Genomic DNA, 144179 nt, shown 5'->3' with positions numbered 1-144179 from the left:
GAAAAAGATGGAATTCAAATTTTTAATGCTCTTAGAAATGGAAACTTATACACTTTGCTTTTATGTGAATTGCATGATCAAAATGTTAAATGCTTTGTATCATCTAGTGATAATTATTGGCTTTGGCATAGAAGGCTTGGTCACACTAGCTTGGACTCTGTTTCAAAATTATCTAAGCTTGAGTTAGTTAAAGGCCTCCCAAAGACTAACTTTGTTAAAGATAAAACTTGTGGTGCTTGCTAAATAGGCAAACAAAACAAGTCTTCTTTCAAAAGGAAAAAGGATGTAACAACCTTTAGACCACTTGAGTTAATTCACATGGACTTATTTAGTCCGGAAAGAATTGCTAGTCTTGGTGGAAAGCGATATGCATATGTCATTGTCGATGATTTCTCTAGATTCACTTGGGTATTTTTTCTTACACACAAAAATGAAACCTTCTTAATCTTCTCTAGATTTTGTAGAAGAGTGGAAAATGAAAAGGAATGTAAGATCAAATGCATTAGAAGTGATAGAGGAAGAGAATTTGACAATCAAGGTGTTGAAAGGTTTTGTGATGAAAATGGATATGATCATAACCTTTCGGTACCTAGATCTCCTCAACAAAATGGTGTTATTGAAAGAAAGAGTAGATCTCTTCAAGAAATGGCTAGGACTATGCTTAATGAGCATTTGTCTATTAGATCTCTTTGGGCCGAAGCCGTTAACACTTCATGCTTTGTCATCAATAGGGTCATTGTTAGAAAAATTCTCAACAAAACTCCCTATGAGTTTTGGAATAATAAGAAGCCCAACATTGCCTATTTTAAAGTTTTTGGTTGTAAATGTTTTGTGCTTAACGATAAAGATAATTTAGGAAAGTTTGAACCAAAATCGGATGAAGGCATTTTTCTTGGTTACTCATCCAAAAGTCGAGCTTATAGAGTGTTCAACAAAAGAACACAAGTTGTGGTGGAGTCAATTCATGTAGTGTTTGATGAATCTAATTTTCCACGGCCAAGTATCCCATTGGATGATGATGATGAGAAGAATGACATAAACAAAAATGTTGACCACATTGATATTGAAAATCTCAAACTTGATGACCCTAAAAAGGGTTATGCAAGTGATAATCTCTCTATTGATGACTCTCCTAAGGAATGGAAGTTTGTCAATAATCATCCCATTAATCAAATAATTGGTGATCTATGAAAAGGGGTTGGCACAAGGTCACAACTTAAAAATCTTTGTAATTATGTAGCATTTGTTTCTCATCTTGAACCCAAGAACATTCATGAAGCTGAAAATGATGAGTTTTGGATTGTTGCCATGCAAGAAGAGCTAAATCAATTTGAAAGAAACAAAGTTTGGGAATTAGTGCCTAGACCTAAAGATAAGACTATCATTGGCACTAAATGGATTTTTAGAAACAAAAAGGATGAATCGGGTAATATAGTGAGAAACAAGGCACGACTTGTTGCTCAAGGTTACAATCAAGAAGAAGGCATTGATTATTAAGAAACCTTTGCTCCCGTAGCTCGACTTGAAGCTATTAGAATGCTCCTTGCATTTGCATCCTACAAAAACTTCAAGCTATTTCAAATGGATGTAAAAAGTGCATTCTTAAATGGCTTCATTGACGAAGAAGTGTTTGTTGAACAACCACCGGGTTTTGAAAGCTTTGATTGGCCCAATCATGTATTTAAATTATCCAAAGCTCTCTATGGCCTGAAACAAGCTCCAAGAGCTTGGTATGAAAGACTAAGTGGCTTCCTCCTTCAAAATGGTTTTATTAGAGGTAAAATAGATAATACTCTTTTCACCAAAACCATTAAAAATAACTTGTTAATCGTTCAAATTTATGTTGATGATATTATCTTTGGTTCAACTAATAGCTTACTATGTGAAGAATTTGCTTCTATCATGCAAAATGAGTTTGAAATGAGCATGATGGGAGAACTTAACTTTTTCTTAGGGTTACAAATCAAGCAAACACTTGATGGCATTTTCATATGCCAATCCAAGTACGTTAAGGATTTGCTAAAGAAATTTGGCTTGGAGGACGCCAAACATGCCAAAACTCCAATGAGTTCTTCCTTAAAGATTAATAAGGATGAAAAAGGCATTGAAGTAGATATTAAAAGGTATAGAGGAATGATTGGCAGCCTTTTATACTTAACGGCAAGTAGGCCGGACATTGTGTTTTGTGTTTGCTTATGTGCTAGATTTCAATCTTGTCCTAAAGAATCTCATTTAAGTGCTGTAAAACGTATTTTTATATATCTGTGTGGTACTATTAATCTTGGTTTATGGTATCCTAGACACACTTCATTTGAGCTAGTTGGTTACTCGGATGCGGATTTTGCCGGATGCAAAATTGATAGGAAAAGTACCAGTGGAACCTGTCATCTTCTTGGTCAATCTCTTGTTTCTTGGTTATGTAAAAAGCAAAATTCAGTAGCCTTATCAACAGCAGAGGCTGAATACGTAGCTGTAGGAAATTGTTGTGCTCAAACCCTCTACATTAAGCAACAACTTGAGGACTTTGGGCTTGTGTATGATCAGGTTCCTATTAAGTGTGACAACACCAGTGCTACTGAGTTTTAAAATGAGCTGACTCAGTAAATTAACTGAGCCGACTAAATCTTACGGGACAGAGCTTTTTTTTTAGGGTTCATCTTTCTCATCCTATTCATTTCCCCTCGCCATCTAAAGAGGTGCAACAGAGGCGTTACGATTCCACTTCTCTCCACTCAAAATCGGTAAGTTCTCTGCACCTTCTTCCCTCCATTCTTGATTTCTATATATATATATCTCATACACACTTGTCCAACTCATTTTTCATCACATCTATATCTCAAACCCTAACGCACTATGTCTGACGGCACACCTCTTCGCTGAAACCCTAAGAGAACTCGGCATACTCCCAACGATGATTCAGGCCATAACAACCCAATCCCTCCTTAACCCATCGAAACCCAAGGCCGCGGTATGCCCATCCCTTTCACTCGTCTCTTCAAAGGCCTAACCTACAAGGCTCCATATGAAACTAGCTTCGTGAATCGTAAGGTTGCCAAGGGTAAGTGTCTTACTGAAGAGATCTGTGATGCCTTTAACCTTAATACCAACAAGCTGTTCAAAGATATTGGACTGGAACAATTCGTGAAATTGGACATTCCTTACTATCCGCGTATTGTAAGGGTTTTCTACACGCATCTTGAAAGAGTTGGTAGAACTAGAAATATTCGTGCATTTCTAGGCTTTGCTTCATATACATTCGATGAAGAAGAAATTGGTGCTGCACTAGAAATTTTTCGAGGAGGAATTCAGCATTATTCCACTCACACTTGGTATGTTGCAGATGATTTTGATAAACACGAAGCTGTGCACCAGATTCGGTACAACAAATCCCTCACCAATATCTCCATAATTAGAACCAATCAACTCACCCTTGAGGCTCGGGTTCTTCACAATATCATTACATATAACTTCCTTCCCAAGTCCGGTAAACATGACAGTGTCACCAAGATGGAAGTCTTTCTAATATGGTGTGTATTAAATGGCAAACAGTTCAACTTTGCTTATGTCATGCTCAATCACATGCTCAAGTGCCAGAATAGAAAATCTAGATCTCTCTATTATGCTATGCCTCTAACTCTTCTATTCGCAAGATGGAAGTTTCCTCTCGACTTTGAAGAATCTGAAATGTTTGGGCTAAAAGATAAATTCAGTCCCTCTCAAATGAAACTCATGGGGCTTGAACAGGATGAGCAGGGCACCTGGTTCTACCCTAGGTAGAAAAGGTAGGAAGATGCCCTTGCGCGGGGAGAAGAACCAATTGATAAGGACAGTGAAGATACGGAGCCTCTCGGTACTGATAGTGAGGCTGATCATGAGGATGACCATGCACTCGTTGACACTGATATCCCATCTGATGCACCTTCCACATGGGATATCTTATTGGAGCAGCTTAGCATCTCTCGTCGCATGGAAACTAAGATGGATGCACTCACCCATCGGGTGGACACACTGGCTCTTCGCTATGACGACATGCAAGCCAACCTTGCTGAGATTCGTAGTGCTTTGGACCTCTCTCCTTTTTGATGTTGCCAAAGGGGGAGAAATAAGTTGTTGAGATGTGTTTCAGGAAGTCTTACTTTAGGCCGAGATATGTTTCAGGAAGTCTTACCTTAGGCCTAACTTAGGACATATTTTGTTGTCTAGGCTAGCTATTTTGTTTCAAGGACACCTTGATGTTTTGTGGTCTACTATTTTGCTTCAATATTCATCATGCACTGAATTCTACATGTTATAGATATATATGTGTTTTGTTTCAATGAAGCCTATATCTGCAAAATGACAGGGGGAGATAAAAATCTCTAAAATTTATACTGAATGAGTACAATTCATAATAAGCATGTGTTTTATAAAAATTTTAAATTAATGCCTACTGAGAGGGGGAGCACCCTTCTTATGTTTATAAAGAACACATCAATGATTTGTCATCATCAAAAAGGGAGAGATTGTTGACCCTATGGATTTCTCCTAAGGGCAATTCGGTACTTTTGATGATAACAAACCATTAACGATGTTCAGTGGACTAATGTTTTCATTGAAGTTCATTCCAGATCAAAAGGAACATTATAAGGTCACGAAGGAAGTATCTAATTCACTGGAGCTAAAATCACAATTGGAACATACCATCAAGATACAACTGGCTTCAAAGATCATAAAAGCTTACCTATGGGGTAGACAGATTGGTGAGTGGCTTAGGAGCAAAATGTAAAGAATCTGTGCTCAATTGAAGCTCTCTCTAAGGTTTTACATCATTTATTCATCACATACACATTCTAAGGTATCAAGTGCATCAAGATAATGCGCTAAGTTAACTCAGCAAGCTAAGTCTGAAATTTAGCCGCCTCAGTTAAGCCAAGACTCGTCAAAATCAAATTACAACTCAGCCGCCTTTCTTCTCAACTTAGCCGCCTTTCTTCTTAATTCAGCCGCCTTTCTTCTCAACTCAGCTGACTGAATTAGGCCGAGGCTCCATCACTTTCAGAATCTTGAAACTACTTAACTTAGCCGTCTCTATCACTAACCAAGCTGTCTCACTCTTGAACTGAGCCGACTCAGTTCTCAACTTAGGTGACTTAGTTTTTGGTCAAACAGATCTGACCTTGAAATCCTCCTTACTTCAACCCGTGCTTCTCTTTATGCTTTTACAGTTTGACTCACATGGGTTCACTGACATATTATGTGTCTTCTAGCTCTTGTCTTGATGTCAACAACCATTTTATCTATTAAAGGTTCATACACATGATTTCAAATCTCATCTGCCCTATGCACTGAACACTTCTGTCAAACAAGGATTCTCTGTCGTGGGAAGCTTCTCTACCAAATGTGCCATGACAAGTCGTAATCAAGAAAAGGACTTTCAACGGCTAAGTCAAGGGCTTACAATGGTTATGGTCTATGAAAGAGCTCTATATATGTCATGAGAAGCAAGCTGCAAATCAGCAGTCTACGAGCCCCATTTTCAGTAAGTGATTCATATCATCTTACTGAGAAAGAAAGTTTGGCTACCCTCTACTCTTTAATCCTCAAAGCTAAACTTCAGATTCTTCTTTCACACATACATCATTTCGAGAGAGTAAGCTTCATTTGTATCATTGGATTCTCTAGAAAGAGTGAACTGCAAATTGTGAGAGAAAGATTGTTGTAACACAGTTATTCATTTCCTTGTTAGAATAGGAGAAGAAATTCTCTTAGTCCAATTTCTGCAAGGGTTGGTTTGGTCCCTAAGACTTTGAGAGAGAGTTTCTCAGTAGGAAGAAACTGTTTCTTTCAAGGTTTGCTCTCTACCCGTAAGGAGGAGCCATATTGGATTGGGAAGTCTCAAGAGGGATCTTGAGCCGAGGAGTAGGAGCTTCCGAACCTCGCTAAAATCGCTATGTTTATGTTTGTAATATCTCTATCTCTCATCTTTACATTACTGCTTACATTTATATGCTGATTTATCTAACTTGATTCTGTTATCTCACTATTGCATATCAGCTCAAGTAGTTATTCTAAGAATTCTTCTTCAAATCTTTAAATTTGCTTTAGTTGGACAAGGACTCTATTCACCCCCCCTCTTTAGTCCATTCTTGGGCAACACAACTTTCTTGCCACCTTTTGTGATGGTATTGATGTTGTCCGTCATGACCGTGATGTCTTTGGTAGTATTCTTGTTTTTCGTCTGAATCTTATTGGAAGTCATAGAATCTGATGATGAGTTTGTTGAGGATTTGATATAGGAGAAAGAGATGAGAGGCAGAGGAAGTCCCACCGGGCGTGCCAGAAATTTGTACACACAAATTTTATAATCTGCAAATAAGAACAAAATATGGAGCAAATAATAATATTTTATTAATTTAAAAAAATTTGAGTACAATCATCTGTAATATTCTTTATAAAGAATAATGTCCTCTGATTCGATCTCCTTTTTTTTGGTTGGTTGGATCCAAGGGTTGCACAAGCTTGATCTTGAATCACCGTGGAATTTGGATAAAGAACGACACGTCTTTGGATGTGCTTGTTTTTCTTCATCTTCAGAGAGGAGAGAATTTGTTGAATTTGGTGAAGAATGACACGATTTTGTATGTGTTTAGTGTTCTTCACCTTTAGGTTTGCCCTCTAGATTTCTGATTCTCTCAATTTCTGGACCTTCTGGATTTCTGAGTCTTTGGATTTTTGGACTCTGAATTTGTGTACCTTCTTTTTTCCTCTAGGCCTCTATTTATAGGCTTCTTGGATCCATAGGATGATGACACGTGTCATCTCCTGATAAGGATAAAATCATAACTGGCCGGGCTGGGTATATTATGATAATTTTCCTTAAAATAATTTTCCTTAAAAACAATTATTCCAAATATATTTTATTAGGAATAATTATCTTTTTATTTAACCATCTAGTTTGGGCTAATTAAATAATTTAAGTGGACCAAACTTGGGCCAATTAAATAACTTAATTAAAGATTGACCCTATTTAATGGGTCCATTTGTCAAAACCAAAGCCCACTAAAATTTTAGTATCTACAAATTGCCCTTACTTTGAGTCCCAAGTTTGACTGGACTTGTCTGTGGGACTTGAAGTATCCAAACTTTTTTTTTTTTTTTTTTTTTTTTTTTTTTTTTTTTTTTTTTTTTTTTTTTTACAGAGTTCAACCACACTAAGAGAACCAGATTGCAAGGCAGTTTTAGAGAATCTTCACCTTGAAGGAGGAGGACCAACCCATAAACTTGAATCATGACTCAAGGAGGAAGAAATTTTACTCTGAATTGGAGTATGATTCTTTGTTTTCCTTGTGCCAGAAGAAACATGATTTTACAGTTTGTCCATGCTTTGCCAACAACAATTGCCTATGCTGTTTAACGTTACTTGATGTCCAGAGAGATTGGACTCTCGTGAACCTTGTGGCGGCGACTACAAGAGCCTTGGAAAGCTTTGACAATGGACAACACTCTACACTAGTTCCCATTGGATTTCCATGAGTGCTTCTCGCTTATATCTTTCATTTAGTCAAAAGATTCAGTTTCATAAGATCGGGAGAAAGCTAAAATTTTCTTTCAGTAACATCTCAACCTAAATTTTTTTTTTTCAGCAATACTTCAATGGTGAAACGATATTTTTTTTTTTAGCGACCTCAAGGGTGAGTAGATTTTTTTTCAACGACGTGGTAGGACAAAAGTTCCTTGGATCACAATCTCATGAATGATAAGAAACCCAGTTTGATGAGGACTCCAACACTTTTACAATTTAGATTTTGGGCTGCTACTTGCTTATTTTTTTGAAGCATATATTGGTTATCCTTTTGGCTACAAAGCTCTTTCAACTAGAGTCACTGGACCATTCCAATGTAGTTTGATGCATGACAACAAATTTATTTGCTGCTAGAAGATCGCACCAAGGAGTGTTATTTTTTTTCAGGCAGATAGTTTAAACTCATGTCAAGGAGTGTCATTTTTTTTTTCTTCAAGTTGACAGTTTATACTCGTATTAGGTAGTATTGTGATACCCCTCGAATCCAAGACACGGGTTGATCAGGCCAAAGACCAAACCCGAGGGAATATTAAATAATTAATACATAAACGAACAGAGAATATAAAAAGATTTAAGAATCGAATAATAAAGCTGAAAGAAATAATAACTATAAAATCCTCTTAAGTTAAAGATTTACAAAATCCAACTTTCCAAAACCTAGAAGAGTACAACTCGGGAATCCATCCAATGGACCCCTAATATCAAATCCCAACTGAACATAAAATAACTGAAAATAAAACCAAATCTAAAACATAGAACGAAATCCTACGTTGTCGGTAGAGTGAATGATAGTCTCTGCTCAGGACGATCAAGCTTAAGACTGGAACCGTCTGATATCTGAATAAGAGTGGGTCAGGCCTATGAACAAGTTCTAATATAACTGCAATCTATATAGTGACCCGATACGCAGATACATCCTTGATATCTCACAATATCTATATAGTCCATAAATACATATATATCCACACTAAGGGACATTCACTAGACTACAAAAGGGGTCTCAACCTGAATAGAGGGCAACATGCGAAAATGCACCCAAAGGTGGGTATGAGTACCTAGACCTAACAGGGTACATCTTAACTTATCATAGCCAGCTACACATCCACTGCATATACGCATCCTAACCAACGAGCCTGAGACTTAAGCTCATCTTGTGGTACCATAACCATATATATAAAGTCCGTCCGAAACTAGAGTATGTTATTCAATTATTCATTGATCTGACATACGATTTAAAATCCAGTTAAACACTCAACTTATTCAGTTGATATGACTTAACTACAAACAACAGTTAATCCATGTAGTCACTCAACTTACTCAGTTGAGCTGACTTAAATATAAGTATGATTCAATTTTTACAATCCATTCCCTTATTCCAATAGGGTAGGTCTTAGCATTTTTAAGCTAAATCATCCTAGTATACCACCGTCCCATACCGATACATACGATCCACAACATCCATATAAATTACAGAACCTAAATAAACAGTTCAGTAATTAAAGTCCAAAAACCAATATCTAGTTCAAAACCATAATCCAGGTAATTGTAGAATAGTGTATAATATTTCAGCAATTAAAGTTTGAAACCATTATCCCGTTAATTGCAGAATAGTGTATATTATTTCAACAATTAAACTCCAAAACCATAATCCAGTTCAAAACCATAATCCAGTTAATTGCAGAATAATGTATATTATTTCAGCAATTAAATCCAGTCCTTAACTCATGTAATTGCAGAAGAGAACTAATATTTCAACAATTTAAAATCTAAAGCATGCATAGGTCCAATTTGTTAAATAAAAGACCTTACAGTGCATCTAAAACAAGATTTAGAATCATGCTATAACTTATTAAATCGCCAAATTAAAACTAGGCAATTAATTTCCTTCCAACCGTTAACAGCATACAAAGTTGTTAAATTGCGCATTGTTAATTCCATTAATATAACGGGTAACTTATGCAATTAGAGACCTTGGTAACCCCTAAAGTTAATTATTAAACCCCCCTAGTAAAGTCCCAAAATTAATCGAAACGATCTAAACAATTCTGAAAAAAAATTCCAGAACGTGCAAACGGAGAGAGCCTGTTCTCTGGACTTGGGAGCAGGCTCCCTAATTCATGGAACCGGCTCCATGCCTTTTGGAGCCGGCTCTAAAGAGGTGGGAGCCGGGTCCCACTTCCATGGAGCCGGCTCTCTCCTTCTCTGAGAGCTTCCGGTCCAGTTCTACTCCATTTCGACCATCTGCTTTGTCTTTGGCATCTTCCAACCTTACTATTCTTCATTATTACTGATCTTAATAGTCTATTAGATATCTAGTATCATCCTAGTCCTTTGTTTATAATAGTGAGAATTAATACTACAATTAAAACAGTACAAATTTGTATGCTTTAAAACTGCCGACGAACACCAAAGTTGCAAAAATTATTTCAGACAAAAGAAACACATACAGATGATCAAGTTGACATAAAATAATCATGTAAGATTCAGTTAATGATCCATTAAAATCCTAGAGACTATCTAGGTGCACAGAACACAAGCCAACGGGATAGAGAAAGAAAAGAACTTTCCTGTGATTTCAGTTATGAAATCTCGGCGTCGTCTCTAAGTTTCCGGCAACACTGAATATTGTCAAGCCTCCTACTACTCCAGCTCTACTCCACAATCAACCTCCTTGGTCCTCCCTGATTTCCTCTCAAGCCGCTCTCTATTTCTCTCTGCCTCTAATACGTGAATAGGGTTCTTACAAAACCCTTGGCAGACCTCTATTGTTTTATTTATAGCCTTAAAAATAATCAACCCTAATTGTAATTTAATTGTAGAGACAGAAAACAAACAATTCCTTATATATCTAAGGCGGCTCTATTAAAACGTGACCTTAAAGAGAACAAAACCCTAATAACAATTGGAACAATTAAAACGAGTTTAATTAAACAAACCAATTAATGTAAACAAAATAAACAAGACAATTTATTCATCCAATAAAAAAAATAAAACACAATTAAATAAAACAATTAATCAACTAATTCAAATAATAAACACAAATAAATACTTAAACAAATATTAATCAATTAATTCAAATAATAATAACAAATAAACCATTAAACAAATAAAAATGCACTTAAATAATTTATTAAAATACCATGACTATTCTTTTAAAATTAGGGGTATTACAAGTATCATTGCTCGTATCTGGGAGCACTTCAACTTTACTTATTTTTCTACTTTGCAAGAATCAGATGGCAATCCAAACCTTTGCTGAAGGGCACAGACTATCTTGTTGTCACTTTGAGGATTTTCTTTTTGGTTTCCTTGACTTAATGCCCCATGTGATTTTGCACTTTCGGTTGAAGTCATTGTTATAGCATGGTGCTTTTCTTGATGCAAGTCTTTCGAGATGATACTTATAATGAACGATGAAGCTATTTCATCATTCGAGTTAGGAAGTATATTGTCTTCTTCTTCACACTCACTTTTCTCATTTTCTTGAAGGTTGTCGAATATATCAGGAACATCTTCTCTAGCATTATGATTTTTCATACTAAGCTCCATGTCGTGAGCTCGAGTAATAAGCTCTTCAAATGTGCGTGGCTTAATCCCTTGTAGGATGTAAAGAAGCTCCCAACGCATGCCTTGCATACATGCTTCAACTACAGAAATTTCAGACAAACGATCCTTGCAGTTAAGACTTAGAGCTCACCAACGGTTGATGTTGTTAACCACGGGTTCACCCTTCATCTGTTTTGTGTTTGTAAGCTCCAGCATACCTACAGTACGACGAGTGCTATAAAAACGGTTGAGAAATTCTCGTCCATCTGCTCCTAACTGTCAATACCTCTAGCTTTGAGGTCTGTGTACCAATCAAATGCATTCCCTTTGAGTGCAGGAACGAATTGCTCGCAAGTTTCTATAAAGTGTGTGACATGTTTCTTGGGATTGCCTTTTCCATCAAACTGTTGAAGCTTTGGAGGTTGATACCCAATCGATATTTTTAAGATGCCAATTCTTTCTGTGTAAGGCTTTGAGTATATACGAGCAATTTGAGAAATACCACTGTATTGTTCTCCTATGCAATTCACTATCATGTTTTGAAGTTATTGGACAGAAAGTGAGGTGAAAGAGGTAGCATCAACTGTTGGATTGGCGGACATGACATTTTGATCTTTAATTGGAATAATCTCTAGCATGGAATCAGAATGTGGAAAGCCTTTGGTTGACTTAACATTGTCGTCACGCAATTTTAACTTTTCTATCAGCGAGGCAATTTTCAGATCTTGCTCATTGAGAGAGTGTTGTAATCTTTCAATTGCATGGGCCATAGTTGTCAATTTCTCTTTGTACGAGGTAGTACTCATCATCATGACTGGCATAGTGATGGAGTCAGAAAAAATCTTTGGCCTTGGGTGGACCAGCCTTGAACTTGAACTTGTGACTGGAGTAACCTTTGAGGTTGCCGGAACCTTCCTTCTTGCCCCCAGCGAGGTGGAACTTGAACTTGTGACTGGAGCAACCTTTGGGGTTATAGTACCCTTCCTCTTTGCCCCCAGCGAGGTGAAGGCGGTATAAGTTTGAGTTGTTACTTTAATAGATTTAGCAGAATTGACTCTTATCGCATCGTGTTGTCTTTTGGCAGGAACGGATGATTTAACCATACTCCACATCATTGAACTTGCAGAGGTGTTTGTACCACATGACGAAGTTGTAACCTTCTTACCACCTTTTAAGGTATTGATGTTGTACGTCATGACTGCGATGTCTTTGGTAGTATTCTTATTTTTCGTCTGAATCTTATTGGAAGTCATAGAATCTGACGATGAATTTGTTGAGGATTTGATGTAGGAGAAAGAGATGAGAGGCAGAGGAGGTTCCACCGGGCATGCCAAAAATTTGTACATACAAATTTTATAATCTGCAAATAAGAACAAAATATGGAGCAAATAATAATATTTTATTAATTTGAAAAAATTTGAGTACAATCCTCTGTAATATTATTTACAAAGAATAAAGTCTTTGATTCGATCTCCTTTTTTTTGGTTGGTTGGATCCAAGGGTTGCACGAGCTTGATCTTGAATCACCGTGGAATTTGGATAAAGAACGGCACATCTTTAGATGTGCTTGTTCTTGATCACCGTGAAATTTGATAAAGAACGACACGATTTTATGTGCTTGGTGTTTTTCGTTTTTGGGTTTGGATGTTGGGGATGAGAGTTTTTGTATTTCTCTCTGGAATTCTGAATTTGTGTCTGAATTTCTAGACTTTTGAATTCTGAATTTGTGTCTTTTGTTGAATTTAAGGAAGAACGGCACGTCTTTGGATGTGCTTGTTGTTCTTCGTCTTCAGAAAAGAGAGAATTTATTGAATTTGGTGAAGAACGGCACGACTTTGGATGTGCTTGGTGTTCTTCGCCTTCAGGTTTGCCCTCTAGATTCTAGTCTTCTGGATTTCTGATTTTCTTAATTTCTAGACCTTCTGGATTTTCGAGTCTCTAGATTTCTGGACTCTGAATTTATGTACCCTCCTTCTTTCTTCAGGCCTCTATTTATAGGTTTCTTGGATCCGTATGATGATGACAGGTGTTATTTCCTAATAAGGATAAAATCATAACTGGGCCGGGTCGGGTATATTATGATAATTTTCCTTAAAAACAATTATTCAAAATATATTTTATTAGGAATAATTATCTTTTTATTTAACCAGCTGGGCTGGGCTAATTAAATAATTTAAGTGGATAAAACTTGGGCCAATTAAATAACTTAATTAAACATTGACCCATATTTAATGGGTCCATTTGTTAAAACCAAAACCCACTAAAATTTTAGTGTCTGCAACTATAATTAGGTTAAGCACGTATAATACATTCATTTATGCATATAGGCACACTAAATATTCAGCTTATAACATGGCAACAAAACCACATACTTATACAAATAGCAAACAATCTACATACGACATGCTCAGTCACTTAGCAAGTTGATATAAATCAAGACAAACATTGCAAGTAGCAACTAACATGCTCATTACCTAACACAAGTTTGACGTAAACACTTAACACTTAATCATGCTCAACAACTAGCATACATCATACGTCATGCTTAATACTTTAAAATCAAATCATGCTAGACAAATAGTAAGCACACATAGCATATATAAGTATCAACTAGCATGCTCTATTACAAAATGCACCTAATAATGCATGAAAACCAAAAAAATTAAGAAGCTTACATGCCTCTCTCACACTCTACTAATCTGTCTAAGTCAAAGACACAATGAGTGATGAGGAAGGATGATCAATCACTTTCAAGCACTCGTGACCACATGCAGCTCACCAAATGAATGTACCAACTGTGATAACGCCGGATTTTCGAATGCGGGTTCACCAGGCCCATGCTCGAATACCTGGGGATATAAAAAACAAATCGGTAATAAACGAACACAGAATACAAGAGGAGAAATAAGAATAGATAAAATGCTAAAAGGAAAACTAAATTGATAATCCAACAAGTAAATCCTCAGAATAAATTTTCATTAATTAATAAATCTTCTGATACAACTAATCCTCCAAAAATACAACTCGGGAATCTATACTGTGTGCATCCCTAGAAAATCCCAAACTCAAATATATAAATGCCTACATAAGAATACTGAAATTATAAGCTAGAATCCTATGTAGATAATTCAGAAGAATGATGATGACTGGTCTTTGCTCCGCGCGATCCAAAATTTATATAGACCTGAAAAATAAATAGTGGGTCAGGCCTACGAGCAAGTCCTTTCTACGACAACTCAAATAGAGACCTGAGAAACTATACATCTATAGCTAACTCATGCAATAGCTATATAGTCTGTATATATATATATATATACACACACACACACACACACACTAAAGGAACCTCACTAGACTATAGGGTTGTCTCAACCTGAATAGTAGGCAACATGCAAAACGTATATATAGTAGGAATGAGTACATAGACTTATCAGAGTACACAACTACACTATATCTAGCTACATATCCCTAACAATATACGCACCCTAACCACTGATCCTGAGACTCGAGCTCATATCATGGCACATATCCATACACATATATATATATATCCCTCATATCTATAACAGAAAAATAAACTATCAAACCATATTATTGCAATGGCATAACATCTAACTGATTCTGTTGACCTGACATAAATAAGTAAGACTTAACTCTATGGTTAATCCGTTTCCTTATGAATATAAGGAGGTAGGATTTAACTATTCCATTAATCCGTCCCTAATATGCCCCCATCCCATAATGGTACATCAATCCATAAATAAAGCCATATCCTAACAATGGCATCCATTGAATCAAATACTGACATTGGTTCTCAAACAACTCTCAACACATATATTTATCATGTCTCAAGATTATAAAACACAGATATGCAATTGATTATAATCATATTGTATTCTAACAACATATAACATAATATCATGTTATCAAATCATATGAACGACTTATAATTTATTTAAGCTTCTTATATCATATATCTCACATAAACTGAATCTTAAGTATGTTGATAATTTATTTTACAGTCAATTCGACATGTCCTAGTTTTTCCACCTACTTGATTTTGCATTCAATTCCAAGTTGTTAATCGTTGATTACTTGTAGCTTGTGATTTGGTGCATGAGGTTTCATTATGGTTTAGTACACTTGAGCTTGTATACTTGTATACAATGTATTTCGTTTCAATATTTCTTAGTATACTTGTGAATGTATACTTGTTTATATTGTGTATTTCATTTCAATATTATATAGTACTCTTGTGGATGTATACTTGTTTATATTATGTATTTTATTTTAATAGTATTTAGTATACTTATGGACGTATATTTGTTTATATTGTGTATTCCGTTTCAACATTGTTTAGTATACTTGTTTATATTGTGTAATCCGTTTCAATATTGCTTAGTACACTTGTGGATGTATGCTTGTATATTGTATATTTTGTTTCAATATTGTTTAGTATACTTAAGCATGTATACTTGTATATTGTGGTCTTCATTTCATTTGCTTGATATAGCTTGAAATGATCCCTTAGTTCACCTTGCAACTTAGACGTTAGGTGGAATGATCCCTTGTATGCGTCTATATTGAACTTGCAAGACACTTGAAACTTTAGGGTATACGCATGCTCTTCTTTATACAAGTAACTTTGGTTGCTGTTGGCTTGGTAGCATTAGCATATATTTTTATGTATTTTCCAAACATGCAAGTGTTAGCATGTCATGACTCTTTTGATATTGTAATAATTACTTAGATGTTTCTTCTTGATGTAATTAACATGTATGAAGTAAGGCCAAGGGCCACACACTTTTTGGTTCATGTTTATTAATTGAAATACCATGTTTTTGCCTTATAATGAAATTTTACGAACTTTAGAGGTTTGGTATGTGATTTTGAGTAAATGGAATGATATGAGGTCGTAGACTGGTAGCACGTCTACGTTTTCATTTTACGTTTGCGTGTATACTCACATTCGCACATAAATGCACGGTTTTAACTTTGGTCATGCCATGGGGGATTCAAAAGTCATTTAAATTGACTTAGTGCAGCATGTGTGTCTGTTACTGCATTTTTAGTGGTAGCCCAGGGTTCGGTCTGCCGAACTAGCTCTATCAGTCGATTGGTACCCTTGTTTTTCATTGAGTTGAAATTCCAGTAAGTTTGCTTTTCACGCAGGTCGTTTCGATCGGTTGAACATTGAGGTTCAGCCGACCGAACATTCATTTCGGTTGGCCGATTCTGCTGTAGCTTAGAAAAGCTGATCTGGGCTAGGTTTGGTTCCTGACTTCTATTCTTATGCTTCCATCTTGTGGTTTCAACCTTGTTTTAGGTTCTTTGCATTTTTTATGGTTCGTTCAAATCATTTCCAGCTTTTTTCATGCGCCGTAGGTGCTTAGGGCACCATTTGACCATTTTACCCTTGACGACTTAGGGTTTGGAGGTCTGTTTTCTGTTTTACGCTCTTAGGTTTGCATTTAGTTTCCATTTAGGCTTCTTGGGACTTGTTTGGCTTGTTGGTAACAAGTTTATTCCTTTTTGGTATCAATGGTGCCAAGAGGCACTATTTGACCTTTTGACCATAGCTTTCACTTTCGGTTTATTCTTTGAGTTCCGTGGCTTCGTAAAAGTCCATTTCGGGTCTTAAGGTTTGTGCTTATCCCTAGTGAGCATTTCATTTTCTTTGCTTCCGCATTTCGGATCCATTCTCGGATCAATTCATCGGGTTACTTGCTGACGCACCGGGTTTGTAAAACTTGGGAGTCATATAAAGTAGTTGGAAAAAGACGAGAGGAGGACGATAATTGACTGTGTTAGGTGTACCAAATTATATATATATATATATATATATATATATATATATACTCTTTTCAAAAAATCACAGTGCGATTGAAAATGGATTCTCCTTTGTTTTTCCTTTTTGACATGCCATTACTTTAACCTTTATGCTTCGTACAACAGTCATGTTTTAACTTTTTTGCTTTTTATTTAATGTCATATAGCCATACTGTAACTAGGGTCATTTGTCCCATATTGGATCCGGATGGGAAAGTGATTGGGTATAAATGGGTAGATATGTAGCACTACTCAATAACTTAAACTTTTGGGTAAATGGGCAAGCGCCCACCCGTTACATTTAGTATCAGAGTCAGATCATTCCTTGATCGGGTGTCACACCAAGCAATCGGACCAAAATGCGTCCAAGTGAGCACCCCGAGTAGGCAAGGTGGCTTGAGTCGCAACGATGGCGTTGTGAGTTTGGGTGGCGGAAAATGTATCAAGGGTTATTTATCCCACATCGGATCCGGATGGAAAAGTGATTGGGTATAAATGGGTAGGTATGCAGCACTACCCAACAACTTAAACTTTTGGGTGAATAGGCAAGCGCCCACCCGTTATACATACCATGATGAACTTTAAAGCATGATACTTCCCACAAATAGTCAAAATTTCCTCTCTTTACGAAATCAACTTTTTTTTTTTCTCTTTTTTTCTCTACAAATGTCAGTCTTCTCTTTCATCTCTTTAACTTTGAATTTGATTTTGAAAAATCTAATTAATGTCTCTATTTAAGGATAGAGACACCAACCTCATCTCTCAACCTCTGATCTAGCCCTACCATGATCCCATATAGTTTCAGATGCTATTTGAGACGGAAACCTATGGTCCTACAATTTTCTCACTGTCTTACTCTCTTCACTTGTTTAGTTGTAAATCTGAGTCATTAGTTGTAGATTTGTTTCAACAGTTTAATCGATTTTGCCAAATAAAATATTCATATTATGTGGCTTATATAATTTTAATAATGCAGGTTTTTTGTTTTGAAAAAGTAACATAAAGCCTCATTTGGATTGAGTAGTGTCGGAAAAGAAAAGGGTAAATTCTTGCAGCTTATTTTGCTTGTTCTACTAATAGTTTATCAATTAAAAAATATTAACATCTCATTTTGTTAGTATCTTACTTACAAGATTAATTTTGTACATACATTATTTTATACCATTGCTTAAAATTACGGGGAAAAAATATATACTTTTGATATTTAAGTAAATGTACTCATTTTTTTCATTAACTTGAAGAGTTTTTGTTATCAAATTATATACTTTTATGAAACTGTTATACTATTGATCAGTGCGTGTAGCATGGTTGCGAATGATTTTGGTTGGCTGATCTCCTAGTGTGTTGTATTTTAAGCTTGTCTCATATTATTTTTGACCTTTTTTTTATGAACTTGTAACAAAATTTTAAAGTGTTCAATCCAAATTAGGTTTTGTAAAATCTCTTCTAGATCTCATAATTTTACGATTCTATTATCCCAAATTGACAAATTGATCCCGATCCCATCTAAAATCTCTGGGAAGAAGAATCTTAATAGAATCTATAGAATTGGAAGTAGGATCGTAGAATCTAATAGGATCTTATGATTCCGATTCTACTAAATTGTGTTATTTTGTTATTCTTAATTTATTTGGGCCTATAATTAGTTTTGGACTAAAAAATGTAATCGTTTTAAATATAAAGTCCAACTCTTTAGCCTCATTACATTAAAAAATTAAAGTTAAAAAACAAAAACCAAAGAAACGAATGTCATATGTAGAGGCGATCAAACTTTGAATTTCAAAGGTATGGACTAAAATTTTAAAGAAATTCTTATTTTGTTTTATTCTTCTTAATTTATCTTGATTTAGAAAGTTAGTTTGAATTAATTTTCTAATAGTTTTATAGAATCTTATGATTCTCGATCCAATTCTACGATTCTGATCCTATGCTCAACGATCCTACTTGGAATTCCAATTCTAACAGCCTTGATTACCTCCGACCTTAGAGCCACATGATCACTTCAGGAAACCTATGAGCACGCACCGGAAGACTGGCTCTTCTTTTCAACCGCTAATGCATAAGCATCAGAAGAGGTCGAGTTTGAACTTAGTGTTCTTTGTACTCCCACCAAGGAATGATGGAAAAGCTTCTCCCAAGAATCAAGAGTCTCTTTTTGTAACAATTTCCATCGAATTTGAAACAACTTCAATAGCATTTTATGACAAATCTGATTTAATTTTCTGACAAAGAAAATCTATCTTAAGAACCTAAGCCATTAGAAAAGGCATTTCGGAGGGTTTATAGTTATGATTTCAAATCCTACACAGGTTCCCTATTGGTATCCTTACCCAAGAGTCAGTCCGCAAAATCAAATGGAAACCGCTACCCTCGCGCGACTCCCTTTACAACGGATTTTCACTTTCAAGGAACGGTTCCTACGCTCTTTCCCACTACTAAAGTCCCCCTGCCATCTAGTGTACCAACGCTCCTATCAATCCTCAGACCGCTATTCCCGAAGCTCATTCCGATGCTGCAGATGTTCCAAGCTTTCCACATTCAAAAGCTTCGAGTCCTAGGGATAAGTCAGACCCACCATTAGTCTGGTTAGGTCCACATCAAAGGCTCAGGAGTCGCAGAAAGCAAGGCCATGTAGCTACTATAGCTTCACTCGGACTGAAAGTGCAGATTTTTTCTTTAAGAATGGTTGAAAGGATGCAACAGAATCAACCTAAACAAGAACGAGCATTTCGACGCCAAAAACTATCATTAGTCAAAGAAGGGAGAATTCTGTGGTTTCAACCAGGGATTGGTTATCGCGAATCAAGGTGATTCCGGAATTAGATAAAATCATTTAAGTTCCTATTAATCACTCTTAAAGACAGTTGGTTTGCAATCAATTCCTTGGATATATTGGGTCCCGGTTTGACAGGTTGCTGTGACAATACAGTTTCTCTTCAGTACTGGTGCCAAACTTGGCTTGCTCTCAAAACTCAGATATCTTGGCCGCAATACAAACATATAAACTAAAATTTTCACATTTAGAATAAATAACAAAGTTGGATTTAAATTATAAATTCAAACTAGAAATAATTGTTTACAACAAACTCTTTGCCTTGCGCAATTAACAAAAGTATCATCGATTAACAATGTTATAAGAAACTCTTCCCTCCATATATAAGCCAGAATTTTACTTCTACAATGAAAATATCATCCACTAAGTAACCATTTGATGGATCACTGAAATCATCTAGCGTCACAAAAGTTATAAAGTCTGAACTATCGCCATGGCCAAACCATTTCTCAACTGCAGAAGAAAACACAAATAATTATATATCTAATGAAACAGAAAAGAAAAGTCTTAAATTAAAGTTGGATAAGTGCATGACAAGAATATTTACTTGATTTTTCCAAATGTTTGTCATGTACTTGGTCCTTTATGTATAGTTTGCATATTACGTGCACCTTGTTTCTTTCCATTGGGCTTGTATAAAACCATCTCTTAATTTTAGAATAGGTTTTCAATTCACTCATCTCAAGGGACAGACAGAGATATTTATCCTCAAATTTAGGTGAAAGTAATAACCTCCTGATATAAGGAAAATGATAAAATAATTTTCAGAGAAGTAAAAAAAAGAAAAAATCAAACAAATGTTAGTTTGAGCATATATATACTTGTAATTGTTAATTTAATTTAAATTGAACAATTTCAATTATACCTACCAGCTCCTTCCAGCAACACTGAAATATTTACCATAATGGATCTTGGAATCCAATTTTGAGTAAGCGAGCCTCCAAATGAAATCACTATCATGAAGATCAGGAACCAATACAGTTGTCAAACACTCCCCTTTGATTTTATTTTTCAAAACACAAACTTCAGCGCCAAAAGTACAAGAGTCTTTTACTAAATATCCATTTGAAGCATTGTTGAACGTAGTAATAGGGATGAATTGAGCGAAGCCATGTTCGGTTTTCAACTTATGAAATCGACATACTGTCTCACCGCCATCTAGAAGAGTTGCAACAATTAAAAGAGAGAAAATAATTAAACTAAATTTGTTTAAATGAAAATTATTATAGGACTATCAAGGTAATCATGAGAAAAAGGGCGTGAGCTACATTGGACAATCAAATATTTGTCTTCAATATGATTATATAGAAATAACTTAAATTCTATACTAATCTCTAATCCAGTAGGAAGTAAATCTCCATCTTCGAGTGCTAAATAAAGAGAAATATAACCATTTCCCTTTCTTTTCAAGTCTCCATTAGGATATATAGACAATTTCCTGCAAAATAAAATAATAAATATCACTTAATATTAATAATTATGTTATTCATTACTGACAAACACATAAATCAATTGCTTTTACAGTTTTGTTATATATATAAATATTTGTAGTTCTTTATCTTTAGTTGGTAAATTCCAATAAAAAAAATGAAACCACAAAAGTGAGAAAGTTATAAAATTGTAGAAAAACTAGCATGATATATAGAATATAAAGTGTATGTATGAACTCAAACAACGAGTTGTTTTGAATGCAACACAATAATCGCTAGAAGATTTGATTAACATACCATTTGTAACCACCAACTTCAAAGGCTCCTGATTGGTAATTTTGTACATCAGCATTAGAAAGTATTTCACACAAAAAAGAGAATGACTTTATTTTAAGTATGTAATCAGCTGGTGGAGCATCTCTTTTTCTTCTTATAATTCTTGTAAAATATTAAAAAACAAGAGAATAAAAAGTGAGGAAAACTCAATTATAAGATTAAGAACACACATGCATATCTCTACTTTTTCTATTGGAAGTTCATTTTATATATATATAGAGAGAGAGAGTCACCTCATCCCTCCCACCATGGCCACCACCATAGCCAATTGCTTATCCACATTACAGACTATAATTTAGAAAGAGATACACTTAATTGAAAATAAACCAAAGAATTAAAGACATATACATGCAAACAGATTGTTTTCACAACCCTCCCTTCATCTCTCTATATTTCTCCACCAATTTGTTTTCCTCTTCCTCGCGCTCATAAACATATCGTGGTGCTCTAATGGAAAGAAATATTAGATACCATTAAAGAAACAAACAGATTATATTCCATGGAATGAAAAGAAATTATCCAAGGCAAAAATAGTGAAGTATTGTGGTAATCATATGGAGTAATTCATTAATCCATCAATAGGAATTATCAATTGAGAGCTTTCTTATTAGTGTGCGTATTTACTCATACACGAATCTATTAGGTCACAGTTGTTTGTCCCCTCCCCACAGGCACCCAACACCAACACCAACACCGACCCAACACCTAATAATTGAGCCCCAAGTCAAATCCAAAAGCTTCGTTCTCACCGTCCATGCCTATCTCTATATCAATCACAATAACCCATCAGAGACATATAGAAGGAAATTCCGACAACGGCCTACACTAAATCAAACACTGATCGAAGGATGTAATCATCAACGGCGGCGGCGTGGAATCCAAACTGTATAAGCACACGGCGTCGATTGAGACGACAGTGGCAACGGAGAAGGAGGTGATGGATTTCTGCAGCGCAAGGGGATGGTGGTGGAAGGCGGAGGAGGAAAAATATTTTTTAATAAAAAAGCGATTGGCAAGTGGCCGGAATGGATGGCGATCAAAAACTAACAACTCCAATTGCAAGCCGAGACGGAGACAACAAGCATATAGCAAGTGGCCGGAATCACTATTGTTAAGTCACTATTGTTACCTCTCCATATTGAAGCTAAATATGGAGAGGTAATGACTTAATTTAGAAGAAATTTAAATAAATAATTTGACTAAAAAACATCTTACATTGAATTTTTTTGAAACCTAATAATGATAATAGATATGCCGTATAAACTTCAATAAACAATACAAGTTCGCCAAATTAACAAATATATGTGGATTTATATATATATATATATAAACTGTGATAGAGACAGAATACCAATAGTCATGTCGTGGTCGTCACTACCGTTATGGATGGGATAATTGTGGTTTATATCCATCCTTTCTTCCATATCAATTGAACAAATCTCTTTTAATCACTAGTATCTATGTGTATCTATTTATAGACTCGATCATATGTCAAATTGTCCTTGCGAAATAAGAATTAAGCATTGGTTTCTAAATACTAATCCTAGTTTAAATAAGACTTTCCAAAATAAAAAAAATAATAAAAAAAAAGAAAGCAAAATCCTTCTTAAATATGGATTTTAAACCAATAATTTGTTATTTTGTGGTCACTTGGCGGCCCAAGAAAAGGACTCAAATCCCTACCATTACCGGCCTAGAGTATTTTGTTTATGCCATTCTAATGGACCAGAAGGCCAGCGCACGGTTTGCAGTCACGATTGGATGGATAAAGTTGAATTTTTAATATTTTTTGATAAATTACATTTTTACTAAATTAATAAATAAAAATAAATATCATAAAATATGTTAGGTCTTTCAACAAGATAAGTTAAGCTTTCTTGGTTCAATGCAAAAAGAACAAAAGAAAAGAAAAAATTAATAATAATAATAATAATCATTGTGACGACCCTGGATTTTTCAACCTAGTGTGTCATCTGATTATCCGAAACGGATCCTAAAATGCGGAAGCAAAACATAAATAAGTTTATAGAGATTTACATTATCCCTAAGATACAAGAGTGGCCTTTCGAGGAGTCCTGTGACTCAGCAGAAGTAAGACCGAAGTTAGGGTTTCAAAACACTTCAAGGAATGGACCAAGGGCAAAATTCAACATTCATAGGTATTCATGGGTTTCAAATGAAGTTTGACCCTTGGTCACATATCATATCCATAGAATGAATGTCAAAAAGCGTGCTTAAGCACATAATACAAGTCAAAGGCAAAAATGACATTTTTGTCTTAACTATGCATTACAACTTTAAAAGTAAAATTCAAACATGCTAACACTTGCATATGAACAAGAATGCATTTAAATGAATTTCAAGAATACATTTTTCCGTACCTGAAAAATCACCCGATAACTTTGGGGTGAGTAAACAAGTTACTCATAGGGAATGAGTATGCATAGACTTAACTTTTTACAAGGTAATTACATTAACATGAAACAATTCAAAAGGATCAAGCCACCTAGCGTCTATGTTTCAAATGAGCCTAAGGAATCATCATAGGCTACATTAAAACAACAAAACACAAATCACAATATCGATACAATTTAACCAACATTGGAACTTCCAATACAACGCATAAAACATGATTTCTTAAAGTTAACATCTTGAAACTTAAAATAGGAAATCAAATAAGGAATAATAAGTTACAACATCATCTAGTTATCAACTTGAAATTTGAAATGCGAAATCAAACAAGGTGGATACTTGGACATCACACCGAATCAGACCGACAACGTGGTTATTTTAGGGTTACTAGCCCACGGGTAACCTCCTTATGTGTGCACTAGACTATAGGGGGACAATCTCCCGTACTAGAACCAGACCCTAGCCGTAGTCAAACAATGACATCCCAAGTTTTCAAAATCAACAAGTTGTGCAACAATGTATCTATCAACATGTATATACAAGATAATTAACTATCTACCACGCACAACTAAATTTAGAAACACATACAATACATGCTCTAAGTTCACAACTACTATGGTATGAAAGATGTCAAATACAAAGTGTGTAACTCATTACACAAGACAACAATATATTCAATGAAGAAAACATGTTCTCATGAATATAAATATAACAACTATGTTATCCAATGCTCAAAACGTAACTAAGTGAATATACTACAAGTCCAAGTCCATGATTTAAATATAGAAACAATTTCTAAAATACAATTAAATCCATGGAGCAATTAGATAGAATTTAATTAAACAAAAATAATTAAATTCTCAAGATTTCAAATCAATTCTGAATAACCTCAAATTAATATATGTTAAACAATATGGCATGGTCATTACATATATAAAATCAAAAGTGCAAAATGAGTAAGACATTATCATGTAGAATTTAATTAATTTAAATTAATTAAATCTCTAGATTTCAAAAGTTATTCAAATGATCCCAAATTAATATATAACAAGGATTAAGTCATGGTCATGCCATATATCAAGTCTAAAATGGAATACAAGTAAGGTACAATTAAGTAGAATTTAAATCAAATCAAATTAATTAAATCTCTAGATTTGAGAACTCATTTAAATCATCTTAGATTAATATATAACAAAGATCAAATCATGGCCATGCCATATATCAAGTCTAAAGTGAGTTATATGCAAATTATAATTAATCATTAATTCCTCAAATTAATATAAAATATACATACAACTTATATTTTATTACAAAAGTAAGTAAAACCCTTAGATAATAAACTAGAACACTCCCTACCTCACTAGAGAAGTGTCTCTCTAGAATCCAAGGCAAGCAAGCTCAAAATGGTAAACCATTCTAGGGTTATGAAAAGGAAGGTGAAACAAAACTTTTGTATTCCAAGCTTTATGGTCTAAGGTGAGTGAAATGGCCTCAAAAATCAATGTCGAAGCCTAAGCATCAAGCTTCACTAATGGTGGCTATGATTTGTATAGAGGAAGATGAAGAAGAAATGATGTGATAAGGTATGAGTAAAGGAGTTAGAAATCCTCCACTCACTATATGATCCTACACCATGGTCACACACATTACTCTTGGTCAATTGCAAAAAAACCCTTTTTTAACAACATAATCCCAAAGTAGCCCAAAAGTATTTGCAAGTAGGTCTGTCGTCTAAATATCTTGCAAACTTAATTGCAAAGTGGTCCTCAAGACAAAAATAATTACTTATAGTAATTACACAAATAACCCCAAAAGAAAGAAAAATTTCAAAGAAGTGTGCATCCGCACCCCTAAGGAAGAAAGTACACTACAAGCATGTATTTTTAAGAAAGTAAAAATACAAATTTCTAATAAATCATATACCATGAGTGCATGCAAAAGTGGACACAAATCCGAACACGAAAAGTGTGGTTGTGCCAACAAAGTGATAAACGGGAAAAAGACGAAAAGTGAATAATGTCAAAAAAATGAAAATGTGGAAATGACTCGGTTCTTAAAGGAAGTCGTCAATCCAAAGGAAAGAGTCTCGAAAACCATTTCTGAGCATTCACGACGACACCAAGAGACGAGAAACCAAACTCAGAAAGAAAAACATCAACGGAAAAAAAATTATCCGAAAAATTTGAGGAAAAAGGAAAGGAAGGAAAATAACCAGGTCATTACAACCTTCCCACCTTAAAGGGATTTCATCCTCAAAATCTAGTCCCAACAAAACAAAAGGCGAAACCAGGATAGCTACAGAGTACATCTCTGAGTATTCCACAGAACATGCTACAAATGCAATCCCAAAATTGAAGGAGAATCCATAAACCAATGTCATTTGTATCACGTGCTCATGACGACCACTCTCAAATGAATAATGACCACACGGCCACACGACAAGTCGAAACTCACACACGAAACCCAAGGTCAGATAAAAAGAACAGAAGACCACAACCGTACGTATCCCTCTTGACGAACCATCATACGAATCTAAAAACAACCACCAAAAGAACTCCAAGATAATCACATATCAGATCAAGGTACTGAATAAAGACGACGTGGTAGTACGAATAGGGACTAGAACTCGCCTCATAAGGCTTACTTTTTTAGCAAATAACACTCATTTATTTTACTTTGGATATGTAACTACTTCAAGAATTAAAAAATACTGTAAATAATGACTTTTTGGCTGTTATCGTTAATAATGCACCGTTAAAAAAACATGTGTCTAGCACATGATTGATTAAATTTAATAAAGTCCAAAACTATCATGTATTGATTCCCAAAACGTCATTCCTTGTTGCATATAAATCTAAAAAATAAAGGATATAATAGTAATTTTACATTAACTAAATTTTTATTTATTTTTAATTGTAGGAATGATATTTTAGTAATTTTATCACCCACTCCGCTAATTGAAGCAAGGCTCTTATTGGCCCCTACAATAAATGTGTGGTTTGAGAATCTATAAGCCTTTAAGGAGTTATATGAGCTATATATATATATACATGAGTTTTAAATGCTCGCGAGCCTATATTTAATACAAAAAATAAATATGCTGCACTTTTAAAGTGAATTGACATTATTCATCTAACTCATAAATAAAAGAAATCTATATTATTATGGAATTTTTTTTTCCCCCTACATATTGTGAATGTCTCGTCCATTTAGTGAATAAATTTACTAACTAATCAAATTTTAGAAAGAAAATAATAATCACATTATGTAGGAGGTCTGTATTTGGTGGCATTTATTCAACTTAGTTTTTGACTCATTTAAATCAAATCAATTTTAATTCCCAAATCATTCAGTTTTTAGCTTCAACAATTTTTATTTTTATTTTTCTCTCTCTTAAATTATTTGATGTATTGTTATATGCTTAATGATAGCGTGTCTGACACATTTGACCAAATTTATGTAAGTACTGGTCATCCCTATTCACATAACTCGGATTATTTATCATTATTCTTGTTATGTTAACACTCAAAAAAAAGAAAAAAAGAAAAACACGAGAGTTTAGCTGTTCGTTGATCACGAAATTGCGTATTTCAAGCTTTTTCTTTGATTCCCAATACCATCTCTGAAATGGGTTTTTGGAGTGAGACAAAGATGATCAACATATCTTATTCTCAACATTTGTTACTCTAATTGGCATATAGAGGAGATCAACATGAAGACGAGACTATGAATCAAAGACTCTTGGCAGGAGTACGATGTCGAAATAAAAGTAAGCCTTAACAAAAACGCAATGATGCTATTTTTAAGTTCCCATGGACCAATTCTACATTTGGTTGATACCATGAATGTTTGTTCTTGTGGTTTCAGCATCCTCTCTGGTGGGATGCAAATCATCAAAATTTTGCCACAAGAAGTTAGATCAGAAGCTCGTGGTTATGAAATTAAAATTTGGAACTCAGAATTGTTTGGGCTTTACCTAAGGGAGCCTTTCCAAAAATTCTCCGTGCCCGGGCAGAACCCAGGCCAAAGAGGGCAATAAAAAGGGATATAGTTTTCAACCAGCAATTGACGCGCCTCGATTTCGTTTCGAAACCTTCAGGCAAGTTCTTTTCTAACTCTCCTCTTAGGACCCATAAATTTATCACCTTGAGTATCAATGTTTAGATTAAATTTATTGTTTACAATCATAGTTAGATCGGAATAACTAAAAGGATAAATTATTATATTTTTATTTTTGGATTAGTAGATTTTAAATTGTATATATATGTGTTACTTATATTTTAAAAATCAAGTTATAGGTTGATCTTGGACCTATTAGGATTAATAAGGGATTCTAGAGTTTCTGGAATTTTTCGGTAATTTTAAGAATCTTCTAGATATTTTTCTGAATTTATTTTATATTTTTTTGAATTTTGTTATAATTATAAATGTGCATAAATAAAATATTTATACTGTTCTATGAATTAGAGGCTGCGGCGCATCAATAGGGTTTCTGATCCAGTGTGGTCGTTTGCACGGTAGGTTAATGCAACCCCTAATCTAAGCCATGGGTTTAACTTAATATATAATGGATTGATTCAGTGCTATGCGGCACATGATAAGATGATGCACATGGGGATCTGGTGGTTTAGATTAATTAATACAAGGGTGAGGGATTAGGTACATCACGGCACATGGAAAGATGGTGCGCCTGTACACGTGTACCGTGGATATAGAATGGTCAACAATAGATTGATCCAGTGTGGCTGCGTCTTGTAGCTACGGTGCGCCCAACTAATGAGGAGAGGCTAGCACACGCAGAGGGCAAATTAGGCGCGTGTACAGCGCGTGTAGGCGAGTGAGGACAGTTGCCACTGTGTATAAGCGCATGGAAGCGCGTGCGGTAAAACTAGGCACGTGGGGGCGCGTGGGGCACTGTTTAGGGTCTCATTAAGGTCCTGTGAGGTCCGGTGAATTTCCAGAATTGGTTTTAAGCCTGTTAGGGTTGAAAATAACTCCTAGAAGAGGTGTTCTTGGTGTCCGAAAAGCCATAGAGTGTTACTACAATGATTAATAGCATTTATTTTGCGTAAATAAAATAACTTATTATATTGTTATGGAATGTGGGGTATATATGTATATATATATATAATTATGTATATATCCTTCCTTCCATACTAATCACGCAAAATATATATATATATAGGATTTAAATAATCAAGGATTATTAGGGGAAGTTTATACACATATATATTATATAATATATGTGTATATATATGTCTGTTAATTAAGATTATTAGTATTTTTTTTTTTATCTGGTATATATGGATAGACTGGTTGTTAAATTAGGGATGTACTTATAGTCTACATGAGATATCTATGCATAAATTAGTTATCATTGAGCCTACAATTTGTACATGGATGAGTTGTCATAGGCGTAAATATATTGCCTAAGTATTTGTATGAATAAAAAATATACATCGGAAGCATGGATGAGTTGCTAGTTTATTAGTATAAATAAATATACTTAAGGAGGCAAAGTTGAGTTGCCAATATATAAATAAATATATTTTAAATGGCATGGTTGATTTGTCAATGTATAAATAAATATACATACATGGAGGCATGGATGAATTGCCAATATATAAACAAATATATTTATTATGGCATGATTGATTTGCCAAAGTGTAATTATATTGTTGTGTGTGTTAGATGATTAAAATGTATCATCTATGGTTATTGTTTGTGTAAGTTGGATTAGGATTAGATATTCTTAAAGTAGAATAGTCTAGTACCTACAGGTTGGTGTATTATTTTATACATATTAATAAAATAATACTGGTAGTGACATGGATGATTTGTCAAAGTCTAGATATTGACTGTGTGAGTTAAATACTTAAGATCATTATTGGTTTTAGAATTTAATATAATGTTCTTTTAATTATATTTTATGGTTTAAATTATTGAATTGCGGTCTAAGATGGAGTTAAGGCTAGAAGAGTTTCTTTAAAAGAAATTGTAGATTGGACTAGGTATGATTATTAGTTAATCATTGATAATGGTTTTGGAATTAATGAACTTGGTAATAGTTGTGATAATTATATTGTATATAATTATGTATATTAAAGATAAAGACTTTATTAGGTTTGGTTTTGATTAGAGATGATCCATTTATTGGTTTTCAGAGGTCTGGTAGAGAGAACTTGCTCGTAGGGTTTAACCCGCGATTTATTTTTCAGGTTATTAGAAGTTCAAGTCTCAAGATTGAGGATCCGCAGCTGAAGGACTTATCCATTCTTTCTTCTTATTTCAATGTAGGATATTTTCTAATTATTAGATACTGGATTTTATTTATAGATCATTGGATTATTGGTTTATGTTATCAGGGGTCCTTGATTTACGGGATTCCCGAGTTGTAACTTTTGGAGAATTATTAATGGAATTTTTATTTAATAGATTTTTCTTCAGCAAATTATTTATTCCTTATTATTCATTTTTGTACTCTGTGTTTGTTTGAAATACTTTAATTGTTTTAATATCCCCTGATTTTGTGCGTGGACTTGATCAATCCGTGTTCAGAAATTAGTGGGGTATTATAATAGGACATAACTTATGAAAGACTGAAATTTTTTAAAAAAATATATATCACAAAGATATTTATATTTTAATTACCGCATAAAAATTTAACTAATCAAGATTTGGTCCTTAAAATTTTTAGTTTAATAAAAAATAATACTTAATTCTCACCGATGATGACCTAAGTAAATATCACCTAACTTATTATGGTGATAGATTAAAAAAGGAGATTGATGAGGTTAAATCCCTACAATTCCGAGTTACAAACTTTTAATAAAACCCAAAAAAAAAAAAAAAAAAAAAAAAAAAAAGAGAAATCCCCAATATGAAGTAAAGTGTGTTTTTGCCTGAAGTGAGTGTTTTTCAAGTATATAGCAGGGGACAAAATATGTATGGCCTGTTTGTCCATATCATGTTTGCGTGTTTTTGCTTGAACAAATATCCAACTGAATTTCAGATAATTTTCTAAGGTAAATTATTCCAACTCAATTTCGAATAGGAAAAAAAAAACTCAATTTCAACTTTCTAAGGTAAATATATGCATTTTGTTTGTTTGTGCAACACTTTGAAATTAGAGGGGGTCAGTGCACTAAAGGCCCAGTATATAAAATGAAAAAGTATTAAAAAAATATATAGGGTCAATATTGTAGTTTGACATATTCAAATGTTTTATTATTTTTAACAAATAAAATAATCAGGAGTTTTTAGAGAAAGTCGGTATAATTTACTTTAGAGAGTTTTCCGAAATTGAGTTGGATTTTTGTCCAGATTGTTTCCAAATTTGAACTAAAACGGCTGTCCAAACACGCCCTAAAAAAGAGTTATAAAAAGGGGGCCCTCGAGTCTCAAGGAAAGTTAGGGTTTTACAAATTGGGGGGGTTTACGTAAAGGAGTCGAAATACCAAAGGAAAGCTCTTTCTTGAAACAGCGGTTGGTAAGCTTTAAAGGCCTGTCATCCCTCATATCTCTGAATAGCAAAAGTTAGGGTTACAAAATTGGGGTCTGGAGTAAGGAGTCGAAGTAACGAAACTGCGGCAGATTTCACGGTAAGCTATCTCCTCTTCTTCTCAGTCCAGTTTCTCTGTTTTTTTTTTTTTTTTTATATATATATATTGTGTGTTTGGAAATCAAAATCGAATTTGAGTGTGTTCACGCGGTTTTTGTTCCCTACGCCGGTCGATGGATTCTTCGCGGGCATGCCAGAGTATTTATACAAAATACCTAAAATATGTAATTGAACACCAGCCTATCCCTTTTTCCGATGGCTGACACTCAGGCGATTGTGTGGGAGAGAGACTAGTAAGAACTCCCAGCAAGGTTCTTTTATGCCTTGTTTGTAGCAAGGACTTTTTAGAGTGTCTAAAGAAATGCAACGGCTGATGAATGTTTGAATGGATGGAATGGCCGAGTGAAGACAGATGGCGAGAACTTAATCAATCGCCATCAGCCAAACACAATGGCAAGAATTTAATCGATCGCCACCAGCCAAACACAATGGCAAGAATTTAATCAATCGCCACTGAAACGTGATAGCAAGAATTTAATCAATTGCCATCAGCCAAGTAATGACAAGAATTTAATCAATTGTCACTACGATTCAATGGCAAGAATTTAATCAATTGCCATTGAATTGAAAGCCTAACTAAAATTGCGTAATTAAAATTGGCATAATTGAAATTGAAAGAAAGTAAATGGCTGAATCGAAATAGTTGACGAGGATCTAATCAATTGCCATTAAATTGAAATAAAGAAATTGATAGGAAAATGACGTAGAGTCAATTGAAAACATTTTTAGTTGAAATGCATGTTTTGTGGTGGTGCTGGACCCTTTAGAAATGGAATACAATACTTCTATTTATAGAAGTTCTAAAACCAACTAATTTCTAATTATTTCTTGCTAAAATCTCTCTTGCTTCAATCATTTTCTTTTGAAATTCAAACTGAGCTACGGCCCAACATTCCTCTCCTTCAATATCGATGCTCTAGTTTCAATGGGAAAGTCTTTAGTGAAATCTCTCTTTTCCTTGATTTGCTTTACTTTGTGTTCGCGCGGTTTTTGTTCCCTACACCGGTCGATGGACTCTTCGCGGGCGTGCCAGAGTATTTGTACAAAATACCCAAATATATAATTGAACACCAGCCTATCCCTTTTTTCGATGGCTGACTCTCAGGCGATTGTGTGGGAGAGAGACTAGTAAGAACTCCCAGCAAAGTTCTTTTATGCCTTGTTTGTAGCAAGGACTTTTTAGAGTGTCTAAAGAAATGCAACGGCTGATGAATGTTTGAATGGATGGAATGGCCAAGTGAAGACAGGCGGCAAGAACTTAATCGATCGCCGGCCGAACGTGATGGCGAGAACTTAATCAATCGCCATCAGCCAAACACAATGGCAAGAATTTAATCGATCGCCACTGAAACATAATAGCAAGAATTTAATCAATTGCTATTAGCCAAGTAATGACAAGAATTTAATCAATTGTCACTACGATTCAATGGCAAGAATTTAATCAATTGCCATTGAATTGAAAGCCTAACTAAAATTGCGTAATTAAAATTGGCATAATTGAAATTGAAAGAAAGTAAATGGCTGAATCGAAATAGTTGACGAGGATCTAATCAATTGCCATTAAATTGAAATAAAGAAATTGATAGGAAAATGACGTAGAGTCAATTGAAAACATTTTAGATGAAATGCATGTTTTGTGGTGGTGCTGGACGAATTGGAAATGGAATACAATACTTCTATTTATAGAAGTTCTATCTCAACTTATTTTCCTAATTAATTGCTAGAAAATCTCTTTGCTCCTTGGTTTTCTTCACTTTATTACTCAAACTAAACCACGTTCCAGTAGTCTTTTGCGTCTCTTCTCTTCTTGTTTCAATAGGAAAGTCCTTGTTGAAATCTTTCCTTGATCCAGTCAAATGCAAGTTGTCGAATTGTTGCTGAAAAGTTGCTAAAGAAGTTGCTGGAAAGTTGCTAATTTTTAGCAACTTCTTTCCTTATACTTGGTCACCGTTTCTTCCCTTAAATTGCCCAAAAGCCATTTATCGCTTTTATATTCATGACGCGGTTGCCTTTTGTATTTTTCCTTGTTCCATCCAACTAGAATTCCTATAAAATAGGAATTCAGTTGTCTGATTTCCTAAAACTTTAGTCTTTCCTTTCCTGATGATAACCCAACTTGAATAAAGTCAAATGTTTGTTGCTATATTTTAGCAACTGCCTTGTTAATGAAGTGGCTGAATAACTTTCTCCAATACTTGCTCCTGATATTTCTTAACTGGCTGATTCCCTTGACGCCATGTTAAAAATACTTATCAGCTTTTCATTGGTCCACATCATCGCTGAGATGGCTGCCAAGTTTTGGTGCCAACACATGCCCCCCAAATTTCAAATGTCTTATCAGCCACTCAGGCCGATTAGATTTTTGGAATTTTTATAACATGAAAGAAACTTGCAGCCAACGAGCTTCTAGACTTTATTTCTTCCGAACCACCTCTAAGTTGGTCTTTATTTTGCGTCAACCAGGACTGGCCGATCCTGGTTCTTCTATTACTCCCACAAAGATGGCTGATACCCCTCAAAATATTGGCCATTTATAAACCTATGATAGACCTCACCATTGAAGTTTCCCAACTCTACTGGCAAGGCATGATCGTGATAGATCAGGATTAGGTTGTTATGTAATGTCATTTGGGCCGATCTAACTGGCTTCTCTATTGAAAAAACAAAATTCTGCCAGTATGGAGCTTTTCTGATGGCTGATCCTCCTGAATTTTTATACTCCCATGGAGCTTCTGAAAGTACGTCATCCCAAGTTTTTGAATAGTCATCTTCTTTAATGACTTCAACTATATCTGCCGGAAATACCAAGAAAAGTATTTCTTTTATGGCCGATTTTTTTTTTTATTACATAAAGGTACACATGGTCAGCCATAAGTACTGGCTAACACTAATTTTCCCTTTCAAAGATTGCCGGTACATACTGCTTGAGGTACTTGCCATTAATGGGGTAGTCATGTAATCGGCCACTGAAATACTTCAGCCTATATGCTCCTCCACTTAAGGCTTAATGGACTAAGTATGGCCCTTCCCATTTTTGGGACCACTTCCCATATTTCCTATCGACTTTACCCACTAGCAAAACAACTCTCCAAACCAAATCTTCTTCAGCAAAAGACTTAGGTTTTACCCTCTTGTTGTAGATCCTCATCACCTTCTTCTTGTGAGCTATGATATGATCCAAGGCATCCCTTCTAACTTCATCCAAATCTTCCAATTCTACCAACATTGCTTGAGTATAATCAGCTGGAGTTAGATTATTTTGAAAAGCAACTCTGGCTGATTTAACCTTCATCTCCATAGGCAGAACAGCATCATAACCATAAGTTAACATGTATGGTGTAACTCCTGTGCCTTTTCTTTTTGAGTTCCTATAGGCCCATAAAGCTTCAGACAAAGTCTCATGCCACCTTCTTGGCTTATCTTTGATCATTTTTTCAATGATCTCTATTAAAATTTTGTTTGAAGATTCGGCTTGGCCATTTGCTTGAGCATAGTATGGCGTAGAGGCTGACATATGAATATTCATGTTGTGGCCGAATTGTAGTACATCAGTTGCCCTAAATACTGTTGCATTGTCTGAAACAAATGTTTCTGGAATCCCAAATCTGTGGATGATGTTTTGTTCCATGAAATTAATCACTGTTTGCTGATCAACCGCTTTGCAAGCCTTGGCCTCAACCCATTTAGTAAAATAATCTGTGGCAACAATCACCCAGTGATGGCCTTCGCTTGATGGTGGATTAATTTTACCAATAAGGTCAAGGCTCCAACCTCTGAATGGCCAAAGTTTGATTATTGGCTGTAATTCTTTTGCTGGTACATTTTGAATCGGCCCGTGTCTTTGACAAGCTTGACAACCTTTTGAGTAATCTATGCAATCTTTTCTCATTCTCGGCCAATAATATCCATACCTGCGAATCAGCCATCTCATTTTAATCCCAGCTTGGTGAGCCCCACAGCTGCCCTCATGTACCTCGGCCATAACCTGAAGTGATTCCTCCTTACTTATGCATTGTAGTAAGAGCCCATCTTCTAACCCTTTTCTGTATAGATCCCCATCTAGAAGCACAAAGTTGATCGCTTTTCTTTTAATACTTCTATCAGCCTTGATGTTTAGATTTCGAAGAAACATTATAAATGGTATCCTCCAGTCATCGTCGGCTAAATCTTCTACATCAATTGTCCAAGTATCAAACAACATAGTATTTCTCAATTCGGCCGATGGCAAAGATCTTCGTGTTATCTTTATTAACTGATCTTCTATTCCGGCTGGTACTCTTATTCCAGAGGCTGCTTGAGCCATGCTGTTGGCCTCTTTATTCTGCCCTCTCAGCCAGAACTTAAGTTGAACATTATCAAATTGATTAATTAATGAAGTGGCCAGAGAATGAAACGGCCTTAATTGCCAACTTAGGCACTTAAAATCTTCAGAAATTTGGCTAAGGACTAAGTTTGAATCTCCCAAAATCTTTACATCTCTAACAGCCATTTCAATTAAAATCTCCAGGCCGATTATAAGCGCTTCATATTCGGCCTGATTATTTGAACATTTAAAATCTAAAAAGAAAGAGAATGAAGCCTTTCTGCCAGCTGGCGAAATAATAACAATACCTGCTCCTGCTCCATCAGCCGTGCTTGATCCATCAAACATCAAGATCCAAGGAGTTAAGAATATAGCTGATGACTCCAATTCATCATAAACCCATGGATCAATATCAGTTGAAGGATGATCGGCCAAAAAATCAGCCAGAACCCTTCCTTTTACTGATTTTTGTGGGACGTAGATAAAATTGAATTCCATCAAAGCCAAAGCCCACTTACCTATTCGGCCAGTGATCAATGGCCTTGATAGCATATGCTTGATCACGTTAGTCTGACAAAGAATGTAAACATCAACAGGCCGCATGTATACTCTCAACTTCATGGCCGAATAGTACAAAGATAAACAAAGCTTCTCAATTGAGGAATATATGCATTCTACATCAGTTAGTACTCTACTCAGGTAGTAGACAGCCTGCTCCTTTCCATGTTCCTTGTCTTGTGCGAGCATACTACCAATTGATTCTTCTGCGGCCGATAAATAAAACTTTAATGGCCACTTCTTTCTTGGAGGCATTACAACCGGGGGGTTTGCCAAATACTCTTTTATTTTGTCAAAGGCCTTCTGATGGGATTCATCCCAATGAAATTTCTCATGTGACTTTAATTTTACTAAAGTCGAAAAGACATGCACTCGGCCAGCATGGTTAGAAATAAATCTTCTAAGAAAACCTACCTGGCCGAGGAACCTTTGCACTTGTTTTTTGTTGGCTGGGGCCCTAGCATTTATAATAGCTTTGACCTTGTTCTGATCAACTTCAATACCTCGTTTGTGTACCAAAAACCCCAAGAAATTCCCGGCTGAAACTCCAAATGCACACTTCAATGGGTTCATTTTCAATTTGTGAACCCTCATCCTTTCAAAGGCCCTTTTCAAGTGTTCCAAATGCTGTCTCTTGGCCGATGATTTCACAACTACATCATCTATATAAATTTCCATGAATCGGTCAATCATATCATGAAAGATAGAATTCATTGCCCTTTGATAAGTAGCCCCAGCATTTTTTAGGCCAAATGGCATCACAATCCACTCAAAAGTACCAATTGACCCAGGACATCTAAAAGCCGTTTTATGAACATCTTCCTCGGCTAAATAGATTTGATTATAACCTGAATGGCCGTCCATAAAAGACAATATTTCATGCTTAGTGGCCGAATCAATAAGTTGATCGGCCACAGGCATTGGATATTCATCTTTTGGAGTGGCATTATTTAAATTGCAAAAATCTACACAAACTCTAAGTTTGCCATTCTTCTTCATTACCGGAACAACATTAGACAGCCATTTAACATACCTAACTGTTCGAATAAATCCTGCCTTAAGAAGTCTCTCAATTTCTTCTTTAATTTTGAGCATTACTTCCGAAGACATCCTTCTTGGTGGTTGTTTATATGGTTGAAAATCTTTCTTGATCGGTAATCTATGTTCTACCAATTTTCTAGACAGGCCAGGCATCTCTTCATAACTCCAAGCAAAGCAATCCTTATATTCATTTAATAATTTAATCAAATCGGCCTGGAATTTAGGCTCAAGCAAAGCACTAACAAATAATGGCCGATTATCTTTTTTAGTACCAACATTTATTTCCAATAAAGGATCTTGCACCTCTGCTTTATTATCTTCCATCCTGGAAGGGGCTGACTCCAAATCTTCAAGTTGGATTGCATCCAGTTTTTCGAAACCTTCTTCAATTATATCGGCTGTTCTGGCCGATACCTCTTCATATAGCTGTTCTTCTCTGGCCAGTCTCTTCTCAGCCAGATATACTTTCAGTCTTATGCAAGCGGCCCTGAAAGCTTGCCGCTTCTTTTCTTCATTGGTTTTGTGATCCATCAGTAACATCTTCAATGTCCTTGATGGTCGACCTGAAAATATCAATTTTCGGCCGAGCTGCTTCTGACAATAATTCTTTAATATCAGCATTAATTAAATTCTTCTTCATTGTTGCCGCTGCTGGTCGTCCCATCCTGTTAATGCCAACAAATTTGATAGGTACAACAGTTTCATCATAAAGTGCAGCCTCAGCCGAATACACCCTAGCTCTAAAGGGTTTGTTATCGGCCTCAACAATTTTTACCTCATTTCCATCCCAAAAAATCAACATTTGATGCAAGGTTGATGGGATGCACATGTTAGGATGAATCCAATCTCGGCCTAAAAGGAGATTATAGGCCGCGGTTGAATCAATAATAAAGAAAGCCGTAAAGGATGTCTTACCGCCAATAGTAATTTCCAAAGGTAGAATACCTTTGGTGTTACTAGATCCTCCATTAAAACCACTGATGGCCACGTCGGTTGGAACTACATCGTCCATGGTTTTACCCAATTTCTTCAAAGTAGTTGCTGGAATGACATTCACCACCGAACCATTGTCAACCAAAACCCTATTGATTGGCTGACCCTCAACCCATACTTTAACATACAACGGCCTCAACTGCTGTGTCATAGACAAAGGTGGTTTTTCGAAAATGATTTTATTGGCCTTAGATGGCTAATCCTGAGAGATCAATCCTATCCCGGCCGATGAACTTGTCGAATCGTTCTTAATTTCTGAAGATTCAGCCTTTTCTTCCTGCTTGGCTGACTCAACATCCCTGTTCATCGTTGGTTCTATCCTTGCTTCAAACACAGAAGGCAAAACAAATACCATATTACAATTTACCTTATCCGGGAGGGAACCAAAACGAATTCTGTACTTGGCCGCATGCTTTGGATCCTGGTCGGGCTGATCATCTTTTTCTTCATAAAAGCATGCCTTATTCTCAAATGATGTAGCGACCTCCATGTCTTCAGCCACCACTGGTTCATTTTTCCTTTCTAGTTGATCATGGTCGATCTTGTCTTCTTTCCTTTTGAGTTCTGCATTTTTCCTTTGCATCCTCCTTTTTTGCGTACGTGTAGGAGGCTGCTTAGGAAACTTTGGGTGACTTACTCGAGTCCATCTGCCATGGTCAACCAAAGGAGGTCTAACCGTTCTTACACGGCTAGATTCTTCTCCTTTTTGAACCCATATTTCTGACTGAATTGTTGGTTTCCTTTCGAAACTAGGATAAAAATGTTGTTTTGGCAGGACTCTATCGGCCACCGATGACCGAATGATTCTCACTGCCCTCGGCCCATTTTCTCTAAATATTGATCGATTGATTTCTTCGTGATTCTGTCTAGGCTGATGGCCTAACCTTTCATGGACACTGCGCTTTCTGGTTGATTGGAAATAGCCCCTCTTGTCTGAGTCATTCCTTCGGTCTTTGCAATTTGGACAACAACCATGGTTGATGAGGGCAATTTGAGCTTCTCTTAACTGAATTTCCAAGTCCTTAACTTTCTGCTCATCATTACTGGCCGATGAACTACCAAGAACTTTTGGTAATCTTTCCTGTCTACCATTATCAACTGCTTTTTCAGTTGCCAGGCTGATTACATTGGTACTGACAATATTAGGAAATGGATCGCCATCGACCCCCATTACATCTGGCTTCTTTTCAGGGAATTTCAATACACCTTCATCGATAGATTTCTGCAATACATTTCTAAATACATAACAATTGTTAGTAGTATGATTCCATGAATTATGAAATTTGCAGAACTCTCTTCCTTTTAAATCATTGGTCGATGGTATATTGTGTCCTTTTGGCAAAACGATTTATTTGTCGGCCAACAAATGATAAAAAATTTGTTCTGTTTTGGCCAGATCAAACGTATAAACCTTACCAATATCAGCCGTACCTTTCTTGGCCGATGAAGTCGATGGCTGAGTACTACTGGTGGATACATTTGGTTTTGTTAAAGCGTCACATACATAAGGCTTCTTTAGAATGACTTCAGCTAAATTAGCTTCAAAATCTTCCTCTTCAACCACATCAGTTGAATAAACTTCATAGTTGGGGTCCCTATAGTACGTACCTTTAGAGGAATTTTTTCGTTCTTTCTCCTCTTTGAGAACCAACTCATACCTGGTAGCTTTCTCGGCCAGGTCATACATGTCACGAAATGGAACTCCTTCAAACCTCTTCCGAAGTTCAAAATCAAGGCCGTTTAAAGCCAAACGAATGTACTCCTGTTCTGGAAGAGGTACACGACATCTTAATCTTGCTCTCCTGAATCTTGCAATGAATGTCTCGACCGATTCACTAGGCAATTGACTTAGCCTGGATAAATCGGCCAGAGTAGGTTCTGTCTCCGTACGATAGAACTGATTGTGGAATAATTCCTCCATCTGTGGCCAATTAAAAACAGAGTTAGGAGGTAGACAAATATACCATGAAAAAGCTGCCCCTGTCAAAGAGTTAGGAAAAAGTCTCAATTTCAACCACGGGCTAACACTGGCCTCTCCACATTGAACCGTGAATCGGCCAATGTGTTCCACGGTCGATTGATTCCCCTCTCCACTAAAGGTTACAAAGTCAGGGACTTTATATCCTCTAGGGAACTCAACTTGGTCTACCACTTCTAGATAAAGAGTTCTATAAATTGGTCGGCCGACACCTCTAAGTTCCAGGCCATATTCTTCTGTGAGTAAATCAGCTAATTGTCTTCTATCTAACATGACTTGAGGTGGCTGATTTAATATTGGTGGTACCTGATTAAAAACCGGCGGCTGATTAGCCGCTGGTTGATAGCAATTCGGCCAATCATGTGGCTGATTAGCCATATTCTGCCCCCCAAGCCCTACCTGTGGCGGCACATGAGTATACAGTGGGTTCGGTGGCCTCCACCTGATCTGATTGCCCCCCGAGTTCAAAGGCATCCGAGGAGGGTTTGGTGGAATTACCTGTGGCTGCGAACCTGCTACTGGTGGCTGATTAAACCTGCCAACGTAGGCTGAGGATAGCTTTCTGCCCAGGTGAGTAGCGTATGAACCGGCTGACTTGATGTTGCACCTGGTTGGAGTGTCACTACTGGCGGCCATGGCTGTGATGTTTCAACGACCCTCTCTGGCCGAGCAGCTTGTGATAGATTAGGCTGAGAAGCCGATTCCTGATTGTTGGAGCTGCTAGCTTGAGTCGGCTTGTTCAAAATAAAGGCTGAGAGTTGGGACATATTTTCATGCAAGTCGTTGTAGCGTACTCCCATCCTTCCCATTGCATCTACCAAGGAGCTAACCTGTGCCTGAAGTACGGCTAACTCATCAGTAGAACCTGCTGCAGAGTTCTCAGCCTGTACTAGCTGATCGCCTTCCTCCAAATCTTCATCAATAGCCACGGCCTTAGAATTTTTTGTGGGCCGCGGCATATTTGCCTCTTTTATAACACTCTAGTAGTGGTCCCACCGGGCGTGCGAAAACGTGTTCGCGCGGTTTTTGTTCCCTACGCCGGTCAATGGACTCTTCGCGGGCGTGCCAGAGTATTTGTACAAAATACCCAAATATGTAATTGAACACCAGCCTTTCCCTTTTTTCGATGGCTGACTCTCAGGCGATTGTGTGGAAGAGAGACTAGTAAGAACTCCCAACAAGGTTCTTTTATGCCTTATTGGCAGCAATGACTTTTTAGAGTGTCTAAAGAAATGCAACGGCTAATGAATGTTTGAATGGATGGAATGGCCGAGTGAAGACAGGCGACAAGAACTTAATCGATCGCCGGCCGAACGTGATGGCGAGAACTTAATCAATCGTCATCAGCCAAACACAATGGCAAGAATTTAATCGATCGCCACTGAAACGTGATAGCAAGAATTTAATCAATTGCTATCAGCCAAGTAATGACAAGAATTTAATCAATTGTCACTACGATTCAATGGCAAGAATTTAATCAATTGCCATTGAATTGAAAGCCTAACTAAAATTGCGTAATTAAAATTGGCATAATTGAAATTGAAAGAAAGTAAATGGCTAAATCGAAATAGTTGACGAGAATCTAATCAATTGCCATTAAATTGAAATAAAGAAATTGATAGGAAAATGACGTAGAGTCAATTGAAAACATTTTAGATGAAATGCATGTTTTGTGGTGGTGCTGGACGAATTGGAAATGGAATACAATACTTCTATTTATAGAAGTTCTATCTCAACTTATTTTCCTAATTAATTGCTAGAAAATCTCTTTGCTCCTTGGTTTTCTTCACTTTATTACTCAAACTAAACCACGTTCCAGTAGTCTTTTGCGTCTCTTCTCTTCTTGTTTCAATAGGAAAGTCCTTGCTGAAATCTTTCCTTGATCCAGTCAAATGCAAGTTGTCGAATTGTTGCTGAAAAGTTGCTAAAGAAGTTGCTGGAAAGTTGCTAATTTTTAGCAACTTCTTTCCTTATACTTGGTCACCGTTTCTTCCCTTAAATTGCCCAAAAGCCATTTATCGCTTTTATATTCATGACGCGGCTGCCTTTTGTATTTTTCCTTGTTCCATCCAACTAGAATTCCTATAAAATAGGAATTCAGTTGTCTGATTTCCTTAAAACTTTAGTCTTTCCTTTCCTGATGATAACCCAACTTGAATAAAGTCAAATGTTTGTTGCTATATTTTAGCAACTGCCTTGTTAATGAAGTGGCTGAATAACTTTCTCCAATACTTGCTCCTGATATTTCTTAACTGGCTGATTCCCTTGACGCCATGTTAAAAATACTTATCAGCTTTTCATTGGTCCACATCATCGCTGAGATGGCTGCCAAGTTTTGGTGCCAACACTTTGTTGCTGAAAATAGGTCGTACTTCAGTAGTCTTTCACGTCTCTTCTCCTCTTGTTTCGTCTTGCTTCAAATAGAATACCTTTGTTGAAGAAAATATTGATTGCTAAGAAGTCGGTAGAAAGCTGCTGGAAGATTGCTAGTAAGTTGCTGATTTTTAACAACTTCTTTCTTCAAGCTTGACTAAAATATTTCCCTTAAATGGCTGGAAGACCATTTATAGCCTTGACCCATACACTCACGTGGCTGCCCCTTCCTTTTGAATTTCATTTCAATAAGGATTCAATTTCCTTTCTCATAACTAAATCCCTATTTTATAGGAACTTAATTATGTCACCTTAGCCAACTTCTCCCAATGTTCTATTTCTAATGAAATTTCCTTTTGAAATTAACACAAGTCTCGGTTGTTTAGTAACAACCCTTTTGGTGAGGTGGCTGAATATATAGATATCTTCCTAAATCTTCTCCTACTATTTCTCCATTGGCCGACCATTCTTGGACATGCTTAACACTTATCGGCTTCCCATTGGTCCACGTCGTTGCTGAAGTGGCTGCCAAGTTTTGGTGCCAACAGAGTGTAAATAAGTTTTTGGTCCATAAGGATTGTTGGTTTTATTTTATTTTTCTTAAATTTAAGAATTGAATTGACTTGTTAATGATGGGATGAAAGGATCTGATATGTGTATGTGTTTCTTTAATTATTGAAGAAAAAAGATAAAGATGTGGCCAGCAATTCCTAAGCCTGAGAAGCAAGAATACCCGGAGGGAATTGCAATTCCTAAGCCTGAGAAGCAAGATTTGCCGAAGGGATTTGCAATGGACTTTGAAAGGGGTTGTAATATTATTGGTGGAGATAGTCTCAAGCAAGAATACCCGGAGGGAATTGCAATTCTTAAGCCTGAGAAGCAAGAGTTGCCGGAGGGATTTGTAATTGACTTTGAGAGGGGTTGTAATATTATTGGTGGAGATAGTCTCAAGCAAGAATACCCGGAGGGAATTACAATTCCTAAACCTGAGAAGCAAGAAAGTTTCCATAGGAGACTCCACCGAGTGAAACAAGGTCTCAAGATAGAAAAATACCCGGAGGGAATTGCAATTCCTAAGCCTGAGAAGCAAGAAAGTTTCCATAGGAGACTCCACCGAGTGAAACAAGGTCTCAAGATAGAAAGGGCGAATTTAAAGAAGAATTTAACGACGGTTGCTACTTTTAGACAGTTGTTATCGAGTCTTCTTGACTCAACGGACTACGACCACTCATGGCTCTGTGCACCTACTAGACAGAAGTTATCGAGTCTTCTCGACACAATGGACTACGCCGAATCATTGCGTGGGATGGTACTGGGCACAAGTGAGAGTGGAGCGAGAAGGACTGCCGAGCACAAGTGAGTGGAGGGAGAAGGATGGGAATTAAGAATGATGCTTAGGTTGGTTAATTGGCTCATTCATTCCCCATGCAAAAATGTTTCTTTCAGTATTATATAAGACAAGTGTTGTGATTAAACAAACATGCCATTTGTTAAAGTTTTTAAATTTAATGAGAAAGAAGCTTGTCCTAAATTCTTTATATTGAAATTTAACTCTTGGTTTTTAATTGTTTTCAATGTTACTGAGTAGTCCATTTGTAAAAATACTACTACAATGGTGAATGGACTTCAATGTCATGGTCCCGCTTTTATCAAAGAAAACAAAGAGCTTTGTTTTGGTTGGGAGTGATATAACATGATTAAAAATATATATATATATTAAATTAATAAAAAAAAAATATTAAACACAATTTTCAAGTTCTGAACATGATATTTTGCCAGGGAAAAACAATAATACATTCATGAAAAATTGCCAAAACATGGGTTTCAGTGTTTTTCTTTTTTCTCCTTTTATTTTGGCGGAGGGAGAACTCGACACACCAGCTCAGGGTGTTTGCTATTGTAAATAGTAAAAACATAGGCACTGATTTTTTTTTTATTTCCTGCCTTTCTATTAGGGAAAATTTTAAAAAATTTACTTAATTATGCATATTTTCAAATATGCCAACTTTTTCAAACTTTAGGTTTGACTACTAATTTTATTAAACTAATTATAATAGTATACAAAAACACTACTTAGACTCTACAATGATCCAAAATGCCATTATCTTGTCCAAAAAACTCAACGTCCACCAAATTCCTAAACTCCATTTTTTCCGGCTATGAGGGACAAAACGGAGCAACTCAGATCAAACAAAAACTGTAGTCGGAAATAGTACCCATATATACATACGTGTGTGTGTGTGTGTGTGTGTGTGTGTGTGTGTGTATTGATGATCAATACATAACATATTTATGAATCATGAATAATTGTAAAATAACAAGAAATAAATTAATCAGTAGAAATAAAATTCCCAAAATTTAGTATGATTCACGTACTTTTCTTTCTTGCATAAATTATGGTGGTGGACACTTTAGTGCATCCTTTCCTTCATTCTTTACAAATTTTCATCCCTCAAAAAATGAAGATGGACGGGAGCGACGAGATGAGAGAAGAAAATTTAATTATTATAAAAGTTTAAATTAAATACTATTTTAAATTTCACGAATTTTAAATTATAGTACCACCTCTATACAATATAGTACTGTCATTCTATTAATTACAATATTATAAATATTCTCAAGCTCAATAATATTAAATTAATTAATTAAACGCAATAATTTTATAGATTTTCAAAAACTCCAAAAACCTGTTCAGCTTTTCCCATACATAACTAAAATTTCATGATGTGGGTGAATCTAAAGGAGTAGAAACAATGTAGGAAGAACCATTCTATGGAAACAAATTTTTGTGTGGACTATTGTTTTTTGTGCACCGCCACTCCAATGTGAAAAACTTCTTGCGCACCCCTACTCGAATGAAAAAAAAGTTCTAACGAAAAATTTTCTTGCCTCCGTTACATCCAACCGGTCATTACCATGACAGACGGTACGGACCGTTGCATGCTCAAGAAATTTTTTCTCCTACTCCAATTCAACAAGAAGGGAGGAGGAATTTCCATCACAATCTAATGCTCACAATAAAACATACAACAAGGAGTAGATCCTTTCAAATACTCCTATACGTAGTTTTTTTCCAAATCGATTACTCAGAAATATTGAAAACAATTAACAGTCAAGGGAGTTAAATTTCAATATACATAATTAATTGTCTCTATCAGTCAAATTAGAATCCCAAGCGTAATAAGATTGAATCATCTAATAATCTCCAATTCCATCCAGACTTCTTAGCAAAAAAGTCTGAAAATAATTAATTAAAGACACTATTGATTTGCTTCAAATATTTTTTGTATTTTTTTGGTGTTCGATTGTCGTAAAATATTAATAAAGAAAAAAATTAAATCTAAAAAAAATAATTTACTTATCAATTTTTGACACGTCCAGGGGCATAGCAGCGTTGACAGGAATTCGGAAGGTAAAATCTTTAAGGTCTCGCTTTCGAACCACACTGCTGACTTAAATGGTCCATGTGTTGTGGGGCCAATAAATGTACTCTTAGGGAAAAAAAAATATATCAATTTTCGACAAGCTATTTACACGCCAGATAGGCTCGACCTCAATCTCGACCTAAATCTTTGTCAAACAACAAAAAATAAAAATAAAAAATATATATTTTACCAGAAAAAATAAAATATTTTTTGGAAATAATATTTATGTCGTAACAAATAAAGCCTAAAATGATAATGCTTTTCTAATCCTTACTATGTCAATGATTGGAATATAAATATATAGTATGTGTGTTTCTCATCGACTAAAGAGGCCAAAAAAAAATACCTATTTTCCTTTTCACTCCTGTTGTTAATAACTAGGCATTTGGTCTCCTTCCTAGTACTACTCTTTACAGAAAAATGTTAGCATTCATTTTTCCTATAACTTTGGTCATAAAGACAGCCCTTTGACAATAATAATAATAGTAAGAAGCAAGAAGAAAGCTGTTAGAAATATCAGGACGACGACAAAGACGACCTTTTTTAATGCGATGTATGAAGTAAAACAAGCTCGAATTTTAGTCTCAGCTGGTACAAATCAGACCTAGATCACTAACACGCACCATAAAGCAGAAACCCCTTCCAATTTGAAAGCTAATCAAATCACATTTTCTTCGTGATTACATAGTCGAGACTACCAAGAACTGTATTAGACGAAATACATTTGCAACAAATTGGAACAGAAAGTCTTAGTATAAACCACTATTTCCGCATATTCTGTACATCCTAACTCATCACTACCGAATTACTAATACAACGTATGGAATGACATTCATGACAGCTTTGAATCAATCTCATATAACTTCCAATTTCAACAATCTTTCTAGTGTATATTCCTTCTAGTTTTAAAATTTGAAGTTAAAAGCAAAAAGCTAAATGAAGTCTTAGCAAGAACCAACTGGTACAATCAACTTCAACAGGTTTGAAGTTCACATTCCCCTAAATCCAATCCAATTGTTGATTTCGATACTTTAAATGCATTCCTCACATTAAATCGTAATACTAATCACTACTACTATTACTTCAGACCATATTAACCATAAAATCAAAGTCCGATATCAGATCAGAATCAACTACCATGGAATTTAATAATAAAGCAAAATTGTAAACCTAAAGTTCCACCATCAAATTATGACCTCACTTAATCACTGTCTCCTGTATAGGCTTCTAATGACTGCTTTCACCATCCATGTTGGCTCTTGACATCCTCATTGCTCATGGTATCCACACTTGGAAACAGGTTTTGGGGTCTGTAAGCCTCGCGCCTAGGCTTCAAAGGACCTCTAGTGCGTTGGGCTTTTAATAACACTGCAATCACTAAAGAGAACACCTGTAACAGTCTGACACAGTGCATAAGCTCTCCTGTTCATCTTCACATCAGCAATCTTAAAACGCAGAGAAATATTTCTCAAATCCAAATTGTTAGAACGAGATATCAAATATTCTTTATATGAATTCAATAATGACACGGCTTAAAATTTGTCAGCATCTTCCTCCATTACGGTGCTCATAGGGTCTGGATCATACCATACTTCTGTAGCTTGAGTAACACTCCTAAGAGTGGTGTATTCCAAAGCACACTGAACATTCTTGGCCTTTTCCTTTGTTTGATTTAACCTCAGGCTTCAGATACACAGAGAGAGAGGGTGTCTTAAGTTTCTTAGCTACATTAATAATCTCCCTCAACCGTGGAACACCTAGTGTGACATTCTTGGCACTAACACCAGCATAGTGGAACGTATTTAGAGTCATCTGCGTGGCGGGCTCACCAATAGATTGTGCAGCTTAATATTTTAGCTTGTCTTTTTTAATTTGTTAATATTTTAGCTTAAAATGAATTTTAAAAATAAGGGTAGATTTGTCTTTTCGCACGTTTTTTTTTACTGTGTTAGTAACGAAAAAGTAAAATTGGACCTAAGTGATAGTAATTTTCAAAAGTTGTTTCGGAATGATATTTGACCAAACCTGAGAGGGGTGTCAGTAAAATTAACCCAAAAGGAAAACAAAAGAATGCAAATAAATAAGGTTATGCACATGTTTGTAATTTATTATTTTTTATTTAGGGTACTAAGTTTAATAAAACAAATAAGGTCCCCCCACGTGATTATATATACATATATAAAAGGAGCTTTAAACGAGCTTTGTTTTGAACATTATCGAGCTTAAATGAGTTCACGTTCACGAATCTATACGAGTATAGTCTAATGTTATTCAGGTTCGGCTCGTTTACTAAACGAGCTTAGAAATTAGGCTCAAGTTCGACTCGTTTTCTTAACGAACAAGTCCAAATCGAACCCTTAACAAGCCGAGCCCGAGTTATTTATAAAGATCTCAATTCATTTGCAGTCCTAACGGTAAATAACTACTTCTAGGTTATTCTTATGTCTCCTTAACTTTAACAGGTGAAGGGCTAAGATGTGTTCATTATTAATGGATGAGATTCAATGTTATTTGAATTATGGGCTAATTATATATATATCTGTGGGCCTTATCAATGAAAAGGTGTTAGTTGGGCCAAACATTTTTGGGCTCTAAACTTTTTAAATACAGAATTGTATAATATGAGCTAAACATTTTAATTGTAGAATAGTATTATAAATGGGTTTTTATTTAATGAACTTGTTCGCGAGTCTAACGAGCCGAATTCTCAAGCTCGGCTCGTTTATTAAACAAGTTTGAAAATTGAACTCGAACTCGGCTCATTTACTAAATGAACGAGCCCGAGCTGTTCATGAACAGTTAGATTCATTTGCAACCCTCCCTATATACAGGTATGGTGCAATGAAGGACTATTTTACACTTTTCATTAAATTATTTTTATTATTTTTTTAGTTATTTAAATATCACTATACTATTTACTACAATTTTATAATTAGTATCAATTTATCATAAAACTAGAAAATATTTGATTTGTAATTACCATTTTCTTAAATGATTAACTTATTATCAAAACTTTATCATTTAGAATAATACTTATTATGCTCCTTTAAAACTTTTTTTACCATAAAAAGTATATTTTTTATACAATATATTCAAAAATATAATTAATTAATTAAATAAAAAATACATTCTTTGCCATGCAATATATGCATGCAAAATTAAGAAATTGCGTAAATTGTTTTGAAATTTTCTATTTAAAATTTTTATTTGAACAATTAATTTTAAAAATAAAGATAAAATTATGCAAATTTAATAGAGAATATGCCATCAATTAGTATAAATTTTTTTCTTGATTTATTTTAATAAGAAGGGTAAAGTACACCAACACTCCCTAAGGTTTGGCATAAGGACAGATAGATAAAAGTTGTCCTATTTTTAGACAATTATACCCCTCAAGTTTGATAAAATAGACAAAGACACCTGATAACGGTGAATTGACTTTTTTACCCTTTGATATAAAATTGACAAATACAATTGACTTAAATACCCTTGAATTAAATAAGTTTAAATGGGTTGTTGGGTAAAACCTATCTAATAAACCCAAATTTTCTCTATCCTTACATAAGTCACACAATCCTTCTCAGCGGGTATCGCTCTCACACTCCGAGCGCGCTCCCTCTCTGCTGCTCTCACGCTCCGCCTGTGTTCTGGCTCAAATTCTCACTATTATGACTCAATTTTGCTGTTCTCACGCTCCCACTCTCGCTTTATGTGACTTAGATCCTTACTCTCTTCTTCTCTTTCCCATCTCTCATACCCTAACCCAAACTACTAAATACTAATACACACATATATATATGTATATTGTCTGTATAGACGCACACGCAGATATATACCTGTCTTTTGACTGCTCAGCTTTAGAATCCAGAGCTTTGGAAGGGGGTCTTCAGTTCAGCATAGCCATTTACATTTGTGCAGTTCACATGTGGCCCTATTTAGAAAATTTATAACAATTCTACCATTGAATTTGAGATGGACTGACTTGGATTTAATCATTTAGACATTTCATTTTGAGGTTCGAGGACAAATTTGAGAGCCCATTTTCATTATATGAAATCCTTTCCATGAAGGTATTTTTCCCTGTCCAATACCAATGGTTAATCCTGTTATATATTTTGAAACTTTGTTTACCGGTCAATGGTTCAAACTAACCGCAATGATGAAGAAGGTAGTAGTGATGAAGATGTGGCTGAGATCTGTTGTGTGGTTGTGCGTGTATATATATATGTGTGTGTGTACATATATAGAGAGAGCGAAAGATGAAAAAGATAATTTAGTCATTTAAGTATTTTAATATTTTATAATTAAAATTAAAAAAATAGTGAAGGGTAAAATAGACTTTTCACATATTTTAAGGCTCTGTTTGGATAATAAATTTCACAAGGGTGTGTGATTGTCTAAAAATAAACAACCTTTTTTATTCTTAGCCTTACCCCAATTCTCAAGGGTGTTTCTGTACTTTACCCTAATAAAAATAATAATAGATTAAGTGTAATTTAATAAAAAAAAAAGTTATCTTTGTCATTTAATGAAAAATAACTTAAGAATTGAATAGTGTAGGGGATAATATACACAAAATATACTTCAATGGGTTATTTGTAAATTCAGACATAATTCAAGATTTTTTTTTTTTTTTTTTTGTAATTTACCCCATGTATACATACACTTACCGGGATTCCATAACTACCCAAGTGAAATATTATTTTTGTTTTTTTCTTAAATAATAGAGTAAATTATATAAACTGTTTATTATATTTTTCTCGGCACATCTTTTCACCAAATTTTATAAAATGCAATGTTGTTACTATTCTAACATCGGTGAGTATTGACTTTTCACGCCCAAAATCAATTTCTATGATCAGTTTGGAAGTAAATCCCCCCTCTGGCTTACTGTTTAGAGAGGGTCACGTGACATCATTTTGTTGCACAGGCACGTGCCTTGCGACTCAGATTTGAGCTCCTCAAACATGAAGAGGCCTCTATTCAATTCGAGGCCTCTTATTATGAAAATGAATTTGAGTTGCTCTTCTAATCCTTGTTACATCAAATGCTTAAAGAGGAGAAAAAATATATATATATATCTTAACAAGGACCAACTGATACAATCAACTTCAATAAGTTTGTAGTTCACATCCATCACATTAAATAATAATAACCACCACCACCACCACTACTACTACTTTGTCAGACCTTCGATAAGTTCAGCATATTAACCAAAAAGTGACAGCCAAGGGAATGTAACTTGGAGATGCAGGACGGTAGCTTGGTGAAGTGGGACTGTAACCGGGAGAGGTGGCCGGGGCTACAAGCCGGCGATGTTGGGCTGTAAGCGGGAGAGGTTGGGCTGTACGCTAGATGGGTAGGGCTATAAGTAGAGGCGAGTGTGTCTTTGATTCACAGTCTCGTCTTCAATTTCTCGAGCAACTGAACTCACGTTGTTGCAAATAACAATTTATACTTTGCAATTTACCCCTTGGGAACTAGGACCATTACCTTGAATTTTCAGTCATTGGATCAAAAATTGTCACAGATTACAAATTTAAAGTACGAAATTGGCACTTTAAAATTGGAAGTGAGAGTGATGGACCCTGGGCCATCTATTGACAATGACATTTAATGCATGATGCAATTTGGGTCAGCTCGGCCCATTTGAATGTATTACGCTACAAAAGCAGCACTCCTGACATGAAAAGTTTCCTCCTAGGACCAAAATATTTGAACCAGATCAATAATAGACTAGGACTTTTCTGCTGAGAAGTCTAAATGAAATGGGCGATTATGGATGATTCAAATTTATTATGCCTCGATTCTAAGTTGGTTGACCGACTTGTTAATGTAATTGGACTTGGTAACAGCTATGTAACATAAGTCCCACATCGAAAAAGTGTTAGAAGAAAAAAACACCATATAGAACTCCAATTCACAAGGACAGGCTTCTGATAGATTGGAAGTGGCGCGGATCAAGAACTAAGATACAACATAAATGGACAAGAAGCTCATACCAAAATACAGCTTGTAGATTATTACCTGTAAACCACAAAATACAACATAAAGAAAGGAATTAAAATTATATATTTATAATGACACGAAAAGAAATCTGTATTTGTGCTTTAACCAAAGAGAGAGTCTAAAACTTGTATCTAAAGCTTCACGTCTCAGTATCACAAAGGAGAAGTCGCTCAATGAGAATTCTTTTGCAATATTCTTGTTACTTCGACAATATTCTTGTTAGTACTAGCCTCTTTGAGATGTTTGAGGATGTTTAAGCATTTGAACAAAATAATCCATTCAAGGATAATTTTTCCTCCATATTAAGGATGTTTAAGCATTTGAACAAATTAATCCATTCAAGGATAATTTTTCCTCCTTGGACTCTTTGAGATCGAGGGTTCTCTCTTAATATAACTCCAATCTATGTCATTTCTTTTGGATCTAACTTTAGCGGGTAATTTGTTAAAGATCGAGAGTGGTAAATCAATGCTAGGGAGTCAATTCTGATTAATAATAAACTGGCATCTCAAGAAACCACTCCAGCAATATTTCAAAAGTTGGTACAAAGAAGTAGAAGTTTGTAGGGGTTCTTTTTGATCAATGTAATAAACAAATGAGTAATGGTGATATCAAAGGTACAACTATAAGGGAAAAGAGAGAGATGCTTGGTGTAGGAGGAGGAGAAGAAGACCAATCCTCAAGATTGAGATGGTGGTAGGGCAAGTATACAATTTCTTATGACAACTCCCTATTTCTAGTTGTTTATTCTTTCGTAGGATAGTGCTATTTATAGGCCAGATTTCATTGATCATTAACCAGTGGTCTCATTTGTGCATGGTTTCTTGCACGGCTCCCAGTTAGGATCACATGGGTAGTCCTAAGGGTCTATAGGAGCCTGAAGGGTCCAATCCCCTCATCGAGCCTTGCACTATGTTGCTTCTCCCCCAGTTAGGGCATTAAATATTGCTTGACCACCAGTTGGTCGAACCTGACACAACATTAAATGTGATTTTAAGGTTTGTTGTCATAATGTGTATAATTCCATCATCTTGTTAATTGGGTCTTACTAAGAGCGAATGCACTTCTTGACTTCTCATCCACCAATTCAAAATCTTCCTAAGTTTCCCAAATTTAGATCCCTTACAGCTGCGAAGGCCTTACCTTCGCTTCATGCTATGCATAGACCTGTGGCATTTTGATGGCGAGCTCTCTGGGGCTCCAATCTTTCGAAGTGTTACGGGCGTGGTGTGGTACCTGAGCTTAGGGTGCTCGAGGGTTGGTCCCTCGAGGCTTAGTAAGCCTGATGCGATACAAGGACTTGAGGTGCTAAAGGGTTGAACCCTTGAAGCTTGATAGGCGTGGTGTGATACCAGGACTTGAGGTGCTCGAGGGCTAATCCCTCGAAGCTTGGTGGGCCTGGTGTGATACCAGGGCTTAGGGTGCTTGAGGCTTGGTCCCTTGAGGCTTGGTAGGCCTGGTGTGATACTAGGGTTTGAGGTGCTCGAGGGTTGGCCTCAAGGCTTGGGGGCCTAGTGTGATACCAGAACTTGGGGTGCTCGAGGATTGACTCTCAAGGCTTGGCGAGCCTGGTGTGATACTAGGGCTTGAGGTGCTCGAGGCTTGGCGCTCGAGACTTGGGGGGTTTGGTGTGATACCAGAGCTTGGGGTGCTTGAGGGTTGATCCTCAAGGCTTGGTGGGCCTGGTGTGCTACTGAGGCTTGGTGGGCCTGGTGTGCTACCAGGGCTTGGGGTACTCTAGGCTTGGGGGGCCTAGTGTGATACCAGGGTTTAGGGTGCTCAAAGGATGGTCCCTCAAGGCTTGGTAGGCCTGGGGTGCTACCAGGTCTTGGGATGGTCAATGGATGGTCCCTCAAGGCTTGGTGGGCCTGATGTGCTATCAGGTATTGGGGTGCTTGAGGGTTGGTCCCTCAAAACTTTTGACTTTCAACCTTAATTAGGATTGTATTGACTTATCAACGTGCCACGTCAACACTCGATAAGTGACACCACAAAGTTATACCATCCACAAGACAGAAAATGATCCACAAAACCATGGCACAGACAATGGCTCGCAGTTCTCTCGTGTACCAAAGGTGAAGGTAAATGGATTGAGGAGCCATACCATCACAAAACAAAAAAGGTGCATATATTCTCAGACACCCCTCTTAGCTTCAGAATGGTGTGGATAAACAACCCCATGAGTAAATCTGCAGCGAGAACATAATATAAATTTCCCACTATTTTTCTGGATTAACAGAAAAAAGAGAGAACAAAATTAAATATCACTAACTTAAAGGAAAAAAGCATCAATATTAAATATCACTAACTTTATTAAAAAAAAACATCAATTTTTTTTCTGTTTGATGATAAAGTCAATTCTTAGAATTATTCATGGGCATCACATCTCTTTCTGTTACTCATGCACATCCCTGATTTGGGGAAAGAATCCCCCCTGTCAAATACATTAAGGTTTAAGACCACGAAGTAATATTGGGGACTGTTTGCCTTGAATTATTAGTTAACAGATCATTTGATTCAGATTTGGTTTGAGAGTCTACTTGTCAAGCGAAGCTAAGGAGACTCTTGAGACAAAAGAAAATTTATACACCAGATGGAGGAGATATTCTCAATATATTTGGAAAAAAGAAAGAGAAAAAAAGAATTACATTAATATCAATTCATTTTAATAGTGTAGTATACATATTTTTTTTATCAATCTAAAAAGTACCGATAACTTGAATTCTTAATTATTGAATTAAAACGTACTATCACATCCTCTTAATCAAATAAATGACAATATAAATTTACATTAACATTAATTTAGGCTCTTAAAATTGAAATTGAAGAAAATTAAGAGATGTTAGTAAAATACATTTTTAAGCAAACACTTTTTTTTTTTTTTTCTTAACATAAATGATAAATATATTCCTAGCATTTGATTTTTTTTTTTTTTTTTTATAAATTGAAAACACTTTATACAATTTCTCTTTGAAAGTACTTTTAAACGTAGGGTGAGTTTGATTTTAATGTGTTCTAAATTCTAACGCAACCAACATTGTTATTATGCATAGTAGTAAAAATAAGTAGCCTTTTGGGTCAGCTCGGCCCATTTGGATGAATTACAAAAGTAGCCCTCCGAACAGTAAAAGTTTCCTCCTAGGACCAATATATTTGAAACAGATCAATAGCATCTAATTAATTTCTGCTGATGAAATTGGATGATTCAATTTTATTATATCATGTTTGGGATTCTAATTTGATTGACCGAGGCAATTACCACATGTTACTGTAATTGTACTTGTTTGGTGATTTATAACTGCATAAAAGTCTAGTGGTACCAGTTATGTAATATAGGTCCCACGTCCAAAAAGTGTAAGTGTGATGAGAAAATTATTTCTATAAAAATACATGCACAACATAAAAAAAAAACATCATTGCGCTGGGGCAAGGACACAGCTTGTGAGGTCTTAACCGAGGCGTGTCAATTGCTGGTTGAAAACTATTTCCCTCTTTATTGATCTCTTTGGCTTGGTTCCGCTCAGCTATTGAGAATTTTTGAAAGGGCTCCCTTTTTGGATAAAGCTCTACAATTCTGAGTTCTAAACTTTAATTCAAGGAAAAACACACACCAACTAAATTTTCACCTAAAAATCACAAAATTCCTGAAAAAAAAATTGTTTTTTTAATTTAAAATTTTATATAAGAGGGTACAAAGATATAAAAATTCTTCTCCTTTACAAAAAAAAAAAAAAAAAAATTAAAAAAATTAAAAATTAAAAAAACAAAAAAAACGTCACCCTATCTATCATTTTTTCATTACACCAACCATAAGGATCATAAAGTACAATTGACTTAAATAAAAGGAACACGAATAATGGACCTGGGCCATCTATTGACACGTTCGATACAAATGGAAGTAACGTGGTTGTGGGCCTGGTAGGTCCTTTTATTAGGTGCATGATGCATTGGTACTAGCCCGACCAACATTGTTATGCAAAGTAGCCTTTTGGGTCAGGTCGGCCCATTTGCATATTTCAGGACTTTTCTGCTGAAAAGTCTAGATGAAATTGGATATTATAGATGATTCAATCTTATTCCTGTTGGGACTCTAATTTGATTGACCGACACAAATTTATACATGTTAATGTAGTTGTGTTTTTATTATAATTGTTAGATGATCTTGAACTATAACACAAGTCCCATATCGAAAAAGTATAAGAACTTAAAAAAAAATTATAACTATAAAAACACCACATTGGAAGATTTATAAAAAACATCTTTGCGCTTGGGGCAATGACGCAGCCCGTGAGGTTTTAACCGAGGCGCGTCAATTGCTGGTTGAAAACTATTTCCTTTTTTTATCGCTCTCTTTGGCTTGGGTTCTGCCCGGGCTATCGAGAATTTTTGGAAGGGCTCCCTTCTCGGGCAAAGCCCTACAATTCCGAGTTCCAAACTTTTATTCAAGCAAAAACCAAAAATCACACACCCATTATATATTTTGTCAAATTCAATTCACAAGAACATACATTAAGATTTCATCATGGTATCTTCTGGGCGATAATACCCTTTTCTACACACTCCGTAGCTACCTATGGAGAAAGATATATATATATATATATATATATAATTCATGTTTCAAAGTTTTCTTCGAACTTGCATGTGGTTCGAATAACGAGAAGTGTGATACGGACAATACCGATGAAAACAAATGTATTACTGTAGTAGTTAAGAAAATTAAACTTGCTTGCCTTTGAATTCAACCAGTGAATTTGATCTCCCATCCATAGTAAAATGTAGGACAAGCCTTCCCATTTAAGCTTCATATTGCACCATGGTAGTATTAAAGGCAACAGGCAGAAGAACCATTCAAAGTACTGCACCGTGAATATCAAAAGAAGATATCAGAAATTCCCATCCAAAGTATGAGCCCATAATTTCAGAAACAAAATTACTTCTGGAAGCAGATAAGAGTGATTTTTCACGTAACAAGACTCGATAGTCCGATTTTCATTTTTAATTAGAACTAAAATAAGAAGGCAAAAAGAGATTTCAATTTCAGTGACAGTACAAGGCAGAGTGTTGAATTCACATACCTTGTTAAATGCTAGAAATGCTACCGTCTGCACAAAGAAACAGAATGGCAAATCCTGAGTGAAGCAGAGAATAAGAACTAGCTGAACAATAAGTTAAGGCAGAAAACATGAGTTTCTCTGATCATGGTTGTAGCGTAGATAGATGTGATAAAAATATATGGAAAATTTGTCTTGGATCTGAACGGGTAAGGTGGAATAGCAGAGCCTCATGCAAGAATTCCAAATTATATTGATAGAAGAAAAACCCAGTACAAAAGACAGCCACAGCCGACATAATTCTCTCTCTTGAAAACATGTTTTTCAAAGCAACAATAAATGGCATGGACAGTAACTCCCATGCCACTGAAGACTCTGGGCTGACTTAACTTTACAAGAATTCCAATCCATAAGGACAGGCTTCTGAATAGATTGAGTGGCAAGGATCAAGAACTAAGGTGATAGGAAGAGCATAGATTATAGGATAGATTCTAAAATGGACAAGACGCCCATACCAAAACGCAGCTTGTAAAATAGTATGTGTAAACCAGTAAACATGATACAAAGAAAGTTAGGAATTATAATTATGCATTTATAATGACATGAAAGGAAATCTGTATTTGGTGCTTTAACCAAAGAGAGTGTCTAAAACTTATATCTAATGATTATATCATTTTTAACAAGATTATCCATAACAAACACCATTGAACAATATAAAGCTTCCACACCAACTTCCCCCTTCCATGCCACGATGGAGAGAAGCCTAGTATTCTTAACTGAACCTTAAATATGTTCATATTCCAAGAGCTCTGAGACGTATGAAGCACGGACATGGCGATACGGCAAATCTCAAAAAACATAGGACATGGACACGGCAAGGATACAACAATAAAATAATAATATAATTTATTATTATATATGTAAAATTAATTTTTTGTCATAAATATAATACATTTAAATTCAACCCACCACATTTTATATTTCTTTCCAAACAAATTAAGGATTTCATTGAAATACAAAGCAGTAACTTAATATCCAAAAGCCAACCAACTTTATTCTTGTAGCCAAACAAATGTAAAAGAGACCAAAGTCACTGAGCCCTTTTCTTATAGCCAAACAAAGCGTACAAGAGAAAAGATTATAATCTTTTCTCTCTCTGCCGTTGCTCTCTCATTGCTATCATCTCTCTTATTTCAACTTTAGACGCCTATTTAAATCAATACACAGTCATACACACGCCTGTTTAAATCGATACACGCAGAGATATACACAGCCATATATATCACAAACATATATGTATGTATATCGTGTCTACATCCTCTGTCCAAAAATACCTCCTAAGTCAGAATAGCGTAGCCGTGTCCACTGACGTATCCTCCGGCGTTTTGCAGCTTCCAACGGCGTGTCCGATCGGAAGAAAAGAGATAAAAGGATTGAACACGTTTACAGCATGTCGGACACGTGTCCGACACTGATATGGCACCATGGTTTGCCATGTCAGTGCTTCATAGTCTGAGACCATGTGTACTTTACAAGGCTACATTTCTTCATTTCAAACAATGGGAGTTTTACATACAAATATTTATAGAGCAAAAGAACAGCCTCCTTAAGGATTCTTAAGCATTTGAAAAAGATGGAATATTTAAGGATCGTTTTTCCTCCTTGGATTATTTGAGAGGATCCTCTCCAAATATATCTTCCCGTCTGCGTCATTTCTTTTGGATCTAATTTTGGTGGCTAGTTTGCTAAAAGATAGCGAGCTGTAAATCAATGCTAGGGAATTTTCCTATTGTTTGATAAAGAAAACTTTATGGGAGAGATTATTTGGATTTGACAAGAAAAAACTTCTCCCTTAGCTGTGTGAGGCCTCTTGGTTTACTTTCCAAACATGATTCACATGTTGGCATAGGCCAACTCATGTATAACAAGTATTTATATCACATTTAACAAACAGGTATCTCAAGAAACCACTGCAACAATACTTCAAAAGTTGGTATAAAAAAGTAGAAGTTATACCGTTCACGAGACAGATAATGATCCAGAAAACCATGGCACAAACAATGGGCTCACAGTTTCCTCAGGTTCCAATGGTGAAGGTAAATGGATTGAGGAGCCATACCATCACGGAAAAGGTGCATAGTTTCTCAGGCACCCCTCTTAGCTTCAGAGTGGTGTTGGTAAACCACCCCACAAGTAAAATCTGCAGCGAGAACATAACACAAACTTCCCACTAATTTTCTGGATTAACAGAAAAAAAAAAAAAAAAAAAAAAAAAAAAAAAAACATCAATGTTTTCCATTCATGTTAGAAGGTAAAGTCAGATTTTAGAATTATTTATGGGCATCAAGCCTCTCTGTTACTCATGCCCATCACTAATTTAGGGAAAGAAATCCCCCTCCCCCTAAGAGGGGTGGGGAGAAGAAGCAATTTTGTATGCAGAAATCGAAAGGGTACAAAACTTAGCAGCTCATGCATATTTATATCCCCCACGTATTTTGGCATGATTTGAAGTTCGAACAATAAAAGAACAGATCATTACACAGTTATTCCCTGACAGCAACCATTACTAGACAATAGTATCTCAAAATTAGGAGTTGGACAGGCTGATACATTATGCTTATCAAACAATGGGAAATTCAGGATTCCTTCATAATTTAAAGTTTAGCAAATATAATTTCTGTGTTGTGATAACTACATCTTTAACAAATCATGTAAAGAATCTATTTTTCTTTGTCTTCAAAAATACTCTACCTGAAGCCGAGAAGAGAAATTTTCCCACGAACGATGGATTATTGAATATGCAATAAGAAGTGCAATCAAAGGTGAGTACCGATATGTAGAACATTTGTATGGGGACTTTCCAGAGGCCATCAAAGAAGCAGCATCAGAAAAGACAAGGTAATCAACATCTGTATATGAGTGTCCTGCCATTTCACCATAAAGAAAAGAGTGAAAGAACTGCAGAGAAAAGAAGTGGGAACAAAAATTCAATGATGGCATTGCTGCAAGAAAATAAAGACCCATACAATTAGTTCAATTTGAATCTTGAATATCATGCTGGTTCAGAGGAAATAAGAAATCTTATTCAATTTCCATTCAGGTTTGAAGAGAGTCAGATTTTTGAAATAAATATATATATAAAATCCAAGGGAAATCTCCAGAAAAGGTGCACGTGACACAAGAACATTAAACAGATCCTACTGTACATATCAATGAGGAACATTTGAACAAAGCCCAACACTTCAAAAAACCAACTTATCAAACAAAGTTAAAAATCATGCAAACAATACGTTTTTCATGTTTCTTTGAAAAACACAATCTATCCATACCATGAAATACTATACCTGAACCTGAAAAGAGAAATTTCCCCCATGATTGATGGGTTATTGAATTTGGCATAAGAAGAAATGCAATCAAAGGTGAGTACCGATATGTATAACGTTTGTACGGGAACTTTCCAGAGGCCATCAAAGAAGCAGCATCAGAAAACACAAGGTAATCAACATCTGTATATCTGACCTCCATGTGAGTGTCTTGCCATTCACCATAAAGAATTAAAAAGAGTCGAAGAACTGCTGAGAAAAGTAGGGAATGAAAATTCATTGATGCCATTGCTGCAAAAAAAAAAAAAAAACAAAAGAAAAAAAAAAAGAAAGAAAGAAGAACCCATATGGTTGGTTCTATTTCCATCTTGAATATCATGCTGGTTCAGAGGGAATGAGAAAAGTTCCATATTAACTTCATATAGATCAAAATGCTAAAATGACTACTCAATCATTCAACAAAATTAGCCTTCACCCATCCATTATGATAGCTCAATCTTTGATTCCAGACCATAAGGGACAGATATCATATCATAGGAAAACGACGATATGGATATATACCCTTCAAACATAGACCATGAAAAGCACATCACAATAAAATTTGATAATGTATCAACTGAAATAAATTGTGCACTAGCAAGGACTTACATAACCGAGGCTCAGGAGCCAGAGGTTAGGGTTGGACTCCCATAACCTTACTTAAAGTCTAGGAAGCGCGGACACACCTAAAAGGGCAAAGAATCCGTGTCAGACACAGACACGCCCTGACACGTGTCGGACACGCCAAAAAACGTGTCTGAACTTTTTTTTTTTTTTTTTTGAGAAGTAAGGCACTTGGGGATTTTAAGAAAGTTTTAGAAACAAAGCTACGTTGAAGTGTAAATATGAGGAGGGTCATTACATAATTACTTAAAAGTAGTTGTTTTCCAAAACAATTTAATATTAAACAATTAGATATTTATGCTTATATTTTAGTTCAAATGTTCAAACTCTTGCACGACCATTTTTGACTCTCTCATTCTCCCACCAACCAAGCTTAGCTTCCGGTGGATGCTCTCTCTCTCTCTCTCTCTCTCTCTAATTCTTTATCCTCCTTTTTTCTTTCTTCTTCTTCACAAACCCTAGATACTTCTTCTTCTTCTTCTTTTTTCCTTTCACAACAAAATTCTTTTTTTCTCCCTTTTACCTTTTCCCTCTTGTTTCCATGAACTTTTTCTCTTCTATGAGTTTTTTGTAACTAAGCCCTAATTCTTTTTCTAACAAAACCCTAATCCTTTTTGTTTCTTTGTTTACTTCTCTTTCTTACTCTTTCTATCATTCTCTCTTATTCCCGGCAAGGCACAATTTTTTTTTCATTATTAGGTTGATAAAAAATAATATTACTCTTAATTTCTTAAAGTAAAAAATCATATATATATATATATATATATATATATATATATATATATATATATATTATTGGCCATATCCGTGTCCTAATTTTTTAGGATTTGTCGTGTCGTTGTGTGTGTCGTGTCGTATCCGTGTCCCTGCCTCTTAGCCTGAAGTACATTAGTTGTGCATGAATATGTGCATCTTTGGCTATTAGAATCGACTCAAAATGGCATTAATACAACTTGAAAAGAAAAATATAACAAAGAAGATGAAATTTACTAGAGCTATATAAACAACTAACGTGAAAAAAATAGTAATAATAAAAAAAGAAAAAAAATTAAAAAAGAAGACTATAAATCAAAAGTATATGATACAGTGATAGCTTGTTTTCCTTCCTCACAGCACCAAGAAAATACAGCCGATGCCCATTAAACTTTTTAAATAATTATTGGACTAAATCATAAGTTACAAACTTTCATCCATATTTCAAGGTATAACCTTATAAGGAATTAATTGGTAATTATACTAATTTGACTCTAATCACCATCCCCTTTCTGAATCTTTGCTTTCTATGTCGCAATATCAGATACTAAAATTCTCTAATGGGCACAGGGACTAGAGACTTTAATAGTAGAAAAGTTATGACACAGCAGCACAATCATAGATTGCAGATAGGAGGAGGGGTGGTCGGTCTTATTAAGTATCGCAAAAAAATCAAGAAAAGAGAAAAAGATCTATTGTTATTGCCTTGGTCAGAACTGAAAACAAGGAAAACAAAAAGACCCATTCCAGTAGGCCACAATAGGATGCATTGACAACCAAAGTTCCACCATGCACATTAACATCTAAGGGAGGAAAAAAATGAACCAATGGGCCATAAGCCCAATGGTATAACCTCTCTTCCCTCAAAGGGGAGGCGAGGAGTTTGACTCCGTAGTGCGTAATTTGTAAAATGTGTGCAAGTACTTACCTAACCAAAAAAAGAAAAGAAAAAATGATTTCAAATGATACCATGTTTATCAAAAGAATCAAACTGTACCAATTTGATTACTCTGCAAAGTAGAGCTAAAAGAAGTTTCTCAGACATTAGAATCAAACACAAGATATTAATGCATGTAGAGATTTTGGCCATCCGTTAAATAAATTATAGTGTCATGAATTGTGTAAAATGGAAAAAGAGCATCACCGAGATGACTCTAGTTGTGTAATTCACAAACTAATTATTAAATGCAAAAAAATTCGAGAATTTAACACTTATCATTTCATATCAAGTTGGTAACACCCAATATTGAGTTACACCGTTTTGTTAGGGCTTACTTTTATTTTGACATAGTACTGCTCCTGCCATTCCTGAGTGCTTCGCTGAAATGCTTAGAAACAAGAGTTTAGCTGAGGCATTTAATCAAACAGTTTATGTACAGTCTTATTATTGGGAATCAAAGAAAAAGCTTGGAACACTCAATGGTGGATGTAAATGGATTGAGAGCCATACCATCATAGAAAAGGTGCATAGATTCTAGGCACCCCTCGTGGCTTCAGAATGGTGTGGATAAACAACCCCAAAAGAAAATCTGAAGCGAGAACAAATTTTCCATTCACGTTTGAAGATAATAAAATAAAAGGGAAATCTCCAGACAAAGGTGTACATGGCATGAGAACAGTAAACAGATCCTACTGTGCATATCAATCAGGAACACTTCAACAACCAACCTATCAAACAAAGTTAAAAATCATGCAAAGAATACATTTTTTTTTGCGTTTCTTGAAAAGACACAATCTATCCATACCATGAAATACTATATCTGAAGCAGAAAAGAGAAATTTTCCCCATGAGCGATGGGTTATTGAATTTGGCATAAGAAGAAATGCAATCAAAGGTGAGTACCGATAAGTAGAACGTTCCGACATGTTTTCAGGTTGACCTTTCTGCAAGATGGAATAGGTGACTTCTTTGTGAACAATGGACTGTGTGTGTGAAGTACTTGGGGACTTTCCAGAGGCCATCAAAGAAGCACCGTCAGAAAACACAAGGCAATCAACATCTGTATATGAGTGTCTTGCCATTCACCATAAATAATTAAAAATAGTCGAAAAGAAGTAGGGAATGAAAATTCAATGATGGCATTGCTGCAAGAAAATAAAGACCCATACAGTTAGTTCAATTTGAATCTTGAATATCATGCTGGTTCAGAGGAAATGACAATAAGTTCCAGATTAACTTCATACATATCAAAATGCTAAAATGACTACCCAAGCATTTAACAGATTTATCCTTGACCCATCCATTATAACAGTTCAATCTTCGATTCCGGACCACGAGGGAGTGATATCAAGTCAGATACATGATATCATATCATAGGAAAACAATGATATGGATATATTCCCTTCAAACATAAACCATGAAAAGCACATCACATTATATTTTGATATAGTATCAACTGACATAAGTTGTGCACTAGCAAGGACTTACATGACAGTGGACCAGGAGCCATACATTACAGTACTTGACTCCCCTAACCTTACCTGAGATTCTTAGAACATTAGTTGTGTGTGAATACGTACATCTTTGTGTAGTAGTTTTGACCCAAAATCGCTTTAAGACAACTTGAAGAATAAAATGAAACAAAGAGAGAAATTTACTAGCACTTTACAAACAACTAACGTCAATAAATGAAAAAATAACTATAAATCCAAAGTATATGATAGCTTGTTTTCCTTCCTCAAAACCAGCACCAAGAAAATACAGCCAATGCCCATTAAACTTTTTAAATAATTATTGGATTAAATCTTAAGTTACAAACTTCAATCCATATTTCATGGAATAAGGAATTAATTGGCAGTTAAACTAATTTGACCCAAGTCAGCTCCCAGTCTCAGAATCTTTGCTTTCTATGCCACATTATTTCATACTCAACTTCTCTAATGGACACAGGGACCAATGACATTAATAGTGAAAAAGTTAAGACGCAGCAGCACAAACATAGATTGCAGGTAGGAGGGGTGGTCGGTCTTATTTAGTATCACAAAAAAAATTAAAAGGAGAAATGAAACTATTGTTTTTGCTTTGGTCAGAACTGAAAACACGGAAAACAATATGACCAATCCCAGTGGGCCACAATAGGAATGGATTGACAACCCAAGTTCCATCATACCAAAAGCATTTCTCATATACTAGAAGCAAACAAAAAGATATTAATGTATGTAGAGATTTTGGCCATCCCTTGGAAAAATTATGGCATCACGATTCACGGATTGTGTAGAAGGAAATAAGAGCATCGCGTAAATGCTTATAGTTCTGTAATTCATGAACTAGTTATCAAATACCAAAAAAAAAAAACAAAAAGTTAAAATTTAATGCTTAACGTTTCATATCAAGTTTGCGACAACCGTAATTGAATTACACCCTTTTGTTAAGGCTTACATTTATTTCAACACAAAAATGCTCCTCCCATTTCTGGGGTTATGATCCTTCAATTGTTGTCTTTGGGCATTCGTCAAAGTTATCGTATCCTCCAGTTCATCATACTCATCTTCAACATAATCCCATTAGATCATATGAGAGAAAAATAGTCTTCATCTTCACATACAAAAAATCATAATTTTCCCCATAAAAAATGGGAAGTGCAGATTGTTGGGCTCCTTGATTTTGTTTGTTTGTAGTCGCCATCACCGTCGATCTTCTTCGGGGTTTGCTTTCCCGTCAATAAGCTTCACGCCGAGTTTGTTCTTGATTGGAATCAAGCTCTGACACCACTTATGTTGGCTGTAGTTTCAACCAACAATATGTTTTCTATGTGAAGAGAAGAAGAAGGAATGAAGAAACAAATACTTTTTTGTATTGTATTGAATTGAGTTCTACTACAAACCTCTTAGACGATACATGTACACACTTGAAACATGCATACACTTTTTTTGTTTTTTTGGTAAGTTGAAACATGCATACACTTAATACATGTATAAATCCAAAAGACATAATGAACATACATGGCATTAAATTTAATTTTAACAACTAACATACATTTTTTACCCAATGACTGAAAAAATACTTTATTACTTCTAAATATCAATGAATACAAAAGTTAGGGACCACTGAGAACATCATAAAATTAAATATAAGCATATTTCCATTGTTTGAGAACATAATCGAAAAAATAAAGGAGTACCAGAAACATTTACAATTATCAAAATTTTAGGTTTGCTTGATTTGTCAATCAAAAAGGGAATTCTCAATAACTCATCAAATAGAAAACTATTTTCAACAATTCTATGAAAACAAGCCTTTTCTTAACAAAGTTTTTAGAAAACAGCTATCTGAAACAGATTTACTACTACATATAAAAGATCATCTTTAAAACACCAAAAAGAAATTATCAAAGCAGCATTAGCGAGGGCTATAAAAAAAAGGTGGAAAAGTAAAAAGTCAGAGAATTAGTTACCCCACGACATAATCCATATCAGGAGATAGTAAGCTGTCAGCTAGATAAGCTTCGGTGGAGAGAGCATAACCTTTCAGGTTGATTCTCTGTTCCTCCTGGTCAACTCGTTTAGAAACTCGCATTTTCACCACATTAAAAATTGAACTTATTTCAATACCATTTCCATTGCCATCTCCGGCGGTACCCAATTCATGCCAAATCAAGTAGAACAAATCACCACGAAAATGAAGAAATAGCGGTTGACCATTGCTGATATCATAAAACGCAGGACTCAAACCTTCAATATATCCTCGGGCATACATTTTGTGATCCAAATCATATGCAAGTAAGCCTCCACCTCCCCAAACACTAACCCAAATCCAGTACAAAGTATTTTCAAACAATATAGCTCGGCTTCTACAGAGATCATCTTCTAAAATCTCAACCTCTGAATATAGTGTTTCCCAAGAATCTAATCTCACATCACAGGCAACAAGGAAACTAGAATAGATCGAGCCCAATGTAATCCTTTTAGAATCATCGTCACAAACTGCAAACCACCCGCGTTTCGGAAGACACAGCGGCGAAGTTTGAGCCATGAATTTCATTGTATTATTGCTTGGGTTGAAAACCTCCCAGATGGGATATCCAACGCCGTCTCCTTCTTTATTCAATACGGTAAGGATGTAAATCTTACCATCAACAGTTACGGCCTCAATGTACGACCGTGGAACGTCCATGGCCGAACAAGTAAGAATCTTCCACTTGCCGAGCGAGGAGATGTTGCCACAGAAATTGTTTGCGTCCGTAGACCTAACGGAGCAACAATGACCGAATCTGTATACAGTGGAGCCCATAACCACGTAGTGGCTCGACCGTGTACTCTCATACCTAGTCAGGCCGATCGGATTGATCTACGTGGTCTTCCTTCTTCTTTCCTTCCAAGTGCAAGTGTGGTAGTCGTCGTTGTCGTCCTTGTTTGAAAATTTTATTTCGTACCAATTTATGTCGTCTTTGGAGCGTCCAGTGCGACGCGCGCGAAGATAGACGGTTTTTTCGACTGTTGCAATTGCCATTGCCATTGGCATCAATGAATCGTCGTCGCCGTTCTTCATCGGGTATGGAAATGTCGATCTAGGGTTTTGAAGGTAGGAGACAGAAGTGAGGCGTCGAAGTTCGAATTCAGCCTTTGGGTTTAGGGTTTAGCAGGTTAATAATGTAAATGTCTTTTCTTTTGTTTTTTATATTTAAACTTTTCAGATAATTACGTTTATTTCAACACGATATTGTATAAACGAGTTGAAATTAACTTTTTTATTTAATTGTACCGAGTTACAATTGAGGGATTCGACATGTGTGACCCGTTTAACTTTACATGTCAAAATCATAAATTATGTAATATGTCTTTTGTTTAAATCCAATTATTATAAACAGCTAAGTCGTTTTAACATAAATATTTGGACTATTTGGACTAATTGTGACAATTTTTTTTCTAGTCGCTGCTCTCATTTTAAAATAAAACTATCATTTAAATCCTTTCTCATTATTTTTTCGTATCTCCTTCCTCAATCCATATACATGTAATATATATATATTTTACTGTCTTTATTTCTTTCATTCATTTTTTTCATTTTTTTCCCTTTTTTTTCTAAATTGTTGCTATTAGCCTTTTTTCGGTCATTCCTTTTATTTTATTTTTTTTAAACCAGAACAAATAAGACGGGAATATTCATCAAATTAGAAAAAAATTTATTAAACCAAATTGTTATTAAATTTTAAACAAGAACAAATAAGAATACGGAAATGTTCATCAAATCTAGAAAAAAATTTAGAAACAGGGGAATGTTTACCAAATTTGTTATTAAGCCATAACAATTTAGAAAAAAATAAGAAAAAAAAAATGAAAGGAATAACGGAAAAAAGGCTAATGGCAACAATTTAGGAAATAAAAAAAAAAAAAAAAAAAAAAAAAAAAGTGGGGGAATAAAGAAAAAAAAAATAAAGGCAATAAAAAATATATATATACTACACGTATATGGATTGAGGGAGGAGATACAAGACGTAATGAAAAATGATTTAAAGGGTAATTTTGTCTTTAAAATGTGAGTTTTGTTTATTATTTGATTGAATATTAAATGCCTCATTTTGATAAATAGACCATTAAACGGATTTATTAAATGTGTCGAGTTTGAATTTACTTATTTAGTAAACACGATTATAACCCACGAACATGAATTGCTATCCCTACATGGTGCACGTACTTGGAAACAACAATTTAGTTGGGGCATTTAATCAAACGGTGGATGGATACACTTATTTAACAAAATCTATAAAAAATAATAATAATTAAAAAAAGAAAAAAGAAAAAAAAGAAGCTAGCCCAGTGAGGCTTCAGCAATGAGCTCCTACAATTTCAAGGTAAGATGTAAACAGTCTTAAGATATTTTTTATTTTAAACCCACACAATAGAGCAACCTCAACACCCTCACAAAACAAACAAATAAAAAAGAAAAAAAAGAGTAAAAGGGGATAAATTTATGTGTTGTGGAAGGAGACAACTTCTCAATGGATATAGATTTGGTCCAACACCACATTTTATGACGGCATTAATTGAAGTTTTACATGCAATGCACTAAAAGCAACAATTCAAACAAGTTCTAATTACAAAATTAAGAACATCAATAAGAAAATCACAGTATCAAAGACGATAAACCTTTTTTTTTTTTTTTTTGTAGCTTTAAATTCGATTGAATAATAAAAATTCAGGAAATAAATAAATAAATAAATAAAAACCAGTGACCATTAGCCTTTGCGAAATCTCTCAGTACTGTCTTTGATTCATAGCCTCGTCTTCATGCTCATCTCCTCTATATCATTTACAGTCCGCAAACATTGAGAATAAGATTTTTAGATCTTTGTGTCTCACTCCAAAAGTCCATTTCAGAGATGGTTTTGGGCATCAAAGAAAAAGATTGAAACGCTCAATTTCTTGAGCAACAAACAACTGAACTCTTATGTTTTTTTCTTTTCTTTTTTAGAATATTAATATAACAATATTCGTTGAATCATTTCATAAAACAATTACTAAAAAAAATAGGTTAAAATCATAAAATTCTCATTACACCATTATCCTTTTTGTAGTGACGAATCTTGTATGTGTTCCTAAGAAAAGGAATTTGTCCATTTTTTTGGGTCTCAAAGACGTGCATCAAATTTATCATGTATCCCACCCTTAATTGGGTTATAAAATGTCGAAATTGATTTTATTATTTAATATTAAATTAAGAATATATATATATATATTTTAAATTACAAAAAAGTGCAGTATATATAATTATTACATTCTTTAATGACAAATTTTCTTGATTGGCCGATTGTAAAATATAATCACAGTACTGTGTGTTTTTTTGGGAAAAGTATTCAGACTTTGAAGAATGTGCTTAATTTTTTTATCAATGTCAAATTGTCAATTCACTTTAAAAGTGTAGTATATTTATTTTTTCATCAATTAACTTGAATTCTTAGTTATTGTATTGGTGACCAAAAAAAAAAAGTTATTGGATTGAAACGTGATATACATTCTCTCAATTAAACAAATGACAATATAAATTTATATTTAGAATGTTGATGCAAAAATCTGATCGGCATTTCTATAACAAAACATTTATTTTGTTTCCGTTAAAACAAAATACGTACCAGCGCAACTACAGAGGTGATTACTTGCAGAAGTCAATCACGGGGTTCAGTGAGAATAATGGACCTGGGCCATCTATTAACATTCGAAACAAATGAAAGTCACATGGTGGTGGGCCTGGTTGGTCCTTTTATTAGATGCATGATGCAAAGTAGCCTTTTGGGCTAGCTCGGCTCATTTGCATGGATTAAGACTTTTCACTAATTGGAGATTATTCTTAGATGATTCAATCCTATTCCTGTTGGGACTCTAATTTGATTGACCGACACAATTTATCACATGTTAAGGTTTGAACTATAACACAAGTCCCATATCGAAAAAGTACAAGAACTTGAAAAAAATTATAACTATAAAAACACCACATGGGAGATTTAGAAAAAGCATCATTGCGCTTGGGGCAATGACGCAGCCAGTGAGGTTTTAACCGAGGCGCGTCAATTGCTGGTTGAAAACTATTTCCTTTTTTTATCGCTCTCTTTGGCTTGGGTTCCGCCTAGGCTATCGAGAATTTTTGGAAGGGCTCCCTTCTTGGGTAAAGCCCTACAATTCCGAGTTCCAAACTTTTATTCAAGCAAAAAAACCAAAAATCACACACCCATTATATATTTTGTCAAATTCAATTCACAAGAACATACATTAAGATTTCATCATGGTATCTTCTGGGCGATAATACCCTTTTCCACACACTCCGTAGCTACCTATGGAGAAAGATATCTATATATATATAACGATTAGTGTGATGACGGACAATACCGATGAGAACAAATGTATTACTGTAGTAGTTAAGAAAATTAAACTTGCTTGCCTTTGAATTCAACCAGTGAATTTGAGCTCCCATCCATAGTAAAATGTAGGACAAGCCTTCCCATTTAAGCTTCATATTGCACCATGGTAGTATTAAAGGCAACAGGCAGGAGAACCATTCAAAGTACTGGCTGTCATGACCTGCCAAAAAATAATAACCAATAAAACATAAGAATATCAAAAGAAGAACCCTATCAGAAATTCCCTATCCAAAGTATGAGCCCATAATTTCAGAAATAAAATTACTTCTGGAGGCAGATAGAGTGATTTTTCACGTAACAAGACTCGATAGTCCGATTTGCATTTTTAATTAGAACTAAAATAAGAAGGCAAAAAGAGATCTCAATTTCAGTGACAGTACAAGGCACTAGGTTGAATTCACAAACCTTGTTAAATGCTAGAAATGCTACCGTCTGCACAAAGAAACAGAATGGCAAATCCTGAGTGAAGCGGAGAATAAGAACTAGCTGAACAATAAGTTGAGGCAGAAAACAGATGAGTTTCTCTAAGATTGAAAACTCACGGTCGTAGGTCGTAGTGTAGATAGATGTGATAAAAATATATGGAAAAATTGTGTCTTGGATCTGTACGGGTAAGATGGTATAGCAGAGCCTCATGCAAGAATTCCAAATTATATAGATAGAAGAAAATCCCAGTACAAAAGAAGACAGCCACAGAGATCAGTCCCGACATAATTCTCTCTTGAAAACATGTTTTTCAAAGCAACAATAAATGGCATGGACAGTAACTCCCATGCCACTTAGACTCTGGGCTGACTTAACTTTACTAGAATTCCAATCCATAAGGACAGGCTTCTGAATAGATTGATAGTGGCAAGGATCAAGAACTTGGCTGATAGGAAGTGCATAGATTATAGGATAGATTCTAAAATGGACAAGCAGCCCATACCAAAACACAGCTTGTAAAATATCACGTGTAAACCAGTAAATAAGACACAAAGAAAGTTAGGAATTATAATTATGTATTTATAATGACATGAAAGGAAATATGTATTTGGTGCTTTAACCAAAGAGAGTCTAAAACTTAAATCCAATGATTATATTATTTTTCAGATTTAAAAGTAGTACTTTTTCTTGTTATTTCGACAAGATTCTCCATAACAAACACCATTGAACAAAACAAAGCTTCCACACCAACTTCCCCCTTCCATGCCATGATGGAGAGAAGCCTAGTATTCTTAACTGAACCTTAAATACTTTCATATTCCAAATGCTAACATCAACTAAAATGATTAAATAATTGATACATTCATGTAAATCTCGCATAATGTAATTGTTATTTTCTTTCTTATATTTGATTAGTTTTAGTTTTTATTATTATTATTATTATTATTTTCTACATGTTGAGAAGTATCCTTCTTAAAAATATATATTTATTCTCAGGGATGGACCTAAATAATTATGTGCGAGGAGGCGGCCTTTAACAATAACAAGATTAAAAAAACAAAAATTCAAACCTTGAGGTGGGGGCAATAGTAAGGTTTATTTATAATTTTAGTGGGGACAATTTTAAAATTTTATAGGTACATAATTCAAAGCAAAAAAAATTGTAGGTATATAATAGCAACCAAAAAAAATAAGTGGGAACAATTGCCCCCACTGGACCTTGAATAGGTCTGTGCATGTCTATTCTTAATTATGCGTATAGGGCTAACCCAATGGACAAGGCTCCCTTGCTACGGGTTTGAAGCAATCATATCTCCACGTCCAAGACTTCTAGGTCGTAATGAGCAACCTTGCACCAATGCCCACTCTCATTCTTAACCATACATATGTGTAAAACAGCTTTGCTTGTTAGGAACATTGGGATATTCACTAACTAAGCTATAAAACAAATCCAATTTACTTCATGATGCTGAACTATTCAATATATGGTGAACTGAAACCACAACAACATACATTAAGATTTCAACATGTATCTCCGGTCTATCCCACCCGATAAGCAATAGGGAAGTTCCGAGCCCTGCTAAGGGTCTGAATTTTGCAGGGAGGGGAGTTAGGTTCCGTGCAGCTATATATTATATATATATATATATATATATATATATATATATATATATATATATATTTGAGGCAAATAAGAATGGCATAAGGAGTTTAATTGGAAAATAAACAAATTTTACCCTAGTCAGCTCCCCCCTCTCTGAATCTTTGCTTTTTATGTCCCATTTTTTGATTTCCAACTTCTCTAATGGGCACAAGGACTAATGACATTAATAGTGGAAAAAATATAACACAGCAGCAAAATTATATATTGAAGATAGAAGAAGGGGTGGTCAGTATTATTAGTATCACAAAAAATCGAAAAAGAGAACAATATTTACACATTGCAGTAGGCCACAATAGGATGGATTGACAACCAGAGTTCCACCACACACATTAACACCTAAAGGAGAAAAAAAGAAATGATCTCAAATGGTACCATCTTTATCAAAAGAATCAAAATGTACCAAAAGCATTTTCTCATACACAAATATATTAATGTATGTAGAGATTTTGGCCATCCCTTTGATAAATTACAGCGTCACGGATTGCGTACAAGGAAATAAGAGCATCACGTAAATGATTCTAGGTGTGTAATTCATGAACTAGTTATCAGATATAAAAAAAAGTTTGAGAATTTAAAACTTATCATTTCATATCAAGTTTGTGACACCCATAATTCAATTACACCCTTTTTGTTAAGGCTTACGTTTAATTCAACATAAAAATGCCCCTCCCATTTATGGGTGTTTGGCTGACATACTTAGAAACAACAGTTTAGCTGAGACATTTAATCAAACAGTTGATGGGCAGAGTTATTTAACAAGATCTAAAAACAAACACAAAACCAAAAATAAAAAAGAAGGGATTTTAATTTGTTGTGAAAGGAGACAAGTTCTCACTTCTCAATGGTTATAGATGTGGTCCACCACCATATTTTATGACTCTGCATTAATTGAAGTTTTTCAGGCAAAACACTTTACACAACAACTACAAAATTAAGAACATCAATAAGTAAATCACAGTATCAAAGACCACACAAATTTTTTTTTTTTTTTCCTGCAGCTTTATATCGATTGAATAATTGGAATGCAGGAAATAAAAGATAAAAAAAGCAGTGCCTATGTTTACCTTTCGAGTACTGTCTTTGATTCATGGTCTAGTCTTCATGTTCATCTCCTCTATACCATTTACAATCGCAAACATTGAGAACAAGATCTGTGGATCATCTTCGTCTCTCACTCCAAAATTTCAAAAACCCGTTTCAGAATGGTATTGGGAATCATAAAAAAAGCTTGAAACACTCAATTTCTCATTTTCTTTGAGCATCGAACAACTGAACTCCCATGTTTTTTTTCTTTTATTTTTTGGATTGTTATTATAACAACTCATCAAATCATTTCAGAAAATCATTACTAAAACAATATATATATATATATATATATATATATATATATATATATAGGAGTGTCATAACACTAATTTTGAAACGGATTTAATGTGGTCTTTGTAACCGTAACTTATAAGAATGTGAGTCACCATTATTAAAGATGACACTAATTTTAAAGAGGAGTAATTTTTTTCCTGAAAAAAAATTTACACACACCACACACTTCTTCCTTGAAAATAACCCCAAAAAAATCACTTGGCACAAGACCTTGGTAATTATAAAATATTATTGCTTAGAAAATAACCCTCACAGTATTGCTTTTTCCTTATAAAAACATCATATTCAGAATTTAAAGAATGTGTTTAATGTTTTCATCAATTTAATTATAGTTCTTAGATATGTCATTCAATTAGCACACGTGCCCATTCATGGTGGTTTCACTCTTAAGTCTCAACTTAAAAAAATACACATAAATAAAAAATAATAATAATAAAATATATATTGTTTAAGTTAAAAACTTGATAATTCGGGTATTATATATACACACACACATGTTAGCTCATTTGGGTATTATAATTAACTTGGTCTAAATTAACTAGTCCAAACATATCTTGATGATTTCAGAATATATTTACAAAGTATTAAAAGTTGTAAGGAAATCATATTTCAGACTCAATATTAGTACGATCATGACAAAAATGAGCAATGCTACCTACCTCAAAAACACTAGGTTGAATAAATATCACAGGTTCGACTATATTTATCAATCTAGCATGTACCATTTGTATTGGATTCAACGACCCATCACAACCTCTTAATTAAACAAATGACATTATAAATTTACATTAAACCCATATTGAGAATGCTGAATTAGCGTCTTAAAATTAAAATTATAAAAAATTGAGAGATGGTAAATGTATGACATTTTAAATCAAACACACTAGGTGGGTTTTTTTTTGTTTTTTTTTTATTTTTTATTTTTTATGACAAACATACTCCTAATACTTGATCAATTTTTATTATTATTTTTTTTCATAAAAAAAGTGTTAAGAGTTAGTGATTACCAGTTAGTGGTGGTTAGTGGGGAGAAGTGCGAAGGTTCAAAGCCGAGCTTTCAAAGATCAGAAAAACAACCTTATCTTTTGAAATATGAAAGTACCTTTCAATTATTATTCAAAATATATTATAACAAAATATTTATTTTATTTCGATTAAAACAAAACGCTTAATTATTTGGAGAATAATGGACCTGGGCCATGTATTGACAATGGACATTCGATATAAATGGAGGTCACATGGTGGTGGGTTGGTTCTTTAATTAGGTGGTTCTAGCCCAACCAACATTGTTATGCAGAGTAGTAAAAATAAGTAGCCTTTGGGGTCAACTTGGCCCATTTGGATGTATTACGCCTCAAAAGTAGCACTCCGGAGTCCGGACAGGAAAAGTTTTGAAACAAATCAATAGTGTAGATGAAATTGGGGATTGATTAGATGAAGCAATTTTATTTATGCTAGGATTCTAATTTGATTGACCGGTAATCTAAGCAGGGAGAGAATTGTATTATACTTGTTTGATATTATGTGACATAATTCCCACATCGTAAAAGTGTATGAAGCGGATGCGAAAATTTTAACTATAAAAACAATACATACACAACATTAAAAAATACATCATTGCGCTTGGGGCAATGACGCAGCTTGTGAGGTTTTAACCGAGGCGCGTCAATTGCTGGTTAAAAACTATTTCCCTTTTTATTGATCTCTTTGGCTTGGGTTCTGCCCGGCCATTGAGAATTTTTGGAAGGATTCCCTTCTTGGGTAAAGCCCTACAATTCTGAGTTCCAAATTTTAGTTTTACACCCACAACCTAGGAACTTCTGTGAACAAAATAGGATTTTGAATTTATTCAAGTACATTAGTGATATTATTATTATGACCTAAGGGTGGCAATTCGTATTTGTGAGTCACGTTTATTAAACGGGTAAGAAAAATCACAAGGCACAAACAAGATTTATGTTACACGGGTTAAACCCCGGCCCTCAATCCTAACTCGACACGGTTAAATAAACGGACAGGTCGTGCCGTAATTTGCCGCCCCTATTATGACCTAATGATTTTATAATTATTAAAAAAACGTTATATGATAATTTAAGATATTTCTAAAAGTAATGTATTAGTATCCTCACCAAGAACCAATCATGTATATATCAACCATTCTATTGTTGACCGGGACCAATACTTAGGTAGTCTGAGTGGTGGTCATTTTACACTTTTGGTCCCAGGGTCTAGTGGTTGCAATGCTTGAAAGATATTCATCCGGCCACATTTTCTCTCTCTCTCTCTCTCTCTATATATATATATATATGTATGTATGTATATATGTGCTAACATGGTGCCCACAACTCTAACTTTGAAGGGATGTTTTCCAAGCTCTTATGAATGAAGTAGTAGTATACATTGAATCTAAAGCTAGCTCTGAAGCAACAATAGGAAGAAATGGGAAAGTCTCAGAATTGGTTCGGCGTCATTCGAAGAAAGCTTTTCAGGTATTCTCATCATGAAACTGTCATTCTTCTCCACGCCAATAACACCACCACCACGAGCTTCACAGAGGATGCAACTGCCACAGAAGATGCAGTCAATCGCGACGTAACAAAATCAGAAGCTGCTTTTTCTTCTCCCTCCAGTAGCCCGACCCCGAAGAAAGAGTTACTATCTGAAGAAGACATTGCAGCCATGAAGATCCAAGCCTCTTTTAGGGCCCATCTTGTATTTCACCATTCACCCATCAACATATATATATATATATCTTCACATATTTCTTTCATGCTAAAAGGGTTCAGCTTTTTAATACGGAGTAATAATTTTTCGTTTTCAAAATCAGACCACTATGAAATTTTGTTTGATTGCAGTTAATGGTTTACATAACTCATGAACTCTCTTAATTTATACATTCTGTGTTTGGTGTGAATGTTTGACAGGCAAGGAAAGCATTTCGAGCGCTGAAGAGTCTTGTGAAGGTGCAAGCGGTGGTTCGCGGAGCCTACGTGAGAAAACAAGCTCGAATGGCCTTACATTGCATGCATGCGCTTGCCCAATTGCAGGTCACCGTCAGAGCACGCCAACTCCTCAGCAGATGTAGTGATAATTGATTCACAAGTAATACTAGCCACAGAGTTCTTTCATGACAAGTCATAAGCCTTCCAGTGGCGAGAGAGACCAAACAATTAGGTCGTTTCAGCTAATGGGCAAAACCGGCATTTTAGCTGATCGAATGAATCTCCAAATTGATTTAGAGAACTCATAATCAAAGAAAAGATGGGAGTAGGATTCTTTATAGGACAACTTAATTAGAGTTGAAGTTTGGCAGAGATACCAACAACCTGTTTCCAATTTCTAATTAATTTTATTCTTTGCATTTTTAATATTTTATATATATTCAAATTATGATTACTTTTTAACTTTATTTGTTTAGATCTTTATTTATTGTCTGTTAACAATTTGTTTGTAATTTTTTAAAATTTTGCTTTGACTTTTTATTTTTTTAGTATGCTTACAAGTAATGTAACTTGAAACTAACTCAAAATCATGTTAAATTTTTCTTGTGGAGATTTGGTGATATAAGCAATTCCAATTAACTCAACTTTTTAACTCAAAAATTTTAGTGTCAAACTCGAGTTTAAAAATTCAAAAATAAATAGATTAGGTTTGGGTAGAGTAATTAGGGTTGGAGGTCGGTTTATTTCCTAACAATGTACTTTTCATTACAAATTGTATCGATTAATAATTTCAAAACGCCAAAAAAACAAAATAATAAATCATTGAGAGTTTAACATTTCATATATCAAATTGAGCACGAGTCATACCTCTAAGTCGCCTTCTCTGGCTGTGTTGTATGGTTTTTTTTTATTATTATTATTTTTTTATTTCTCTAAGATATATTTGGATTTATTCCTTTGTTTCCTAACGACAAAGTTCAACTCAATAAACCACCCTTGAATACTCTCAATAATAATAATAATAAAAAGAGATATTATTTAAGTTTAAAACTTGATGATTTGGGTTTTATAATATATATATAGCACATTTGGGTATTTTAATTACCTTGTTTAAATAAACTAGTCTAAACACGTCTTGATGATTTTAGAATATATTTATTTGGGGAGAAAAAAAATATTTTAGAATATATTTACAAAGTATTAAAAGTCAGAAGGAAATTACACTTGAGACCCAATGCTAATACGATCATCGTGGTTGATAACAAAACGAGTAATGCTACTTAACTCAAAAACTAAATTGAACAAATATTACAGAAGACTCCATAAGACTCCATAATCAATTGATATATTCATGTAAATCTCGCAAAATATTTTTGTTATTTTCTTTCTTATATTTGATTTGTTGTTATTGCCGGCAAATACATTAAGGCTTAAGACCATAAAGTAATATTGGGGACCGTTTGACTTGAATTATTAGTTAACGGATCATTTGATTGAGATTTGGTTTGACCATGCTGAGTCTACTTGTCAAACGAAGCTAAGGAGAATGTTGAGACAAAAGAAAATTTATCCACTAGATTGGGAAAAAAGAAAGAGAGAAAAAGAATTACATTGTAATATTTGATTCTTTTATTTATGAGTTGGATGCATGAATATCAATTCACTAGTGTCCTGTGTATATGTGTATATATATATAGATATATATTTTATCAATCTATAAAGTACCAATAACTTGAATTCTTAGTCATTGAATTGAAAGGTGATACCACAGCCTCTTAATTAATCTAAATTAGGATCGTAAAATTGAAATTATAAAAAATTAAGAGTTGTTAATTAAATACATTTTTAACCAAATACACACTTTTTTTTTTCTTAACTTAAATGATGAACATATTTATAATATTTTTTAATGGGCGAGTGATCTAGCGGTATCAGTCTCTTACTTTAAAAGGAAGTTAGGAACATGTGGGTGAGTACTAATTAAAAAAAATATATATATATATATATTTCTAAGATTTAATTTTTCTATTTATAATTGCAAATATGTAATTTCACTTTAAAAGTACTCTTAAAACATAAGGTGCGTTTGCCCTTTCGGGTCAGCTCGGCCCATTTGGATGAATTACAAATTAAAAGTAGCCTTCGGAGCAGGAAAAGTTTCCTCCTAGGACCAATATATTTAAAACAGATCAATGTTTGATTGGGATTCTAATTTGATTGACCGAGGCAATTTTCACATGTTAATGTAATTGTATATGATTTTGAACTGCATAAAAGTCTATTTGTAAAGTTATGTGACATAAGTCCCACATCGAAAAAGGTAAGAAATTGATGAGACTGAGTGTAATTATAAAAACACTACATACACAACATAAAAAAATCATATCATTGCGCTTGGGGCAATGACGCAGCTTGTGAGGTTTTAACCGAGGCGCGTCAATTGCTGGTTGAAAACTATTTCCCTTTTTATTGATCTCTTTGGCTTGGGTTCCGCTCAGCCATTGAGAATTTTTGAAAGGGCTCCCTTCTTGGGTAACGCTCTACAATTTTAATTTCTAAACTTTATTTCAAGCATAAACCTATTTAATTAAAATTTAATTAAATAAAAATTATAACAAATTTAATTTAAAATTTAAATAAAATTTTTTCCGATTATAATATAATTATAAGACATGAATTTAAAATTAAAACAAATTTAATTTAAAATTTAAACAAAAAATTTTCCGATTATAATTATAAAACATTCAATACTACCAAATATAACCACCCAACAACCCAACGATTGTTGTTTGGCATCAACATAACAGATAATTTGATTCTATAGTCTAAAAGATGTTTATAATTACATATTCATGATTCACCATTCTATTGTTGCCTGTGGCCAATATTTACGTAGTCTAATGGTGGTCATTTTACACTTTTGGTCCCACAGGATTCAGTTGCTGGAATGCTTCAAAGAAATTCATTCTGTCACGTTCTCTCTCTCAATATATATATATATATATATATATATATATATATATATATATATATATGTGTGTGTGTGCTAACATGGTGCCCACAACTCTTTAAATATATCTTTGTTGATAGAGTTTTATTGATAATAAAATTGGTAATTTGTAATAGAGTTTTATTTAAATTATTTTATTTTCTTTAAATATATACTTGTCTAATTAGTTTTAATTTTATTCAGATACTCATAATAAAAGCTAATTTGTGGTAGAGTTTTATAAAAATTATTTTATTTTATATATCAATTAATAAATATTTTTTATATTAATAAATCTTGTCTAATTAGATTTTCTTTTATTAAAAATGGATAATACTAAATAGATAAATAGATTAATTTAAATTTTATTATGTAGATTTTATTGTTTTATAGAATTTTTTATTTTTTATTTTTTAGTAAAAACTCTTTTCATATCATTTAATAAATATTTTTTTTATATAAATAAATAATGAAACTCTTTATACATCTAATAATAATATAGATAAAAACTCATTTTATATCAATTAATAAATATTTTTTTATATAAATAAATTAATACTGAAAACTCTTAACAGAGCTTTTGTATTTTACTCTGAAATTCAACTCAATTAATAAATATTTTTTATATAAATAAATAAATACTGAAATGGATGAATAGGATGATGACATGTGTCCTTTTCTGGAAATGACATAATCATAATTGGGCCGGGCCAATTATATTGTGATAATTATCTATATCAATTAATAAATATTTTTTTATATAAATAAATAAATACTGAAAACTCTTAACAGAGCTTTTGTATTTTACTCTGAAATTCAACTCAATTAATAAATATTTTTTATATAAATAAATACTGAAATTACTCTGAAATTCAACTCAATTAATAAATATTTTTTATATAAATAAATACTGAAATTACTCTGAAATTCAATTCAATATAAATAAATAAATACTGAAACTCTTTGGCAGAGCTTCTGTATTTTTCTTTGGAATTTTGGATTTGTAAAATTCTCAATTTCTGTACCTTCATCCTTCCTCCATGCCTCTATTTATAGGCTTCTTGGATGAATATAATGATGACATGTGTCCTTTTCTGATAATGATATAATTATAATTGGGCCGGACCAGTTATATTGTGATAATTATCTATAAGAAATAACTAAAAATAAGAGTTTTATATAGAATGTGGTTGATTTTATTAAGTAATTTTTAGAGTTTTATAAAAACTATAATTATCCATAAAAAATACCTAAAATAAGAGTTTTATATAGAATGTGATTGATTTTATTAGGTAATTTTTAAAATTTTATAGAAACTATTTTTACAAAAACTATTTTTATATCAATTAATAAATATTTTTTTTATAAATAAATAAATACTGAAATACTGAAATACTTTGCACATTTATTAATATACTATAGATATACATATATATATATATATATGCTAACATGGTGCCCACAACTCCAACCTTTAAGGGAACTTCTCCAAGTTCTTATGAATTCTAAAGCAAGGTCTGAAGCAACAATACGAAGAAATGGGAAAGTCACAGAATTGGTTTGGCCTTATTCAAGTTATTCGAAGAAAGCTTTTCCGATCTCCACCTCCTCCTCATCATGAAACTGTCATTGTTCTCCTCGCCAACACGACAAGCAACAGCTTCACGGACGAACCAACCGCCACAGAAGCAGCAGTCAATAGCGAAATCACAAAACCAGAAGCTGCTTTATCTTCTCCCTCGAAGACAAAGCTCCTATCCGAAGATGACATTGCAGCCATGAAGATCCAAGCCTTTTTTAGAGCTCATCTTGTATTTCACCCTTCACCCATCAACATTTCTTTTCATGTATCTATTTCAGGAATTAGGAACCTAATCTATGTCTGGCACAAGAAGAGTGGAGGTCACTTCACATGTAGTTTGGTAGTCATAGATAGAGTGGGCCCTACTCCATGTGGAATGATCTGCACTTTTCAATGTGCGCAACCCATGCATGTTGTGTATAGGAGAGATTCCTAAGTTCCTAGTGACTAATATAATAATTTTACATATATGACTCGTGAGCTCTCTTTATTTATCGTTTGGTATATGAATGTTGACAGGCAAGGAAAGCATTTCGAGCTCAAAAGTCTTGTTAAGGTGCAAGCTGTGATTCGTGGAGCCTACGTGAGAAAACAAGCACGAATAGCCTCGTAATGCATGCACGCACTTGCCCGGTTGCAGGTCACCGTCAGAGCTCGTCAGCTCCTCAGTAGATGTAGTGATAATTGATACTTGATTCACGAGCTATGATCTAGAAATTGATTTGAGTCTTTCTAGAGGATAAACCTCGACATAAAATTGAAGAGTAATGGCAAGTGAATTAAAAGAATTTGCATTTATATTTGGTTAAATCTTTTAAAAAGTAACACCTTTATTATTCTGTCTATTTGTTTATCTCTCTCTCTCCCAAGCTTGTCCAGCCTTTGATTAAGATGCTTGTGAGATTCTCGAATAGTCATGGTGCATGCTTCAATAATTTATGTTTTCTTTGCTTCATATAACACTAGTATATATATGGTCCAAGTCGATGTAGTCAAATTATATATTTTTCAACAATTCTATGAAAGTAAGCATTTTCTTAACAAAATTTTTGGAAAACAGTCATCAGAAACAGATTTACTACTACATATAAACGGTATCTTTAAAATATCAAAAATAAATTATCAAAACAACATTTGCAACAAAGACCAAATCTGAATACAGTGGAGCCCACAAACACGTAGTGGCTCGACCTTGTACTTTCATCATAGTCAGGCTGATTGGTTTGATGACCGTGGTCTTCCTTTTTCTTTCCTTGCAAGTGTAAGTATGGTGGTCGCCATAGTTGGAGCGGTTTGATTGCAGAAGAGCAAAAAAACCGTCCTAAAACTATACCATTGTTGCATAATGTTCCTGAACTATTTTTAAAAGCAACTTGGCCCCCTCAATTATTAAAAGCAAGCAAAATGGCCCTTTAAGGCCATCGGAAACAAATTTCCGACAGGCAAAGCGATACAATTACTAATTTACCATCATCTATTAATTTATTATAAAAATATAAAATTCATGAATGTGAAATACCAATAATGCCTTCATATTTTAAACAAAAAAACAAAGGTAATTTGGCCTTTTAATGAATTTTGTTTAACAACACACACACAAAACCAAGGAGAATAGAATAATAAACCTCAAAAGCTCCAACTAAGTGAGATTTATCGAAACTTCAAGTGAGTGTAATTTTATTTACCCTACTTTATATAGGATCAAAATCGTCTCCTGTGCAACAGTAGGACCGGTCACAGCCAGTGAGTTAAAATCGTAAAAGTTAAAAATTAAAAAAGCAAAACTTTTGTATATACATACACACATACATACGAGACCAAATCAAAATTATACCAACTTTTTGCTCTTTTTTTTTCTCTCTCTACACAAACATTTCCCTAATCTACAATTTCTTGTATATCACAACATTTTTCTAACCTACATCCCAACTTTTTTCTTACTAACATCACACTTATTGTACAAATACATAAATAAACATATCTTAGTATAAATTGTATATCACAACATTTTCTTAACTAACATCACACGATTCATTGTTTTCTCTTGTCTGGAATGTACGTTAGAAAAATGTTGGGATGCTAGTAAGGAGAAATTTGGAAAATATTGGAATTTGTTAAGGAGAAAGTTGGAATGTATAGACTTTTTATGTTTGCACTAAAAACTGACTTACCTACATCTCAACTTTCCTTTTACCAACATCCCAACTTTCTTCTTACCAACATCACACTATTCATTACTTTATCTTGTTTGGGATACACGTTAGAAAAATGTTGGGATGTTAGTAAGGAGAAAGTTGGGATGTACGTTAGGAAAATATTATGAAGTAAGACCAACATCCAAACATTTTCCTAACAAGAGAAATAGATGAATAGTAGATCATATTCCAAGAAAATATTAGGATGTACATTCGGAAAATATTGAGATGTTGTTAAGGAAAAAGTTGGGATATATAGATTTTGTATATATCACTAAAAACTGACTTGCTCTCTTTTGTCTTTTTTGACTAAGTGACGTGACGAACTTTGTATGTATACACTAATACGTCTTTGGTAAAAATTGATTTACTTTCTTTTTTCTTCTTTGACTAACTGACGTGGCAAAATGGTGTTCACATATTACTCACAAGCTGGGATATATTCATTGTTGCGCAGAAGACAATTTTGATCCACTTTATATACTACATAATCTACAGAATCTCTCTCCTGGACACCGATCACTTCAACACAATGGACCATCAGTGAAAATAGTACTCCGTATATTTTTCTTATTCGGTCGCGCACTTTGATCACATTATTGTAGGTAGGTAAAATTTGAAACTAGTTGAAGTTGACTGATTCAATTCAAGTTGCCTTGTAATCCACTTGTAATGTACAGCAAAATAACCACCTATACGTAAAATTAGTGATGATTAAGTTGGTAAACAAAACTGCACAGTTTATGAACATTGACAAGGGTGACAAACAATGTCAAGTACGGCAGAACAGAACAAACGAAATTAGAAAAACAGGTGACATAAATGGTAGCTCTGCAACCAAAGGGTCCAATGGTATAATATTTGTACTCTTATGTTTTTTTCTATTCTTTTTTGGAGTGTTAATATAACAATATTTGTCTAATCATTTCATAAAATAATTACTAAAAAAAATAGGTTAAAATCAAAAAATTCTCCTATATACCATTACACAGATGTGCATAAAAAAATTAACTTGAATTCTTAGTTATTGGATTGGTGACCAAAAAAAAAAGTTATTGGATTGAAACGTGATATACATTCTCTTAATTAAACAAATGACAATATAAATTTACATTAAATTTATATTTAGAATGTTGATGCAAAAATATGATCGGAATTTCTATAACAAAACATTTATTTTGTTTCCGTTACAAAATGCGTACGAGGTTGATTACTTGCAGAAGTCAATCACTGGGTTCAGTGAGAATAATTGAGCTGGGCCATCTATTAACACTGACATTCGATACAAATGGAAGTCGAATGGTGGTGGCCTGGTTGGTCCTTTTATTAGATGCATGATGCAAAGAAGCCTATTGGGCTTGCTCGGCCCATTTGCATAGGTTAGGACTTTTCACTAATTGGATATTATTATTGGATGATTCAATCTTATTCCTGTTGGGACTCTAATCTGATTGACCGACACAATTTATCACATGTTAATGTAATTGTTGATGATTTTGAACTATATCACAAGTCCCATATCGAAAAAGTACAAGAACTTGAAAAAAATTATAACTATAAAAACACCACATGGAAAATTTAGAAAATACATCATTGCGCTTGGGGCAATGACGCAGCTCGTGAGGTTCTAACCGAGGCGCGTCAATTGCTGGTTGAAAACAATTTCCTTATTTTATTGCTCTCTTTGGCTTGGGTTCTGCCCGGGCTATCGATAATTTTTGGAAGGGCTCCTTTCTTGGGTAAAGCCCTACAATTCCGAGTTCCAAACTTTTATTCAAACAAAAACGAAAAATAAGGGCTCCCTTCTTGAGTAAAGATTTACAATTCCGAATTCCAAACTTTAATTCAAGCAAAAACGAAAAATCACGCACCCACTATAACCAATAGGGACCGAGCTAGATATCTATATATATATAATTCATGTTTCAAAGTTTTCTTCGAACTTGCATATATAATTCATGTTTCAAAGTTTTCTTCGAACTTTTCCCCATGAGCGATGGGTTATTGAATTTGGCATAAGAAGAAATGCAATCAAAGGTGAGTACCGATAAGTAGAACGTTCCGACATGTTTTCAGGTTGACCTTTCTGCAAGATGGAATAGGTGACTTCTTTGTGAACAATGGACCATGTGTGTGAAGTACTTGGGGACTTTCCAGAGGCCATCAAAGAAGCACCGTCAGAAAACACAAGGCAATCAACATCTGTATATGAGTGTCTTGCCATTCACCATAAATAATTAAAAATAGTCGAAAAGAAGTAGGGAATGAAAAATCAATGATGGCATTGCTGCAAGAAAATAAAGACCCATACACAAAATAATAATAGATTAAGTGTAATTTAATAAAAAAAAGTTATCTTTGTCATTTAATGAAAAATAACTTAAGAATTGAATAGTGTAGGGGATAATATACACAAAATATACTTCAATGGGTTATTTGTAAATTCAGACATAATTCAAGATTTTTTTTTTTTTTTTTGTAATTTACCCCATGTATACATACACTTACCGGGATTCCATAACTACCCAAGTGAAATATTATTTTTGTTTTTTTCTTAAATAATAGAGTAAATTATATAAACTGTTTATTATATTTTTCTCGGCACATCTTTTCACCAAATTTTATAAAATGCAATGTTGTTACTATTCTAACATCGGTGAGTATTGACTTTTCACGCCCAAAATCAATTTCTATGATCAGTTTGGAAGTAAATCCCCCCTCTGGCTTACTGTTTAGAGAGGGTCACGTGACATCATTTTGTTGCACAGGCACGTGCCTTGCGACTCAGATTTGAGCTCCTCAAACATGAAGAGGCCTCTATTCAATTCGAGGCCTCTTATTATGAAAATGAATTTGAGTTGCTCTTCTAATCCTTGTTACATCAAATGCTTAAAGAGGAGAAAAAATATATATATATATATATCTTAACAAGGACCAACTGATACAATCAGCTTCAATAAGTTTGTAGTTCACATCCATCACATTAAATAATAATAACCACCACCACCACCACCACTACTACTACTTTGTCAGACCTTCGATAAGTTCAGCATATTAACCAAAAAGTGACAGCCAAGGGAACGTAACTTGGAGATGCAGGACGGTAGCTTGGTGAAGTAGGACTGTAACCGGGAGAGGTGGCCGGGGCTACAAGCTGGCGATGTTGGGCTGTAAGCGGGAGAGGTTAGGCTGTAGGCTAGATAGGTAGGGCTATAAGTAGAGGCGAGTGTGTCTTTGAGTCACAGTCTCGTCTTCAATTTCTCGAGCAACTGAACTCACGTTGTTGCAAATAATTTTCCTGGAGTCACACCTTCACAATTTATACTGTGCAATTTACTCCTTGGGAACTAGGACCATTACCTTGAATTTTCAGTCATTGGATCAAAAATTGTCACAGATTACAAATTTAAAGTACGAAATTGGCACTTTAAAATTGGAAGTGAGAGTGATGGACCCTGGGCCATCTATTGACAATGACATTTAATGCATGATGCAATTTGGGTCAGCTCGGCCCATTTGAATGTATTACGCTACAAAAGCAGCACTCCGGACATGAAAAGTTTCCTCCTAGGACCAAAATATTTGAACCAGATCAATAATAGTCTAGGACTTTTCTGCTGAGAAGTCTAAATGAAATGGGCGATTGTGGATGATTCAAATTTATTATGCCTCGATTCTAAGTTGGTTGACCGACTTGTTAATGTAATTGGACTTGGTAACAGCTATGTAACATAAGTCCCACATCGAAAAAGTGTTAGAAGAAAAAAACACCATATAGAACTCCAATTCACAAGGACAGGCTTCTGATAGATTGGAAGTGGCGCGGTTCAAGAACTAAGATACAACATAAATGGACAAGAAGCTCATACCAAAATACAGCTTGTAGATTATTACCTGTAAACCACAAAATACAACATAAAGAAAGGAATTAAAATAATATATTTATAATGACACGAAAAGAAATCTGTATTTGTGCTTTAACCAAAGAGAGAGTCTAAAACTTGTATCTAAAGCTTCACGTCTCAGTATCACAAAGGAGAAGTCGCTCAATGAGAATTCTTTTGCAATATTCTTGTTACTTCGACAATATTCTTGTTAGTACTAGCCTCTTTGAGATGTTTAAGGATGTTTAAGCATTTGAACAAAATAATCCATTCAAGGATAATTTTTCCTCCATATTAAGGATGTTTAAGCATTTGAACAAAATAATCCATTCAAGGATAATTTTTCCTCCTTGGACTCTTTGAGATCGAGGGTTCTCTCTTAATATAACTCCAATCTATGTCATTTCTTTTGGATCTAACTTTGGCGGCTAATTTGTTAAAGATCGAGAGTGGTAAATCAATGCTAGGGAGTCAATTCTGATTAATAATAAACTGGCATCTCAAGAAACCACTCCAGCAATATTTCAAAAGTTGGTACAAAGAAGTAGAAGTTTGTAGGGGTTCCTTTTGATCAATGTAATAAACAAATGAGTAATGGTGATATCAAAGGTACAACTATGAGGGAAAAGAGAGAGATGCTTGGTGTAGGAGGAGGAGAAGAAGACCAATCCTCAAGATTGAGATGGTGGTAGGGCAAGTATACAATTTCTTATGACAACTCCCTATTTCTAGTTGTTTATTCTTTCATAGGATAGTGTTATTTATAGGCCAAATTCCATTGATCATTAACCAGTGATCTCATTTGTGCATGGTTTCTTGCATGCACGGCTCCCAGTTAGGATCACATGGGTAGTCCTGAAGGTCTATAGGAGCCTGAAAGGTCCAATCCCCTCATCGAGCCTTGCACTATGTTGCTTCTCCCCCAATTAGGGCATTAAATGTTGTTTGACCACCGGTTGGTCGAACCTGACACAACATTAAATGTGATTTTAAGGTTTGTTGTCATAATGTGTATAATTCCATCACCTTGTTAATTGGGTTCATCCACCAATTCAAAATCCTCCTAAGTTTCCCAAATTTAGATCCCTTACAGCTGCGAAGGCCTTACCTTCATTTCATGCTATGCATAGACCTGTGGCATTTTGATGGCGAGCTCTCTAGGGCTCCAATCTTTCAATGTGTTACGGGCGGGGTGTGGTACCTGAGCTTGGGGTGCTCGAGGGTTGATCCCTCGAGGCTTAGTAAGCCTGATGCGATATGAGGACTTGAGGTGCTCGAGGGTTGATCCCTTGAAGCTTGGTAGGCGTGGTGTGATACTAGGACTTGAGGTGCTCGAGGGCTGATCCCTCGAAGCTTGGTGGGCTTGGTGTGATACCAGAGCTTGGGGTGCTTGAGGCTTGGTCCCTCGAGGCTTGGTAGGCCTGGTGTGATACTAAGGCTTGAGGTGCTCGAGGGTTGGCCTCAAGGCTTGGGGGCCTGGTGTGATACCAGGACTTGGGGTGCTCGAGGGTTGGCTCTCGAGGCTTAGTGAGCCTGGTGTAATACCAGGGCTTGAGGTGCTCGAGGCTTGGCGCTCGAGACTTGGGGGGTTTGGTGTGATACCAGGGCTTGGGGTGCTTGAGGATTGGTCCTCGAGGCTTGGTGGGCCTGGTGTGCTACCAAGGCTTGGGGTGCTCAAGGCTTGGTGGGCCTGGTGTGATACCAGGATTTGGGGTGCTCAAAGGATGGTCCCTCAAGGCTTGGTAAGCCTGGTGTGCTACCAGGTCTTGGGATGCTCAATGAATGGTCCCTCAAGGCTTGGTGGGCCTGGTTTGCTATCAGGTCTTGGGGTGCTTAAGGGTTGGTTCTTCAAAACTTTTGACTTTTCAACCTTAATTAGGATTGTATTGACTTGTCAACGTCCTGCATCAACACTTGATAAGTGACACCCACAAAGTTATACCATTCACAAGACAGATAATGATCCACAAAACCATGGCACAGACAATGGCTCACAGTTCTCTCGTGTACCAAAGGTGAAGGTAAATGGATTGAGGATACCATCACAAAAAAGGTGCATATATTCTCAGACACCCTCTTAGCTTCAGAATGGTGTGGATAAACAACCCCATGAGTAAATCTGCAGCGAGAACATAATATAAATTTCCCACTATTTTTCTGGATTAACAGAAAAAAGAGAGAACAAAATTAAATATCACTAACTTAAAGGAAAAAAGCATCAATATTAAATATCACTAACTTTAAAACAAAAAAACAAAAAAAAAAAACATCAATTTTTTTTATGTTTGAAGATAAAGTCAATTTTTAGAATTATTCATGGGCATCACATCTCTTTCTGTTACTCATGCACATCCCTGATTTGGGGAAAGAATCCCCCCTGTCAAATACATTAAGGTTTAAGACCACGAAGTAATATTGGGGACTGTTTGGCTTGAATTATTAGTTAACAGATCATTTGATTCAGATTTGGTTTGAGAGTCTACTTGTCAAGCGAAGCTAAGGAGACTCTTGAGACAAAAGAAAATTTATACACCAGGTGGAGGAGATATTCTCAATATATTTGGAAAAAAGAAAGAGAAAAAAAGAATTACATTGATATCAATTCATTTTAATAGTGTAGTATACATATTTTTTTTTCAATCTAAAAAGTACCGATAACTTGAATTCTTAATTATTGAATTAAAACGTACTATCACATCCTCTTAATCAAATAAATGACAATATAAATTTACATTAACATTAATTTAGGCTCTTAAAATTGAAATTGAAGAAAACTAAGAGATGTTAGTAAAATACATTTTTAAGCAAACACTTTTTTTTTTTTTTTCTTAACATAAATGATAAATATATTCCTAACATTTGATTTTTTTTTTTTTTTATAAATTGAAAACACTTTATACAATTTCTCTTTGAAAGTACTTTTAAACGTAGGGTGAGTTTGATTTTAATGTGTTCTAAATTCTAACCCAACCAACACTGTTATTATGCAAAGTAGTAAAAATAAGTAGCCTTTTGGGTCAGCTCGGCCCATTTGGATGAATTACAAAAGTAGCCCTCCGAACAGTAAAAGTTTCCTCCTAGGACCAATATATTTGAAACAGATCAATAGCATCTAATTAATTTCCGCTGATGAAATTGGATGATTCAATTTTATTATATCATGTTTGGGATTCTAATTTGATTGACCGAGGCAACCACATGTTACTGTAATTACCACATGTTACTGTAATTGTACTTGTTTGGTGATTTATAACTGCATAAAAGTCTAGTGGTACCAGTTATGTAACATAGGTCCCACGTCGAAAAAGTGTAAGAAGTGATGAGAAAATTATTTCTATAAAAATACTACATGCACAACATAAAAAAAATATCACTGCGCTGGGGACAATGACGCAACTTGTGAGGTCTTAACCGAGGCGTGTCAATTGCTGGTTGAAAACTATTTCCCTTTTTATTGATCTCTTTGGCTTGGTTCCGCTTGGCCATTGAGAATTTTTGAAAGGGCTCCCTTTTTGGGTAAAGCTCTACAATTCTGAGTTTTAAACTTTAATTCAAGGAAAAACACACACCAACTAAATTTTCACCTAAAAATCACAAAATTCCTGAAAAAAAATTGTTTTTTTTATTTAAAATTTTATATAAGAGGGTAAAAAGATATAAAAATTCTTCTCCTTTACAAAAAAAAAAAAATGTCACCCTATCTATCATTTTTTCATTACACCAACCATACGGATCATAAAGTACAATCGACTTAAATAAAAGGAACACGAATAATGGACCTGGGACATCTATTGACACGTTCGATACAAATGGAAGTCACGTGGTTGTGGGCCTGGAAGGTCCTTTTATTAGGTGCATTATGCATTGGTACTAGCCCGACCAACATTGTTATGCAAAGTAGCCTTTTGGGTCAGGTCGGCCCATTTGCATATTTCAGGACTTTTCTGCTGAGAAGTCTAGATGAAATTGGATACTATAGATGATTCAATCTTATTCCTGTTGGGACTCTAATTTGATTGACCGACACAAATTTATCACATGTTAATGTAGTTGTGTTTTTATTATAATTGTTAGATGATCTTGAACTATAACACAAGTCCCATATCGAAAAAGTATAAGAACTTAAAAAAAAATTATAACTATAAAAACACCACACTGGAAGATTTATAAAAAACATCATTGCGCTTGGGGCAATGACGCAGCCCGTGAGGTTTTAACCGAGGCGCGTCAATTGCTGGTTGAAAACTATTTCCTTTTTTTATCGCTCTCTTTGGCTTGGGTTCCACCTGGGCTATCGAGAATTTTTGGAAGGGCTCCCTTCTTGGGTTAAGCCCTACAATTCCGAGTTCCAAACTTTTATTCATGCAAAAACCAAAAATCACACACCCATTATATATTTTGTCAAATTCAATTCACAAGAACATACATTAAGATTTCATCATGGTACTCCGTAGCTACCTATGGAGAAAGATATCTATATATATATAATTCATGTTTCAAAGTTTTCTTCGAACTTGCATGTGGTTCGAATAACGATAAGTGTGATGACGGACAATACCGATGAGAACAAATGTATTACTGTAGTAGTTAAGAAAATTAAACTTGCTTGCCTTTGAATTCAACCAGTGAATTTGAGCTCCCATCCGTAGTAAAATGGACAAGAAGCCTTCCCATTTATGCTTCATATTGCACCATGGTAGTATTAAAGGTAACAGGCAGAAGAACCATACAAAGTACTGCACTGTGAATATCAAAAGAAGATATCAGAAATTCCCTATCCAAAGTATGAGCCCATAATTTCAGAAACAAAATTACTTCTGGAAGCAGATGAGAGTGATTTTTCACGTAACAAGACTCGATAGTCCGATTTTCATTTTTAATTAGAACTAAAATAATAAGGCAAAAAGAGATTTCAATTTCAGTGACAGTACAAGGCAGAGTGTTGAATTCACATACCTTGTTAAATGCTAGAAATGCTACCGTCTGCACAAAGAAACAGAATGGCAAATCCTGAGTGAAGCGGAGAATAAGAACTAGCTGAACAATAAGTTGAGGCAGAAAACATGAGTTTCTCTGAGATTGGAAACTCATGGTTGTAGCGTAGATAGATGTGATAAAAATATATGGAAAATTTGTCTTGGATCTGAACGGGTAAGGTGGAATAGCAGAGCCTCATGCAAGAATTCCAAATTATATTGATAGAAGAAAAACCCAGTACAAAAGACAGCCACAGCCGACATAATTCTCTCTCTTGAAAACATGTTTTTCAAAGCAACAATAAATGGCATGGACAGTGACTCCCATGCCACTGAAGACTCTGGGCTGACTTAACTTTACAAGAATTCCAATCCATAAGGACAGGCTTCTGAATAGATTGAGTGGCAAGGATCAAGAACTAAGGTGATAGGAAGAGCATAGATTATAGGATAGATTCTAAAATGGACAAGACGCCCATACCAAAACGCAGCTTGTAAAATAGTGTGTGTAAACCAGTAAACATGATACAAAGAAAGTTAGGAATTATAATTATGCATTTATAATGACATGAAAGGAAATCTGTATTTGGTGCTTTAACCAAAGAGAGTGTCTAAAACTTATATCTAATGATTATATCATTTTTAACAAGATTATCCATAACAAACACCATTGAACAATATAAAGCTTCCACACCAACTTCCCCCTTCCATGCCACGATGGAGAGAAGCCTAGTATTCTTAACTGAACCTTAAATACTTTCATATTCCAAGAGCTCTGAGACGTATGAAGCACGGACATGGCGATACGGCAAATCTCAAAAAACATAGGACATGGACACGGCAAGGATACAACAATAAAATAATAATATAATTTATTATTATATATGTAAAATTAATTTTTTGTCATAAATATAATACATTTAAATTCAACCCACCACATTTTATATTTCTTTCCAAACAAATTAAGGATTTCATTGAAATACAAAGCAGTAACTTAATATCCAAAAGCCAGCCAACTTTATTCTTGTAGCCAAACAAATGTAAAAGAGACCAAAGTCACTGAGCCCTTTTCTTATAGCCAAACAAAGCGTACAAGAGAAAAGATTATAATCTTTTCTCTCTTTGCCGTTGCTCTCTCATTGCTATCATCTCTCTTATTTCAACTTTAGACGCCTATTTAAATCAATACACAGTCATACACACGCCTGTTTAAATCGATACACGCAGAGATATACACAGCCATATATATCACAAACATATATGTATGTATATCGTGTCTACATCCTCTGTCCAAAAATACCTCCTAAGTCAGAATAGCGTAGCCGTGTCCACTGACGTATCCTCCGGCGTTTTGCAGCTTCCAACGGCGTGTCCGATCGGAAGAAAAGAGATAAAAGGATTGAACACGTTTACAGCATGTCGGACACGTGTCCGACACTGATATGGCACCATGGTTTGCCATGTCAGTGCTTCATAGTCTGAGACCATGTGTACTTTACAAGGCTACATTTCTTCATTTCAAACAATGGGAGTTTTACATACAAATATTTATAGAGCAAAAGAACAGCCTCCTTAAGGATTCTTAAGCATTTGAAAAAGATGGAATATTTAAGGATCGTTTTTCCTCCTTGGATTCTTTGAGAGGATCCTCTCCAAATATATCTTCCCGTCTGCGTCATTTCTTTTGGATCTAATTTTGGTGGCTAGTTTGCTAAAAGATAGCGAGCTGCAAATCAATGCTAGGGAATTTTCCTATTGTTTGATAAAGAAAACTTTATGAGAGAGATTATTTGGATTTGACAAGAAAAAACTTCTACCTTAGCTGTGTGAGGCCTCTTGGTTTACCTTCCAAACATGATTCACATGTTGGCATAGGCCAACTCATGTATAACAAGTATTTATATCACATTTAACAAACAGGTATCTCAAGAAACCACTGCAACAATACTTCAAAAGTTGGTATAAAAAAGTAGAAGTTATACCGTTCACGAGATAGATAATGATCCAGAAAACCATGGCACAAACAATGGGCTCACAGTTTCCTCAGGTTCCAATGGTGAAGGTAAATGGATTGAGGAGCCATACCATCACGGAAAAGGTGCATAGTTTCTCAGGCACCCCTCTTAGCTTCAGAGTGGTGTTGGTAAACCACCCCACAAGTAAAATCTGCAGCGAGAACATAACACAAACTTCCCACTAATTTTCTGGATTAACAGAAGGAGAAAAAAAAAACATCAATGTTTTCCATTCATGTTAGAAGGTAAAGTCAGATTTTAGAATTATTTATGGGCATCAAGCCTCTCTGTTACTCATGCCCATCACTAATTTAGGGAAAGAAATCCCCCTCCCCCTAAGAGGGGTGGGGAGAAGAAGCAATTTTGTATGCAGAAATCGAAAGGGTACAAAACTTAGCAGCTCATGCATATTTATATCCCCCACGTATTTTGGCGTGATTTGAAGTTCGAACAATAAAAGAACAGATCTTACACAGTTATTCCCTGACAGCAACCATTACTAGACAATAGTATCTCAAAATTAGGAGTTGGACAGGCTGATACATCATGCTTATCAAACAATGGGAAATTCAGGATTCCTTCATAATTTAAAGTTTAGCAAATATAATTTCTGTGTTGTGATAACTACATCTTTAACAAATCATGTAAAGAATCTATTTTTCTTTGTCTTCAAAAATACAATCTATCCATAACATGAGATACTCTACCTGAAGCCGAGAAGAGAAATTTTCCCACAAACGATGGATTATTGAATATGCAATAAGAAGTGCAATCAAAGGTGAGTACCGATATGTAGAACATTTGTATGGGGACTTTCCAGAGGCCATCAAAGAAGCAGCATCAGAAAAGACAAGGTAATCAACATCTGTATATGAGTGTCCTGCCATTTCACCATAAAGAAAAGAGTGAAAGAACTGCAGAGAAAAGAAGTGGGAACAAAAATTCAATGATGGCATTGCTGCAAGAAAATAAAGACCCATACAATTAGTTCAATTTGAATCTTGAATATCATGCTGGTTCAGAGGAAATAAGAAATCTTATTCAATTTCCATTCAGGTTTGAAGAGAGTCAGATTTTTGAAATAAATATATATATAAAATCCAAGGGAAATCTCCAGAAAAGGTGCATGTGACACAAGAACATTAAACAGATCCTACTGTACATATCAATGAGGAACATTTGAGCAAAGCCCAACACTTCAAAAAACCAACCTATCAAACAAAGTTAAAAATCATGCAAACAATACGTTTTTCATGTTTCTTCGAAAAACACAATCTATCCATACCATGAAATACTATACCTGAACCTGAAAAGAGAAATTTCCCCCATGATTGATGGGTTATTGAATTTGGCATAAGAAGAAATGCAATCAAAGGTGAGTACCAATATGTATAACGTTTGTACGGGAACTTTCCAGAGGCCATCAAAGAAGCAGCATCAGAAAACACAAGGTAATCAACATCTGTATATCTGACCTCCATGTGAGTGTCTTGCCATTCACCATAAAGAATTAAAAAGAGTCGAAGAACTACTGAGAAAAGTAGGGAATGAAAATTCATTGATGCCATTGCTGCAAAAAAAAAACAAAAGAAAAAAAAAAAAGAAAGAAAGAAGAACCCATATGGTTGGTTCTATTTCCATCTTGAATATCATGCTGGTTCAGAGGGAATGAGAAAAGTTCCATATTAACTTCATATAGATCAAAATGCTAAAATGACTACTCAATCATTCAACAAAATTAGCCTTCACCCATCGATTATGATAGCTCAATCTTTGATTCCAGACCATAAGGGACAGATATCATATCATAGGAAAACGACGATATGGATATATACCCTTCAAACATAGACCATGAAAAGCACATCACAATAAAATTTGATAATGTATCAACTGAAATAAATTGTGCACTAGCAAGGACTTACAAAACCGAGGCTCAGGAGCCAGAGGTTAGGGTTGGACTCCCATAACCTTACTTAAAGTCTAGGAAACGCGGACACACCTAAAAGGGCAAAGAATCCGTGTCAGACACAGACACGCCCTGATACGTGTTGGACACGCCAAAAAACGTGTCTGAACTTCTTTTTTTTTTTTTTGAGAAGTAAGGCACTTGGGGATTTTAAGAAAGTTTTAGAAACAAAGCTACGTTGAAGTGTAAATATGAGGAGGGTCATTACATAATTACTTAAAAGTAGTTGTTTTCCAAAACAATTTAATATTAAACAATTAGATATTTATGCTTATATTTTAGTTCAAATGTTCAAACTCTTGCACGACCATTTTTGACTCTCTCATTCTCCCACCAACCAAGCTTAGCTTCCGGTGGATGCTCTCTCTCTCTCTCTCTCTCTCTCTCTCTCTCTAATTCTTTATCCTCCTTTTTTTCTTTCTTCTTCTTCACAAACCCTAGATACTTCTTCTTCTTCTTCTTTTTTCCTTTCACAACAAAATTCTTTTTTTCTCCCTTTTACCTTTTCCCTCTTGTTTCCATGAACTTTTTCTCTTCTATGAGTTTTTTGTAACTAAGCCCTAATTCTTTTTCTAACAAAACCCTAATCCTTTTTGTTTCTTTGTTTACTTCTCTTTCTTACTCTTTCTATCATTCTCTCTTATTCCCGGCAAGGCACAATTTTTTTTTCATTATTAGGTTGATAAAAAATAATATTACTCTTAATTTCTTAAAGTAAAAAATCATATATATATATATATTATTGGCCGTATCCGTGTCCTAATTTTTTAGGATTTGTCGTGTCGTTGTGTGTGTCGTGTCGTATCCGTGTCCCTGCCTCTTAGCCTGAAGTACATTAGTTGTGCATGAATATATGCATCTTTGGCTATTAGAGTCGACTCAAAATGGCATTAATACAACTTGAAAAGAAAAATATAACAAAGAAGATGAAATTTACTAGAGCTGTATAAACAACTAACGTGAAAAAAATAGTAATAATAAAAAAAGAAAAAAATTTAAAAAAGAAGACTATAAATCAAAAGTATATGATACAGTGATAGCTTGTTTTCCTTCCTCACAGCACCAAGAAAATACAGCCGATGCCCATTAAACTTTTTAAATAATTATTGGACTAAATCATAAGTTACAAACTTTCATCCATATTTCAAGGTATAACCTTATAAGGAATTAATTGGCAATTATACTAATTTGACTCTAATCACCATCCCCTTTCTGAATCTTTGCTTTCTATGTCGCAATATCAGATACTAAAATTCTCTAATGGGCACAGGGACTAGAGACTTTAATAGTAGAAAAGTTATGACACAGCAGCACAATCATAGATTGCAGATAGGAGGAGGGGTGGTCGGTCTTATTAAGTATCGCAAAAAAATCAAGAAAAGAGAAAAAGATCTATTGTTATTGCCTTGGTCAGAACTGAAAACAAGGAAAACAAAAAGACCCATTCCAGTAGGCCACAATAGGATGCATTGACAACCAAAGTTCCACCATGCACATGAACATCTAAGGGAGGAAAAAAATGAACCAATGGGCCATAAGCCCATGGTATAACCTCTCTTCCCTCAAAGGGGAGGCGAGGAGTTTGACTCTGTAGTGCGTAATTTGTAAAATGTGTGTAAGTACTTACCTAACCAAAAAAAGAAAAGAAAAAATGATTTCAAATGATACCATGTTTATCAAAAGAATCAAACTGTACCAATTTGATTACTCTGCAAAGTAAAGCTAAAAGAAGTTTCTCAGACATTAGAATCAAACACAAGATATTAATGCATTTAGAGATTTTGGCCATCCGTTAAATAAATTACAGTGTCATGAATTGTGTAAAATGGAAAAAGAGCATCACCGAGATGACTCTAGTTGTGTAATTCACAAACTAATTATTAAATGCAAAAAAAATCGAGAATTTAACACTTATCATTTCATATCAAGTTGGTAACACCCAATATTGAGTTACACCGTTTTGTTAGGGCTTACTTTTATTTTGACATAGTACTGCTCCTGCCATTCCTGAGTGCTTCGCTGAAATACTTAGAAACAAGAGTTTAGCTGAGACATTTAATCAAACAGTTTATGTACAGTCTTATTATTGGGAATCAAAGAAAAAGCTTGGAACACTCAATGGTGGATGTAAATGGATTGAGAGCCATACCATCACAGAAAAGGTGCATAGATTCTAGGCACCCCTCGTGGCTTCAGAATGGTGTGGATAAACAACCCCAAAAGAAAATCTGAAGCGAGAACAAATTTTCCATTCACGTTTGAAGATAATAAAATAAAAGGGAAATCTCCAGACAAAGGTGTACATGGCATGAGAACAGTAAACAGATCCTACTGTGCATATCAATCAGGAACACTTCAACAACCAACCTATCAAACAAAGTTAAAAATCATGCAAAGAATACTTTTTTTTTTGCGTTTCTTGAAAAGACACAATCTATCCATACCATGAAATACTATATCTGAAGCAGAAAAGAGAAATTTTCCCCATGAGCGATGGGTTATTGAATTTGGCATAAGAAGAAATGCAATCAAAGGTGAGTACCGATAAGTAGAACGTTCCGACATGTTTTCAGGTTGACCTTTCTGCAAGATGGAATAGGTGACTTCTTTGTGAACAATGGACCGTGTGTGTGAAGTACTTGGGGACTTTCCAGAGGCCATCAAAGAAGCACCGTCAGAAAACACAAGGCAATCAACATTTGTATATGAGTGTCTTGCCATTCACCATAAATAATTAAAAATAGTCGAAAAGAAGTAGGGAATGAAAATTCAATGATGGCATTGCTGCAAGAAAATAAAGACCCATACAGTTAGTTCAATTTGAATCTTGAATATCATGCTGGTTCAGAGGAAATGAGAATAAGTTCCAGATTAACTTCATACATATCAAAATGCTAAAATGACTACCCAAGCATTTAACAGATTTATCCTTGACCCATCCATTATAACAGTTCAATCTTCGTTTCCGGACCACTAGGGAGTGATATCAAGTCAGATACATGATATCATATCATAGGAAAACAATGATATGGATATATTCCCTTCAAACATAAACCATGAAAAGCACATCACATTATATTTTGATATAGTATCAACTGACATAAGTTGTGCACTAGCAAGGACTTACATGACAGTGGACCAGGAGCCATACATTAAAGTACTTGACTCCCCTAACCTTACCTGAGATTCTGAGAACATTAGTTGTGTGTGAATACGTACATCTTTGTGTAGTAGTTTTGACCCAAAATCGCTTTAAGACAACTTGAAGAATAAAATGAAACAAAGAGAGAAATTTACTAACGTCAATAAATGAAAAAATAACTATAAATCCAAAGTATATGATAGCTTGTTTTCCTTCCTCAAAACCAGCACCAAGAAAATACAGCCAATGCCCATTAAACTTTTTAAATAATTATTGGATTAAATCTTAAGTTACAAACTTCAATCCATATTTCATGGAATAAGGAGTTAATTGGCAGTTAAACTAATTTGACCCAAGTCAGCTCCCAGTCTCAGAATCTTTGCTTTCTATGCCACATTATTTCATACTCAACTTCTCTAATGGACACAGGGACCAATGACATTAATAGTGAAAAAGTTAAGACGCAGCAGCACAAACATAGATTGCAGGTAGGAGGGGAGGTCGGTCTTATTTAGTATCACAAAAAAAATTAAAAGGAGAAATGAAACTATTGTTTTTGCTTTGGTCAGAACTGAAAACACGGAAAACAATATGCCCAATCCCAGTGGGCCACAATAGGAATGGATTGACAACCCAAGTTCCATCATACCAAAAGCATTTCTCATATACTAGAAGCAAACAAAAAGATATTAATGTATGTAGAGATTTTGGCCATCCCTTGGAAAAATTATGGCATCACGATTCACGGATTGTGTAGAAGGAAATAAGAGCATCGCGTAAATGCTTATAGTTCTGTAATTCATGAACTAGTTATCAAATACCAAAAAAAAAAAAAAGTTAAAATTTAATGCTTAACATTTCATATCAAGTTTGCGACAACCGTAATTGAATTACACCCTTTTGTTAAGGCATACATTTATTTCAACACAAAAATGCTCCTCCCATTTCTGGGGTTATGATCCTTCAATTGTTGTCTTTGGGCATTCGTCAAAGTTATCGTATCCTCCAGTTCATCATACTCATCTTCAACATAATCCCATTAGATCATATGAGAGAAAAATAGTCTTCATCTTCACATACAAAAAATCATAATTTTCCCCATAAAAAATGGGAAGTGCAGATTGTTGGGCTCCTTGATTTTGTTTGTTTGTAGTCGCCATCACCGTCGATCTTCTTCGGGGTTTGCTTTCCCGTCAATAAGCTTCACGCCGAGTTTGTTCTTGATTGGAATCAAGCTCTGACACCACTTATGTTGGCTGTAGTTTCAACCAACAATATGTTTTCTATGTGAAGAGAAGAAGAAGGAATGAAGAAACAAATATTTTTCTGTATTGTATTGAATTGAGTTCTACTACAAACCTCTTAGACGATACATGTACACACTTGAAACATGCATACACTTTTTTTGTTTTTTTGGTAAGTTGAAACATGCATACACTTAATACATGTATAAATCCAAAAGACATAATGAACATACATGGCATTAAATTTAATTTTAACAACTAACATACATTTTTTACCCAATGACTGAAAAAATACTTTATTACTTCTAAATATCAATGAATACAAAAGTTAGGGACCACTGAGAACATCATAAAATTAAATATAAGCATATTTCCATTGTTTGAGAACATAATCGAAAAAATAAAGGAGTACCAGAAACATTTACAATTATCAAAATTTTAGGTTTGCTTGATTTGTCAATCAAAAAGGGAATTCTCAATAACTCATCAAATAGAAAACTATTTTCAACAATTCTATGAAAACAAGCCTTTTCTTAACAAAGTTTTTAGAAAACAGCTATCTGAAACAGATTTACTACTACATATAAAAGATCATCTTTAAAACACCAAAAAGAAATTATCAAAACAGCATTAGCAAGGGCTATAAAAAAAGGTGGAAAAGTAAAAAGTCAGAGAATTACTTACCCCACGACATAATCCATATCAGGAGATAGTAAGCTGTCAGCTAGATAAGCTTCGGTGGAGAGAGCATAACCTTTCAGGTTGATTCTCTGTTCCTCCTGGTCAACTCGTTTAGAAACTCACATTTTCACCACATTAAAAATTGAACTTATTTCAATACCATTTCCATTGCCATCTCCGGCGGTACCCAATTCATGCCAAATCAAGTAGAACAAATCACCACGAAAATGAAGAAATAGCGGTTGACCATTGCTGATATCATAAAACGCAGGACTCAAACCTTCAATATATCCTCGGGCATACATTTTGTGATCCAAATCATATGCAAGTAAGCCTCCACCTCCCCAAACACTAACCCAAATCCAGTACAAAGTATTTTCAAACAATATAGCTCGGCTTCTACAGAGATCATCTTCTAAAATCTCAACCTCTGAATATAGTGTTTCCCAAGAATCTAATCTCACATCACAGGCAACAAGGAAACTAGAATAGATCGAGCCCAATGTAATCCTTTTAGAATCATCGTCACAAACTGCAAACCACCCGCGTTTCGGAAGACACAGCGGCGAAGGTTGAGCCATGAATTTCATTGTATTATTGCTTGGGTTGAAAACCTCCCAGATGGGATATCCAACGCCGTCTCCTTCTTTATTCAATACGGTAAGGATGTAAATCTTACCATCAACAGTTACGGCCTCAATGTACGACCGTGGAACGTCCATGGCCGAACAAGTAAGAATCTTCCACTTGCCGAGCGAGGAGATGTTGCCACAGAAATTGTTTGCGTCCTTAGACCTAACGGAGCAACAATGACCGAATCTGTATACAGTGGAGCCCATAACCACCGTAGTGGCTCGACCGTGTACTCTCATACCTAGTCAGGCCGATCGGATTGATCTACGTGGTCTTCCTTCTTCTTTCCTTCCAAGTGCAAGTGTGGTAGTTGTCGTTGTCGTCCTTGTTTGAAAATTTTATTTCGTACCAATTTATGTCGTCTTTGGAGCGTCCAGTGCGACGCGCGCGAAGATAGACGGTTTTTTCGACTGTTGCAATTGCCATTGCCATTGGCATCAATGAATCGTCGTCGCCGTTCTTCATCGGGTATGGAAATGTCGATCTAGGGTTTTGAAGGTAGGAGACAGAAGTGAGGCGTCGAAGTTCGAATTCAGCCTTTGGGTTTAGGGTTTAGCAGGTTAATAATGTAAATGTCTTTTCTTTTGTTTTTTATATTTAAACTTTTCAGATAATTACGCTTATTTCAACACGATATTGTATAAATGGGTTTGGATTGATTTTAAACGAATTCTGGTCATAAACGAGTTGAAATTAACTTTTTTATTTAATCGTACCGAGTTATAATTGAGGGGTTCGACATGTGTGACCCGTTTAACTTTACATGTCAAAATCATGAATTATGTAATATGTCTTTTGTTTAAACCCAATTATTATAAACAGCTAAGTCGTTTTAACATAAATATTTGGACTAATTGTGACAAATTTTTTTCTAGTCGCTGCTCTCATTTTAAAATAAAACTATCATTTAAATCCTTTCTCATTATTTTTTCGTATCTCCTTCCTCAATCCATATACATGTAGTATAAATATATTTTACTGTCTTTATTTCTTTCATTCATTTATTTCATTTTTTTCCCTTTTTTTTCTAAATTGTTGCCATTAGCCTTTTTTCGGTCATTCCTTTTATTTTATTTTTTTTAAACCAGAACAAATAAGACGGGAATATTCATCAAATTAGAAAAAAATTTATTAAACCAAATTGTTATTAAATTTTAAACAAGAACAAATAAGAATACGGAAATGTTCATCAAATCTAGAAAAAAATTTAGAAACAGGGGAATGTTTACCAAATTTGTTATTAAGCCATAACAATTTAGAAAAAAATAAGAAAAAAAAAAAAAAAAAGAAAGGAATAACGGAAAAAAGGCTAATGGCAACAATTTAGGAAATAAAAAAAAAATAAAAAAAATAAAAAAATAAAAAAAAAGTGGGGGAATAAAGAAAAAAAGAAAAAAAAATAAAGGCAATAAAAAATATATATATACTACACGTATATGGATTGAGGGAGGAGATACAAGACGTAATGAAAAATGATTTAAAGGGTAGTTTTGTCTTTAAAATGTGAGTTTTGTTTTAAAATATGTAATATTTTTCACGTTTCTTGAGAATAGAGAAAGAGTAATTAATGAAAGTTAAAGTAGCCAATGAGGAAAACGACTGTGAAAGGACCGTCGTTGCTTTGCATTTCTCTTTATTATTTGATTGAATATTAAATGCCTCATTTTGATAAATAGACCATTAAACGGATTTATTAAATGTGTCGAGTTTGAATTTACTTATTTAGTAAACACGATTATGACCCACGAACATGAATTGCTATCCCTACATGGTGCACGTACTTGGAAACAACAATTTAGCTGGGGCATTTAATCAAACGGTGGATGGATACACTTATTTAACAAAATCTATAAAAAATAATAATAATTAAAAAAAGAAAAAAGAAAAAAAAGAAGCTAGCCCAGTGAGGCTTCAGCAATGAGCTCCTACAATTTCAAGGTAAGATGTAAACAGTCTTAAGATATTTTTTATTTTAAACCCACATAATAGAGCAACCTCAACACCCTCACAAAACAAACAAATAAAAAAGAAAAAAAAGAGTAAAAGGGGATAAATTTATGTGTTGTGGAAGGAGACAACTTCTCAATGGATATAGATTTGGTCCAACACCACATTTTATGACGGCATTAATTGAAGTTTTACATGCAATGCACTAAAAGCAACAATTCAAACAAGTTCTAATTACAAAATTAAGAACATCAATAAGAAAATCACAGTATCAAAGACGATAAACCTTTTTTTTTTTTTTTTTTTTTTTTTGTAGCTTTAAATTCGATTGAATAATAAAAATTCAGGAAATAAATAAATAAATAAATAACAACCAGTGACCATTAGCCTTTGCGAAATCTCTCAGTACTGTCTTTCATTCATAGCCTCGTCTTCATGCTCATCTCCTCTATATCATTTACAATCCGCAAACATTGAGAATAAGATTTGTAGATCTTTGTGTCTCACTCCAAAAGTCCATTTCAGAGATGGTTTTGGGCATCAAAGAAAAAGATTGAAACGCTCAATTTCTTGAGCAACAAACAACTGAACTCTTATGTTTTTTTCCTTTTCTTTTTTAGAATATTAATATAACAATATTCGTTGAATCATTTCATAAAACAATTACTAAAAAAAATAGGTTAAAATCATAAAATTCTCATTACACCATTATCCTTTTTGTAGTGACGAATCTTGTATGTGTTCCTAAGAAAAGGAATTTGTCCATTTTTTTGGGTCTCAAAGACGTGCATCAAATTTATCATGTATCCCACCCTTAATTGGGTTATAAAATGTCGAAATTGATTTTATTATTTAATATTAAATTAAGAATATATATATATATATTTTAAATTACAAAAAAGTGCAGTATATATAATTATTACATTCTTTAATGACAAATTTTCTTGATTGGCCGATTGTAAAATATAATCACAGTACTGTGTGTTTTTTTGGGAAAAGTATTCAGACTTTGAAGAATGTGCTTAATTTTTTTATCAATGTCAAATTGTCAATTCACTTTAAAAGTGTAGTATATTTATTTTTTCATCAATCTAAAACAAAAAAATTAACTTGAATTCTTAGTTATTGTATTGGTGACCAAAAAAAAAAAGTTATTGGATTGAAACGTGATATACATTCTCTCAATTAAACAAATGACAATATAAATTTATATTTAGAATGTTGATGCAAAAATCTGATCGGCATTTCTATAACAAAACATTTATTTTGTTTCCGTTAAAACAAAATACGTACCAGCGCAACTACAGAGGTGATTACTTGCAGAGGTCAATCACTGGGTTCAGTGAGAATAATGGACCTGGGCCATCTATTAACACTGACATTCGAAACAAATGAAAGTCACATGGTGGTGGGCCCGGTTGGTCCTTTTATTAGATGCATGATGCAAAGTAGCCTTTTGGGCTAGCTCGGCCCATTTGCATGGGTTAAGACTTTTCACTAATTGGAGACTATTCTTAGATGATTCAATCCTATTCCTGTTGGGACTCTAATTTGATTGACCGACACAATTTATCACATGTTAAGGTTTGAACTATAACACAAGTCCCATGTCGAAAAAGTACAAGAACTTGAAAAAAATTATAACTATAAAAACACCACATGGGAGATTTAGAAAAAGCATCATTGCGCTTGGGGCAATGACGCAGCCAGTGAGGTTTTAACCGAGGCGCGTCAATTGCTGGTTGAAAACTATTTCCTTTTTTTATTGCTCTCTTTGGCTTGGGTTCCGCCTAGGCTATCGAGAATTTTTGGAAGGGCTCCCTTCTTGGGTAAAGCCCTACAATTCCGAGTTCCAAACTTTTATTCAAGCAAAAAAACCAAAAATCACACACCCATTATATATTTTGTCAAATTCAATTCACAAGAACATACATTAAGATTTCATCATGGTATCTTCTGGGCGATAATACCCTTTTCCACACACTCCGTAGCTACCTATGGAGAAAGATATCTATATATATATAATTCATAATTCATGTTTCAAAGTTTTCTTCGAACTTGCATGTGGTTCGAATAACGAGAAGTGTGATGACGGACAATACCGATGAGAACAAATGTATTACTGTAGTAGTTAAGAAAATTAAACTTGCTTGCCTTTGAATTCAACCAGTGAATTTGAGCTCCCATCCATAGTAAAATGTAGGACAAGCCTTCCCATTTAAGCTTCATATTGCACCATGGTAGTATTAAAGGCAACAGGCAGAAGAACCATTCAAAGTACTGGCTGTCATGACCTGCCAAAAAATAATAACCAATAAAACATAAGAATATCAAAAGAAGAACCCTATCAGAAATTCCCTATCCAAAGTATGAGCCCATAATTTCAGAAATAAAATTACTTCTGGAGGCAGATAGAGTGATTTTTCACGTAACAAGACTCGATAGTCCGATTTGCATTTTTAATTAGAACTAAAATAAGAAGGCAAAAAGAGATCTCAATTTTAGTGACAGTACAAGGCACTAGGTTGAATTCACAAACCTTGTTAAATGCTAGAAATGCTACCGTCTGCACAAAGAAACAGAATGGCAAATCCTGAGTGAAGCGGAGAATAAGAACTAGCTGAACAATAAGTTGAGGCAGAAAACAGATGAGTTTCTCTAAGATTGAAAACTCACGGTCGTAGGTCGTAGTGTAGATAGATGTGATAAAAATATATGGAAAAATTGTGTCTTGGATCTGTACGGGTAAGATGGTATAGCAGAGCCTCATGCAAGAATTCCAAATTATATAGATAGAAGAAAATCCCAGTACAAAAGAAGACAGCCACAGAGATCAGTCCCGACATAATTCTCTCTTGAAAACATGTTTTTCAAAGCAACAATAAATGGCATGGACAGTAACTCCCATGCCACTTAGACTCTGGGCTGACTTAACTTTACTAGAATTCCAATCCATAAGGACAGGCTTCTGAATAGATTGATAGTGGCAAGGATCAAGAACTAAGCTGATAGGAAGTGCATAGATTATAGGATAGATTCTAAAATGGACAAGCAGCCCATACCAAAACACAGCTTGTAAAATATTACGTGTAAACCAGTAAATAAGACACAAAGAAAGTTAGGAATTATAATTATGTATTTATAATGACATGAAAGGAAATCTGTATTTGGTGCTTTAACCAAAGAGAGTCTAAAACTTATATCGAATGATTATATTATTTTTCAGATTTAAAAGTAGTACTTTTTCTTGTTATTTCGACAAGATTCTCCATAACAAACACCATTGAACAAAACAAAGCTTCCACACCAACTTCCCCCTTCCATGCCATGATGGAGAGAAGCCTAGTATTCTTAACTGAACCTTAAATACTTTCATATTCCAAATGCTAACATCAACTAAAATGATTAAATAATTGATACATTCATGTAAATCTCGCATAATGTTATTGTTATTTTCTTTCTTAAATTTGATTAGTTTTAGTTTTTATTATTATTATTATTATTATTTTCTACATGTTGAGAAGTATCCTTCTTAAAAATATATATTTATTCTCAGGGATGGACCTAAATAATTATGTGCGAGGAGGCGGCCTTTAACAATAACAAGATTAAAAAAACAAAAATTCAAACCTTGAGGTGGGGGCAATAGTAAGGTTTATTTATAATTTTAGTGGGGACAATTTTAAAATTTTATAGGTACATAATTCAAAGCAAAAAAAATTGTAGGTATATAATAGCAACCAAAAAAAATAAGTGGGAACAATTGCCCCCACTGGACCTTGAATAGGTCTGTGCATGTCTATTCTTAATTATGCGTATAGGGCTAACCCAATGGACAAGGCTCCCTTGCTACGGGTTTGAAGCAATCATATCTCCACGTCCAAGACCTCTAGGTCGTAATGAGCAACCTTGCACCAATGCCCACTCTCATTCTTAACCATACATATGTGTAAAACAGCTTTGCTTGTTAGGAACATTGGGATATTCACTAACTAAGCTATAAAACAAATCCAATTTACTTCATGATGCTGAACTATTCAATATATGGTGAACTGAAACCACAACAACATACATTAAGATTTCAACATGTATCTCCGGTCTATCCCACCCGATAAGCAATAGGGAAGTTCCGAGCCCTGCTAAGGGTCTGAATTTTGCAGGGAGGGGAGTTAGGTTCCGTGCAGCTAGATATTATATATATATATATATATATATATATATATATATATATATATATATATATATTGAGGTAAATAAGAATGGCATAAGGAGTTTAATTGGAAAATAAACAAATTTTACCCTAGTCAACTCCCCCCTCTATGAATCTTTGCTTTTTATGTCCCATTTTTTGATTTCCAACTTCTCTAATGGGCACAAGGACTAATGACATTAATAGTGGAAAAAATATAACACAGCAGCAAAATTATATATTGAAGATAGAAGAAGGGGTGGTCAGTATTATTAGTATCACAAAAAATCGAAAAAGAGAACAATATTTACACATTGCAGTAGGCCACAATAGGATGGATTGACAACCAGAGTTCCACCACACACATTAACACCTAAAGGAGAAAAAAAGAAATGATCTCAAATGGTACCATCTTTATCAAAAGAATCAAAATGTACCAAAAGCATTTTCTCATACACAAATATATTAATGTATGTAGAGATTTTGGCCATCCCTTTGATAAATTACAGCGTCACGGATTGCGTACAAGGAAATAAGAGCATCACGTAAATGATTCTAGGTGTGTAATTTATGAACTAGTTATCAGATATAAAAAAAAGTTTGAGAATTTAAAACTTATCATTTCATATCAAGTTTGTGACACCCATAATTCAATTACACCCTTTTTGTTAAGGCTTACGTTTAATTCAACATAAAAATGCCCCTCCCATTTATGGGTGTCTGGCTGACATACTTAGAAACAACAGTTTAGCTGAGACATTTAATCAAACAGTTGATGGGCAGAGTTATTTAACAAGATCTAAAAACAAACACAAAACCAAAAATAAAAAAAGAAGGGATTTTAATTTGTTGTGAAAGGAGACAAGTTCTCACTTCTCAATGGTTATAGATGTGGTCCACCACCATATTTTATGACTCTGCATTAATTGAAGTTTTTCAGGCAAAACACTTTACACAACAACTACAAAATTAAGAACATCAATAAGTAAATCACAGTATCAAAGACCACACAATTTTTTTTTTTTTTTTTTCCTGCAGCTTTATATCGATTGAATAATTGGAATGCAGGAAATAAAAGATAAAAAAAACAGTGCCTATGTTTACCTTTCGAGTACTGTCTTTGATTCATGGTCTAGTCTTCATGTTCATCTCCTCTATACCATTTACAGTCGCAAACATTGAGAACAAGATCTGTGGATCATCTTCGTCTCTCACTCCAAAATTTCAAAAACCCGTTTCAGAATGGTATTGGGAATCATAAAAAAAGCTTGAAACACTCAATTTCTCATTTTCTTTGAGCATCGAACAACTGAACTCCCATGTTTTTTTTCTTTTATTTTTTGGATTGTTATTATAACAACTCATCAAACCATTTCAGAAAATCATTACTAAAACAATATATATATATATATATATATATATATATATATATATATATATGTGAGTGTCATAACACTAATTTTGAAACGGATTTAATGTGGTCTTTGTAACCGTAACTTATAAGAATGTGAGTCACGATTATTAAAGATGACACTAATTTTAAAGAGGAGTAATTTTTTTCCTGAAAAAAAATTTACACACACCACACACACTTCTTCCTTGAAAATAACCCCAAAAAAATCACTTGGCACAAGACCTTGGTAATTATAAAATATTATTGCTTAGAAAATAACCCTCACAGTATTGCTTTTTCCTTATAAAAACATCATATTCAGAATTTAAAGAATGTGTTTAATGTTTTCATCAATTTAATTATAGTTCTTAGATATGTCATTCAATTAGCACACGTGTCCATTCATGGTGGTTTCACTCTCAAGTCTCAACTTAAAATAATACATATAAATAATAAATAATAATAATAAAATATATATTGTTTAAGTTAAAAACTTGATGATTTGGGTATTATATATACACACACACATATTAGCTCATTTGGGTATTATAATTAACTTGGTCTAAATTAACTAGTTCAAACATATCTTGATGATTTCAGAATATATTTACAAAGTATTAAAAGTTGTAAGAAAATCATATTTCAGACTCAATATTAGTACGATCATGACAAAAATGAGTAATACTACATATCTCAAAAATACTAGGTTGAATAAATATCACAGGTTCGAATATATTTATCAATCTAGCATGTACCATTAGTATTGGATTCAACGACCCATCACAACCTCTTAATTAAACAAATGACATTATAAATTTACATTAAACCCATATTGAGAATGCTGAATTAGCGTCTTAAAATTAAAATTATAAAAAATTGAGAGATGGTAAATGTATGACATTTTAAATCAAACACACTAGGTGGGTTTTTTTTTTCTGTTTTTATTTTTTTATTTTTTATTTTTAATGACAAACATACTCCTAATACTTGATCAATTTTTATTATTATTTTTTTTCATGACAAACGTGTTAAGAGTTAGTGATTAGCGATTAGTGGTGGTTAGTGGGGAGAAGTGTGAAGGTTCACAGCCGAGCTTCCAAAGATCAGAAAAACAACCTTACCTTTTGGAATATGAAAGTACCTTTCAATTATTATTCAAAATATATTATAACAAAACATTTATTTTATTTCGATTAAAACAAAACGCTTAATTATTTGGAGAATAATGGACCTGGGCCATGTATTGACAATGGACATTCGATATAAATGGAGGTCACATGGTGGTGGGTTGGTTCTTTAATTAGGTGGTACTAGCCCAACCCACATTGTTATGCAGAGTAGTAAAAATAAGTAGCCTTTTGGGTCAACTTGGCCCATTTGGATGTATTACGCCTACAAAAGTAGCACTCCGGAGTCCGGACAGGAAAAGTTTTGGAACAAATCAATAGTGTAGATGAAATTGGGGATTGATTAGATGAAGCAATTTTATTTATGCTAGGATTCTAATTTGATTGACCGGTAATCTAAACAGGGAGAGAATTGTATTATACTTGTTTGATATTATGTGACATAATTCCCACATTGAAAAAGTGTATGAAGCGGATGCGAAAATTTTAACTATAAAAACAATACATACACAACATTAAAAAATACATCATTGCGCTTGGGGCAATGACGCAGCCTGTGAGGTTTTAACCGAGGCGCGTCAATTGCTGGTTGAAAACTATTTCCCTTTTTATTAATCTCTTGGGCTTGGGTTCCGCCCGGCCATTGAGAATTTTTGGAAGGGTTCCCTTCTTGGGTAAAACCCTACAATTCTGAGTTCCAAACTTTAGTTTTACACTCACAGCCTAGGAACTTCTGTGGACAAAATAGGATTTTGAATTTATTCAAGTACATTAGTGATATGATTATTATGACCTAAGAGTGGCAATTCGTATTTGTGAGTCACGTTTATTAAACGGGTAAAATAAATCACAACACAAACAAGATTTATGTTTAAATTACGTAATTTGCCGCCCCTATTATGACCTAATGATTTTATAATTATTAAAAAAACATTATATGATAATTTAAGATATTTCTGAAAGTAATGTATTCGTATCCTTACCAAGAACCAATCATGCATATATCAACCATTCTATTGTTGACTGGGACCAATACTTAGGTAGTCCGAGTGGTGGTCATTTTACACTTTTGGTCCCGGGGTCTAGTGGTTGCAATGCTTGAAAGATATTCATCCTGCCACGTTCTCTCTATCTCTCTCTCTCTCTCTCTCCATATATATATATATGTATATATATGTGCTAACATGGTGCCCACAACTCCAACTTTGAAGGGAAGTTTTCCAAGCTCTTATGAATGAAGTAGTAGTATACATTGAATCTAAAGCTAGCTCTGAAGCAACAATAGGAAGAAATGGGAAAGTCTCAGAATTGGTTCGGCGTCATTCGAAGAAAGCTTTTCAGGTATTCTCATCATGAAACTGTCATTCTTCTCCACGCCAATAACACCACCACCACCACGAGCTTCACAGAGGATGCAACTGCCACAGAAGATGCAGTCAATCGCGAGATAACAAAATCAGAAGCTGCTTTTTCTTCTCCCTCCAGTAGCCCGACCCCGAAGAAAGAGTTACTATCTGATGAAGACATTGCAGCCATGAAGATCCAAGCCTCTTTTAGGGCTCATCTTGTATTTCACCATTCACCCATCAACATATATATATATCTTCACATATTTCTTTCATGCTAAAAGGGTTCAGCTTTTTAATACGGAGTAATAATTTTTTGTTTTCAAAATCAGACCACTATGAAATTTTGTTTGATTGCAGTTAATGGTTTACATAACTCATGAACTCTCTTAATTTATACATTCTGTGTTTGGTGTGAATGTTTGACAGGCAAGGAAAGCATTTCGAGCGCTGAAGAGTCTTGTGAAGGTGCAAGCGGTGGTTCGCGGAGCCTACGTGAGAAAACAAGCTCGAATGGCCTTACATTGCATGCATGCGCTTGCCCAATTGCAGGTCACCGTCAGAGCACGCCAACTCCTCAGCAGATGTAGTGATAATTGATTCACTAGTAATACTAGCCACAGAGTTCTTTCATGACAAGTCATAAGCCTTCCAGTGGCGAGAGAGACCAAACAATTAGGTCGTTTCAGCTAAAGGGCAAAACCGGCATTTTAGCTGATCGAATGAATCTCCAAATTGATTTAGAGAACTCATAATCAAAGAAAAGATGGGAGTAGGATTCTTTATAGGACAACTTAATTAGAGTTGAAGTTTGGCAGAGATACCAACAACCTGTTTCCAATTTCTAATTAATTTTATTCTTTGCATTTTTTATATTTTATATATATTCAAATTATGATTACTTTTTAACTTTATTTGTTTAAATCTTTATTTATTGTCCGTTAACAATTTGTTTGTAATTTTTTAAAATTTTGCTTTGACTTTTTATTTTTTTAGTATGCTTATAAGTAATGTAACTTGAAACTAACTCAAAATCACGTTAAATTTCTCTTGTGGAGATTTGGTGATATAAGCAATTCCAATTAACTCAACTTTTTAACCCAAAAATTTTAGTGTCAAACTCGAGTTTAAAAATTCAAAAATAAATAGATTGGGTTTGGGTAGAGTAATTAGGGTTGGAGGTCAGTTTATTTCCTAACAACGTAATTTTCATTACAAATTGTATCGATTAATAATTTCAAAACGCCAAAAAAACAAAATAATAAATCATTGAGAGTTTAACATTTCATATATCAAATTGAGCACGAGTCATACCTCTAAGTCGCCTTCTCTGGCTGTGTTGTATGGTTTTTTTATTATTATTATTATTTTTTTATTTCTCTAAGATATATTTGGATTTATTCCTTTGTTTCCTAACGACAAAGTTCAACTCAATAAACCACCCTTGAATACTCTCAATAATAATAATAATAATAATAAAAAGAGATATTATTTAAGTTTAAAACTTGATGATTTGGGTTTTATAATATATATATATAGCACATTTGGGTATTTTAATTACCTTGTTTAAATAAACTAGTCTAAACACGTCTTGATGATTTTAGAATATATTTATTTGGGGAGAAAAAAATTATTTTAGAATATATTTACAAAGTATTAAAAGTCAGAAGGAAATTACACTTGAGACCCAATGCTAGTACGATCATCGTGGTTGATAACAAAACGAGTAATGCTACTTAACTCAAAAACTAAATTGAACAAATATCACAGAAGACTCCATAATCAATTGATATATTCATGTAAATCTCGCAAAATATTTTTGTTATTTTCTTTCTTATATTTGATTTGTTGTTATTGCCGGCAAATACATTAAGGCTTAAGACCATGAAGTAATATTGGGGACCGTTTGACTTGAGTTATTAGTTAACGGATCATTTGATTAAAATTTGGTTTGATCATGCTGAGTCTACTTGTCAAACGAAGCTAAGGAGAATGTTGAGACAAAAGAAAATTTATCCGCTAGATTGGGAAAAAAGAAAGAGAGAAAAAGAATTACATTGTAATATTTGATTCTTTTATTTATGAGTTGGATGCATGAATATCAATTCACTAGTGTCCTGTGTATATGTATATATATATAGATATAGATATATATTTTATCAATCTATAAAGTACCAATAACTTGAATTCTTAGTCATTGAATTGAAAGGTGATACCACAGCCTCTTAATTGATCTAAATTAGGATCGTAAAATTGAAATTATAAAAAATTAAGAGTTGTTAATTAAATACATTTTTAACCAAATACACACTTTTTTTTTTTCTTAACATAAATGACAAACATATTTATAATATTTTTTAATGGGCGAGTGATCTAGCGGTATCAGCCTCTTATTTCAAAAGGAAGTTAGGAACATGTGTGTGAGTACCAACTAAAAAAAAAAACATATTTTTAATATTTAATTTTTCTATTTATAATTGCAAATATGTAATTTCACTTTAAAAGTACTCTTAAAACATAAGGTGCGTTTGCCCTTTCGGGTCAGCTCGGCCCATTTGGATGAATTACAAATTAAAAGTAGCCTTCGGAGCAGGAAAAGTTTCCTCCTAGGACCAATATATTTAAAACAGATCAATGTTTGATTGGGATTCTAATTTGATTGACCGAGGCAATTTTCACATGTTAATGTAATTGTATATGATTTTGAACCGCATGAAAGTCTATTTGTAAAGTTATGTGACATAAGTCCCACATCGAAAAAGGTAAGAAATTGATGAGACTGAGTGTAATTATAAAACACTACATACACAGCATAAAACAATCACATCATTGCGCTTGGGGCAATGACGCAGCTTGTGAGGTTTTAACCGAGGCGCGTCAATTGCTGGTTGAAAACTATTTCCCTTTTTATTGATCTCTTTGGCTTGGGTTCCACTCGGCCTTTGAGAATTTTTGAAAGGGCTCCCTTCTTGGGTAAAGCCCTACAATTTTAATTTCTAAACTTTAATTCAAGCATAAACCTATTTAATTAAAATTTAATTAAATAAAAATTATAACAAATTTAATTTAAAATTTAAACAAAATTTGTTCCGATTATAATATAATATAATTATAAGAGATGAATTTAAAATTAAAACAAATTTAATTTAAAATTTAAACAAAAATTTCTCCGATTATAATTATAAAACATTCAATACTACCAAATATAACCACCCAACAACCCAACGATTGTTGTTTGGCATCAACATAACAGATAATTTGATTCTATAGTCTAAAAGATGTTTATAATTACATATTCATGATTCACCATTCTATTGTTGCCTGTGGCCAATAATTACGTAGTCTAATGGTGGTCATTTTACACTTTTGGTCCCACAGGATTCAGTTGCTGGAATGCTTCAAAGAAATTCATTCTGTCACGTTCTCTCTCTCAATATATATATATATATATATATATATATATATATATATATATATATGTGCTAACATGGTGCCCACAACTCCAACCTTTAAGGGAACTTCTCCAAGCTCTTATGAATGAAGTAGTAGTATACATTGAATCTAAAGCAAGGTCTGAAGCAACAATAGGAAGAAATGGAAAGTCACAGAATTGGTTTGGCCTTATTCAAGTTATTCGGAGAAAGCTTTTCTGATCTCCACCTCCTCCTCATCATGAAACTGTCATTGTTCTCCACACCAACGCCACAAGCACCAGCTTCACGGACGAAGCAACCGCCACAGAAGCAGCAGTCAATAGCGAAATCACAAAACCAGAAGCTGCTTTATCTTCTCCCTCGAAGAAAAAGCTCCTATCCGAAGATGACATTGCAGCCATGAAGATCCAAGCCTTTTTTAGAGCTCATCTTGTATTTCACCCTTCACCCATCAACATTTCTTTTCATGTATCTATTTCAGGAATTAGGAACCTAATCCATGCACGGCACAAGAAGAGTGGAGGTCACTTCACATGTAGTTTGGTAGTCATAGATAAAGTGGACCCTATTCCATGTGGAATGATCTGCACTTTTCAATGTGCACAACCCATGCATGTTGTGTATAGGAGAGATTCCTAAGTTCCTAGTGACTAATATAATGATTTTACATATATGACTCGTGAGCTCTCTTTATTTATCGTTTGGTATGTGAATGTTGACAGGCAAGGAAAGCATTTCGAGCTTAAGAGTCTTGTTAAGGTGCAAGCTGTGATTCGCAGAGCCTACGTGAGAAAACAAGCACGAATAGCCTCGCAATGCATGCACGCACTTGCCCGGTTGCAGGTCACCGTCAGAGCTCGTCAACCCCTCAGTAGATATAGTGATAATTGATACTTGATTCATGAGCTATGATCTAAAAATTGATTTGAGTCTTTCTAGAGGATAAACCTTAACATAAAATCGAAGAGTAATGGCAGGTGAATTAGAAGAATTCATTTATATTTGGTTAAATCTTTTTAAAAGTAACACCTTTATTATTCTGTCTATTTGTTTATCTCTCTCTCTCCCAAACTTGTCCAGCCTTTGATTAAGATGCTCGTGAGATTCTCGAATAGTCATGGTGCATGCTTCAATAATTTATGTTTTCTTTGCTTCATATAACACTAGTATATATATGGTCCAAGTCGATGTAGTCAAATTATATATTTTTCAACAATTCTATGAAAGCAAGCATTTTCTTAACAAAAAAAATACACATAAATAAAAAATAATAATAATAAAATATATATTGTTTAAGTTAAAAACTTGATAATTTGGGTATTATATATACACACACACATATTAGCTCATTTGGGTATTATAATTAACTTGGTCTAAATTAACTAGTCCAAACATATCTTGATGATTTCAGAATATATTTACAAAGTATTAAAAGTTGTAAGGAAATCATATTTCAGACTCAATGTTAGTACGATCATGACAAAAATGAGTAATGCTACCTACCTCAAAAACACTAGGTTGAATAAATATCACATGTTCGAATATATTTATCAATCTAGCATGTACCATTTGTATTGGATTCAACGACCCATCACAACCTCTTAATTAAACAAATGACATTATAAATTTACATTAAACCCATATTGAGAATGCTGAATTAGCGTCTTAAAATTAAAATTATAAAAAATTGAGAGATGGTAAATGTATGACATTTTAAATCAAACACACTAGGTGGGTTTTTTTTTTGTTTTTTTTTTATTTTTTATTTTTTATGACAAACATACTCCTAATACTTGATCAATTTTTATTATTATTTTTTTTCATGAAAAAAGTGTTAAGAGTTAGTGATTACCGGTTAGTGGTGGTTAGTGGGGAGAAGTGCGAAGGTTCAAAGCCGAGCTTTCAAAGATCAGAAAAACAACCTTATCTTTTGAAATATGAAAGTACCTTTCAATTATTATTCAAAATATATTATAACAAAATATTTATTTTATTTCGATTAAAACAAAACGCTTAATTATTTGGAGAATAATGGACCTGGGCCATGTATTGACAATGGACATTCGATATAAATGGAGGTCACATGGTGGTGGGTTGGTTCTTTAATTAGGTGGTTCTAGCCCAACCAACATTGTTATGCAGAGTAGTAAAAATAAGTAGCGTTTGGGGTCAACTTGGCCCATTTGGATGTATTACGCCTACAAAAGTAGCACTCCGGAGTCCGGACAGGAAAAGTTTTGGAACAAATCAATAGTGTAGATGAAATTGGGGATTGATTAGATGAAGCAATTTTATTTATGCTAGGATTCTAATTTGATTGACCGGTAATCTAACGGTAATCTAAACAGGGAGAGAATTGTATTATACTTGTTTGATATTATGTGACATAATTCCCACATCGTAAAAGTGTATGAAGCGGATGCGAAAATTTTAACTATAAAAACAATACATACACAACATTAAAAAATACATCATTGCGCTTGGGGCAATGACGCAGCTTGTGAGGTTTTAACCGAGGCGCGTCAATTGCTGGTTGAAAACTATTTCCCTTTTTATTGATCTCTTTGGCTTGGGTTCTGCCCGGCCATTGAGAATTTTTGGAAGGATTCCCTTCTTGGGTAAAGCCCTACAATTCTGAGTTCCAAACTTTAGTTTTACACCCACAACCTAAGAACTTCTGTGAACAAAATAGGATTTTGAATTTATTCAAGTACATTAGTGATATGATTATTATGACCTAAGGGTGGCAATTCGTGTTTGTGAGTCACGTTTATTAAACGGGTAAGAAAAATCACAAGGCACAAACAAGATTTATGTTTAAATTACGTAAATCATATTCACGATTATAACATGTTGAATTAAACGAGTCATAAACGGGTTACACGGGTTAAACCCCGGCCCTCAATCCTAACTCGACACGGTTAAATAAACGGACAGGTCGTGTCGTAATTTGCCGCCCCTATTATGACCTAATGATTTTATAATTATTAAAAAAACGTTATATGATAATTTAAGATATTTCTAAAAGTAATGTATTCGTATCCTCACCAAGAACCAATCATGTATATATCAACCATTCTATTGTTGACCGGGACCAATACTTAGGTAGTCTGAGTGGTGGTCATTTTACACTTTTGGTCCCAGGGTCTAGTGGTTGCAATGCTTGAAAGATATTCATCCGGCCACGTTCTCTCTCTCTCTCTCTCTCTCTCTCTCTCTATATATATATATATATATATATGTATGTATGTATATATGTGCTAACATGGTGCCCACAACTCTAACTTTGAAGGGAAGTTTTCCAAGCTCTTATGAATGAAGTAGTAGTATACATTGAATCTAAAGCTAGCTCTGAAGCAACAATAGGAAGAAATGGGAAAGTCTCAGAATTGGTTCGGCATCATTCGAAGAAAGCTTTTCAGGTATTCTCATCATGAAACTGTCATTCTTCTCCACGCCAATAACACCACCACCACGAGCTTCACAGAGGATGCAACTGCCACAGAAGATGCAGTCAATCGCGACGTAACAAAATCAGAAGCTGCTTTTTCTTCTCCCTCCAGTAGCCCGACCCCGAAGAAAGAGTTACTATCTGAAGAAGACATTGCAGCCATGAAGATCCAAGCCTCTTTTAGGGCTCATCTTGTATTTCACCATTCACCCATCAACATATATATATATATATATCTTCACATATTTCTTTCATGCTAAAAGGGTTCAGCTTTTTAATACGGAGTAATAATTTTTTGTTTTCAAAATCAGACCACTATGAAATTTTGTTTGATTGCAGTTAATGGTTTACATAACTCATGAACTCTCTTAATTTATACAGTCTGTGTTTGGTGTGAATGTTTGACAGGCAAGGAAAGCATTTCGAGCGCTGAAGAGTCTTGTGAAGGTGCAAGCGGTGGTTCGCGGAGCCTATGTGAGAAAACAAGCTCGAATGGCCTTACATTGCATGCATGCGCTTGCCCAATTGCAGGTCACCGTCAGAGCACGCCAACTCCTCAGCAGATGTAGTGATAATTGATTCACAAGTAATACTAGCCACAGAGTTCTTTCATGACAAGTCATAAGCCTTCCAGTGGCGAGAGAGACCAAACAATTAGGTCGTTTCAGCTAATGGGCAAAACCGGCATTTTAGCTGATCGAATGAATCTCCAAATTGATTTAGAGAACTCATAATCAAAGAAAAGATGGGAGTAGGATTCTTTATAGGACAACTTAATTAGAGTTGAAGTTTGGCAGAGATACCAACAACCTGTTTCCAATTTCTAAGTAATTTTATTCTTTGCATTTTTAATATTTTATATATATTCAAATTATGATTACTTTTTAACTTTATTTGTTTAAATCTTTATTTATTGTCCGTTAACAATTTGTTTGTAATTTTTTAAAATTTTGCTTTGACTTTTTATTTTTTTAGTATGCTTACAAGTAATGTAACTTGAAACTAACTCAAAATCACGTTAAATTTTTCTTGTGGAGATTTGGTGATATAAGCAATTTCAATTAACTCAACTTTTAACCCAAAAATTTTAGTGTCAAACTCGAGTTTAAAAATTCAAAAATAAATAGATTGGGTTTGGGTAGAGTAATTAGGGTTGGAGGTCGGTTTATTTCCTAACAACGTAATTTTCATTACAAATTGTATCGATTAATAATTTCAAAACGCCAAAAAAACAAAATAATAAATCATTGAGAGTTTAACATTTCATATATCAAATTGAGCACGAGTCATACCTCTAAGTCGCCTTCTCTGGCTGTGTTGTATGGTTTTTTTTTATTATTATTATTTTTTTATTTCTCTAAGATATATTTGGATTTATTCCTTTGTTTCCTAACGACAAAGTTCAACTCAATAAACCACCCTTGAATACTCTCAATAATAATAATAATAAAAAGAGATATTATTTAAGTTTAAAACTTGATGATTTGGGTTTTATAATATATATATAGCACATTTGGGTATTTTAATTACCTTGTTTAAATAAACTAGTCTAAACACGTCTTGATGATTTTAGAATATATTTATTTGGGGAGAAAAAAAATATTTTAGAATATATTTACAAAGTATTAAAAGTCAGAAGGAAATTACACTTGAGACCCAATGCTAGTACGATCATCGTGGTTGATAACAAAACGAGTAATGCTACTTAACTCAAAAACTAAATTGAACAAATATTACAGAAGACTCCATAAGACTCCATAATCAATTGATATATTCATGTAAATCTCGCAAAATATTTTTGTTATTTTCTTTCTTATATTTGATTTGTTGTTATTGCCGGCAAATACATTAAGGCTTAAGACCATAAAGTAATATTGGGGACCGTTTGACTTGAATTATTAGTTAACGGATCATTTGATTGAGATTTGGTTTGACCATGCTGAGTCTACTTGTCAAACGAAGCTAAGGAGAATGTTGAGACAAAAGAAAATTTATCCACTAGATTGGGAAAAAAGAAAGAGAGAAAAAGAATTACATTGTAATATTTGATTCTTTTATTTATGAGTTGGATGCATGAATATCAATTCACTAGTGTCCTGTGTATATGTGTATATATATATAGATATATATTTTATCAATCTATAAAGTACCAATAACTTGAATTCTTAGTCATTGAATTGAAAGGTGATACCACAGCCTCTTAATTAATCTAAATTAGGATCGTAAAATTGAAATTATAAAAAATTAAGAGTTGTTAATTAAATACATTTTTAACCAAATACACACTTTTTTTTTTCTTTAACTTAAATGACGAACATATTTATAATATTTTTTAATGGGCGAGTGATCTAGCGGTATCAGTCTCTTACTTTAAAAGGAAGTTAGGAATATGTGTGTGAGTACTAATTAAAAAATATATATATATATATATATTTCTAAGATTTAATTTTTCTATTTATAATTGCAAATATGTAATTTCACTTTAAAAGTACTCTTAAAACATAAGGTGCGTTTGCCCTTTCGGGTCAGCTCGGCCCATTTGGATGAATTACAAATTAAAAGTAGCCTTCGGAGCAGGAAAAGTTTCCTCCTAGGACCAATATATTTAAAACAGATCAATGTTTGATTGGGATTCTAATTTGATTGACCGAGGCAATTTTCACATGTTAATGTAATTGTATATGATTTTGAACTGCATAAAAGTCTATTTGTAAAGTTATGTGACATAAGTCCCACATCGAAAAAAGTAAGAAATTGATGAGACTGAGTGTAATTATAAAAACACTACATACACAACATAAAAAAATCACATCATTGCGCTTGGGGCAATGACGCAGCTTGTGAGGTTTTAACCGAGGCGCGTCAATTGCTGGTTGAAAACTATTTCCCTTTTTATTGATCTCTTTGGCTTGGGTTCCGCTCAGTCATTGAGAATTTTTGAAAAGGCTCCCTTCTTGGGTAACGCTCTACAATTTTAATTTCTAAACTTCATTTCAAGCATAAATCTATTTAATTAAAATTTAATTAAATAAAAATTATAACAAATTTAATTTAAAATTTAAATAAAATTTTTTCCGATTATAATATAATTATAAGACATGAATTTAAAATTAAAACAAATTTAATTTAAAATTTAAACAAAAAATTTTCCGATTATAATTATAAAACATTCAATACTACCAAATATAACCACCCAACAACCCAACGATTGTTGTTTGGCATCAACATAACAGATAATTTGATTCTATAGTCTAAAAGATGTTTATAATTACATATTCATGATTCACCATTCTATTGTTGCCTGTGGCCAATATTTACGTAGTCTAATGGTGGTCATTTTACACTTTTGGTCCCACAGGATTCAGTTGCTGGAATGCTTCAAAGAAATTCATTCTGTCACGTTCTCTCTCTCAATATATATATATATATATATATATATATGTGCTAACATGGTGCCCACAACTCTTTAAATATATCTTTGTTGATAGAGTTTTATTGATAATAAAATTGGTAATTTGAATAGAGTTTTATTTAAATTATTTTATTTTCTTTAAATATATACTTGTCTAATTAGTTTTAATTTTATTAAGATACTCATAATAAAAGCTAATTTGTGGTAGAGTTTTATAAAAATTATTTTATTTTATATATCAATTAATAAATATTTTTTATATTAATAAATCTTGTCTAATTAGATTTTCTTTTATTAAAAATGGATAACACTAAATAGATAAATAGATTAATTTAAATTTTATTATGTAGATTTTATTGTTTTATAGAATTTTTTATTTTTTATTTTTTAGTAAAAACTCTTTTCATATCATTTAAATAATATTTTTTATATATAAATAAATAATGAAACTCTTTATACATCTAATAATAATATAGATAAAAACTCATTTTATATCAATTAATAAATATTTTTTTATATAAATAAATTAATACTGAAAACTCTTAACAGAGCTTTTGTATTTTACTCTGAAATTCAACTCAATTAATAAATATTTTTTATATAAATAAATAAATACTGAAATGGATGAATAGGATGATGACATGTGTCCTTTTCTGGAAATGACATAATCATAATTGGGCCGGGCCAATTATATTGTGATAATTATCTATATCAATTAATAAATATTTTTTTATATAAATAAATAAATACTGAAAACTCTTAACAGAGCTTTTGTATTTTACTCTGAAATTCAACTCAATTAATAAATATTTTTTATATAAATAAATACTGAAATTACTCTGAAATTCAACTCAATTAATAAATATTTTTTATATAAATAAATACTGAAATTACTCTGAAATTCAATTCAATATAAATAAATAAATACTGAAACTCTTTGGCAGAGTTTCCGTATTTTTCTTTGGAATTTTGGATTTGTAGAATTCTCAATTTCTGTACCTTCATCCTTCCTCCATGCCTCTATTTATAGGCTTCTTGGATGAATATAATGATGACATGTGTCCTTTTCTGATAATGATATAATTATAATTGGGCCGGACCAGTTATATTGTGATAATTATCTATAAGAAATAACTAAAAATAAGAGTTTTATATAGAATGTGGTTGATTTTATTAAGTAATTTTTAGAGTTTTATAAAAACTATAATTATCCATAAAAAATACCTAAAATAAGAGTTTTATATAGAATGTGATTGATTTTATTAGGTAATTTTTAAAATTTTATAGAAACTATTTTTACAAAAACTATTTTTATATCAATTAATAAATATTTTTTTTATAAATAAATAAATACTGAAATACTGAAATACTTTGCACATTTATTAATATACTATAGATATACATATATATATATATATGCTAACATGGTGCCCACAACTCCAACCTTTAAGGGAACTTCTCCAAGCTCTTATGAATTCTAAAGCAAGGTCTGAAGCAACAATACGAAGAAATAGGAAAGTCACATAATTGGTTTGGCCTTATTCAAGTTATTCGAAGAAAGCTTTTCCGATCTCCACCTCCTCCTCATCATGAAACTGTCATTGTTCTCCTCGCCAACACGACAAGCAACAGCTTCACGGACGAACCAACCGCCACAGAAGCAGCAGTCAATAGCGAAATCACAAAACCAGAAGCTGCTTTATCTTCTCCCTCGAAGACAAAGCTCCTATCCGAAGATGACATTGCAGCCATGAAGATCCAAGCCTTTTTTAGAGCTCATCTTGTATTTCACCCTTCACCCATCAACATTTCTTTTCATGTATCTATTTCAGGAATTAGGAACCTAATCTATGTCCAGCACAAGAAGAGTGGAGGTCACTTCACATGTAGTTTGGTAGTCATAGATAGAGTGGGCCCTACTCCATGTGGAATGATCTGCACTTTTCAATGTGCGCAACCCATGCATGTTGTGTATAGGAGAGATTCCTAAGTTTCTAGTGACTAATATAATAATTTTACATATATGACTCGTGAGCTCTCTTTATTTATCGTTTGGTATATGAATGTTGACAGGCAAGGAAAGCATTTCGAGCTCAAAAGTCTTGTTAAGGTGCAAGCTGTGATTCATGGAGCCTACGTGAGAAAACAAGCACGAATAGCCTCGTAATGCATGCACGCACTTGCCCGGTTGCAGGTCACCGTCAGAGCTCGTCAGCTCCTCAGTAGATGTAGTGATAATTAATACTTGATTCACGAGCTATGATCTAGAAATTGATTTGAGTCTTTCTAGAGGATAAACCTCGACATAAAATTGAAGAGTAATGGCAAGTGAATTATAAGAATTTGCATTTATATTTGGTTAAATCTTTTAAAAAGTAACACCTTTATTATTATGTCTATTTGTTTATCTCTCTCCCTCCCAAGCTTGTCCAGCCTTTGATTAAGATGCTTGTGAGATTCTCGAATAGTCATGGTGCATGCTTCAATAATTTATGTTTTCTTTGCTTCATATAACACTAGTATATATATGGTCCAAGTCGATGTAGTCAAATTATATATTTTTCAACAATTCTATGAAAGTAAGCATTTTCTTAACAAAATTTTTGGAAAACAGTCATCAGAAACAGATTTACTACTACATATAAACGGTATCTTTAAAATCTCAAAAATAAATTATCAAAACAACATTTGCAACAAAGACCAAATCTGAATACAGTGGAGCCCACAAACACGTAGTGGCTCGACCTTGTACTTTCATCATAGTCAGGCTGATTGGTTTGATGACCGTGGTCTTCCTTTTTCTTTCCTTGCAAGTGTAAGTATGGTGGTCGCCATAGTTGGAGCGGTTTGATTGCAGAAGAGCAAAAAAACCGTCCTAAAACTATACCATTGTTGCATAATGTTCCTGAACTATTTTTAAAAGCAACTTGGCCCCCTCAATTATTAAAAGCAAGCAAAATGGCCCTTTAAGGCCATCGGAAACAAATTTCCGACAGGCAAAGCGATACAATTACTAATTTACCATCATCTATTAATTTATTATAAAAATATAAAATTCATGAATGTGAAATACCAATAATGCCTTCATATTTTAAACAAAAAAACAAAGGTAATTTGGCCTTTTAATGAATTTTGTTTAACAACACACACACAAAACCAAGGAGAATAGAATAATAAACCTCAAAAGCTCCAACTAAGTGAGATTTATCGAAACTTCAAGTGAGTGTAATTTTATTTACCCTACTTTATATAGGATCAAAATCGTCTCCTGTGCAACAGTAGGACCGGTCACAGCCAGTGAGTTAAAATCGTAAAAGTTAAAAATTAAAAAAGCAAAACTTTTGTATATACATACACACATACATACGAGACCAAATCAAAATTATACCAACTTTTTGCTCTTTTTTTTTCTCTCTCTACACAAACATTTCCCTAATCTACAATTTCTTGTATATCACAACATTTTTCTAACCTACATCCCAACTTTTTTCTTACTAACATCACACTTATTGTACAAATACATAAATAAACATATCTTAGTATAAATTGTATATCACAACATTTTCTTAACTAACATCACACGATTCATTGTTTTCTCTTGTCTGGAATGTACGTTAGAAAAATGTTGGGATGCTAGTAAGGAGAAATTTGGAAAATATTGGAATTTGTTAAGGAGAAAGTTGGAATGTTTTACCAACATCCCAACTTTCCTTTTACCAACATCCCAACTTTCTTCTTACCAACATCACACTATTCATTACTTTATCTTGTTTGGGATACACGTTAGAAAAATGTTGGGATGTTAGTAAGGAGAAAGTTGGGATGTACGTTAGGAAAATATTATGAAGCAAGACCAACATCCAAACATTTTCCTAACAAGAGAAATAGATGAATAGTAGATCATATTCCAAGAAAATATTAGGATGTACATTCGGAAAATATTGAGATGTTGTTAAGGAAAAAGTTGGGATATATAGATTTTGTATATATCACTAAAAACTGAATTGCTCTCTTTTGTCTTTTTTGACTAAGTGACGTGACGAACTTTGTATGTATACACTAATACGTCTTTGGTAAAAATTGATTTACTTTCTTTTTTCTTCTTTGACTAACTGACGTGGCAAAATGGTGTTCACATATTACTCACAAGCTGGGATATATTCATTGTTGCGCAGAAGACAATTTTGATCCACTTTATATACTACATAATCTACAGAATCTCTCTCCTGGACACCGATCACTTCAACACAATGGACCATCAGTGAAAATAGTACTCCGTATATTTTTCTTATTCGGTCGCGCACTTTGATCACATTATTGTAGGTAGGTAAAATTTGAAACTAGTTGAAGTTGACTGATTCAATTCAAGTTGCCTTGTAATCCACTTGTAATGTACAGCAAAATAACCACCTATACGTAAAATTAGTGATGATTAAGTTGGTAAACAAAACTGCACAGTTTATGAACATTGACAAGGGTGACAAACAATGTCAAGTACGGCAGAACAGAACAAACGAAATTAGAAAAACAGGTGACATAAATGGTAGCTCTGCAACCAAAGGGTCCAATGGTATAATATTTGTACTCTTTTGTTTTTTTCTATTCTTTTTTGGAGTGTTAATATAACAATATTTGTCTAATCATTTCATAAAATAATTACTAAAAAAAATAGGTTAAAATCAAAAAATTCTCCTATATACCATTACACAGATGTGCATAAAAAAAATTAACTTGAATTCTTAGTTATTGGATTGGTGACCAAAAAAAAAAGTTATTGGATTGAAACGTGATATACATTCTCTTAATTAAACAAATGACAATATAAATTTACATTAAATTTATATTTAGAATGTTGATGCAAAAATATGATCGGAATTTCTATAACAAAACATTTATTTTGTTTCCGTTACAAAATGCGTACGAGGTTGATTACTTGCAGAAGTCAATCACTGGGTTCAGTGAGAATAATTGAGCTGGGCCATCTATTAACACTGACATTCGATACAAATGGAAGTCGCATGGTGGTGGCCTGGTTGGTCCTTTTATTAGATGCATGATGCAAAGAAGCCTATTGGGCTTGCTCGGCCCATTTGCATAGGTTAGGACTTTTCACTAATTGGATATTATTATTGGATGATTCAATCTTATTCCTGTTGGGACTCTAATCTGATTGACCGACACAATTTATCACATGTTAATGTAATTGTTGATGATTTTGAACTATATCACAAGTCCCATATCGAAAAAGTACAAGAACTTGAAAAAAATTATAACTATAAAAACACCACATGGAAAATTTAGAAAATACATCATTGCGCTTGGGGCAATGACGCAGCTCGTGAGGTTCTAACCGAGGCGCGTCAATTGCTGGTTGAAAACAATTTCCTTATTTTATTGCTCTCTTTGGCTTGGGTTCTGCCCGGGCTATCGAGAATTTTTGGAAGGGCTCCTTTCTTGGGTAAAGCCCTACAATTCCGAGTTCCAAACTTTTATTCAAACAAAAACGAAAAATAAGGGCTCCCTTCTTGAGTAAAGATTTACAATTCCGAATTCCAAACTTTAATTCAAGCAAAAACGAAAAATCACGCACCCACTATAACCAATAGGGACCGAGCTAGATATCTATATATATATAATTCATGTTTCAAAGTTTTCTTCGAACTTGCATATATAATTCATGTTTCAAAGTTTTCTTCGAACTTTTCCCCATGAGCGATGGGTTATTGAATTTGGCATAAGAAGAAATGCAATCAAAGGTGAGTACCGATAAGTAGAACGTTCCGACATGTTTTCAGGTTGACCTTTCTGCAAGATGGAATAGGTGACTTCTTTGTGAACAATGGACCGTGTGTGTGAAGTACTTGGGGACTTTCCAGAGGCCATCAAAGAAGCACCGTCAGAAAACACAAGGCAATCAACATCTGTATATGAGTGTCTTGCCATTCACCATAAATAATTAAAAATAGTCGAAAAGAAGTAGGGAATGAAAATTCAATGATGGCATTGCTGCAAGAAAATAAAGACCCATACACAAAATAATAATAGATTAAGTGTCATTTAATAAAAAAAAGTTATCTTTGTCATTTAATGAAAAATAACTTAAGAATTGAATAGTGTAGGGGATAATATACACAAAATATACTTCAATGGGTTATTTGTAAATTCAGACATAATTCAAGATTTTTTTTTTTTTTTTTTTTTTTGTAATTTACCCCATGTATACATACACTTACCGGGATTCCATAACTACCCAAGTGAAATATTATTTTTGTTTTTTTCTTAAATAATAGAGTAAATTATATAAACTGTTTATTATATTTTTCTCGGCACATCTTTTCACCAAATTTTATAAAATGCAATGTTGTTACTATTCTAACATCGGTGAGTATTGACTTTTCACGCCCAAAATCAATTTCTATGATCAGTTTGGAAGTAAATCCCCCCTCTGGCTTACTGTTTAGAGAGGGTCACGTGACATCATTTTGTTGCACAGGCACGTGCCTTGCGACTCAGATTTGAGCTCCTCAAACATGAAGAGGCCTCTATTCAATTCGAGGCCTCTTATTATGAAAATGAATTTGAGTTGCTCTTCTAATCCTTGTTACATCAAATGCTTAAAGAGGAGAAAATATATATATATATATATATATATATATATATATATATATATATATCTTAACAAGGACCAACTGATACAATCAACTTCAATAAGTTTGTAGTTCACATCCAGCACATTAAATAATAATAACCACCACCACCACCACTACTACTACTACTTTGTCAGACCTTCGATAAGTTCAGCATATTAACCAAAAAGTGACAGCCAAGGGAATGTAACTTGGAGATGCAGGACGGTAGCTTGGTGAAGTGGGACTGTAACGGGGAGAGGTGGCCGGGGCTACAAGCCGGCGATGTTGGGCTATAAGCGGGAGAGGTTGGGCTGTAGGCTAGATAGGTAGGGCTATAAGTAGAGGCGAGTGTGTCTTTGAGTCACAGTCTCGTCTTCAATTTCTCGAGCAACTGAACTCACGTTGTTGCAAATAATTTTCCTGGAGTCACACCTTCACAATTTATACTGTGCAATTTACTCCTTGGGAACTAGGACCATTACCTTGAATTTTCAGTCATTGGATCAAAAATTGTCACAGATTACAAATTGAAAGTACGAAATTGGCACTTTAAAATTGAAAGTGAGAGTAATGGACCCTGGGCCATCTATTGACAATGACATTTAATGCATGATGCAATTTGGGTCAGCTTGGCCCATTTGAATGTATTACGCTACAAAAGCAGCACTCCGGACATGAAAAGTTTCCTCCTAGGACCAAAATATTTGAACCAGATCAATAATAGTCTAGGACTTTTCTGCTGAGAAGTCTAAATGAAATGGGCGATTATGGATGATTCAAATTTATTATGCCTCGATTCTAAGTTGGTTGACCGACTTGTTAATGTAATTGGACTTGGTAACAGCTATGTAACATAAGTCCCACATCGAAAAAGTGTTAGAAGATAAAAACACCATATAGAACTCCAATTCACAAGGATAGGCTTCTGATAGATTGGAAGTGGCGCGGATCAAGAACTAAGATACAACATAAATGGACAAGAAGCTCATACCAAAATACAGCTTGTAAATTATTACCTGTAAACCACAAAATACAACATAAAGAAAGGAATTAAAATAATATATTTATAATGACACGAAAAGAAATCTGTATTTGTGCTTTAACCAAAGAGAGAGTCTAAAACTTGTATCTAAAGCTTCACGTCTCAGTATCACAAAGGAGAAGTCTTTCAATGAGAATTCTTTTGCAATATTCTTGTTACTTCGACAATATTCTTGTTAGTACTAGCCTCTTTGAGATGTTTGAGGATGTTTAAGCATTTGAACAAAATAATCCATTCAAGGATAATTTTTCCTCCATATTAAGGATGTTTAAGCATTTGAACAAAATAATCCATTCAAGGATAATTTTTCCTCCTTGGACTCTTTGAGATCGAGGGTTCTCTCTTAATATAACTCCAATCTATGTCATTTCTTTTGGATCTAACTTTGGCGGCTAATTTGTTAAAGATCGAGAGTGGTAAATCAATGCTAGGGAATCAATTCTGGTTAATAATAAACTGGCATCTCAAGAAACCACTCCAGCAATATTTCAAAAGTTGGTACAAAGAAGTAGAAGTTTGTAGGGGTTCTTTTTGATCAATGTAATAAACAAATGAGTAATGGTGATATCAAAGGTACAACTATGAGGGAAAAGAGAGAGATGCTTGGTGTAAGAGGAGGAGAAGAAGACCAATCCTCAAGATTGAGATGGTGGTAGGGCAAGTATACAATTTCTTATGACAACTCCCTATTTCTAGTTGTTTATTCTTTCATAGGATAGTGCTATTTATAGGCCAGATTTCATTGATCATTAACCAGTGGTCTCATTTGTGCATGGTTTCTTGCACGGCTCCCAGTTAGGATCACATGGGTAGTCCTAAGGGTCTATAGGAGCCTGAAGGGTCCAATCCCCTCATCGAGCCTTGCACTATGTTGCTTCTCCCCCAGTTAGGGCATTAAATGTTGCTTGACCACCAGTTGGTCGAACCTAACACAACATTAAATGTGATTTTAAGGTTTGTTGTCATAATGTGTATAATTCCATCATCTTGTTAATTGGGTCTTACTAAAAGCGAATGCACTTCTTGACTTCTCATCCACCAATTCAAGATCTTCCTAAGTTTCCCAAATTTAGATCCCTTACAGCTGCGAAGGCCTTACCTTCGCTTCATGCTATGCATAGACCTGTGGCATTTTGATGGCGAGCTCTCTGGGGCTCCAATCTTTTGAAGTGCTACGGGCATGGTGTGGTACCTGAGCTTAGGGTGCTCGAGGGTTGGTCCCTCGAGGCTTAGTAAGCCTGATGCGATACAAGGACTTGAGGTGCTAAAGGGTTGATCCCTTGAAGCTTGATAGGCGTGGTGTGATACCAGGACTTGAGGTGCTCGAGGGCTAATCCCTCGAAGCTTGGTGGGCCTGGTGTGATACCAGGGCTTAGGATGCTTGAGGCTTGGTCCCTTGAGGCTTGGTAGGCCTGGTGTGATACTAGGGTTTGAGGTGCTCGAGGGTTGGCCTCAAGGCTTGGGGGCCTAGTGTGATACCAGAACTTGTGGTGCTCGAGGGTTGACTCTCAAGGCTTGGTGAGCCTGGTGTGATACTAGGGCTTGAGGTGCTCGAGACTTAGCGCTTGAGACTTGGGGGGTTTGGTGTGATACCAGAGCTTGGGGTGCTTGAGGGTTGATCCTCGAGGCTTGGTAGGCCTGGTGTGCTACCGAGGCTTGGTGGGCCTGGTGTGCTACCAGGGCTTGGGGTACTCTAGGCTTGGTAGGCCTAGTGTGATACTAGGGTTTAGGGTGCTCAAAGGATGGTCCCTCAAGGCTTGGTAGGCCTGGGGTGCTACCAGGTCTTGGGATGGTCAATGGATGGTCCCTCAAGGCTTGGTGGGCCTGGTGTGCTATCAGGTATTGGGGTGCTTGAGGGTTGGTCCCGCAAAACTTTTGACTTTTCAACCTTAATTAGGATTGTATTGACTTATCAACGTGCCACATCAGCACTCGATAAGTGACACCCACAAAGTTATACCATTCACAAGACAGAAAATGATCCACAAAACCATGGCACAGACAATGGCTCGCAGTTCTCTCGTGTACCAAAGGTGAAGGTAAATGGATTGAGGAGCCATACCATCACAAAAAAGGTGCATATATTCTCAGACACCCCTCTTAGCTTCAGAATGGTGTGGATAAACAACCCCATGAGTAAATCTGCAGCGAGAACATAATATAAATTTCCCACTATTTTTCTGGATTAACAGAAAAAAGAGAGAACAAAATTAAATATCACTAACTTAAAGGAAAAAAGCATCAATATTAAATATCACTAACTTTATTAAAAAAAAACATTAATTTTTTTTCTGTTTGATGATAAAGTCAATTCTTAGAATTATTCATGGGCATCACATCTCTTTCTGTTACTCATGCACATCCCTGATTTGGGGAAAGAATCCCCCCTGTCAAATACATTAAGGTTTAAGACCACGAAGTAATATTGGGGACTGTTTGGCTTGAATGATTAGTTAACAGATCATTTGATTCAGATTTGGTTTGAGAGTCTACTTGTCAAGCGAAGCTAAGGAGACTCTTGAGACAAAAGAAAATTTATACACCAGATGGAGGAGATATTCTCAATATATTTGGAAAAAAGAAAGAGAAAAAAAGAATTACATTAATATCAATTCATTTTAATAGTGTAGTATACATATTTTTTTTATCAATCTAAAAAGTACCGATAACTTGAATTCTAAATTATTGAATTAAAACGTACTATCACATCCTCTTAATCAAATAAATGACAATATAAATTTACATTAACATTAATTTAGGCTCTTAAAATTTAAATTGAAGAAAATTAAGAGATGTTAGTAAAATACATTTTTAAGCAAACACTTTTTTTTTTATTTTCTTAACATAAATGATAAATATATTCCTAGCATTTGATTTTTTTTTTTTTTTTTTTTATAAATTGAAAACACTTTATACAATTTCTCTTTGAAAGTACTTTTAAACGTAGGGTGAGTTTGATTTTAATGTGTTCTAAATTCTAACGCAACCAACATTGTTATTATGCATAGTAGTAAAAATAAGTAGCCTTTTGGGTCAGCTCGGCCCATTTGGATGAATTACAAAAGTAGCCCTCCGAACAGTAAAAGTTTCCTCCTAGGACCAATATATTTGAAACAGATCAATAGCATCTAATTAATTTCTGCTGATGAAATTGGATGATTCAATTTTATTATATCATGTTTGGGATTCTAATTTGATTGACCGAGGCAATTACCACATGTTACTGTAATTGTACTTGTTTGGTGATTTATAACTGCATAAAAGTCTAGTGGTACCAGTTATGTAATATAGGTCCCATGTCCAAAAAGTGTAAGAAGTGATGAGAAAATTATTTCTATAAAAATACTACATGCACAACATAAAAAAAAACATCATTGCGCTGGGGACAATGACGCAGCTTGTGAGGTCTTAACCGAGGCGTGTCAATTGCTGGTTGAAAACTATTTCCCTCTTTATTGATCTCTTTGGCTTGGTTTCGCTCGGCTATTGAGAATTTTTGAAAGGGCTTCCTTTTTGGGTAAAGCTCTACAATTCTGAGTTCTAAACTTTAATTCAAGGAAAAACACACACCAACTAAATTTTCACCTAAAAATCACAAAATTCCTGAAAAAAAATTGTTTTTTTTATTTAAAATTTTATATAAGAGGGTAAAAAGATACAAAAATTCTTCTCCTTTACAAAAAAAAAAAAAAAAAAATTTAAAAAAATTAAAAAAAAAAAAAAAAAACGTCACCCTATCTATCATTTTTTCATTACACCAACCATAGGGATCATAAAGTACAATTGACTTAAATAAAAGGAACACGAATAATGGACCTGGGCCATCTATTGACACGTTCGATACAAATGGAAGTAACGTGGTTGTGGGCCTGGTAGGTCCTTTTATTAGGTGCATGATGCATTGGTACTAGCCCGACCAACATTGTTATGCAAAGTAGCCTTTTGGGTCAGGTCGGCCCATTTGCATATTTCAGGACTTTTCTGCTGAGAAGTCTAGATGAAATTGGATATTATAGATGATTCAATCTTATTCCTGTTGGGACTCTAATTTGATTGACCGACACAAATTTATACATGTTAATGTAGTTGTGTTTTTATTATAATTGTTAGATGATCTTGAACTATAACACAAGTCCCATATCGAAAAAGTATAAGAACTTAAAAAAAAATTATAACTATAAAAACACCACACTGGAAGATTTATAAAAAACATCATTGCGCTTGGGGCAATGACGCAGCCCGTGAGGTTTTAACCGAGGCGCGTCAATTGCTGGTTGAAAACTATTTCCTTTTTTTATCGCTCTCTTTGGCTTGGGTTCCGCCTGGGCTATCGAGAATTTTTGGAAGGGCTCCCTTCTTGGGTTAAGCCCTACAATTCCGAGTTCCAAACTTTTATTCATGCAAAAACCAAAAATCACACACCCATTATATATTTTGTCAAATTCAATTCACAAGAACATACATTAAGATTTCATCATGGTACTCCGTAGCTACCTATGGAGAAAGATATCTATATATATATAATTCATGTTTCAAAGTTTTCTTCGAACTTGCATGTGGTTCGAATAACGATAAGTGTGATGACGGACAATACCGATGAGAACAAATGTATTACTGTAGTAGTTAAGAAAATTAAACTTGCTTGCCTTTGAATTCAACCAGTGAATTTGAGCTCCCATCCGTAGTAAAATGTACAAGAAGCCTTCCCATTTATGCTTCATATTGCACCATGGTAGTATTAAAGGTAACAGGCAGAAGAACCATACAAAGTACTGCACTGTGAATATCAAAAGAAAATATCAGAAATTCCCTATCCAAAGTATGAGCCCATAATTTCAGAAACAAAATTACTTCTGGAAGCAGATGAGAGTGATATTTCACGTAACAAGACTCGATAGTCCGATTTTCATTTTTAATTAGAACTAAAATAATAAGGCAAAAAGAGATTTCAATTTCAGTGATAGTACAAGGCAGAGTGTTGAATTCACATACCTTGTTAAATGCTAGAAATGCTACCGTCTGCACAAAGAAACAGAATGGCAAATCCTGAGTGAAGCGGAGAATAAGAACTAGCTGAACAATAAGTTGAGGCAGAAAACATGAGTTTCTCTGAGATTGGAAACTCATGGTTGTAGCGTAGATAGATGTGATAAAAATATATGGAAAATTTGTCTTGGATCTGAACGGGTAAGGTGGAATAGCAGAGCCTCATGCAAGAATTCCAAATTATATTGATAGAAGAAAAACCCAGTACAAAAGACAGCCACAGCCGACATAATTCTCTCTCTTGAAAACATGTTTTTCAAAGCAACAATAAATGGCATGGACAGTGACTCCCATGCCACTGAAGACTCTGGGCTGACTTAACTTTACAAGAATTCCAATCCATAAGGACAGGCTTCTGAATAGATTGAGTGGCAAGGATCAAGAACTAAGGTGATAGGAAGAGCATAGATTATAGGATAGATTCTAAAATGGACAAGACGCCCATACCAAAACGCAGCTTGTAAAATAGTGTGTGTAAACCAGTAAACATGATACAAAGAAAGTTAGGAATTATAATTATGCATTTATAATGACATGAAAGGAAATCTGTATTTGGTGCTTTAACCAAAGAGAGTGTCTAAAACTTATATCTAATGATTATATCATTTTTAACAAGATTATCCATAACAAACACCATTGAACAATATAAAGCTTCCACACCAACTTCCCCCTTCCATGCCACGATGGAGAGAAGCCTAGTATTCTTAACTGAACCTTAAATACTTTCATATTCCAAGAGCTCTGAGACGTATGAAGCATGGACATGGCGATACGGCAAATCTCAAAAAACATAGGACATGGACACGGCAAGGATACAACAATAAAATAATAATATAATTTATTATTATATATGTAAAATTAATTTTTTGTCATAAATATAATACATTTAAATTCAACCCACCACATTTTATATTTCTTTCCAAACAAATTAAGGATTTCATTGAAATACAAAGCAGTAACTTAATATCCAAAAGCCAGCCAACTTTATTCTTGTAGCCAAACAAATGTAAAAGAGACCAAAGTCACTGAGCCCTTTTCTTATAGCCAAACAAAGCGTACAAGAGAAAAGATTATAATCTTTTCTCTCTCTGCCGTTGCTCTCTCATTGCTATCATCTCTCTTATTTCAACTTTAGACGCCTATTTAAATCAATACACAGTCATACACACGCCTGTTTAAATCGATACACGCAGAGATATACACAGCCATATATATCACAAACATATATGTATGTATATCGTGTCTACATCCTCTGTCCAAAAATACCTCCTAAGTCAGAATAGCGTAGCCGTGTCCACTGACGTATCCTCCGGCGTTTTGCAGCTTCCAACGGCGTGTCCGATCGGAAGAAAAGAGATAAAAGGATTGAACACGTTTACAGCATGTCGGACACGTGTCCGACACTGATATGGCACCATGGTTTGCCATGTCAGTGCTTCATAGTCTGAGACCATGTGTACTTTACAAGGCTACATTTCTTCATTTCAAACAATGGGAGTTTTACATACAAATATTTATAGAGCAAAAGAACAGCCTCCTTAAGGATTCTTAAGCATTTGAAAAAGATGGAATATTTAAGGATCGTTTTTCCTCCTTGGATTATTTGAGAGGATCCTCTCCAAATATATCTTCCCGTCTGCGTCATTTCTTTTGGATCTAATTTTGGTGGCTAGTTTGCTAAAAGATAGCGAGCTGCAAATCAATGCTAGGGAATTTTCCTATTGTTTGATAAAGAAAACTTTATGGGAGAGATTATTTGGATTTGACAAGAAAAAACTTCTCCCTTAGCTGTGTGAGGCCTCTTGGTTTACTTTCCAAACATGATTCACATGTTGGCATAGGCCAACTCATGTATAACAAGTATTTATATCACATTTAACAAACAGGTATCTCAAGAAACCACTGCAACAATACTTCAAAAGTTGGTATAAAAAAGTAGAAGTTATACCGTTCACGAGACAGATAATGATCCAGAAAACCATGGCACAAACAATGGGCTCACAGTTTCCTCAGGTTCCAATGGTGAAAGTAAATGGATTGAGGAGCCATACCATCACGGAAAAGGTGCATATATTTAAAGAAGTATAAAATGGAACAGTAATAACAACTATATAATGTAATAGTAGTACTAAGGCAGCACGTTAGAATAAATCCAATTAAAAGAAAAAATGAAATGGATGCGCACAATAGATCCGTGTGCAAAAAATGTGTCAAGAAAAAAATAATGATAATAATTTTCTGAAACGGTAAAGCACTGCAGAGTTAGGACCCCACACACAGTGGCAGTGGAATGACAGAAATACCTTTGACAAAAGTCAAAGAAATCGTTAACCCTAGAGAATATTGCTTCTGATTCCAATGTTTTGGAGAGCTTGCTTGGCTGGCACCATTCATTTCCCCAACAGATCTGAAGCAGAAAGAGTAATGCTTGCATGTTGACGTGGCCTTCTCCCATGCTGACAAGTGTTTAAAATTAAAAAAATAATAAGAATATGGGTAATTCCCTTTTAACGGGTTCAACCCGTTTTTATGGATGATCACACGAAATTACAGTTGATCAGGAAACATTTATTGGAATAGATCTAATTTTAGTATTACAATTGCAAAGTACATAGTAGTATTACTAACTAATAAGCCTTGTGAATTTATTATACTATTACCTTTTTGTTTCTCAGCTGTCATTATTTGTAGAGTTCTTGAGAGGTGGTTTTATATGCTGTAGTTTTTAGACTAATTAGAAGTGAGTTGTTAATTCATTCGTTTCCATGATTTTTCTCATCTGATTTATGTTGCTGGGACGTGTGAAATGGAAAGATGTTCTTCTACCAATTTATGTCTTATCTTTTAAAACTCAGTTTCTCTTTCTCTATGTCTATTGTTTGACATTTCTGTTATGTGCATCTTTACTTGCTTTTCTAAGAAAATGTGCTTTGGTGGATTAGAATGAAAACAAAAGCATGTTTTACAGATTTTCTTAATCTTTCGGATTTACACAAACATGAAAACACAATTCTCAAAATGGTAGATCAAGTTCCCTCTTCCTGTGCTTGGATTCAACTGTTTCATACTCAGTCCTCTTTCCTAAAACTATTATCAAAACTTTCCAAGGCTTCTTTTGCCTTGAGTTGAGTCACCCAACTGATTCAAAGTTGAAACTGTTAAAACTGCATTTCCAGATATTTTCTTATGGCATTAAGCATAATAGCTGGTATCACATACACATATAGATAACATGCTTAAATCAGACTGGTATCACATACAGATATAGCAAAATCACGAAATGATATCACATACACATATAGATTTGTTTCCATGATCCTTCCAACAAAAATATAAAAACTAGTTTACTGCTATAGTTATAATTTATATATAACATTAGGAAAGTAAAAACACGTATTCAAGAAACAAATAGACCTACTGGCCGGAGCCCGGACCGACTGCACTCTGTTCGCCGGCGGCATCAGAGCCGGCGCCGTCATCAACTTGGCCAGAAGTAACAAACACGAACTTCTGGTTTGCATGGACCCGGTCCAGCTTCTTTCCGACCTTTGGCTGTGCCGGAGGGGGACGCTTTGCTCTGGGAATGGACACACGTCCATCCTTGGTGATGTTCCGCAGCGGAGGAGGCGGAGCGTACAAATCCCCATCCATCGGAGAGCAAAACTTAGTTAGACAGAGAGAAGGGAGGTTCAGAGAGGGAGAGAAAGGAAGTAAAGAGAGAGAAACTGGTTCTTTCTCATCAACAATGCTTGTGTATATATTACCAGGTTTCATGATGCGGTACGTGCCTGCATTGAATGCATCAAGCTGTAAAAAAGAAAAAATCTTCTGACAGGGCAAATGATGGAAGAGCTTGGACCCCACACACAGTCCACATTTGAAGTGTTTGATCCTCTCAAGCCGTCAAAACAAATAAAAACATTCGTCTCTTAAGCGGTAACAGTTTTAATACGTTGTTCATTATGTGAGGTACGATACTTTATCAATTTCAATATTTTTTATTAATAAACCTCATTATAGGAGGGTTAATATAAATTCACAAAATTAAGTACCTCAAAAATTAATTACAAAGTCTTTATTGTATATAAAAATTGTCAAGTGTTCTTATATTATATATATATATATATATATATAATATAAGAACACTTGACAATATTTATATACACATATATGTATATACGAAGATTGAATAGTCCAAATTGGTGTTTGTACCCCGAAAAGAGGTGCTGTGTATATTTGTCCCACTATCAAGACCTCAGTTCTTGTGACGAAGGAGGTTGACCAATAGCACACGGATTTGACCCTATAGCTTATATATATAGTTTTTTTTTTTTTTTTTTTTGTGTATATAAAAAAGTTAGGAATAATTTCACTGACAACCCAAGTAGTTTGGCCAAATATCAGTTTAAAATATCTTTCGAAAATAACTATCACTCATATTACAAACGTTTGCTCTATTTTTCACTCAGACCCAAAAGTTAGTTGACAGGTGTATCAGACCACTTTTTACTTGTAAAAAGACATTCTTATCCTTTGACTTTGGTTTGATCCAATAAATTATTTTTTTAATGATTAAAATTACATGTTTACCCTCATTTGACTTTAGGTTGATTATTCAAATGACATATTTACCCTTCCTTTTCCATATACAAGAATAAATAAAGTAGATGATCAACATCATACAGTTTGGTATTAAGGGCTATTATACGCCATACAAGTGTTCGGTTCTATATTTTTTTAAAGGAAATTAATGAAATTTTAAGTAAGAAAATTTTATTTTTTTAAGGAAATTAATGAAATTTAAAAAGAGAAAGATAAAAATAAGAAAAATTTTAAAAACTAAAATAGAAAAATAAAATGAGAAAAATCACCATTCATATATTTTTTTAAGAAATTAATGAAATTTTAAGCAAGAAAATTTTATTAATGAAATTTAAAAAGAGAAAGAGAAAAATAAGAAAAATTTTAAAAACTAAAATAAGAAAAATCACCCATTCATATATTTTTTTTTAAGGAAATTAATGAAATTTTAAGTAAGAAAATTTTATTTTTTTAGAGAAATTAATGAAATTTAAAAAGAGAAAGAAAAATAAGAAATTTTTTTTATAAGTGTCTGGTTTTATGATCAATCACCCATTCACATATTTCATCATTTCATATATATATATATATAGAGAGAGAGAGAGGCTTGTCCTCATATTTTTTGGACAACAAAAGCCCCTGCTTTTTATTATTTAGCATTGAATTGAAGTCTATTTCTGTCATTTTATATTTATATTTAATTTTTATTATTTTTTTTTCTTCATCTGTCTAATTCATAATCATCTCTTTCTCTCTCTATCATAAACAACAACATACACGCTTTCTATACATAACTAAACCATAAACCATAAACTCCAATACTAGAATTTCCAAATCAATCTGTAAATACCCTAATTAATAAATTGAGAGAAACAATTAATGGGTTTGGTTTCCCCAAAATTGATTAATTACCAAAAAAAAAAAAAAATTATAATAATAATACAAAAATTCATATACACAATAAACCATATAGAGTGTTTGACACTCTCTTTGATCGTGTACAGAGGAACAATGATGTCTCTGTTCTTGATCTACAGCAAATCGAAGAGGAATAATGAATTGGCAATGGAGTTTTCGTTGGTGGATCGGATCAACACGGAGTGCAAGAAATGGTGAGTCTGAGTGAGCTCATAGCAGAAAAGTGCGTGCATTCAGATGGAATGAGAAGCTCCGTAAGAATGGAGTTATGGAGGGTAAAGCCCTTTTCATGTTCCGTATCAGCAACAAATTCATAACCATTAACCACCAACAAGAAGAAATCACCGGAAATTCAGAGAAGGTTGTTACCTTCGAGCGCATAAGGCTCTTATAAGATGATTCCATCAAATCGCTTGCTCTAGACGTCCTTAACAACACAAATCAATTCCTACCCAACACCATCGTATCCTTAGCTCATCAGATTTCTACATACCTCATCTCTCAATTTCGCTTTAGCCCCAAAAATCTTCTTCGCCGCAATTTGCCCAGAATCGTCATAGTCGTTGACGTTGATCGAAGTCGAACGGCCAATTACGGCTTCGGCGCTGCTTCATCTTTCTGAAAGGGAAACAGAATTTTAGGGAAGAGTCGTCCTTCATACAGAGATGGAGGAGAGAGAAATACTGTGTGTAGGGGTATATAAGTCATTTCCATTATCTAATGTTTTAGAATAAATGTGATTAAAAAATTAGGGGCAAACATGTCTTTTTTATGTTTTTAACGGAGGCAGTAATGGAAAAGTGAAAATAGACCTAAGTGATAGTTATTTTCAAAAGATGTTTTAAACTGATATTTGACCAAATTACTGGAGATGTCAGTAAAATTATCCCAAAAAATTAATACGTGCTTCAATTTTAATTATTAAAGTGACATATTTAATAATTACATTGATGACGGCCTTTGCTTGCCCTAACCAATAAATCCCTTTTAATTGATGACTGCCTTTGCTTGCCCTAACCAATAAATCCCTTTTAAACTCTCCAATTTTTCTCTCTCTCTCTCTCTCTCACGCACACGCACACGCACAAAAACCAGAACATAAAAAATTAAAAAGAACCAACACTACTTTTCAAAGCTTCAAAAACCAGAACAGATAGAATCCACAAGAGATCAATCGGAAGATGGAGGTGGTGGCCACATTTCGCTTAGGGATTGGCAGATTCCAAATGATAACAATTATTATGTAATGTTTTCAGGATTGTGTCTCCCTTAAGCTCCTGCCGTTGGATGTTTAATTCAGGATTGGTTAATTTTGTGATTGATTGATCATTGAGCCTAATTCTAATGAAATGTTTACACCATATGATCAAATTACTAGGTCACATTTATTTTACCAAAAAAATAATAAATATTGTTTAATACTATAGTTTAGGAACAGTAATCAATTAGACACTTATTCACTGAGTTAAAAGCTTACATTATTGGATAATGTAACATCCCTACCTATATATACTCGGGTAATCAATTGGATACTTGTTCACTAAATTAAAAGTTTAAATTATTAAATAATGTAACATCCCAACTATGTATACTCCGGTAATGTCAACAAGAGTACTCTCTACTAATAATATACAATCGAATTTCCGTGTGCCTAAAACAAAACATGAAATTCATAGTTGTCTTCAAGATTTCTTGCTTAGAGCATTTCCAATGAAACTCTTAAAAGTTCTCTCATAATTGTATACTTTTTTTGTTAGTTCTAATTTAAATATAGCATTTTGGATGAAATGTATTATTGGAGCAGAATTTGTTAAAATATAGTATTTTGACACTGTAACTTATCTTAAAATATAGATTTAGTATGAAAATATAATATTTTACATTGAAAATGCTCTTATGTCTTTATTTTAAAGGATGAAAAAAAGAAGGTTAAGCAATTAAGTCTAGGCTTGTGAATCTCGTGTTAATATTGTTTCCTTGTTATATTAATTCAGTCAAAAAACCAAAAAAAAAAACGAAGCAAAATTCATTAGGGATTAAAGGTGAATTTATATAATAATACTCTAATTACATTAATTTAACGGCCCAACATGACTCTTGTCTGATGGATTCAAGTATTTGCACCCAAAAAAAATCAAAATTTATTCTAAATAAAGTTAAATTTGTTTCAACAAAGAGTCACGTTGGGTTATTAAATTAATGTAATAGAAGTAAAATTGTGATTAACAGAGATCACCTAATATTGAATAATATAAAAAAAATTATTTGTTAGAGCAGTCATTTGCCTCCTAAAGCTCTTGTGGCGGCCTTGTAGGAAGGCATGCTCTAAGCAAGTGCAAGGGGACACTCACAAATTATCATAGACGAATTAAAGTTCCTTAGTTTCACATCAGCTGGGTACAAAAAGATAAAATATTAAATATTATACATACTAATAGGAGTGACATATAAATAATATTGGAGCAGCCTCATCCATTATAATTATTAAGTAGTGACATATAAATAATATTGGAGTAGCCACATCTCATCCATTATAATTATTAAGGAGTGACATATAAATAATATTGGAGCAGCCTCAGATGAGGCTGCTCCAATATTATTTATATGTCACTCCTATTAGTACCGAACCTTCTGGTTATAATACTACTTAATTAATTATAATGGATAAGACTGCTCCAATATTATGTATAATGTACTAAATATTTTAAATTATACCAACACACAACTCCCTACTCAATCGGAACAAGGTCCCCTGTAACGCCCACACTACATTGTGACCTAAAACTTAATTGAAAAACCATTTCAAGTCCATGAAAAGCTCTTTCTCTATTCAGAAACCCTAGAAAAGAAAAGCTCCATCAATGGCGTCTTCAAGACACTCACCACCGCTTCATTGTTTTCCAATTCCCTCCGCCGCCTCCACCACCACCACTGCCTCACCGATTTTTCTCTGTCCGCCGGCGCTCACTCGTTATGTACAGGTCATCCCTCCAATGAAGAAGGTCATCTTCTCACTTAATCTTCTACAGTAGTACTGTTTCCTTTACAATCTATAT

General features: G+C 34.3%; 4 protein-coding genes, 14 non-coding genes and 7 pseudogenes across 18 annotated transcripts; 19 read left to right on the top strand and 6 right to left on the bottom strand.

The window, feature by feature from the left end:
* Nucleotides 1-34572: 34572 nt before the first annotated feature.
* Nucleotides 34573-38614, bottom strand: LOC132309159 (uncharacterized). The gene is made up of 4 exons (XM_059807496.1): nucleotides 38416-38614; nucleotides 37743-38033; nucleotides 36052-37625; nucleotides 34573-35907 (listed from the first exon to the last, which is right to left on the bottom strand). The coding sequence occupies exons 1-4, from the start codon at nucleotides 38612-38614 to the stop codon at nucleotides 34573-34575; spliced, it is 3399 nt and encodes a 1132-aa protein (XP_059663479.1).
* A 14544-nt stretch (nucleotides 38615-53158) lies between these two features.
* On the bottom strand, nucleotides 53159-59834 carry LOC132309157 (GPI mannosyltransferase 1-like; annotated as a pseudogene).
* Nucleotides 55661-55814, top strand: LOC132310565 (U4 spliceosomal RNA). The gene has a single exon (XR_009482634.1). It is a non-coding gene; the product is annotated as a U4 spliceosomal RNA (small nuclear RNA).
* On the top strand, nucleotides 56506-56663 carry LOC132310550 (U4 spliceosomal RNA). The gene has a single exon (XR_009482620.1). It is a non-coding gene; the product is annotated as a U4 spliceosomal RNA (small nuclear RNA).
* Nucleotides 59835-67325: 7491 nt separating the features above from the next.
* Nucleotides 67326-72085, bottom strand: LOC132309156 (GPI mannosyltransferase 1-like; annotated as a pseudogene).
* Nucleotides 70488-70645, top strand: LOC132310548 (U4 spliceosomal RNA). The gene has a single exon (XR_009482618.1). It is a non-coding gene; the product is annotated as a U4 spliceosomal RNA (small nuclear RNA).
* Nucleotides 72086-75972: 3887 nt separating the features above from the next.
* On the top strand, nucleotides 75973-76136 carry LOC132310566 (U4 spliceosomal RNA; annotated as a pseudogene).
* Nucleotides 76137-76676: 540 nt separating this feature from the next.
* LOC132310110 (protein IQ-DOMAIN 20-like) lies at nucleotides 76677-77784 on the top strand. Its single transcript, XM_059808336.1, has 2 exons — nucleotides 76677-77071; nucleotides 77284-77784. The coding sequence occupies exons 1-2, from the start codon at nucleotides 76799-76801 to the stop codon at nucleotides 77452-77454; spliced, it is 444 nt and encodes a 147-aa protein (XP_059664319.1). The 5' UTR covers nucleotides 76677-76798; the 3' UTR covers nucleotides 77455-77784.
* Nucleotides 77785-79685: 1901 nt separating this feature from the next.
* LOC132310564 (U4 spliceosomal RNA) lies at nucleotides 79686-79841 on the top strand. The gene has a single exon (XR_009482633.1). It is a non-coding gene; the product is annotated as a U4 spliceosomal RNA (small nuclear RNA).
* A 5815-nt stretch (nucleotides 79842-85656) lies between these two features.
* Nucleotides 85657-85814, top strand: LOC132310568 (U4 spliceosomal RNA). Its single transcript, XR_009482636.1, has one exon. It is a non-coding gene; the product is annotated as a U4 spliceosomal RNA (small nuclear RNA).
* Nucleotides 85815-91320: 5506 nt separating this feature from the next.
* Nucleotides 91321-91475, top strand: LOC132310574 (U4 spliceosomal RNA). The gene has a single exon (XR_009482641.1). It is a non-coding gene; the product is annotated as a U4 spliceosomal RNA (small nuclear RNA).
* Nucleotides 91476-92126: 651 nt separating this feature from the next.
* Nucleotides 92127-92284, top strand: LOC132310553 (U4 spliceosomal RNA). The gene has a single exon (XR_009482623.1). It is a non-coding gene; the product is annotated as a U4 spliceosomal RNA (small nuclear RNA).
* A 163-nt stretch (nucleotides 92285-92447) lies between these two features.
* Nucleotides 92448-96712, bottom strand: LOC132309155 (GPI mannosyltransferase 1-like; annotated as a pseudogene).
* A 9522-nt stretch (nucleotides 96713-106234) lies between these two features.
* LOC132310549 (U4 spliceosomal RNA) lies at nucleotides 106235-106392 on the top strand. The gene has a single exon (XR_009482619.1). It is a non-coding gene; the product is annotated as a U4 spliceosomal RNA (small nuclear RNA).
* Nucleotides 106393-106581: 189 nt separating this feature from the next.
* On the bottom strand, nucleotides 106582-135004 carry LOC132309154 (GPI mannosyltransferase 1-like; annotated as a pseudogene).
* LOC132310551 (U4 spliceosomal RNA) lies at nucleotides 111791-111946 on the top strand. Its single transcript, XR_009482621.1, has one exon. It is a non-coding gene; the product is annotated as a U4 spliceosomal RNA (small nuclear RNA).
* Nucleotides 112462-113568, top strand: LOC132306291 (protein IQ-DOMAIN 20-like). The gene is made up of 2 exons (XM_059803633.1): nucleotides 112462-112831; nucleotides 113040-113568. The coding sequence occupies exons 1-2, from the start codon at nucleotides 112556-112558 to the stop codon at nucleotides 113208-113210; spliced, it is 447 nt and encodes a 148-aa protein (XP_059659616.1). The 5' UTR covers nucleotides 112462-112555; the 3' UTR covers nucleotides 113211-113568.
* LOC132310562 (U4 spliceosomal RNA) lies at nucleotides 115436-115591 on the top strand. The gene has a single exon (XR_009482631.1). It is a non-coding gene; the product is annotated as a U4 spliceosomal RNA (small nuclear RNA).
* Nucleotides 118515-118678, top strand: LOC132310561 (U4 spliceosomal RNA; annotated as a pseudogene).
* LOC132306292 (protein IQ-DOMAIN 20-like) lies at nucleotides 119288-120388 on the top strand. Its single transcript, XM_059803634.1, has 2 exons — nucleotides 119288-119689; nucleotides 119904-120388. Exons 1-2 carry the CDS (start codon nucleotides 119417-119419, stop codon nucleotides 120072-120074), a joined length of 444 nt encoding a protein of 147 aa, XP_059659617.1. The 5' UTR covers nucleotides 119288-119416; the 3' UTR covers nucleotides 120075-120388.
* On the top strand, nucleotides 122306-122461 carry LOC132310567 (U4 spliceosomal RNA). Its single transcript, XR_009482635.1, has one exon. It is a non-coding gene; the product is annotated as a U4 spliceosomal RNA (small nuclear RNA).
* LOC132310563 (U4 spliceosomal RNA) lies at nucleotides 128216-128373 on the top strand. The gene has a single exon (XR_009482632.1). It is a non-coding gene; the product is annotated as a U4 spliceosomal RNA (small nuclear RNA).
* On the top strand, nucleotides 133949-134103 carry LOC132310569 (U4 spliceosomal RNA). The gene has a single exon (XR_009482637.1). It is a non-coding gene; the product is annotated as a U4 spliceosomal RNA (small nuclear RNA).
* LOC132310554 (U4 spliceosomal RNA) lies at nucleotides 134790-134947 on the top strand. Its single transcript, XR_009482624.1, has one exon. It is a non-coding gene; the product is annotated as a U4 spliceosomal RNA (small nuclear RNA).
* A 106-nt stretch (nucleotides 135005-135110) lies between the features above and the next one.
* Nucleotides 135111-139275, bottom strand: LOC132309153 (GPI mannosyltransferase 1-like; annotated as a pseudogene).
* Between the last annotated feature and the right edge of the window lie 4904 nt (nucleotides 139276-144179).

Source organism: Cornus florida, unplaced genomic scaffold (genome assembly GCF_030987335.1).
Source record: "Cornus florida cultivar Cherokee Brave unplaced genomic scaffold, ASM3098733v1 CherokeeBrave_3.0.0_Hap2_Chr05, whole genome shotgun sequence".
Lineage (NCBI taxonomy): Eukaryota > Viridiplantae > Streptophyta > Magnoliopsida > Cornales > Cornaceae > Cornus > Cornus florida.
This window is presented reverse-complemented; position numbering and strand designations above follow the sequence as displayed.

What these genes read in the sequence shown, in the direction of transcription:
- LOC132309159 (XM_059807496.1), bottom strand. Translation starts at nt 38,614, where the DNA reads ATGACACAGCAGTTGAGGCCGTTGTATGTTAAAGTATGGGTTGAGGGT. An exon ending in TTTATTGGAAATAAATGTTG is followed by an intron (nt 37,626 to 37,742) that starts GTACTAAAAAAG and finishes GGAGTTATGAAG; the next exon opens with AGATGCCTGGCCTGTCTAGA. An exon ending in AGATTTTAATTGAAATGGCT is followed by an intron (nt 35,908 to 36,051) that starts GTTAGAGATGTA and finishes GTTCAACTTAAG; the next exon opens with TTCTGGCTGAGAGGGCAGAA.
- LOC132306291 (XM_059803633.1), top strand. Translation starts at nt 112,556, where the DNA reads ATGGGAAAGTCTCAGAATTGGTTCGGCGTCATTCGAAGAAAGCTTTTC. An exon ending in CCTCTTTTAGGGCTCATCTT is followed by an intron (nt 112,832 to 113,039) that starts GTATTTCACCAT and finishes AATGTTTGACAG; the next exon opens with GCAAGGAAAGCATTTCGAGC.
- LOC132306292 (XM_059803634.1), top strand. Translation starts at nt 119,417, where the DNA reads ATGGGAAAGTCTCAGAATTGGTTCGGCATCATTCGAAGAAAGCTTTTC. An exon ending in CCTCTTTTAGGGCTCATCTT is followed by an intron (nt 119,690 to 119,903) that starts GTATTTCACCAT and finishes AATGTTTGACAG; the next exon opens with GCAAGGAAAGCATTTCGAGC.
- LOC132310110 (XM_059808336.1), top strand. Translation starts at nt 76,799, where the DNA reads ATGGGAAAGTCTCAGAATTGGTTCGGCGTCATTCGAAGAAAGCTTTTC. An exon ending in CCTCTTTTAGGGCCCATCTT is followed by an intron (nt 77,072 to 77,283) that starts GTATTTCACCAT and finishes AATGTTTGACAG; the next exon opens with GCAAGGAAAGCATTTCGAGC.